Source organism: Pipistrellus kuhlii, unplaced genomic scaffold, assembly GCF_014108245.1.
Source record: "Pipistrellus kuhlii isolate mPipKuh1 unplaced genomic scaffold, mPipKuh1.p scaffold_m20_p_8, whole genome shotgun sequence".
Taxonomy (NCBI): domain Eukaryota; kingdom Metazoa; phylum Chordata; class Mammalia; order Chiroptera; family Vespertilionidae; genus Pipistrellus; species Pipistrellus kuhlii.
The window spans coordinates 54,261,607-54,405,785 of NW_023425584.1; positions in this window are offsets into that span (position 1 = coordinate 54,261,607).

Sequence of the window (144,179 nt, forward strand, 5' to 3'; positions counted from 1 at the left end):
GGGATTGGGCGCTGCCATCTTTGAGGCGGGGGAAGTCAGTTAGCATATTCCCTCCTTATTGGCTGTGAGGGAATATGCTAATTGCACTTTTACTCATCTACTAGTGTGAACAGGGCTTCCACAGTTCAGTAATAGTATATATGTAGAGTAGGGGTGTCGAACTCAATCAGAGAAGGGGCCAAAATCTAAAATCCAGCCTAAAGCGCGGGCTGAATGGTTTACTGAACAGTCATAAACTGTCATTGTGATGGAAACGCAGTGGAGTGCAGTGATGACAGCGCGGTGCGGGCCACATTGCAAGGCCTGGCGGGAAGGATTTGGCCCGCGGGCCTTGTGTTTGACACATGTGATGTAGAGGTTCTGAACTCCAGGATCTCATGGGTGATATTTTTTTCTTCAGTCCTGGGGGCATAAATAACAAAGAGGAAGTGACGGAAGTATTTTTTTTTTTTCTTTAACGACAAATATTTATTTCTCACCATTCTGGAGGCTGGGAAGTTCATGGTACTAGCAGATTTCATGTCTGACGAGAGCCAACTTCCTGTTTTTTTTTTTTTGTTTGTTTTGTTTTTTTTGCCTTCTTACTGTGTCCTCACATGACAGAAGGGACAAGAAGCTCTCTGGGGCCTCTTTTATAAGGGCATTAATCCCATTCATGAGGGCTCTATCCTTATGACTTAATCATTTCATAATGAGAAGGAAAGAGAAGGAAACCCCTATTTGTAACTGTTACGCCCAGACTTCGTGATCCCCAAGGACCACCAGGGAGCCGAGTCCGATGCAACAAAGTATTTTTGTTTTATACTCTAGCAAGTTGTAGTATATCCACCACATGACCATTCTGATGTAAGCTACTGTTTCATGAGTCATTAGCTTGACCTCAACCTTAATGCCAGGTTGACACCATATTCTGGTGGCAAAAAGATTCTTAGGTAGTTCTATCTTAACATTACTTGCTCGAGTAGTTCTGACTTTAAAGACTCCATGAATGTTTTCATGTCTTGCTTTCTGGAAACCTTCAGAAGGGGGCACTACCTAAGTTACTACTGGTCCTCACTAATTGCTTGGCAATTGCTGCCTTCCCCAAACTGGGTATGCTCACTCACCAGGTGAAAGGCCAGCTGTGCCTGCTCTGTGGGCGTTCAGCAGAGAAGGCCAGCTTTTCTTAACACATGCAAACCACTAACACCTCCTTTCAGCGGGACACTTCTTTTGAATGAGACACTGAGCTGTTTTGTTTATCCAAACAGCTCACGGGAAGGCGCTTCATATTCAGTACAGTAATCCCCAAGAGAAAGAACAGAATAGTATGTTATGCATTCTGACATATTCCGGCATGCCATTATTAATGTGGATGCTCTTATTTTCGTCATTCGAGGCAATTTCTTGCATTGGAATTTAGATCTTACTTGAATTTGGTTTGTAAAATAGAGTCCCCTTTGTCATTTGATGTGGGGATGTGAGATGGGAGGAACAATGACAACAATGTTAAGAGTAAACAAGGCGCAGTGGTGGTGGTATATGCAGTACAGGGAGTGGGAGGAGGAACATGACATTGAGGCCTGTCCCCTGTGGACACATCCTGTTCTTTCAATAGCCTACAATAAACTCCAAAGTTGGGTAATTTGCCTACGGAAACACTGCCAGTAAGTTTATTGCTAGGATTCACCCTGAATATACAGCTAAGATTCAAACCCAGAGAGTCTAATGCTGGCATGCGTTATAGAGAGATCCAGGAACTGAAGTTCTGGGAGCTGCATCAGTGTGGCCCGACTGAAGCACGCTTACCTCTGAACCAGCGGCCAGCTGCCAAGAAGAGACACTTTCTTAGTCATGATTGTATAAAAAATGAAAAAAAAACTTATTTATTCATTTATATTCATTCTTTCTCTTAGTCATGATTGTATAAAAAATGAAAAAAACTTATTTATTCATTTATATTCATTCTTTCTCTTATTCATGATTGTATAAAGAATGAAAAAAGATTCTTATTTATTCATTTATATTCATTTTTTCATTTTTATTGAATGTATTGGGGTGACACAGCTCAACAAAATTATACAGGTTTCAGGTGTACAATCCCACAGCACATCATCTGTACACTGCATTGTTGTTCATCTCCTCTAGTCAGGTCTCTGGTCATCACTATTTATTTCCCCTGCCCCATTCTTCCACACCCTGCCCTCAATCTTTATTTTATTTGTATTTGGAATAGCTGTTTCTCTAGATGCTGGTGATAATAAACTCATGCCTTATTCATACTCTAACTCAAGAAATTATCATCTGCTTTCTATCCTTTGCTCTTCTCTGAGGCTCATTTTTCATTTGTAAAATTAGAATGAAACCTACTGTACGGGGTTACGAGGATTACATTAGATAACATGTCAAATGTCAAAGCACTTGGCACAGAGGCTGACACATTCAAGACCCAGAAAACGTTAGTTATCTTCTCAGAAAAAAAAAAAAAGAGTGAAAATGTTTCAAGGGTATTTTCATGTATTAAGCATGTGAAAAAGGTCAGGTACTAGAACAAAACGTATATCATTTCTATTTAATGGCCATCCCTCTTTATTTGCCCGGGGGATTTATCCAGAGACACATTTTCCCCCCTGACATTTTGCTTCTGTTGAGGTCCTGGGAAGGGGGTTTCGATAATTGCACAGAGCGGGTGAAATAGGAGGCAGGGGAGCCCGTCGGCCTGCCCCTTCATGAACCTCACACCAGATGAGCCAGGGCCTGTGCATGCTACCAAGCTCCACCCACAGTTGGAGTCTCTGTCGCCACAGTGGCCAGAACCACCAGGCCCCATGCAGACCAGTGCCAGTCTATGAGGAGATGGCACTCTGAGTTAGACCCACTCCCAAACCCACACATCTGATTCCTTAAAGGTTAATGTGCTTTCAGACTGATGGTTGCCAGAGGGGAAGGGGGCTGGGGCTGAGTGAAAAAGGTGAAGGGATTAAGCACAAATTGGTAGCCACAGAATAGTCACTGGGATGTACATTATAGCTTAAGGCGGGTAGTCAATAAAACTGCAATAACTGTGTATAGTGTCAGGTGGGTACTGAAATACCAGGAGAAGCACTTTGTAAAGTATATGATTGTCTGGCCACTATACCATACACCTGAAACTAATACAAAGTAAAATGGAATGTAAACTGTAATTGGAAAAAAAAAAATAAAGTGCCTTTATACCATATTTCTGTTTAAGAGTCCCCAGCATTATCATTAGAGACTTTTATTCTCATTTTGTCTTTCTTTGGTTTTCAGAATTGAGATGACTAACAGGGGGAAAAATACCATTATTTAATATTAAACAGGGAATTAAGCAAAGTTCTTACTCTTTATGGAGGGTAGCAGAGACTTCACATAGGAGGAAGTTTGATGCTATTCATTAGGGCATCTCAGGAGCCCACTGTGTGTACTTTTGTTTTTTTCTTTCTTCTTATTGAGGATAATCACTTTTCATCATCTACTGCTTTATTCAGCATTTCTAAAATGCAAGGCCCATGTCAATCTTATTAAACATAACAGATACATTCATTAAAACACATTTCTTTTTTAGTATTGATGAGTTCTTCACAATTGCCATATTGTGGATAAGGTAGTAGGAACAATTTTGTTTTGATGCCTAGACCTGCGGTCCCATTGTTTTTGTTGTTGTGAAGGTAATACACTGCTGTTCAATCCCAATGTTCTGAAAGATCACTAAAATGACTGAGCATTTGTTAGTGTGTGCTACTTCTCTCCAAGGCATAGATTTGGATTTTTGTAAGCTAAATTTTGCTTGATTGTCTGTGTTTCTTGAGGCAGGGGTATTGAAATCTTGATAGAATGTTTATTTCCTCCATGTGAATAAGTTCTCAGAGTTTACAATCTCTTTTGCACTTTTCATCCACTCTGCTTCAGGCACCTAAAAGGATGTTAGTAAGGGAAGCAGGAATCTTCTTTACTCCAGTGAGATGGGAAGAGACAAACCTTCTGGGGGAAAAGAAGGCCTGGGCATTGATGATATGTTCCTAGTCTTCTGATGTAAGCCCTTCCTGCAATAAATAATTCTAAGTTTAAGGGGTGTTTAGAAGCATGATGTCCATCCAAAGTGAGGAAGGGTGTGTCTGACCGCTGTCCCGTCAGTAGCTAATCAAAGACTAGCATATTGAGAACCAATTGCCCTCGCTGGTTTGCTCAGTGGATAGACCACACCAAAAGGTGCGGTCCTGGGTTTGATTCTGCTGAAGGGCACGTACCTTGGTTGCAGGCTTCTCCTCTGGTAGGGGCTTGTGCATTGATGTGTTTTTCTCACATTGATATTTCTTTCTGTCTTTTCCTCCCTCTTCCACTCTCTCTCTCTTTCTAAAAAAAAAAAAAAAATCAATGGAAAAATATCCTCAGGTGAGGATTAAAAAAATAATAAATAAAAAAGAATGTACTTATGTCATAATAAGGACTTTATCTGTTCATATTGTACAGGGAATGGGAGAACTAGTCCACTTCTTTGAGTAAAATAAAATCCAAGTCTCCCTTTGATATGATTGTGGAGACAAGTGACAAATGAGAAAGTGGGCTATAGAAACATTGTAAAAACTTCAGGCACACCACTGATGTGTTCCTGGACTTCTTTTATTTTTGGTCAGCAGCATCACTAGAATTAAGTGCTGCCATCCTCTCAGTTCACTTGCTCACATGTTAAACTCACCTGTCCTGCAGGAAGAAGTGTTCAGTATTGCCTGCTACACTCATTAGAATATTCCATTCGTCTTTGAATTTTGAGGACCCTATAAATTATATTTTATTTTTATCCATAACGTCTCAAAATAAAACAAGTCTTCTCCCTAAAACGTACTTTCTTGTTTTCTCTAAGAGGAAAGAAAGTTCATAGTGTGAAACAATTGGTATTGCCTTGGACAAAGTATACAGCTATTGGCTTTCACTGAAGAGTTTGCAAGGACAGGTTTTAAACTCCAGTTTACGTAGTAATCTACTTCATTTCCTATAGGGGAAAGGTGAATGGATCAGGGCATTGGAATATGAATGAAAAAAAACAAACTGATTTTCCTCCTCTCAAATGTTGAAAGTTTATTGTAGTTGGCTTGCATATTTCAAGTATTTCTCTGTCCTTTATGCATCTTATACACTCTTGTAATGTATCCTAGACTTTCCTCGGGCAAATGCAGAACCCGTGGAGGGTCATGCTAATCAGCCCAGGCCAGAGGTGGAGAGGTGGGAATTAGCTTCAGTCCCCGTGCTTCCTCCTGTTGAACTTTCCTGGGTGGACAGTGCTGATGCTTGCTCCTATTAATTCACAGACCCCATGGAATCCCATAAAAAATTACTTAAGGAAATGCTCCCTTGACAACTTGAGGATGTTATATGACTCCCAAAAGCAAAGGATATCACTTTTCCTCCCCTGACATTTGTGCTTCCTTGCAGTTTTTAAGTTTCATTAGTCAGCAAACTGTTCACTAAGTTCCTTCTGTGGGCAGGAAGCTTTGGGATTTCTTTTAGGAGGGAAAGAAAGATGTATGAGACATCTGGCTTAGATGTGGTTTGGGGGGAGGTAAGGCAGTCACTCTAGAACACTCAGCCATCACTCAGGCACTGTTTGATTCAATACCAGGTAAGTAAGATAGAGGCTGGCGAACCTTCCGAGGGACTGGAGCTGCTGGGAGGTGGGACTTGGGCTGGGTGTTAGAAGCAGCTGCAGGGTGGGGTGAAACATATTAAAATGGGGCTCAGAGACCTTGATTCTCACTCTAGGCTAGATCTGAGTGAGTCACAAAGCCACCCTGTGTCTCCACTTTCTTATCTGTAAATGAAAAGCCTGAACATAGAGTTGGTGTCGATCCAGATCTAAATGTAATTATTTGGGTGAGCAGGACTCTTGGGGGTTTAGGGAGTCTCTACAATGACTGTCAGTGACCCCTGCCTCCTGCTAATCTCAGCAACATCGAGGGGATGTCGTTTCAATGACCAGATTGTGAAATGCTGAGACAGGGATCAGCTCTGTACCATCACCTTCCACTCTTCTCCCATATCTACCCAAGATTTGCTTTTACCAAACCACTCCACCCGTTAGATACCTTCCCTTCTTCTGGGCCTCTGTGTCTTTGCACACACTGTCTGCCATTCATGCCTTTCCTCTGTTATTCCATCTGACTGACTCCTGCTTAGTCCTCAAGGCTCAGCTGACCCCACCCCCCATGGTAAGAAACTGTGGAAATGTTCATTATAATATGTAGCATGCTATTTTTTATGGTAATTTTTTTAAATTGTAAAATGCACAATTGGAAGTTTCTCAAATATTGTAAAAATGTAAAGAAAGTCTTACTCCCCAACTTTCCCCAGCCTCACTGTCCTCCCTTGAGGTAACACTATTAATAGTTTAGTGTGTTTTCTAGAACATCTATCTGCATTTACAAACATGCATATAAATAATGGAATCTATCTAGTAATACAGTTCAGCAGCTTGCTTTTTTTTTTCATTTTCTATCTCATGGGCATCTGTGCATGTCAGTGCTTGAAAACTAGCACGCTCTTTGTAGCAATCGCCTGCCTCTTCCTTAAAGAAAGATCTGGAAAAGAGACTGACTTCTTTCCTGTCTCCAGGGTCCTCTAGAAATAGGTTAGAAAATCTTTGTTTCATGCAGCAGCTTGTCTTATTTTTATTCTTATTTTATGTCCTTGAATAAAATATCTGTACTGTTTTCTAGGAGTAATTTCAAGCAAAACTTAAGTAACTGACACTTCTTATATATGAGACTGATTTTCGTGTCTCCAGGGTTCTTTAGAAATAAGTTAGAAAATCTATGTTTAATGCGGCAGCTTGTCTTATTTTTATTCTTATTTTATGTCCTTGAATAAAATATCTACACTGTTTTCTAGGAATAATTTCCAGCAAAACTTAGTAGCTGACACATGTTGTATAATTTATCTGTGTATTCGTTTATTGATAGCATCACTCCGATTCCATCTTAATGCATTTTTCTTTTTCTTTTTTTGTCCTTGTGACCCCTCTGTCACTTATCTCAAAGACCTGTTTCCTATTTTTTTTTTTTTAATATTTGAATGAAACCTTAGGTTGTTTTAAGGATATTGTTGAATTTAATTTTCATAGTGACTCTGTGAGATAAGTAAGATAGAATTATTTTTATTTTACAAGGAGAAAGTTGAGACTTAGAGAAGGCTGCTTAACTACAAACTGTTTTCTGTCGTTTAACCTCGGCAGTGTCTATGTCCTCTGACTGTCCCTTCTTTGCTTGCTCACGATTCACCATGTGACATCCCATCAGATATGCTCTAAATCCCTGCATCCTCACCCTTTGACACACACAAAATCTAGTCTGTTTAGTTTTCTTTGGATGAATTAATTCACACTAATATATTTGCACTAACAGTGGCTTATTGCGTTACCCTTTCCAGAGTCATTATTAGAGGCGTTGGTGAATCAATCTAAATGAAGGAAAATCAAAGTAGAAACTTTTGGAGCAATAACTTTAATTATTAAATAGACATTTTGGTGTACTATCCCAAGTAGATCCCGGGGAAGGACCTGGGGTGTTTATTTAAGGCACCCCTCTTGATAAACTTTAACCACGCAGGAGTTGGGACATACAAGTAATTGTTAGCGGAGAGGATACTCCTATGCCAGCAGGACCAACGGCAGGCTTAGGACCAAAAGAGACCAGAAGCTTTACTTTAAATTTTAAGCATACACAAAATAATTCAATTAACTGCCGGAGGAATTAAACCCCATGAAACATATGCCGTTGCAGATTATACAGCACTTTATTATTTACACAAATTCCTGTTGCTGAGGGAACAAACTCTATTGGCAATCGTGGTGGTGCTGTCCTCTGGGGTCCAGCAGCTGGGCTGGTTCCATCTGGCATGAAGGGGGCCGGCGTTCATCACCCGAGAGCTGGTTCTCATCTCGATCAGAAGTTACTAGCCATTCTTCTATCGTCTGGCAGGAAAGAGGAACGTGGAGCAGTGTCGCTGGCCGGACTGACAAAAGGACGTGCCTTTGTGGCTGTCTAGACAGGCGAGAGCCCTTAGCTGGCCAGGATTTATTTTTAAAGTCTACTCCGCACCCGCAGTGGTTCAGGTGGCTATCAGGGAATTACGTCAATGCACACATGTTAATCTGAAACAGGGCGAGGGGCTACATGTGGTTATCTGGGGAGAGTACATCACTCACACAAATGGTTATCTTGGCAAGTCACGCTGAGTCCGTTCAAATCCTTTTCTTTGAGGTACACATGCTTCAGGGCAGTGGGGAATGTGCCCTTAATATCACACTTTATGTGTCTAAGAAAGTTAACCCAAACATTTAAAAATCTTCCTAACATTCTTAGGCATTTTAAAAATATATAATTTTTATTGATTTTTTTTCAGAGAGGAAGGAAGAGGGAAACATCGATGAGAGAGAAACATGAATTAGCTGCCTCCTGCACAGCTCCTGCTGGGGATGTGCCTGCAACCAAGGTACATGCCCTTGACTGGAATCGAACCTGGGACCCTTCAGTCCACAAACCAACGCTCTACCCACTGAGTCAAACCGATTAGGGCTTTAGGCATTTTTAAAAGCACTTTTAAATATTTTTATATTTTACTACAACATGTACCAGAACAATTTTACATAGAAGGTCCTTTGAATCCATGTCTCTGAATGAAGTCATACCTATTACCTATTGCTTGTGCATTAGGAGGACATAGAAAGCTCTACCACACCTTTTCTTTCTTTCCTTTGTTTTGTTAATCTTCACCTGAGAATATTTTTCCATTGATTTTTAGAGAGAGTGAAAGGGAGAGGGAGAAACAAAAACATTGATGTGAGAGAGACACATGGATTGGTTGCCTTGTGCATGCACCCTGATCAGGGCTGGGGAACCTGCAACCAAGGTGTGTGTGTGCCCTTGACTGGAATCAAACCTGGGACCCTTCAGTCCAACGGCTGATGCTCTATTCCCTGAGCCAAATTGACTAGGGCCAGATCCCCCCCTCTTTTCCCATATTCTGTTTCAATTTTTTCACGTTTCCCTCCACCCTATGATCCATTCCAGTCAAATTTTCTTTTTCTTTTTTTATTTATTTAAAAAATATATTTTATTGATTTTTTACAGAAAAGAAGGGAGAGAGATAGAGAGCCAAAAACATCGATGAGAGAGAAACATCGACCAGTCGCCTCCTGCACACCCCACACCGGGGATGTGCCCGCAACCAAGGTACATGCCCTTGACCGGAATTGAACCCGGGACCTTTCAGTCCACAGACTCTACCACTGAGCCAAACCGGTTTCGGCCATTCCTGTCAATTTTTCAAATAACCTGGAAAGGAAATTCAGAGTTGCTTAGACTCTTTGACAACTTTTCTTCAGAATAATGAGTAAAGTTTTTGAACTGTTGATATTCATTTTTCAAAATAACGTTTGATGAAAATAACCAAATATTTTTAGAAAGTAGACCACTGGGATCTCTTTACTACACAATTGCCACCTGACTCTAGAGATCTCACTTCCATTCTGTGAATTTGAGGCTTTTATTGCTAAAGGGTGATTGGGAAAACGAATAGCAATTTCCTGAAAGCACTCAGAGGTCTTTAGGGGCCATTTATTGTTTCAACATGATATTATCCCTCTGGCTCAGGCATGCTGTTGTTTATGAAACAACAGGGGCCCAAAGACCCGTCCCTTACAAAGAGTTTGCCTTCTCTTCTTTATATCTGCATAAAAATAAGAAGGGTATTAGCACTGAGATCTGGAATCTTTATTCAGAAACATGACTTAAAAAATAAATAAAAAGAACTAGGCTGCATCTGATGTTTTCATCCCTGCAGTGCTTTTCACCACGTACAGAAAGACTGGCCAGTGACTCTAAGAAGACAGTGCAGGCCCTAACCGGTTTGGCTCAGTGGATAGAGCATCTGTCTGTGGATTGAAGGGTCCTAGGTTCGATTCTGGTCAAGGGCATGTATTTCGGTTGTGGGCACATCCCCAGCAGGAGGTGGGCAGGAGGCAGTTGATCGATGTTTCTCTCTCATTGATGTTTCTAACTCGCTATCCCTCTCTGTTCCACTCTGTAAGAAAAAAAACCACACAAAAAACGCAATAAAAATTAAAAAAAAGAAGACAGTGCAGTTTCCTGATGGAGCAAAGGAAAGTCAACAACATCTGTTCTCCGACTAGGGAAAAGGAGCTGTAGGTAATGTGGACACGGGCCTGGCAAGCTCGTTAGTACATCAGTGAAAAGACTTTTCGGGCCTGAAATAGGCATGTTTAGGGAGTTTTAAAAATAAAGAGGGTCCTTGGTGAGAGGAAGTATTGGAGCCCAGAGGTGGGCCTCAGAGCTGCCAGAAGGCGTACATCACAGAGAATAAAACGTGCCGCAGGATGAGGGGAGAGGAAGACACCCATTCACAGAAGACAGGGAAACGCCACAGGGTCTGGGGAGGAAGAGGAAGCAAACTTTCACAGAGGACAGAGAAAAGCCAACAAATGGGAGGAAGAGGCAAACATTTCACAGGAAACAGAGAATTCTACCACTGAAGGGGGTGGGGGGGAAAGGAGGGTCTCTATGGGGTTTGAGCTTTGAAGCTGCTGTAGTGACCAATCAGAAGGGAATACCAAGAAACAAAACAAACAAAAACACCCTGCAGCCTTTATAAACCTTAGGAAAAAGGACCTTAGTGGGTTACTGTCTTTGGGACCCCCTCCCTACGTGGGAATCCGTACTTGTTTCCAATAAATTTCTACCGCTTTCATCTACCACCTTTTGTCTGTGGCTTCATTCTTCGAATCCACCTGGACAAGAAGGCAGGAAATAAATCACCCTTGTATCCTGCTCAGGAAAAACTACCTGACTCAAGAGGACATCAGGAAATGGCTTATCTGGTTTGCTGTAAAGGAGATTTAATGAATTTAAGGAAACAAACGAAAGGACAGAGCCTGGGAATTACTTAGAGATAGATCTACCCTGTTTCCCCGAAAATAAGTCAGTGTCTTATATTAATTTTTTTCTCCCAAAGTTGCACTAGGTCTTATTTTCAGGGCATGTCTTATCTTTCCATGCGCTAGGTCTTATTTTCGGAGGATGTCTTATTTTCGGGGAAACACGGTATTTCCTCTGTAACCTCAGTTTGTGAACCAATCATTCCTTATTGGGCTTTTAATGATAATCCTATCCAAATTAGCATATCCAGTATGCTAATTGACTGTCACATCCTCACGAAGATGGTGGTGCCCACAGCCAATAAGGAGGGAATATGCTAATTGCTGCCACATCCTCAAAGATGGTGGTACTCACAGCCACAAGATGGTGGTGCACTGTGCCCTCAGCCTCGCAGGGGTGGCAGGCACACAACCCAGCCAGGCCTGCCCCCAGGTAGGTCCGGCTGCTCCACATGCCTTACTCCAGAGTCCCCCAGTCTCCTCGGCCCCCCAGCAGTCCAGGGCCAGCCCGAGGCGCAGGCAAGCCTCGGATGACAGCTGCCCAACCACCCAGGGTCACCAGAGGCTCAGGTAACCAGGGCCAGCTGAGGCTTGCACTGCCAGCAGTGGTAGCAGCAAAGGTGTGATGGGAGCAACACCTTCCCCCGATCGCCGGGTTGCCTCCTGCCCCTGAGGGCTCCCAGACTGTGAGAGGGGGAAGGCCGGGCTGAGCCCCCCGCCCCTACAGTGTATGAATTTTCAGCACTGGGCCTCTAGTATTACCAATAATAGTAGAGATGACCAATTAAAGAGTATCCATGGTGAACCATACTCTGTGCTCAGCATGCTCTATACAGACTGGTCCTATTCAGTCCCTCACATGTCCTCTGAGATGGGCACTATGATCCTCATTTTACAGCAGAGGACACAAAGTCTCAGTGCTAACAACATGCTCAAGGATGAAGAGGTAGTCAGGGCAGGGGTGTGAGCCAAAACAGTCAGGTTTGGCTCCAAGGTCCCCTCAACAGATTATGTCCATTGGCTTTCCCAAACATAAGGATTTACTGCAATGTTCTGAATAAGAAATGAGGGGAATGGAAAACTGAACTTCTTTTTTTTTTTTTTAATGTTTTTTATTGATTTTTTACAGAGAGGAAGGGAGAGAGATAGAGAGCTAAAAATGTCGATGAGAGAGAAACATCGACCAGCTGCCTCTTGCACACCCTTCACCGGGGATGTGCCCGCAACCAATGTACATGCCCTTGACCAGAATCGAACCCGGGACCTTTCAGTCCGCAGACCGACGCTCTTACCACTGAGCCAAACCGGTTTCGGCGGAAAACTTAACTTCTAACTAAGGAACCATCCCTGGCATGCCAAGACTGAACACTCGTTGCAGCATTAGCAGTGCTGCTAAGAAAATAACTATCCCCAGGGGAAATAGTTTGATATTTTAATGTAGCTTGTGTTTTTTTTTTTTTTTTTTTTTATCCTACTGAAATGTGAGGTTCAAGATTCAGACTTTTCTTTCTGCTGGGTCTTGTCTTCACAAAGTTTGAAGAATAAACTCGCTGACATAAAGGCTTCTCTACTAAAAAATGGAGTCGTTTTTCCTGAGCAGGATGCAAGGGTGATTTATTTTCTGGGTTTGTGTCCAGATGGATTCAAAGAATGAAGCCACAGACAAAAGGTGGCAGATGAAAAGGATGGACATTTATTGGAAACAAGTACAGACTCCCACACAGGAGGGGGTGCCACAGGGGGTGGCCCACTAAACTTCTTTTTCCTAAATTTATAAAGGTTGTAGTTCTTTATCTCTTGATGCTGCCTTGCATTTGGTAGAATATCAGCTTCAAAGTGCAAAACCCACATGGTGCTCCCTTTTTTTCTCCCCCTTCAGTGGCAGAATCCCGTGAAAACCTCTTTTCCTCTCTTATTTGTCGGCATTTGTCTATCCTCTGTTAAAGTTTGCTTCTTCTTTCTCCCTATAACCTGCGGCTTTCCCCTATCTTTTGTGAATGGATGTTTTCCTCTCCTCTTATCCTGTGGTACCTCCTTTTTTTGTTCTCTGTGAATATATGCGTTTTGGCAGCTTCAAGCTCCCACCTTTGCAGTCCTCTCCCATAGTCTCTCTGTATCCCTAAAACTCCCTACCCCTGCCGATTTTACTCCTTTCAATGTAGGCACACAAATTTAATGAACTTCACTCTGTGAAACCCAGTTTAATGCTGTGAGTACTTGCAAGGAAGATGAAGGACTCCTGCTTGGAGAGCTGGATGGATGGTGACCCTGGGGAGATGGCGGGAAGGTGAAAGCACATAAAATGATGGGAGGGATGAATCAATGTTCATCTTCACATTTTTGTTGCGGATGATTCTTATATTTTAAATTGATTAGCACTGCATAAAACAAAGCAAACATACGGCAGTTGTTCAGCTAATTTCACCTCGATAACCACTTCAAGTCCTGCGTGACTCCCTAATCAGCTTCTCCTGAACACACTCCCTACTGGCCACCTCCATTAGCTTCCTTCCCTGTGTGTTTGCCTTGGGACAGAGAATACTGATGGAACTGGACGCAAGGAGCCAGGAGCTGTGGCTGCCATGCTACATCCTCACTGTGTGGCCTTGGGTGAGGCCCTCTAAGTCTGCGGTGGATTGCAACGATGGCCATGGGGTCATCAACGTTTGTGTTCACACAGTTTTGTCATACCTTACCCCACTGCTTCTGGGTTTGACTGACCATGTGATTTTCTTTGAACTAGTGGACATTAATTAGCCAATGTGATGTACGCAGACTTGCAACATGCATGCACCTTTGGCCTGCTCTCACGCTGCTCCTGAATTTTGTGCCTGCCTTGTAGAGAACCCTGTGGTAGCCTACAGGATGATTAGATATGGGTGGCCCGATCTCCTGTCATTGTGGCCAGACATATGAGCGAGGCTTCTAGCTGACTCCCCAGCAAGTCAGCTGGAAGTAGGTGTGCTGGTCCAAACATGCCTGGCCTAATTCACAGAATTGGCGCTAAGTAAATGGTTGTTCCTTTAAGCCACTAAATTTTGGGGTCAATTGTTTATAGCAAAATATAAGTGATACAAAAATCCAATTTAAAAAAGCAATAAATTACAACGTGTCCACAGCCTACCCCCTAGCATTGTTGGAAAGGGTGCCTGAGGTAAGGAGGTGACTGTGCTTGTGGTGGGCAGTGCCCAGCACAGTGCCTTGTGTCTGATCAGAAGTAGCGTTGTTCACAGAACAAATGAGCAGGTAAGAAACTAGACAATTATAAGGTAGCAACAGCAGCGGCAATAGACTAGTCAGATATTAAAAATCTGCCAAGTAAGACATTTCATTTTCTTCTTTAATTAAAAAAGGCTGCTATATCAGCTGTGTGGAGAGAATTGAAAAGCACAAGATGAAACAGGAACGGCAGCCTGCGTCCCCAGGGCTGACGGTGGCTGGGGTGACAGCCCTATGCTCTCTCTGAAGCTCTGGTCCCAGGCAGAGAGCAGCCTGCACTTTTCAGGGGTTTGCACATGAGGGTCACAGGGATATTGCCAATTGCTTGCTTTCCCTTTGCAAGTAAACTTTTCCCAATTTTATTTATTTATATATATATATATATATATATATATATATATATATATATATGTATATATACACACACACACACACACACACACACACTCACACACACTCAATATATCTGAATTCTACCTGCATATTATTCCCATGGGAGTAGTCAGAGAGTTCATAATGAAAAAAATTGAAAGCCAAATTTAGAGAGATGGAAAAGGATTTCTAGTCTGTGAGCCTGTGACAATGCCAGGACTACAAGATCAATAAATAATTATTCAAAATGGGGCAAATATTTCCTCATCCAAAAACAATAATTGACCCAACTGGGTCTATAAGGAATACGTTTGTGTATTTTGATTAACAGTTGCCTAGTAAAAATATTTGTTTTCAATCTGGCTATATTGTGAAATATATCCCACAGAGAGGACAGCGCACAGAGCCTAAATATACTTTTTATTGAAAAATTACAAAGCAAACACTCATGGAGCAGCCACCACCCAGGTCACAGGTGATGCCTTGCTGGCAAATGTTTACAGTTTTGTTTTCCACATTAAACATGTTGATTCCTTATATATATATTGTATTTGATTTCAGAGCATATTTATTCTTTTTATAAAAAATATATTTTATTGATTTTTTACAGAGAGGAAGAGAAAGGGATAGAGAGTTAGAAACATCGATGAGAGAGAATCACAGATCAGCTGCCTCTTGCACACACCCCCCCACTGTAGATGTGCCCGCAACCAAGGTACATGCCCTTGACCAGAATCGAACCCAGGACCTTTCAGTCCACAGGCTGATGCTCTATCCACTGAGCCAAACCGGTTTCAGCTATATTTATTCTTTTATGTGTATATGGTAAAGGGGCACTTTCATACTCTTTCATATGAATATGTACTTATTCCAAAACATTAACTGAAAGGAGCATATTCTTGCCTGTAAATAAGATGGCATGGCACTGCTTCCTCCTTCTGTTCCATTGGTTTCCTTGTCTATCTCTGCATTAATGTCACATTCTCATAATTACCATGGCTTTGTAATAATCATGATAACTGGTAGAGCAAGTCTTAATACCTTGTTCATCCCCAGAAAAAAAGTTTTAGTTATTCCCGTCTTTCCCATTCCCATGAAAAATCTTAGAATGAGCCTGTGAAACTCTGCTTAGGCATATAAATTATTTGTTGCTGGTATATGGAAATATTAACACATTCACTTTCATATGTTGAGTTTACACATTTTGACAAGGAATTGACATAACCAGATGTGTTTTCTAAAGGTACCTGTAGAGGTATTGTTGAAAAATAAATGGGGAGGGAAGCAGTAAGACAATCTCCTTGAATTGTTCAGGTGAAAGATGAAGAGAGCCTGTATTAGGATCATGGGAATAGCAAAAGAGGCAGGGGCTGGTCTAAAAGCAGTTTAGAAGATAGTTGGAAAGAATGCCAAGCCATTGCTTCAAAATGTTGTAAGGAAACATGTGAGGGGCCAGCTCAGCAAAGGATTCAGCAAGCTTGTGTGTGTGTGTGTGTGTGTGTGTTTGGGGAAGAGGGGGAGGTGGCAGTGAAAGATTAAAGAAAAGACAAAAAGAATAAGCTGGGTCTAGGTTAAGGTGACCAGATTTTAACATTGGTAAAGCAGGACACCATTTTGACTGGGGGGGGGGGGGGAGGTTCTTGATTAAAAACTTGGTCTATATGGAGCAACAAAAATTTTTATAGAACACAAAAATAGTATTGTAATATATTTTTTTTAAAAAAATTTCAACATAAATACAATTTACAAATATAATAAATAAACAAAAGTAGGTATAGTATTATTTTATTCTTTGGCACATTTCTCATTTGAGTGAATTTTTTTTTAGTAGATTGCTGTCGTTTAAAAGGTCATGAAATTTTTCACAAGATTTGTTAAATTATATTTACACATAAAATAGCTTTCAAAGTCTCAACACTTAATCGTGATTTTTCTGATGTCCACACTTTATTTACAGTAGAAAAAACGCGTTCAGTTGCAGCATTAGTTCCTGGTAAAGACAGCGCATCTTCCACAATTCTAACAACTGATGAACAATGCGAACTTTGATAAGCAGTTCTCGATAACCAGTTCTCAAGAATTATTTGTTATTATTAAAGTTTAACATTATAAAATTAACAAAAATAATATAAAACTCATATCCTGGCTAAATAGCCACATGGGCGCCGAAAACTGTATATTCCCTTCCCGTTCTCCCGCCGTCCCCTAGCTTGTCGTGTGTTCTTTCCAAAAATTGGGACTTTTTTAAAAGGCTGTGGGACGCTGGACAAATTGTTAAAAATCGGGACTGTCCCGCCAAAAGTGGGACGTCTGGTCACCTTAGTCTAGGTGGATCTCTTGTGCCTGCCTGAGGCCACAGAGAAAAGTTCCAGGTGGCAAGCTGAGCCTTTATTTTATAGCCAGAGGTAAACAAGGTAGTGATCACCATAGTTACAATGTTCTTGTGAGTTTCACTTGTTTTGGCAGCACTTGCTGCACCTCCCACAGCCCATTAGCTACCCAGGAAGGATCACAGGGCATCATAAGGTTAAGCTTAATTATGCTAAGAGGGCTGTGCCCTCTAAGCTGGGACTTGTTGTGGCTTTGCCAACAGGTCAGTTCCAGGCTTAATCCTATAGCTGGCTCCCTACAGAAACAGGCTTTGAGGGAGAAAGATGACATGAATATACCAAAGAGAATATAGTGAATTGATTGGAACTTATTGAAAACAGAGAACCCACAGGCTATGTGGAAACCTCTACAACAGTAAAGTTTCAGAAGGTGGAAAAAACAATCAGAATTGTAGAGAACTTTGAAAGAACAGGAGACTTGCAGCTGATATGAAACTGGTGACTGATGCTAAATATATTTACATGCAACATGCTCCACTTTATTTAATATTATTTTTCAGTTTTTGACATGCCTAGTAATGGTTTTTTCAATTTCTACATTGAGTGCCTTTCAGGCTAGTTGATTTCACTTTGTAACTTCACAAGTCTTACTGAAAATGCACTCAAATGTTTTTCAATTGATAGTATCTTCCAGGGCTTGACTCAACCTGTGTTTTCTAATGACCTCTCTTATTTTTGCTCTACTGAAAATATTTTTTTTCTTGTGTGTTCTTTAACATATAAGAAAATCAGACAATAACTGGACTAGTATGGTTCAAATTTATATTTGGTCCCATTCCTGTTAAGAGATTACTAAAATATTAGTTTGCAACCATCAATGGATTATTAGGGAAATTTCATTTGCTTTGAATAAACAAATGTTTAATGCAGGAAGTGCATAGTTAGACATTTCACACTCAAGATCACACATTCAATGTCAATTTCTTGGCCTTTTGAACTTTGCACTTTTGGAAAAAATGAGCCCTCTCGAGCATGAAAAGGTGTTTGCAACTGGATGTTATTTTACCAGTCAAAAGCTAATTTAACCTTAGGTTCTTCCCTCTATGCTTGGGTTTTATGGGCTTGGGGTTGTACATTTTAATCCAGGGTTGGGGAACATCTGGCCAGTGGGCTGTGTAAGCCCAGAGAAATAATTTGGTCTGGCCCTGCCAAGGCATTAGGGGTGAGTTACTCAAATGTTTGACCAAATATAGTGGGCTAATTTTTTAAAAAAATACATTTTATGTCATCTATTTTCTTTTTCTTTTCTTTTCTTTCCTTTTTAAAAAATATATTTTATTGATTTTTTTACAGAGAGGAAGGGAGAGGGATAGAGAGTTAGAAACATTGATGAGAGAGAAACATCGAGCAGCTGCCTCTTGCACACCCCCTACTGGGAATGTGCCTGCAACCAAGGTTTATGCCCTTGACCGGACTCGAACCCGGGACCTTTCGGTCCGAGGGCTGACGCTCTATCCATTGAGCCAAACCAGTTTCGGCTAGTGGGCTAATTTTTAAGTTGAGAATTTTGTATGGCCCATGAATGATATTAAAAATATCTAAATGACTTGTTCTAATCGAAGGCAAGTGGCATGACAAATATGGGGAGGAGGGGAACCCCTCAGATAATTGCTCAAGAGCTATAGATAAAAGTGGCTGTAGGACCAATAAGTAAGATATTTTGAATTCAGCAAATTATAACCTGATTTTCAAAGCAATAGTGGCATTTGCAAATGAGAGAAGAAAAAAAGAAATCATAGGATGTAGGAATAAATGCAACTCAGAACTCAGATGCACTAAAAGTGTTGTGTGTGTGTGTGTCTGTGTGTGTGTCTGTGTGTGTGTGGTGTGGATGAGAAAGGTTGTTTTAACCTTTCAGCTATTAACTTTTCGGACTGAAACATCAAATCTCTGAAATAATGGTGACAGGATGCCTAGAAAAGTATCAGGCTCTGCGTGCTCCCTAAAAATGTATGGCATGTTAATAAACATGCTTATGTAGTGTGAAGGTGTGTCATTGAGACTTTGGATATAATGAAAGGGATATAGTGACGTGGACTCAAAGCTCAATTACGGTTTTGGATATGTCGTTTCATCCCTGTGTTTTGCCTTTCACAGAATATGGTTTGCTATGTATCTGTAACTCATTCTTTTTATTGTTGACAGTATTACAGCTGTCCCTTATCTAACCCCCCCCCCCCATCCCTCCTTTTCCCTTCCACCCAGCCCCTGCCCCACCCCAGCCTTCACCAGCCTATTGTCTGTGTCTATAGACTATGCACATATGCATACAAATTCTTTGGATAATCTCTGCCCTTTCCCCTACTCCCCTCCCCTCTAAGATCCATAGTTCATTTTTTCACCATGTACTCAGAAGTGGAGCAAAGGGAATTTTTTAGAATTTTGAGATCTGGTTTTGGGTCTATTGCAGCCCCCTGTTCTGTGTGAGTCATGCTATCAGCCCATTTTTTCAGCATTTATAAAGTAGGTGTTTCCAAGTAGTGAGCCAATTACGCATTTCCATCAGGAACTAGTATTAGGAGTGGTATTTGGTCTTCCAGACCACATTGAAGAGTCTGTGGCAGTCTGGGTCTCATTAAAAAAGAAAACACATAGTAGGTTAAACAGAGGGGTTTAATATAAGAATTCTTAATTCTAATAAAAGAGTGACTATAAGATAGGAAGAAACTCTATCGGGCACCTTAGGGCTGAGGGAGAGAATACCCAAGGAAGGACACATTTGGAAGAGTGCAGATGTCCTGGGTACACGGAGCTTTCGCCATCCAATAGCAGAGGATTAGACCAGAGTGGTGTTTCCAGGCAATGCAGGGGAGAGCTGATCAGCTACAGGTGGTGTAGGCAGGCAGTGGGAGTGTGGATGCCAGAGGGCAAGAGACCTTCAGAGCGAGAAATGACCTGTGAGGTGGGGGGCAAAGGGAGGAAAAGTTTTCCAGAGACATAAGGACCCCTTATCACCAGGTCGAGGCTTCTCTGTTATCTCCATTTACACGTGGCTGACACCTACCTGCATGTCCTGGCTGTGCTAGGACTTGCCAGAGCCTCTTGTTCTTGCAGCGGCCCTTTAGCGCCCTCTGCTGGGACAGGTTAAAATCACATCCACTGCATAGGAGAAGTTCTTAAGGGTATTTGTGGTTTATCATAAAAGGTATTTGGCATAACTGATTTGACTCAGTCCGCATTGGCCTGCGGACTGAAAGGTACCCAGGTTTGATTCTGGCCAAGGGCATGTATGTTGGTTGTGGGCACATCCCCAGGAGGAAGTGTGCAGGAGGCAGCTGATGGATGATTCTCTCTCATTGATGTTTTTAACTAAAATCAATAAAATATATCGATACAAATAATAGCCTAGGACCGTCATGACCAGACAGAGGAATGGTCACCATGGAGCACTTCTGGGTCCTACCCCCACGGCCCACAAGCTCCTATCACAGCAAAACTGATGGCCTGGTGGGTGGCACGAGGCAGGCACAGAGAGCAGGGCCTGGCTGCCAGGCGCTGGGGCCTGCAGACAGTGTGTGAGCTGCAGAGGAAACACCTTTTCTGAACACTCATTGGCTAAGCTCCCTGTATGCTACTCATGGTGTTCTTGGTAACTTGGGTAGTAAGAATCCAAGAAGGTGATCTAGGGTTTTTCCACCTCACTCCTGGAGGGAAAAATGAAGGTACACTACAGGAGGGGCTAAGAAATGTCATATCCTGCGCTAGCTGGTTTGGCTTAGTGGATAGAGCTTCAGCCTGCCAACCACAGGGTCTGGGTTCAATTCTGGTCAAGGGCTTGTATCTAGGTTGTAGGCTCCTTCCTGTCCAGGGCCCAGGTCAGGGCTCATGCAGGAAGCAACCAATCAAAGGATGTTTTGACTTATGAGACAATACATTTAAAGCCAGCACAGGATCCAAGAACAGTGAAGAGGGTCGGTGCTAGCATTACAAGAAAGATTGGCGACTCTTTTCAGTCTGTGAAAGGAGACCTCTTAAGAGAATGCTAGCAAACAACCATTTCTTCCCCCTGTTGACAAAAAGACTCAAACACTTTGATATCCCTTCAGAGTATTCCGGCATATTAATTTGTACATGTCTAAGTAAAGTAGAACAATTTTTACATGTGTATTTAGAAAAAAAAAATACAAACCTTAGGGAGAGTCCCATTCAAATAGCATGTCCAAATAACCAAAAGTAATAAAAACATCCAGTCTCTGGAAAGCAGTAAAGGGGATACAGTTAATAAACCCCGGGAATACTTTTCATGTTTCTTTCCTTTTCTTCACAATTCTCTTCCATATCGGAGCCTCTCATCTCTGGCTCTCCACCCATCACATACAGGGAAAGCACCAAAACAAATCCTCTTTTCCTCCAAACTCTTCGGCTCACTCTTCTCTCCTCTGTTCTCGCTCTCCCCCATTTTATGTTTTTACTCTCTTCTAGTTACTTTTTCCTCTCTTTAGGCTTTCCTCTCTTCTCTTGTATTCTCAGCTTCTCTGCCCATTTTCCAGTCCAGCCCTGTGAGAATCCTTGAACTATCAATAGTTCATTGGAGACTCACCTCAGAAAAGGCTGGGGCGGGAGCGGAGAGGAGGAGAGCGCCTCTCTCTCTTCACTGGGTGGGGAGCTGGGGCTTTAACAGATTGTAAATCCTGTTCTCCTCATTCTTTCTCCTCATTTAATCTTTGTCAACTCCTACAAGAAGATATTCAGTATTCAATATTTAAATGTTTCTTGAATTTCCTTGAATTTACAACTTAAGGCCACTCCATTCTTTCTCTTTACTGAGCTGCACATAATTTCTCTTGGTTCCTTGGAAAGGGCAGCCAAATGAAGTGTGAGTGCGCACACACACACTTGCACATTCACACATCATTCTTCCTTCTAGAAAACCTCATTAGTGTGAGCATTTAAAATCTGCCCTCTAGTGTCTTTGCTCCTTATAATTTGTAAAAAAAAATTGGTTTCCCTAAGTAACCACATTCACAGTTGCATGCTCTTTTTTTTTATTTTATTGTTTAAGGTATTACAAATAGTAGTACATATGTCTCTCTTTTATTTTCTCCACTGACCTCCCCCCGGCCTCCCCTATCTCCTGGCACTTGCCTTCATCCCCCCTCCCTTGCCCCCAGTGTCTTGTGTCTATTGGTTGTGCTTATATGCACGCATACAAGTCCTTTGGTTGAGCTCTACCGCCCCCTACCTTCCCCTACCTTCCTGCTGTAATTTGACAGTCTGTTCGATGCTTCCGTGTTCTCCTGTCTTTTTAGGTGTTTTTCCACATGGGCAGGCAGGGACAAGACTGCCAGTGAGTGGCAGTGGGTGGGCCCTGCTGTGTGCAGCTCTGCCATTTTGCACACACATTCCAAGGCACAAGTCTCCAAGCCTTCAAGAGGCTTTCACTATAAGCCTGGAAAACAAAGTTGCTAGGGTTTGAATACATCTTAGTTCATTATCCTTTTAAGACGTTTATAGGATTTTATTGTTTCAATAGAGGCCTGTTGCATGAAGAGATTCATGCAATAGGCCTTCCTTCCCTTGGCTTCCAGCACCAGTTTTCCTCTGGCACCCGGGTCCCAGGCCTTTGCTTCAGCCAGAGTTTGCCATCTTCGCTGTAGACTCTGGAGGCTGTAGTTTTGTCTTTGCTGCGTCACTCTGCTCCTGTAGACACCTTCACCCCTGGCCCTCCCTCTCATAGCAGGCATCCTGCCCCACCTGGCCACTCAGCGCCTGGAGCACCTGGGTGGCTGCCATCTTTGGCCTCCTAATTTGCATACTCGCTCTGATTGGCTGTGGGTGTAGAGGAGGTATGGTCAGTTTACATGTTTGTCTATTATTAGATAAGATGGAAATCAGCCAGGGTTTACTTTCTAAATGTGGGAGTCGGTATGTATGAAATATTGCAGCTTTCCTTTCCTTCTGGACACATAGTAGTAAGATTGTGTTTCCTAGCTCTCAGGTGACTGACATTTCCAAGCCAGAGAATTTAATGGCCAGGGCAAGACACTGTGGAATGCTCTTTCTTCTTTGGCAAGGGAACTAGTTACATTCCAGATGGTGGTGGCCTCTATTGCTCAGGCCAGGCCAAGTGTGGGATGCTATAAAGATTTTCTAATCTGGCCACTCTGTGATGGATATGTCACAAAGGTGAGAAATAAGCTTTTGTTGTCTTAAAGCACTAAGATTTGGATATTGTTTGTAACTTAGCATAAATTAGCTCATCCTGATCAATTCCCTAAATATAAGCTTTCCCCCCTTGCCTTAATGGTAATACAGATATAGTTTTGTCTTGGATAAGTATCTTGACTAACTATAGAATGTTGGGACTATTGTGCAATCTTCCCCATTTTGTGATGTTTGTGTTTCTGCCATCTTTTTTTTTTTTTTGGAAGAAATATTTGTCGAATTATATAAATGAAATTATTTTTATGGCAAGAATCCCCATCCATCTGCCATGACTCTAATGTTAAGATTATTGCAAGAGAAAGCATTATATACTTACTATACATTAATGAAAAGCTCTCTCTCATTTTCTATATTAACTTCTAGGTGATTTTCTTCATTTCTTTTGATTCACTCATGTATTTATTTATTCATTTATGTTTTTGTTCAATAAGCTATATTGCACGTCAGGTACTCAGCTAGGCTTAGGATATAAGACATAGTTCTATTACTATTCTTATATTGCGTGACCTATTAATGTCTTGTTTAGTAAAAGGTGAAAGATTTATGTGATCTGAAGAGAAACCAGAGCATTAATGTCTTGTTTAGAATGAATAGGAATAGTTAAAAGTAAAACAGGATATCATTTCTAAATAATTTGTATTTAAATATATGCTAATATAAATTTTCATGCATAATGAGTAGGTTTAAAGCTGCTTCAAGTCGTTAAGAGAGATATAGTCTCATCAAAGATATGGTTAGTCAGTGTATGAGAGTAGACAGGAAACTTCCTGTTGGTTTCACCCACTTTTAAACCTTACAAATTTAGATAACTATTGTAAATGAAGTATTCTCTTTTTTTTTTTTTCTTTTAAAAAAATATATATTTTATTGATTTTATACAGAGAGGAAGGGAGAGAGATAGAGAGTCAGAAACATCAATGAGAGAGTGTCATCGATCAGCTGCCTCCTGCACATTCCCCACCAGGGATATGCCCGCAACCAAGGTACATGCCCTTGACCGGAATCGAACCTGGGACCCTTCAGTCCCCAAGCCGACGCTCTATCCATTGAGCCAAACCAGTCCCGGCTCTTTCATTTTTTTTATTAAGGTATTATATGTGTACATATCTTACCAATTGAAGTATTCTCTATATGCAGTACTAATTCTTATGGATATTTGGTATAATTGAAATAACTGATCTGTAGATAGAACAGAAATTTGCTGAGTTGTGGAGGTGAATGACTGTCCTATAAATTTGTTTCATTTGTACATGCCAGATGAGCTGGTGTTGTGCATTTCCCCATTCATAAAGGAGTTTCAGAAGTGTCACACTTCAGTGGAGCAAGGCTGATCTCCGGTGGTTCAGTGTACTCACTTCAGGGGTGCTTGGCTCTCATGGTGTCTGGTGTGTTCTTCTGGATGGCTTCCACCTTGAGAGGTGATTAGACAGCCTTGAGAGTTGATGGAGCGTTTAAGAAATTGCCCATGATGTTTACTAAGATGAAACATATGAGTTAAGGGAAAACAACACACACACACAAAAAAAAACACAGGTCCCATAGGTTGGGTCCTACTAGGGAAGAATATAGAGAAAATACACAGCTGAGGCTTGGACAACTTTGGTTTAAACTGCATGGATCCACTTATATGCATACTTTACCCCCCATAAATACAGCCAGATCTTTCCATCTGCAGATTCAACCAATTGCAGCTGGAATACATTATTTTTCATCCATGGTTGGGAATCTGTACTTGGGAATCTGAAAGCGGTGAGGTGGTTGGATCAAGGACATGATGATACAAAGTCTCTTCCACAGACATGCTTCCTGGGCTGGTTTTCAAGTAAAAGCTTCTATTTAGGCTGACATATCTTTGACGAGACTATATCTCTGTTTCTATGTCTATATTTCTATACCACCCCCCATCTCAGTGATAATCCTAAAAATTTCAGAAGTATGATAATATATTCTATAATATATGTCATACCTCAATGTCATTTTAACACTTAGGAAGAAAATATTCTATACTACTATGTTGAAATATTTAAATATGGAACTAAAACATTAGTCTTCTGTTGTATTTGCCACCAGGGACAGTCTTAGTTTTTTTAGTGAGGTTTTGAAGAATTTTTATCTCATGTTTCTGCCAGCACTTCACACTAACAATTTTTTTCTCTCTCAAAAGTTCAAGAACACAGCCCATTAGGTCCTAGGGGATACAGCAGTGAAATAGTTGGTTATGTTGATATTAAGTCTGTCCCTTAATACTAAAATGATAAAATTGATATATAACAGTAAACTTGGCTTATACCAGTAGGTGCAGGTGGGAAAGAAGGTATAAAGTTCATGCTGTTTTCTACCTATTTTTTTTTTTAAACCTACAAGGAAGCACCTTTGAGCATGGAGAATGAGAGGAATAGGGAGAAGAAGAGACAGTTTTGGCAGAGAATATGTGAAATCACTCCTCTGGGGGTGGGCATTTTGTGGAAGCCAAGCGGAATTGTTAATATTGAAATATAACTTAACATTTTTGCCATGCACTAAAAATGGGATTTAAATATATCAGAGAAATTAAAAATTAGCCAAGAGGTCCTCGGTCTCTTTGAGAGCTATAGATGCACATGAATAATGCCATCAGCTGAGAGTCACAGATAAAGAAAATAATTCTATTTAATTCTGTCTTGCTTTTTAGAGAAAGTCATTTGAAAACACACACACACACACACACACACACATATATGCACACAAGCACATTCATTAACCATCTGCTCTAAAATAAAGGAGCAGAAACATAAACCTTTAGCCAATATATCCAATATATGCTAAAAAAGCACATTTCAGTCCTCTATGGGTACCATTTAAAGACATGGGGGAACATAAGGAATGAAGAGGAGACACAGGCTTACTGATATCTAATGATACCATTCCAGCTAACTAGGCTTGGGATTCAAGCATTATTTAGTACCGATGCAGTTGGAAGTTACAGCTTTCTCAATGAACTTTTTTCATAGTTTTGAAACTAATATTATTCTCAAATTGAGAGGTTAGTTTGAGGAGAATACCCCTAGGACCATCACTTATGGAGGGGCTCTTTTAAATACATTGATTGATATAGAAGCACCATATCACTGGATGCTTGTTAAGGTTGGTTGAACTCAATATGAGAACTGGATAAAGCACATGTGTCAAACACAAGGCCCGCGGGCCAAATCCATCCCGCCAGGCCTTGCAATGTGGCCCGCACCGCGCTGTCATCACTGCACTCTGCTGCGTTTCCATCACAATGACAGTTTATGACTGTTCAGTAAACCATTCGGCCCGCGATTTAGGCTGGATTTTAGATTTTAGCCCCTTCTCTGATTGACTTCGACACCCCTAGGATAAAGTGATCTAAAGATCCCTCCTAACCCCCTTCTGGACCAATACATTTCCCATCTCCATCTCCATCCCCATCCTTATCCCCATTCCCATCCCGACTATCCGGTGGAAAATTATTGCAATAAGAATTTAAATTCTTACTGCTTTCATGTTCTAGTAACATCACTGCCACTCTTGGGGTGAGCTAGCCCATTTATACTATAGAATAATGGTGCACGTCATTGCTTATTGTGTCACATTAAAGCACTCTGAGTAGCTTCAGAAGTCTTGAAGATGCTGGGCTAGTCCTATATCAATATTATCTGCATACATTATATTAACCATTTAATAATCCACATATACTTAGTACCATGTATGTGTCAGGCACTACAGCAGCTATTGGAATCAATTAGTGAGCAAACATATAAGTGTACAGTCCCACCTCTGGGCCTTTTTTTGTGTGCTAGAAAGCCTTCCATCTTTCTCACAATATTTGTTTTACCTGAGCTTCAAGGCCAAGTCCTAGTCTCTTGCATGTGAAGCTTTTATTCACTGCTGCTTCCTGAAGCATGTTCTCTACCACGTACTTGGTATTTGATAACATCCTATCTGAGCTTCCTCTGTTTCTCCTACTTCACTTTGCACAATGCTGGCCATTTAAATAGCTCAATTACTGGTGATTGATTGCTTTCTTCTTTACACCACCTTATTATTTAGACAAATAAGACAATAAAAAAACAAGTGCCTTAGACATGCACAGATGGAAAAAATGCAGTTAAAAAATCTGATATCTGGTAAGAATATCGTGATTTGTAACAGAAAAGAAGAAAAATAGATTGCTTGTCAAAGCAAAGCAACAAAGGTTCCTCACACTGCTATAATTTTATAAGAATGATAATGGTGCTCTCCAATTTTATTTGAAAATTCTATATTTGTACTGTCTTTAGTTGCAACCTCTGTATTTGAAAGTAGACAGTATCTCTCAGCCTTATTCTTCATTATATTTTACACTTTTATTAAATGATTGCTGCATGCAAATGTTTCTGTGCCCAAAGCAATAAGAAGATTAAAAGAAAAAGGGATACCCCTGCTAAAAGAATTCTGGTTGGCTATCTATCACACAAATTAATTCTTCTAAAAATGGGCTATTTTCTCATTTGCTTTAATGGTGCTCATAGCAGGTAGCTGTGATTTTTTTTGTTGGGTCTTAGGCTCATTGGCCATCTGAGTATTTTATTTTGTTCTGGACCATTAAAGAGTGGAGTTGATAATGTTCCATCATTATGCAATCATGCAAAAGATGAATTTCTCCTTCAGACAAATGGAGTTAAAAGACTATTATTCTTTCCCCACTTTCTTCCCCAACTAATGGATCATTAAAAAGCCATAGGGTAGCCGAAACTGGTTTGGCTCAATGGATAGAGCGTCGGCCTGCAGACTGAAAGGTCCCAGGTTCGATTCCAGTCAAGGACATGTACCTTGGTTGCAGGCAAATCCCCAGTGGGGGGTGTGCAGGAGGCAGCTGGTCCATGTTTCTCTCTCATCGCCGTTTCTAACTCTCTATCCCTCTCAATTCCTCTCTGTGTAAAATAAATAAAAGTAAAATAAGTAAAATAAAAGCCATAGGGTATAGCATCTTAAGCATCTTAAGATATCTAAGAAACAGTTTTAACTGTAACAGTATATTCTTATCGAATTTATATAAAAAATAAAATGAGATAAATCTTCTTTAAAATATATTTTTATTGATTTCAGAGAGGAAGGGAGAGGGAGAGAGAGGTAGAAACATCAATGATGAGAGAGAATAATCAGTTAGCTGCCTCCTGCACGCTCCCAATTAGGGATCGAGCCTGCAACACAGGCAAGTACCCTGACCGGGGATCGAACCATGACCTCCTGGTTTATAGGTTAATGCCCAACCAACAAGTCATGTCAGCCAGGCAGACATAGAAATCTTGGGGGAATAATGATTCTCTCTTGTTCTTCCCCAGGGTGTGGGTCTGCCACAGCATTCAGAGACTCACCTCCAGTGTTAGGTAAGGACATTGCTGCTTAAAAAAAAAAAAAAAATTTATATATATATATATATATATATATATATATATATATATATATATTATTGATTTTTTGACAGAGAGGAAGGGAGAGAGATAGAGAGTTAGAAACATTGATGAGAGAGAATCATCAATCAGCTGCCTCTTGCACACCTTCTACTGTTGATGTGCCCGCAACCACGGTACACGCCCTTGACTGGAATCGAACCTGGGACCTTTCAGTCCGCAGGCCGATGCTCTATCCACTGAGCCAAACCGGTTTCAGCAGGATATTGCTTCTTGATTGGTCATTATAATTATTAACTCCATACAGATAGGCCCAACTACTTGAATTAGGATGAAGAAGTTACTGAAATTGTCAGACTTGTCCATTTGTATTCAGCAAACTGAATAATAATGAATCAATGTAATTAAAAAAGACTAAACCTAAGAAAGATGATGTGGCTGTTTCATTATTTTCTAAGGAAAATAAGTCACTTTCAGTATAATACATAGCATTTGTATTCAATGGTTTTGAACTTCCTGTGTTTCAAGAAAAGTTAAAAATAGCATTTTTATAATGCCTTGCTAATATCACATTGAATGCATAATATATTTCCCAAGTAAGGCATTTTCTCCCTGATGAACATGTAACTCGTCAGAGAGCAGTTATAAATAGCCATGTGGTTAAGAGCATGTATTTGGGGGTCAGACAGGTGAAATTTGCCCCTTATTATCTGTATGGATTTAGGAAAATTGTTCAGCCTCTGCTGTGGACTGAATGATGACCCTCCCAAAAGATAGGTCTATCCTATTCTTTAACACCCTAAATCTGTGAATGGGACTTTATTTGGAATCAATGGAAATAAATGAAACAGATTCTAAAAAACTATACAAAAGCCCAATGACACCAAGAGCTGGTATTGTGAAAAAACAAAAACGGATAAACTTTTAATCAGACTAATCAAGAAAAGAGAGAGAACCCAAACAAATAAAACCAGAAATAAAAGAAGTAAACACTGATACCACAGAAATAAAAAGAATTACAAGAAAATACTATGAATAATTATATGCTATGAAATTGGACAATCTGGAAAAAAATGGGCAAATTCTTAGAAAAATACAATCTTCCAAGACTTAATCAAAAAGTAGGAATTCCATACAAATCAATAAACACTACTAATGAAATTGAATCAGTAATATTAAAAACTCCCAAAGAAACAGCAGTTTTGACTAGATGGCATTATAGGTGAATTTTGCCAAACATTCATAGAAGAATTAACACCTATTTTTCTCAAACTACTCCAAAAAATTAAAGAGAAGACTCCCAAGTTCATTTCACAAGGCCAGCTTTACCCTAATACCAAAACCAAAAGAGACATTGTAAAAAAAGAAAATTAGAGGCCAATATCTCTCATGAACAGAGATATAAAAATCCTAAATAAAATATTAGAAAACAAAATTCAGCAATATATTGAAAAGATCATACACCATTATCAAGTAAGATTTATTCCTGGATGCAAGGTTTGTTTATAATCTACAAATCAATTGATGTGATATACCACATAAAATGAAGGATAAAAATCACATGATCATATCAATAGATGCAAAAAAAGCATCTTAGAAAAATCCAGCACCTATTTATGACAAAAACTCTCAAACAAAGTGGGAATAGAGGGAACATACCTCACCATAATGAGGGACATATATGACAAACCCACAGCTAACATCATACTCAATGCGGAAAAACTAAAGAGCATTTCCCTTAAGATCAGAAACAAAACAGGAATGTCCACTTTCACCACTCTTATTCAACATAGTATAGGAAGTCCTAGACATAGCTATCAGACAAGAAAAATAAATAAAAGACACTCAACCAGCTGGTGTAGCTCAGTGATTGAGTATTGACCAATAAATCAGGAGGTCATGGTTTAATTCCCAATCAGGACACATGCCTGAGTTGAGGGCGCGATCACCAGTGAGGGGCATGCAGGAGGCAGTCGATGAATAATTCCCTCTTATCATTGTTATTATATCTCTATCCCTCTCCCTTCCTCTATGAAATCAATAAAAATATATATTTTAAAAAGGCATTCAAATTGAAAAGGAAGAAGTAAAGCTATCATTATTTGCAAATCACATGATATTATATATAGAGAGCTAAAAAGAGTGCATAAAAAAAGCAACAAACTATTAGAACTGATACACAAATTCAGGACAGTAGCCCGATAAAAAAGTAATATTAAAAAATGTGTTGCGTCGAAACCGGTTTGGCTCAGTGGATAGAGCGTCAGCCTGCAGACTGAAGGGTCCTGGGTTCGATTCTGGTCAAGGGCATGTACCTTGGTTGTGGGCATATCCCCAGTAGGGGGCGTGCAAGAGGCAGCTGATCGATGACGCTCTCTCATCAATGTTTCTAACTCTATCTCTCTCCTTTCCTCTCTGTAAAAAATCAATAAAATATATATTAAAAAAAGAAAAAATTGGTTGCATTTTTATACACCAATAATGAACTATTAGAAGGGGAAATTAAGAAAGCAATCCAATTTACAATTGCATTAACAAATTAATCAAGGAGGTAAGAGACCTGTACTTGGAAAATTAAAGACATTAAAGGAAGTCACTGGAGAAGATACAAATGAATGGAAGTATATATGGTGCTCAAGGATAGGAAGAATAAAAATCATTAAGATGTCTATAGTACACAAAGAAATATACAGATTCAATGCAATCCGTAACAAAATACCAATGGCATTTTTTATAAGTCCAGAAGAAATTATCTTTTTAAAAATACATTTTTATTGATTTTAGAGAGGAAGAGAGGAGAGAGATAAAAACATCAATGGTGAGAGAGAAACAATGGTACTTTTAGTTTTGGTAGCTTGCACAAAACTACACATCCCTTTGGTCTTAAAATTTGATGTGTGATTCAATGTGGCAGTTTATTTTCTTCATGTCTATTTCTTAAAATTTAAGGGCCTATAATTTTTTTTTTTTTACTGTTAAAACTTTTATTTCATATCCTTTACATTTATTTCATTTTAAAAATAAATATCCATACTATATATTGTATTTTATCTTATTCTTGAATATATATGAGTTTAGACACCAAAGCCATCTGTTGTTTTAGGCCATTTGCCTTGAAGGCAATCTGATCCTAAATTGGGATACCTAAACCATGTGACTTCACTAATATACACTTGCTGTGTGTATACATTTGTGTGCCCACACACAGGAATTCTGACTTATTCTACTTTGTTGAATACAATAAAATATATATGCTATATTTATAATAGTACATTTTGAATTATCAAATAGTTTACTGACAAGAGAGAGTTTCCATTAAACCAAACATTAATGGGAGACAAATCCTCTGTTTGGTATTTGTTAGTCTGATGATTGGAAGAATTTTCCATAGACTAGCAGTTTATTCTCCATCGTTTACTTATTCCATGTGTTAGACTTCATAGGACACCTTCATACCATTTGTAACTTTTGTCCTCAAATCTTTGGGCCATATTAGAGATTTAGTTAACACAATGGCAGGTGATATAATGGTGGTAAAGGGCCTATAATTATTTTCATCTAATGGTAATCTTGAGGTCATGGGTTTGGATTAGAACCCAAACAAATCAGCTACACTCATCTTCACTTCAGAGGGTACCCCTCCAAAAGTAAACAGGGCTTTGGAATATCAGTTACTAGTAATAAGCATGAGGCCTTATGCAAAAATGAATCAGAAATCATGAATTATGTTTTTACTGTTGTGAATGATGAATTGTATAATTATGAGAAAACTATTTAATAGTCTAGCATTTCAGTTTCCAAAACATCTTAGAAGAAAAAACTCCAAGCTTATAAACAAAATGTTTCTGACCACAACTTAATATTTAGACTTGTCTCATGGGTCAGCTTGATGTATTTCTAATTGACTATGTGGGTATCTTACTGACATCTTACACTCAACATATTCAAACCCAAGTTCCTACTTTTTCCAAGACATACCCACCTATGCTCCTCTGGCTTAAGGTAGTGTGTTGTCATGGCCTTCTCTTAGTCTGGAAGATGCCCTGGGTTTTCTTGCCTCCTGTCAATCACTGTGTTTGACATGCCTCGATAATAGCCTGCCCTCCAAACCACCTCCCTGTGAAAATCCTACCTTCTGAGATGGGGAGTCTTCCATGAACACTTCTAAGCCTTGGACTCATTTTTCCTTTTTCTTGTATAAGTACCTCACATCCTTGTACTTGATACTGCGTGGTGCTGTTTTCTATCATGCTTTAAGCTTTTCCACTTCTACTTCATTCCTTACACTGTTCTCTCCCCACTTCTCAAAATCACACCTATATTTAAAGACTCATTCCAAGGGTTACATTTTCTTCCACAAACATTTTCTGATCCTCTGCATAGAACGTGGTTTCTCCTTCTGGTGAGGTATAGTACTTCAACTGAGTATTGCTAACAACACATGAGCTGTTTCTAATGTGTCAGTATTAAGAACTTGCATGTATTCACTCATTTAATTCCCACCCAGGACTTGTAATGTACACTCTATTATTTCCCCCTTTTCCAGGAAAAGACAGGGAGATACCACCCGATGCCAGAACCTGCATGTGCTTATAGAGTTGGGAAATGGCAGATCAGGATTACACCCTCTGGTAGCCAGGCTTCCATGACACTCACCTCCTTCTACCTTGAAATGTTATTCTCAAACATTTCTCACCTTCTTCTGGATGACAAATTCTGAGAAACAATCCTCCCTTACTTTTCCTTGTGTCCCCTCTGGAGCTTTATATACTAAGGGCCTAACAGATAATTGTTGAATGAATTAAATTTCCTTTAATGGCAATTATAGTAGCTCTTGGATAAGGGGGGCAAATAAAAACATTATAGGTATTTGTTACAGGCAGAAAAAAGAAATGTCTCTGGAGACACATCATTCATATTGTCCAAAAGGAATTACTTCTTCTACACAATGCTCTATCTTTCCTGTCACTCTGCCTCCCTCCCATATAGATACAAGGACATGTCACCTTAATCTTTGAGGGAGGTGTGATCTCACATGTTGAAGTGAGGTATTATAAAAGACCAACATGAAAGGTAATGTTTTCTATCCTTTCTCTGTTTTTCATCCTTACCTTTTACAGCCGAGGCAATTACCTAGATTTGGTCCTACCCAGTTACTCAGTATGATCGTCCTGATCAAGCATAACTATGTTTTGCATAAAAGAAAGCCAATCAGTTATTTCATATTCCTATGTAATAAACAGACTTGATCGCTGCCAGGTGTTCCTTCCCAGCCCTCTCAGATTTCAAACTCTCAGTTAATAAGGGGCAGAGCTGTACTTCGCAGCCTTATATTCCCTGCTGGTCTTCACCATCTGGCTCATTTTCTTAGAGCTTGTGACATAGATATTTGAATGTCAAAGCAGGAGAACTTCTTGCTAGAGGGACGCTTTAGATATCAATCATCATAAAAATAAAGATCGAGAGTGACTTAAGTCAGTTCCCACGAATGGAGGAACTCCTGTCGGTCAGTGTTGGTGTGTGTCGTTGGCGTGGTGACGGGCAGGACTGCTTCTGATGCTAGTTCACCTGCATGGAGCTTAGTACTCATCAGGCTCCCATCTTCTCCATAACCTTTAACGTTGGACCTTGGCCATTTAAAAAGCTTATGAAATCCCTGTGTTAGGAGGCTGATTATGAGTCCAGAGTTAATTTTTTAATATCATTGTCATTATCATAGCAATAGCTCAAACATAAAGCATATCTAAAAGTCTATCATGGTATTCTAATTACAGCAATTTCTCATCCAAAAGCTAGTCATGAGGGAAGTCATTTTCATCTTTACTGGAGTAGGATTAAAGACTATACCCATCCCTAAAGCATAGCTATGGCCATCCTCCTACCTTCTTACTGAGAATCTACTATATGAGAGACTCTCCACTCAGTGAAACAGGGGTCCTATAATTCATTTAATCAGTAGGGTCCCTGGCCTCCAGGGAATGTAATCTTGTTGAGAATTAAGAGGTAGATTGGATGATAACTATAAGTCACCGAGTGATAATTTTGAGGTTCAAAGTGAGATAGTAATTGTTTTGGTTCACAGTTTTTTTTTGATCGTACTCCACTTGTTAAGGGCAAGATTCTCTGGGGTCCACCTAAAGCACTGATAGTCATTTTTGGGGAGGGGGAATGGGTCAAATAAAAAAGCTATAAAAGAACAAAATAAAACTCATTGGTGCCCAGGCCAATGTGTCTCATGCACAGAAGGGCTGCCTGTTCAATTCTCAGTCAGGGCATATGCCTGGGTTGCCAGCTTGATCCCCAGTAGGGGATGTACAAGAGGCAGTTGATCACTGTTTCTTTACTCTCACATCGATGTTTTTCTCTCTGTGTGTCTTCCTTTCCTTCCTCTCTCAACATCAATTAAAAAAAAAAAATCTTTAAAAAAAAAGAACCAGAAAAGAACCAAATAAACCCTGTTGGTGCCTGGGCCAGTGTGGCTTAGTTGTTGGAGTGTCCTTGGTCATGGGTTTGATTCCTGGTCAGGGCACATACCAAGGTTGTGGATTCCATCCCTGGTTGGGGTGCGTACAGGAGGCAACTGATTGATGCTTCTCTCTCATATTGATGTTTTTGTCTCTTTCTCCCTCTCCCTTACTCTCTCTCTCTAAAAAATACACAAAACACCTGTTGGCAACATGTGAATGACTTATGAGGATATATGTTCATACTTTTAATTTTTATAATTCAATTCTCTAAAAAATCAAAATGACAATAGCTTAATTACCCGTATTTTCCGGCATATAAGACTACCCCCCTAATTTTACAGTTAACATAGGTAGTCTTATTCGCTGTATAAGACTACCCCCCACTTCTGAGGCAACACCTGTTCTTTTTTCAATAGCCCACCTCTCTGACTATGGCCAATCTGAGCAGGCTTTTTTTCGTTTCAAAGTCATCTTATATGCCGGAAAATACAGTACATTTCATTTGGTAATGTTATAAATTTTTAAATAGGACAATTCGAAGACCACAGTAATGACCTATCAATGAAGAAGCAAATTTTGAGGGGTTATAAAATTGTCTACTTTGATCGTGGTGTAACGAATGATTCAACAATGCAGTTCTTAAGTCCATTAGTGAATAATTAAAGATAAAAACTACTTATGCCAATATGCATTACCACCCACTATAGACATAACCAAATAATCTTACAAAACTAATTTGAAAACAATTAGAATAATGAACACTTATTAAGAAGCTACTGTTTCAACCTCTATTCTAAGTTTGTGACAACGTCTCTCTTTTAATTCTGTGAGGAACAAGCCCACACGTAACCTGAGGCTGAGCAGTGAGCCCAGGACCACAGCCAGAGGCCACCTGCCCGGAGCCAGTGCTCTAGCCACAGCTGCCAAGGTCAGGTGGTGATGACCTTCAAATGAAAAGGGAAAATAGCAGCAACTGGAACCGTAGCCATGTGAAACTGAAAAGGAAAGAAAAAGAAAGAAAGCTGTTCTGATGATGTGTCAGTGACCAAGAATATAAATGTGGGCATTTCCACTATTTTTGTGCGGGTGTACATGAAGGGGTTTTCTGTAATAGCTCAGCTTCAGTAGAATATTGAATTGGAGTTGTCTGCAAACTTTAGTGATGTATGATTTTAATTTATCAATACCAAATTTTAGTATACTTAACAACTCATGAAGTCCCTATTCCCTAGTAGAAAATAAAAATAAAAATACTGTTTTGAAAAATACCCTAAAACATTAGGGCCAATAAGTAGTGCAGTAAAAGGAACCCTCAGGCCCAATAGCAGCTGTGGATATTTTAAAATACAGTTTTTATTGATTTTTTTTTTAAAGAGGGATGAAGGGAGAGAGATAGAGAAGTAGAAACATCGATGAGAAAGAATCATTGATCAGCTGCCTCCTGCATACCCCACACTGGGGATTGAGCCCGTAACCCAGGCATGTGCCCTGATTCAGGAATTGAACCGGTGACATCTTGGTTCATGGGTCGATGCTTAACCATTGAGCAATACCAGCCAGGCAACTGTGAACATTTAAAACAAAACAACACATTTTTAGATCAGAAAAAAGGAAGTAATTTTTACTTTGAGACTGAACTGGATTTTAATAGAGATTATGCTCTTTATAATGTATATTACTACTTTGGGAAGTTATTATATTCCTGAACTTCTGTTCTTGTTTCTCATCTCTAATATGGGAATAGTAATATTTAATCACAGGACTCATGTATAGATTAAGTGAAATATTACACAGAATGTTCCTATCAGAATGTTCTTATCAGTGATGGGCATGTAGCAGGGGCTTTATAAATACTAGTTTTCTTTCCTGCTCTTATATTCTACTAGAGTCCCAATCGGGGCCGAGGGGGCTGGCTGGGGAGGGACTGTGGGAGAGTTTCAGGGTGTGTCCGGCCCTCTCACCCAGTCCCTATTGGACAGACCCCAGCAGCAAGCTAACCTACCAGTTGGAGCATCTGCCCCTGGTTGGACACTTAGCATATTATATACAATAGGATGAGAAAGTCTCTAATGATCCCCACCGGTTATATGGTTTGCAGCATAATTCTGTGGTGGGCATTGTGTGTTATTGTTGTCTCCCTCCCCACCTCCTCACTTCCCCATCCTCAAGTGAGAAGCAGTCAGGCAGACTGGGAAGCCACTGCAATGATAGTTAAGAGACCTTGTATAGACACTGTCATTAAAAAACACTGTGTCATCCTCTCAGCTGACTTCATTACTTGGAAAAAGAGGGTGGTGGCTTTGGTCCTCTCTAGGCCCTTCTATCTTTACCATTCCATGTAGGAGTTGCAACTTGGAAATATAGATCTCTTTTTTTAATGGTAAAAAAAAAAAAAAAGCTGTGTGCTTGAAAATTGAATGTCAGCTTTGCTTATTTGGGTTTATGAAATTTTGAGCAAATGTGTGTTTTAGGACCCCCATATTATGGCCTTTAGATAAGAAATGATCAGTTGTTTCATTCAAGTTTTGCTGTGGAAAAGCAACATGGTGGATAGGGTTTTTTTCTGATGATGCTGAGTGAACTAATTATGTTCCAGAGGAAACATCCCACCCTGAACCCATGTCTCAGCTGGTCCCTTTTAGTCATTAATTAATTAATTACATGCATTCGTTATGCTTTACTACATGCCAGCGAATGAGTTGAACACTGAGTTCACATCAAGGAGAAAAATGCATGGTCCCATCTTGCCTCGTGCTACCATCTATTTAAAGAGAATGACAATTAACAATGACAGTAATAAATGATAACATGGATGCTAATCAATGTGCAAGGTACCTACTGTTGTTATTATTGTTTAACAGGTCCGGGAAAGCTTTTTGGAGACATTTTAGGAATAAGTAGGAAATGATTTGAAGTGGGGGTGGAGAATAGAGTGTTTCTCTTGGATGACCAGAGAGTTTTACATTAGGAACGGCAGGTTTGAGGATTTGAGAGAAGTGTGAGGCAGGGAGTGCTAAGCAGTCATTCTGGGAAAGTAGATGGCTCCAGAGTATTGGAAATGGGGTGTGGTGTTTTGTAAGCCTCTGGAATGTGACACTAAACGAGGCAAAACAAGATGAGATATTAGCAGGATCTCTCAGGCTTGCACCTATGAAGGGTGATTTGTAATAGGAGCAAAGTTGGAAGCAGGTAGACAACATAAAATGTTTTTATGAGAAGATGTTAAAATAAGATAGGACAGTGGTAATGGAATAGCTAATAAAGATATTTGCTGAGAAAGGGGTGATTGGGGGAAGATTCAATTTGGTTTTAAACATAGTCTTACATTTAAAATACATGAGTGTAGTGGATTGAATGGTAGTCCCCCAAAACACATGCCTATGTCCTAGTCCCAGGGAACTTGTGAATGCGGTCTTATTTGGAAAGAGGGTCTTTGCAGGTGTTAAGGATCCTGAGATGAGTTCATTTTGGATTACATGGATGGGTTCTAGATCCAATGACAGGGGTTCTTATAAGAAGATCCAAGAGAAGACACGGAAACAGATAGGTGGCAGAGACTGGAGTTATGCTGAGTACTCTACAAGTCACCCCAAGATGTGCCTCTCTGGTCAGTGGATTATTTTGAGCTAAAGGCAACAGAGACCCTGCAGCCTCAAGAGAAACTTCTGCCCATTTAATTACCTAGAAAAATTTAAATTATGGGCCTTGTCTATCATAAGAGATGATCAGAGATAACCCTTTGACCTATCTATATGGCAGAGCAAACTACTAAAACTACTAATCCGCTCTTATCCTCCTGCAATGACCTTCCTCTTCCAAGGAGCCTTACATCATCCTTAGCTCACAATGTCATATATGCCTCATTTTCATCTTGTTTCTGAACCACTCATGTATGTGGGGTCTTTGACTCATGTATGTGGGGCTCCCATACATATGTGTGTAATTAAATTTGGTTATTTTCTCTTGTTAAACTGTCTCATGTCAATTTGATTATTAGACCAGCCAAGAGAACCTTAGAAGGGTGGGAGAAAGTTTCTTCCTACTCCACATGAGAATGGAGGCAGAAATTGGAGTTAGACTACCCCAAGCCATGAAAAGTACATAGAGAAGAAGAGAAGGAGGGTCCTCTTCCTGGAATGCTTTGCCCAGGTCTCTATATAGTTTATGGTCCACGTCCTTTAGCATTTTACTCAATTATTTCTCAGTGGGTCTTCTTTAAGCAGCCTACTTAAAATTGTGCTGTCTCATGCGATTTCCTTTCTCTTCAGCATACTTTATTTTTCTTCAGAACACTGTTCTCTCACTGTATGCATGATTGCTTGCCATTACTAGGATATAAGTCCAGGAGAACAGGATTTTTGTCTGTTTGGGTCACTGGTATCTGATATATCATAGTTGCTCAATCAATATTTGTTGAATGAAAGAATTATGGAGCGAGAATAGCATAGATGAGGGATTTTTTATAAAATAAACTGAAATAGTGGAGCATACCTGAAAGGTGATGGGAAGGGTCCAGTAGAAGTAGGTCAAAACAGAAGGCAGAGAGAAGACATACAATGGCCTGAGTTCCCCAAAACAATTAGCAGGCATGGGATCTGGGCACAGGGGAATAGGGTGCCCCCTGGTAAAGGTTCTGAACTGCCAGTCTTTGCAACTAAATGAAGAAGAAAAGGTGCAAGTGTGTCTTTAGATTTTGAGACAGGAAGATGAGAAACCACATATTTCCAGTAACATCTGTCTGTGGGATCTTGTGATTCCCTCTCAGTAGTGCTGAACAGCCTGGTGAAAAGTGCAGGGAGGACAAATAGCGGGATTCAAATAGAGGCGAGGCTTCACACATGGAAAGGACAGAAGAACAAAGGAGATAGAGCATTTGACAAGAAAGTAATTGAAGTTATGGGCTCTGGATTGAAAAGTAAACTCTACTGAAGTTTGCAATACAAACAGAGAGGTGCACATATCATAGAAGTACAGCTTGATGAATTTTCACACACTGAACACACCTGTGTAACCAAGTGTCGGAGCACTGCTCCTCAGATGCTGGTTATTGGACGATGATATGAGCAGTAACAGGCATATAAGAAAGACTTTATTGCAGACCAAGTAGTTATTACTAACAAGGAGCCATCAGACAAAATAGTTCTTCTAAGTAGCCCTACAAAGCAGCAGTGCATCAGCTGCTCCACACACATCTTTATACCAATTCTGACAAAAGAGGTTTCTTGCCAAGAAGTATCATCAATATTTGGGTGATAGAGAGGTATACTGCACAGTGCATACAGAAAAATTGCTGTGTCATTGCCTTTGTCCAAGCAAATGTCAAGTTGCCTTTGCCCAAGTGTATGTCAAACATCAGTGATGACAGAGAATCAATATTTGGGTGATAGAAAGGTACATCAATATTTGGGTGATAGAAAGTTACACTGCACAGTGCATACAGTAAAATTGCTGTGTCATTGCCTTTGCCCAAGCGTATGTCAAATTGGCCTTGAACATCTGACATACTCTGATTAGGGTTCTCACACTAGGACTAGGACATTACCACCATCTATGGATTTAGTGCAGAGCAAATGAAAGTGAGGAGAGAAGGAAGAAAGTATCAGGGACTATAGGATAGAATGTTATTCTGGTAAGATTCAAGAATTGAGGCAGAGTTGATTGAGAGGGAGAATAGGAGGCTGTGACCATATCAGGATGACTAAGGGTTTTGTCTCAGGTGTGAGGTTTCAACAGTGAGCCTGATGTAGTCTTGGAAGTGGATTGTTGATGTGGGCTGAAGAATTTCATTGGGTGTCAAGGAAGCAAGGTCATTGTACAAGTCACTTACTCAAAAATTTCAGTCATCCAGGACAATGAAAGGACTTCAAGGAGTGATCTTGTGCCCAGCCAGTATAGCTCAGTGTTGAGCATTGACCTAAGAATGAGGTCACTGTTTGATTCCCGATCAGAGCACAATAGGGAGCAGCTGATCAATGATTCTCTGTCATCATTGATGTTTCTATCGCTCTCATCCTATCCTTTGTTCTCTGAAATCAATAAAAATATGTATGTACTTTTAAAAATAGTGATCTCCTTCCTTAAGTCCCTTCTTGCCTTCCTTTCTCTCTCCTTTCTCTTCTTATTCCAATTATAACACTTTTTTGTTTTTTTAAAATATTTTTTTTACATGCAATAAACATTAATATTTCAAGAAAAACAATTTTAAGTATAACAATGTTACATGCAATAAATAATATTTTAAGAAAAATGATTTTAAATATAATAAAATTACATGCAATAAACATATTTCAAGAAAACTGATTTTAAATATAATAAAGTTATATGCAATAAACATTAATATTTCAAGAAAAATGATTTTAAATATAATAATATTACCAAAACTGTACTAACATAGTATAATATCATAAAAGTTGTAGGAAATATTAAACATCTGCAAATAACAGGATTGCTTCTATTATATGTGAAATATTTTTTTTCTCTGGCTCTATTTTGGTTTATCAGTTTATGTTATTCATTATATTCTATAAATGAGTGAGATCATGTGACATTTATCTTTTCTGACTGGCTCATTTCACTTAGCATAATGCTCTCTAGGTCCATCCATGCTATTCCAAATGGAGAGTTTGTTCTAGGTCTGTGAAATATACCATTGGTATCTTAATGGGGATTGCATTGAATCTATAGAGTGCTTTGGGTAGTATGAACATTTTAATGATGTTGATTCTACAAGTCCATGAACATGGTATGTTCTTCCATTTGTTTATATCTTCCTCTATCTCTTTTTTTCAATCAATTATAACATTTTGATATAAGGATAACATCATCTCTCTGGCAGTACTCTGTGAGTCCTCTATTATTTTAATTGCTACCTGTTCACTCAACATGTTAAAATTCTTAATTCATTCTATTTGCAAGGTATAGAGGACTTAATAGCTACACACTCTGCTTTGATGGAAGGTTGGCAGGTGTTATTTCTAAAACTAAAAGATGTCTACCACTAATTAACTAACAGAAACCATTCTGATTTGAGGCAGAAAGCAATTCTGAACTACAATATATACAGTTCAGAACTATATACAGTTCTGAACTATATACAATTCTGAACTATATAGGGCTCTCCTATCAATATGAACTGACTATTATAGAGGCAGGACGCTAGTCTTCAACACTTCCTGAGTTAGTTATGCAAAATAAAACAGGTTTGCTCTTTCCTGTATCTCTAATTGTTATATGATATAGTCCCATTTCTAGAGGGAAATTTAAGATATATAGGTCCATGTGCTGCAGATGGCCTTTAATGTTTCAAATCTTCTTGAAACACATTTGGCATCTAATTGAAGGCACCATGCTGGGTATAATGCTAAGAAGAAATATCTTATAAGGTTATAATGTAGGAAGGGAATTGTGGAAGCATTTTCACATTTCTTTTCCTCATAGAATCGTATTCTAGTTTTTAAATATATCTTAGGGTTTTAAAACATGTAACTTCTTTTCTGCTCTGTTTTAAATAGAGCTTGAGAAGTTAACATTTAAAAAAGCCATCACTTGCACACATTTTGTGGACTGTCCCCTTTAAGACATCTTAGCACAATAATGAGTAACATACATAAATATTAAAAATTCATATTATAGACAGATTAGAAATATGAATCTATTATTAAAGAGGATGTATAAGATTCTTGAGGAGGCAGTTCTATTAATATTTTTTTATGTGTGGCTTCAACCATATTTTAGATTCTTACTAAGTATTAGTAGTTGTCTTGTATGAACAAATTATTTAATTTCCTTCCAAGTTTGTCTTTAAAATTGTTATAAATATTGACTTATTTAATGTGAAAATATTTCACATTTTTAAAACAGGTATCCTATTCTCCATAATTTTTATTTTTTATTTTCTAGGTTAAACTTTCCCAGGTTTCCCAAATGCATCTTTATGGCACAGTTTCTGATGGCTTTTGTCAGAAGAAACTTTCTTGTTAATATGCGATTGAAAGTTTAATATCCAGACCCAGTCTAATATCCCTAATAGGACCTGATTGATGAAGAGAAGTTTTACTTTATGCCTTTGAAATATTTACTATTATTACTAATGGAGTAGAATTTACATCAGTTGGTTTGTTTTGTTAGTATTGTATATAATCATTTGCTTGTATTCTATTCACTGTGAACTAGAGCTCTTAAGCTTTTAAACTTGTGTTAATAAATAATAACCACAACAGTTGTAGCTAATAGAGTACTTAAATAGCTAGCTGATAAGCACGGTTTTAAACACTTTGCATGATTAATAATTTTAATCCATCAGTAACCTTAAAAATTAGACATGCTATTGTTTCATTTCTAAAGATGAGTAAATATAGCCATAATGCAGGGTCATGGAGGTAGCAGGTGGCAGAACTGAGATTCAAAACTGAGCAGCCTAGATCCAGACTCATGCATGCTCTTTTCCTGCAGTTACTCTTTCTATATGATCTGATTTACATACTCAGAAATTATAGATGTAATTATCACTATTTTAATATAAACATTTTATTTTGGAATGTTTTAAATTGAATTTTCAATTACAGTTTACATTCAATATATTTTATATTAGTTGCAGGTATACAGCATAGTAGTTGGACAATTTATATAATTTACAAAGCAATTCCCTTGATAATTCAAGTGTGTACCTGGCACAATGCATAGTTATTACTTTACCTCCCATGACTATTTTGTAACTACCAATTTGTACTTTTTTTCTTAAAATTTTATTTTTTTATTGAAGTTATTGGGGTGACATCAGTTAATAAAACCATTCAAGTTTCAAGTGCACAACTCTATAACATATCATCTGCATATTGCATCGTGTGTTCACCATCCAAAGTCAAATCTGTTTCCATCATCATTTATTCCTCCTTTGCCTCTTCCACTTCCCCCCAACCCCTTTCCCTTTGGCAATCACCATACTGTTGCCTGTGTCTTTCTCCTTCTCCTTCTCCTGCTCCTACCACCTCCTCATCTTCCTTCTCCTCCTTCTCCTCCTCCTTTTCTTCCTCCGCCTCCTCATCCTCCTTTTTTTTTCTTTCTCCTTCTCCTTTTTATCTTGACTCATAGATACTCAAAACTGTCATAGGGAGGGGTATTGGGGGGGGGGGCTGGGTACAACAGGTAAAGGGATTTGGGAACAGTTTTAGATTTACAGGAAAGTTGCAAGAGAAGTACAGAGAGTTCCCATATACCATGCACTCAGTTTTCCTCTTTTAACTTCTTACATAACCACTTGTAAAAACTGAAAAACCAATATTGGTGCATTGCTATTAACAGAACAGTAGGCTTTATTTAGATTTCACTAGTTTCTCCGCTAATGTCCTTCTTCAGTCCCAGGTTGCCATCTAGGATACAACATTGCATTTAGTCATTCCATCTCCTTAGTCTTTCTGGTCTGTGATAGCGTCTCAGTCTTTCCTTGTTTTTGATGACTTTGACAGTTTTGGGAAGTTCTTATCAGGTATTTTGTAGACTGGATTTGCCTGATTTTCTTTTTTATGATTAGGTAAGGGTTATGAATTTGGGGGAACAATGCCATAGAGGTAGAGTACCTTTTTCATCACATACCAGGGATATGCTATCAACATGATTTATTCCCAGTGATGTTAACCTTGACCACCTGGCCAGATAGCCTTTGCTAGGTGTTACCACTGTCAAGTTACTCAACATTATGTTCTTTGGAAGCAATTGACTAAGTCTTCTAGCCCAGGCTTCAGAAGACAGGAATAAAATCACTTTTAATCTATAATTTTTATATCATAACATAAACTTTTCTCCCCAATTAATTTAGTGTATCCACTAAGTGTATCAGTGACTTGAAAAAAGTCAAAAGGAGGCATGATTATTATGCCTTTTATGAATGACATGGCGCTGACAGAGATAGGGCTATATCAGATGATGAGGCAAACACCTTCTTTAGGCTCCTACATAGAACTATTATTTGGATTTTATTTTATTTATTTATTTTTTAAATATATTTTATTGATTTTTTACAGAGAGGAAGGGAGAGAGATAGAGAGCTAGAAACGTCGATGAGAGAGAAACATCGACCAGCTGCCTCTTGCACACCCCCACTGGGGATGTGCCCGCAACCAATGTACATGCCCCTGACCTGAATCGAACCCGAAACCTTTCAGTCCGTAGACTGATGCTCTACCACTGAGCCAAACTGGTTTCGGCTATTATGTGGATTTTAAATAACACCAATAAGCTCATATTACCTTTTATTTTATTTTTTACATTCAAATTTTTTTTGTTTGGTCTTTTGAAGTTCATAGGGCCACCATAATGCCAAGCAATCCATGGAAACAACATAATTTGTGGAAGCAATGTGATTTCATTCAAAATAGGTCCATTTTTGGCCTGGAGAATTGCATTTTCCTCACATTTTCTTTTCTCTTTGTAAGGCATTCCTCTGCCTCTAGCCTAAAACCGTTTCTTGGTTTCTTTGCAGGAAGTCGCTTTTAGAGGCTCTTTTGCACCATAGCCTATTTTTATTCCTATCTTTTTGTATTTTTATGTTATAGCACTGCTCCATACCTCAAATTATTTTTAAGAGTAAATGCATTTATATAAGATGACTTCTCAGAAATATTTCTTTCCTCCGGTCTTACTTTGGATCCTCTTTCATGGATCATTAGGAGGGATAAGTTGATAACTTGAAGCCCAGGGGAAAAAACTGGATTTGATGTCAGGAGACCTGAGCCATGTCATTTGACCTCTCTTGGCCTCAGTTACACTTAACAATCCCCTGGTGAAAGGTGAAGTGTTGTCTTACATATTATATTCACACAGATCTATCTCACAGACTTAGAGGATATGATTATTATTTCAGGAATCACAGCCATGAAAATGAAAGGCAATTTAAAAACAAATGTTCCCTTGTTACCAATGAAAACATGAGAGCATGTTGCTAACCAAATATATTTTCTTCCACCAGCAGAGATACACACTTCATTGCTCAGATTTCTCAGCATTTGTCATTCTAAAATGAGATCATTCCCTATCCTCCCCAGCATTTCTGTACTGATCAATAAATTATTTCCAAGAGTTTACAGATAACTTACTTGGATAAATTTATCTGTTTAAAATAATGTAATATTTATCTATCCAAAAATTGTAAGTCTGACTTGAAACTGTCCTCAACATCTCTGTGTTCAGTTACAAATAATTACTTGGTTATTGTATGTCTGTAATTTATAAGTCAACCAACTAATACATATCTGTATTCACAGATGAAGCCTTTACTAAATTACTTTAGCCAGAAGTCTCTTTCTTACTGACATGTCTTAACAAGTTTGTTGAAGAGATATTTCCTTTAACAGGAAAAAATAAACTTCTGATTAAAATTTAAAACTAAGACTCTGCCAAAAATTTTAGGGTACTTGCAAAGGCATTATGTGACTATAAAACATGTGATCATGTTTAATTCATACTCCACTAGAATTAATTTCAGCAAGATTTCAAATTTCTGTCATAGTGTTTATGGGGGGATCCCTCTTACTCAGCCCTTCATGGAGAGTAAGGAGACATAGTCATAAGTGACTGACACACAGGCCACGGCTGTCAGAAACTGAAGGAAGCCCCACCTACTTACAGAATAACAGAAAGAAGTAGTCTGGACTTGTCCCAACTTCCTCACTCAGAAATGGGCAACTGTTTTCCATTAGCAGATTTTAGATGGTGGTAAACCAACAGCTCCCTTAAATTCAGTGCCACTGATATATTTAATTTCACATGACTCTCACCACTTCTCCCCCTTTACTTCTTGTTTGAATCAGTAGTCTTACTCCAAAAATGTTACTCTAACAGCTATGGTGCACATATGGACAGCCTCATTACTCAAAACAAAATCTAGCACATTATATTTCCTAGTTTTTAGCAAAGTAGAGAGTCTGTGCCTTCTGAGATATTTTGGTTGTATTTCTTTTTTTTTTCTTCCAATATTATTTTTTTATTGGTTTCACGTGTAATGCTTAAATAATTATTATATACTTTACTAAGTGTTTTCCCTGATATTTCCAGTACCTACCTAACCATACACAGTTAAAACAATACTAGAGGCCTGGTGCACTAATTTGTGTACCAGAGGGGTCTCAGCCCAGCCTGCAGGATCGGGCTGAAACTGACTCTCCGAAATCCCCTGAGGGGTCCTGGATTGTGAGAGGGTGCAGGCCAGGCCAAGGGACCCCACCAGTGCAGGATTAGGGCCAGGAAGGGACACAGGAAGTTGGCTAACAGAGGAGGGATTGTGGGAGGGCTCCAGGGCATGTCCTGCCCAACTCACTCAGTCCCGATTGGCTGGACCCCAGCAACAAACCAACCTGCCATTTAGAGCACCTGCCCCCTGGTGGTCAGTGCGCGTCATAGTGAGCACTTGAGCAGCTTTAGCATTTATTAGCATATTGCACTTTGATTGGTTGAACAGACAACCAGCACTTAGCATATTAGGCTTTTATTATAAAGGGTTATTGACTCTTACTCCCAATGCAGTTCCCACACTATCCACTCTCCTCTAACAACCAGCAGTTTGTTCTCTCTGTGAGTCCATTTTTGTTCTGTTTGTTCATTTATTTTGTACCTTCTGAGAAATTTTGGTCACTTTTCTTTTTACTTTTAAATAGAGTTTCCAGCTGGGAGATCTTGGCCACCAGTGGACAAGAATCATGCAGAACCTGGTCCCCAAATGCAGTTAATGGTAGAGACAAGGATCACTTAATTGTTTATGAATATTATAAAAACAGTTTATCTAAGTCTTATATCTTTTCTAGACTATAAAAACCAGTGAAAAATATTTGTGCTTTTCAGGTGTTCGAGCATATATGGGAACATTTTGGTTCAAGTCAGATGTATCAGGCTAAGTAGAATCAAGTTGCCTAGTCTTTTCCTAAAATACCTTTCACAGTGGGCAGTATTATTTTTGGTGTCTTTTTTTTTTTTTTTTTTTTTAAATCAAACAAAAGTGAGGTCTTATACTGTCAACTTCTTCTTCATTCACCCGCTCTCAAAACCATGTGATAGCAATTAATACTAACCAATTTAAAGGCATCCAGAGTCAATATTTCTGAATGATTTTCAAGTTTTAATTTTAATCCTTTAGTCTGTATTTCTGGACATCAGAAAAATCTATTGACCTGATTATAAGTGTTTCCCACAAGTTTTATTTATTTTTATTTAAAAAATATATTTTTATTGATTTCAGAAAAAAGAGGGGAGAGAGAGAAAGAGAGAGAGAGAAAGAGAGAAAGAGAGAGAAATATCAGTGATGAAAGAGAATTACTGATTGGCTGCCTTCTGCATACCTCCTACTGGGGATCAAGCCTGCAACCTGGGAATGTGCCCTTAACTAGAATTGAAAGTGGACCCTTCAGTCTGCAGGCCAACACTCTATCCACTGAACCAAACCAGCTAGGGCTCCCACAGATTTTAAATTCTAAGAATTGAAGAATAAGATTGGAAGATTTTTTTTTTTAATCCTAGTTTTATTTTAAAATACAAGTCGAGGGAAAGCAGCAGATTTGTTTTTACATACTGAATTATGGGAATTTCCAAGGTCTATTATTGCTTATCATTAATTCATATTTTCAATGGGGACTAATGTATTTATCTAGTTGGCCAAACAAAATATGTTATTAAATTTTTTTCTCTCTTTTTGAGGCTGGATTCTTCTTTGAAATGGTAACTAAGATCAGATGCAGGAAAGCAATCTTTCCTGGCAAAAGAAGAATGTTTTCATTTTTTTCCAACGTGGATAATCTGAAATCTGTCATATCTAAAGCATTAAAATATTATGTGCTTGACCAACCAAGTATGGAAACTGTTCAGCTACACAGAAAATCTTTATGAAAATCCTCCCTGTGGCTTTTTTAAAGCATACACAGTATAGTCTATATGACTACAGTTCAATATGATATTTATTTTTATTTAATCAAATGAATAGCACATTAATCCAGAGAGTACTAATATAATAGTGTGATTATCAACAAAGCAGAAGACTTTTATATCCATGCTATAATGTAATAACATGTGAAATTTCAATGATGGTCTTCTCTGAGGGGAAAGGGTGCTCATTAATTGAGTTGGTTTCTCATCAGAGAGTGGTAATCATCACTGTTTTCCAATGGTGTTGATTTTTATATGAACACAGAATACCAATTTATATTTCTCTTAACATTTTCATGTAATAATAATGGTAATAATTCAAGTTCCTTTTTCATTTCCAAGATCTTTACATTTACCAATCAGTCACTACATTTCTGCTCTAAAGAAAATGTGGAGACTTCTCAGGAGACAGATGCGAGGGAGACAGAAACAAAGCCCTGAGGAAATTTACAGTCTCTTAAAGGAGACAGATGTGTCAATAGATAATTGAAATGTAGTGAGGTAGGTGCTATATTACTTTTTACCTCCAAATCAGCTCCATCATCTTATCAAAGCCATCAATAATTTTCCTAAAGCTAAATCCAATACATTTTTCTATCTCAGTTTCCTGTTGTGAACTATTCCTACTCTCTCAAACATCTCTTGGCTCTTGGTTTCCATAACAGACTGATGAATTTTGAAGGAAGGTAAGGATGGGGGTTGGGGAGGTGAGATTAACCTGGAAATTTATATGCATGTATGCATAGCCCATGGTAACAGACAATAGTATGGTGAAGGCTTGGGAGGGGTTGGTGCAGGGTGAAGGGGGGTCAATGGGAAAACAACAACAACAAAACAAAGGGGGCATCTGTAATACTTTCAATAATAAAGATAAATTAAAAAAAAACAACGTACCTTTTTAAAGAAAAGGTGTTTTTTTTAAATATATTTTATTGATTTTTTACAGAGAGGAAGAGAGAGATATAGAGCGTTAGAAACATAGATGAGGGAGAATCATCAATCAGTTGCCTCTTGCACACTCCCCACTGGGGATGTGCCCGTAACCAAGGTACACGCCCTTGACCAGAATCGCCCTTGACCAGAATCGAACCCAGGACCTTTCAGTCCACAGGCCGATGCTCTATCCACAGAGCCAAACCAGTTTCAGCAAAAAAAAAGGTTTATTTTATTTTATTTATTTTTAAAAATATATTTTATTGATTTTTTACAGAGAGGAAGAGAAAGGGATAGAGAGTTAGAAACATCAATGAGAGAGAATCATCAATCAGCTGCCTCCTGCACACCCGCTACTGGGGATGTGCCTGCAACCAAGGTACATGCCTTTGATGGGAATCGAACCTGGGACCTTTGAGTCCGCAGGCCGATGCTCTATCCATCGAGCCAAACCGGTTTTGGCAAGAAAAGGGTGTTTTTTTTTTGTTTTTTTTTAAATTGATTTTTAGAGACAGAAGAAGGGAGAGGAAGAGAGAGAGAGAAACATTGATGTGAGAGCTGCCTAAACATCGATTAGCTGCCTTCTCCATGACCCCCACTGGGGATTGAGCCCACAACCTGGGCATGTACCCTGACCAACAATTGAACCAGCAACATTTTGGTGCATGGGATAATACCCAACCAATTGAGCCACACTGGCCAGGGCCATAACATACCTTAATTCTGATTTCTTCCTACCTCAATAGCTACTACCTTTTACTCTATAAAGGGCTATCTTTTAGGTTTCCAGAACTCACATTCATTTTACTCTACACATTGACCATTGTTTCAATGATCATCTTTGAACTAATAAGGACAGAAGAAAGAATGGTCCCTAAGTGTTAGAGCCAATATACTGTTGGGGATAGGGAGGATCCCATATGGAGCCCCCATTTATAACTTTAAAGTCAAGATCAGCAAGCTGCCATAGCCAGTTTGGCTCAGTGGATAGAGCATCAGCCTGTAGACTGAAGGGTCCTGGGTTTGATTCCAGTCAAGAACACATGCTCAGGTGTGGGCTTGATCCCTGGTAGAAGGCTTGCAGGAGGCAGCTGATCAGTGATTCTTTTTCATCATTGATGTTTCTATCTCTCTCCCTCTTTCTCTTTCTCTCTAAAATCAATAAAAACATGTTAAGAAAAATAGATCAGCAAGCTGCCTTCATATTGCTTTCTCAGAAATGCTTAGATACTTACATTTTGTCTGATAAAAACTATCAATCTTTTCCTCAAAACCTTTCTTCTCTTCATTAATGATGCTTGAACATTTAAGAATACACAGTTCCATTCAATCACTGTATGTCTTTTTAATTAGAGCATTTAATCCATCTGTATGTAAAGTAATTATTGATAGATATGTATTTATCGCCATTTTATTATTTATATTTTTGATCTCTCCTTTATCTTCTCCCCTTTTCTCCTCTCCCCTCCTTCTCCTCCTCCTCTTCTTTTTCTTCATCATCTTCTTCTTCCTCTTCAAGAAAACCTTTAACATTTTTTACAATGCTGGTTTAGTGGTATGAACTCCTTTAGCTTTTTTTCTATTTGTTGCAGCAGCATTATCTATGTGTATAAAAAGGTAATATGTAAATTGTCCAGGACACCATAATGTTGAGACCTTTCAGGAGGTGGCTGAGCATGCAGGTGGGTGGGAAGGGAATGTGTGCAAGGTGAGGCAAGCCATGGATGGTGCAGGCCCAGAGACAGCTGTGGGAGCGGCTTGAACAGGCCCATAGCAGAGACAGGGGGAGCTGCCAGCAGTCCCACCTTTGCTCATGAGCTGCAGAGGAAACACCTTTTCTGACTGCTCATTGGCTAAGCTCCCTGTATGCCACTGTCAATGTTCTTCTTAACTTGCCTAATAAGAATCCAAAAAGGTGATCTGGGGTTTTCCCACCTCACTCCTAGAGGAAAAAATGAAGGTCTGCTGCTAGACTAAGAAATGTGATATTCTTCCCTAATTGGTTTGGCTCAGTGGATAGAGCCTCAGCCTGTGGACTGCAGGATCTGGGTTCAATTCTGGTCAGGGCATGTGCCTAGGTTGCAGGCTCCTCCCTGGCCAGGACCCAGGTCAGGGCTCATGCAGGAGGCAACCAATCAAAGTGTCCCTCTCACATTGATATTTCTCTTTTCCACATTCTAAAGATCAATGGGAAAATATCCTCAGGTGAGGGTAAAAAAGAAATAAAGAAAGAAATGTCATATCGTATGAAAGAAACATCTTGAAAATGCCTAAAGAAAGTTGTCATTTTTCGTGGTGAAGGGAGTGGCATCTGTGCTGATGAAAACACCTTGGCAGCTGTGGCAGCCAGCAGTGGCAGCAGCAGCAGGGTGATGGGGGTAGCATCTTCCCCTGATTAGCCTGGTTGCCTTCCACAGAGGAAGGCCAGACTGCACCTTAGGCCCGCTTCCTATGGAGTGGGCCTAAGCTGTCAGTAAAATATCCACTGAGTGCTCCCAGACTGTGAGAGGGGGCAGACGTGGCTGAGGGAGCCCCCATGCACAATTTTTGTGCACTGAGTCTCTAGTTTGTAATAATTAACATACGGGAGAAACCTAAGCTTCATTGTATATATACAATGGAATATGATTCAACCATAAAAAAGTATGAAATTTTGCCATTTGCAATATCAATGAACCTAGAGGGTATCATGCTGAGTGAAATATGTCAGTCAGAGAAAGACAAATGCTATATTTCACTTGCATGTGGATTCTAAAAAACAAAGTAAACAAGCAGATCAGAAACAGACTTATAACTACGGAGACCATTTTGATAGTTTCCACATGGGAGAGGCGTTGGGGGGATGGATGTAAAGGTGAAGGGATTTAGGGACTAAGTAGTACAAATTGGTAGTTACAGGATAGTCATAGGATATAAAGTAAAGCATGGGGAATATAGTCAGTAATCCTATATAATAAAAGTGTAATATGCTAAGTGTCTGACCATTCGTTCCCACTGTTCGACCAGTTTCAATGGCACACACTAACCCCAGGTAGCAGGCACTCCAAACAGTAGGTTAGCTTGCTGATCAGTACTGGAAGATGGGCCAGACACACCTGGAGCCCTCCTGTCATCCCTCTCTGGCCCTGATCATGCACCCGTGTGACAGACTCCACCAGTGCACGAATCTATGCACCAGGCTTCTAGTATTGTAGTAATTATGTATGGTGCCAGATGGGTATCAGATTTATTGGGGTTATCACTTCATGCTATATAAATGTCTAATTATAGGTTTGTACACCTGAAACTAATATAATATTGTATGTCAACTGTAATAATAATAATAATAATAATAATAATAATAAATGCCCTGACCAGGTGGCTCAGTTGTGGATTTGACTCCTGGTCAGGTACATACCTAGGCTGTGGGTTCGACCCCCAATCTGGGCATGTTTCTCTCTTACAGCAATGTCTTTGTTGTTCTCTCTTTCTCTTTCTCTCTCTCTTCCCCTCTCTCTAAAAACCAATAAAATGTATCCTTGGGTGAAGATAAAAAAAAAACACACAAACAGCTGAAACCGGTTTGGCTCAATGGATAGAGCGTCGGCTTGGGGACTGAAAGGTCCAGGGTTCGATTCTGGTCAAGGGCACGTACCTTGGTTGCGGATATGTCCCCAGTAGGGGGTGTGCAAGAGGCAGCTAATTGATGACTCTCTTATCGATGTTTCTAACTCTCTATCTCTCTCCCTTCCTCTCTGTACAAAATCAATAAAATATATTAAAAACAAAAAACAAAAAACAAAAAAACACAAACAGTTTCGTATGAAATTTCCAAGGAAGTTTCAGAGGAGGAAGCTGTGGGGATCCAGAATGAGTCACCCCAAGACTTGCTTTTGTGGAATGCAGATTTATTTCTTAAATTGTTTTGAGCTAAATTTTAACCACAGGTTCAGAAGAAACTTCTGCCCTTCTCTTAACTATCTATAAGAACTGAATTAGAGACCTTGCCCATAACAGGTAAGCAGCAATAATTTTTTCGACCCATCCACATGACAGAGCATACTTTACTAAACATTGCTCTTCTTCTCATTCTGCAATGACCCTTTGAAGCCTCCAGGGTGCATTACCTCACCCCTAGCTAAGAATGTCAGAGTTCACCAATCTCCCTGTCTAGCTCTGAACCATTCCTGTATCTGGGATCTCTGACTCTCATGTATGTAGGTTTCCCATATATAAGTATATATTAATCTTGGCTGTTTTCTCATGCCAAAAAAAAAAAAAAAAAGTTACAGTTCTCATTCCCCCCCCCCCCCCCCCCCCCCCCGGTCAGGACACAACAAAACTGCATTTATTTTGAAAGAAAGAGATTGCAATATATATTTTTCTCTTTTTGTTGAATTTTTTTTTTGCAAAAAAGTCACTCAAATTTGCTATGGAATCAGCAACTGTCATTTGAAGAGAGGGGCTACAGAAATGGGAGAAGCAGCGAGACTGGAAATGTGGGCACCTTTCTGCATGGGTGAAAATCTGGAAGAAAGGTGTGTGTGTGTGTGTGTGTGTGTGTGTGTGTGTGTGTGTGTGAGAGAGAGAGAGAGAGAGAGAGAGAGAGAGAGAGAGAGAGAGAGAGAGAGAGAGATTGAGATTCTTTTTAAAAAAATATATATTTTATTGATTTTTTACAGAGAGGAAGAGAGAGGGATAGAGAGCTAGAAACGTCGGTGAGAGAGAAACATCGACCAGCTGCCTCTTGCACACCCCCTACCGGGGATGTGCCCGCAACTCAGGTACATGCCCTTGACCAGAATCGAACCTGGGACCCTTCAGTCCGCAGGCTGACGCTCTACCACTGAGCCAAACTGGCTTCGGCGAGATTGAGATTCTTTTTATCACCAATTGCAGGGCTCCTTAAAGATAACCATTGAGGCATCTCTAAATGAGAGAAAAGAGGAACAAACATGTAACCTCAAAGAATCCATGGCATCATGCCCTCCTCACATATCAAAGTGAAGGTTTGAAAATGCTTTCAAAGATCATGTTTTATTTTGAAAGAGAAATTGAAAGCATCTCACTCTCCATTATAGCCATGCTTGTTTTCATATAAAAAGAATGTCAAGTAGCTTGCCAGAAAGATGCTATTGCATTGAATCAAACAATTTCAAAAAATGATGCTGAACTGAATAAAAGCAATTTTATTCAATGGGTTCAGAGTCCTGGCAGTTTTGGGAACTCAGTTTCACAAACCTACCAAACACAACAGTTGTTTTCATTGCTTTTCAAGCTTTGCTGCATTGGGAGAGAGATTCTGATGCTGCCAAAAGGCAGCAGGCGTCAGTGCTTTCAGCCCCTCTGGGGAGACATTTCATAAGTATATCTTGTGTGCGTCATTTGGCAGATTAAAAAGGTCTGTGATTGTACTCTTTTATTGCCCTAGGGAAATCTTTATTCATTTACCTCCCCAAATATTTCTTTCACTACCTACTGTGTGCCAGGCACTGCTATGGAACCATCAATGAACTTGACAATGAGTTTTTATAGGAAGAAAGATAACTGAAGACATTATGGATTACTTTAATATGAATGATACAGTATTCTTAGTTGTATGCAACTAACAAAATAACTGTAATTTTCACAATGAATCTCTTCATCTGATGTTCAGGCCTGTTTTCATTATGGTGGTTATGTCATATGTATTGAAAGCATTCATTTATCCTTTATCATATGATGAATAGTGGTTTTGTTTTTCTTATCGAGATTTTTAGATACAGGACAGGATCGGATTATCACCTCTCCCCAGCCATTCTGGCACACATTTCTGTGATAGAGGAAGTTGTCCAAATCACTTCTATTTTCATTACATTAAATAAAAACAAAAAGCATATTTCTCAAAGTGAGCTATTCTTGGGAGAAGATGCAGCTGTCTGGTTGAGTCTTCGGGGTGACTAGGTGAGGACTACCATGATTTGTTGTATTTAAATTACACTGTGACCACACAGCTTATAGTTCAAGCCTGTGAGGGATTATGAAAGATCATTGATCTAAAGCCCGAGGAAGACAATTCCCATAGGCTTTCTCAGGCCTAGAATTCTCAGCCTTGCACTTTACTAGCCATGTGGGCTTGGATGCTTGGATGAGTGGATTCCAACTTCATTTCATAAAAAGATCATAACTACCTTACAGTGTTGTCCTAAGGTAGTTATGGGCTGGAATTCTCAATATAAAGTGCTTAGCACACTGTCTAGAAGTACATAGAAAGCACACATTAGTTTTATTATTATAGATTATCTTAGCATTTCTTTAAAACATGTATTTGTATTGATTTCAGCGAGGAAGGGAGAGAGAGATAGAAACTTCAATGATAAGAGAGAATCATTGATTGGCTGCCTCATTCACACTCCCACTGGGGACTGAGCCTGAAAACTGGGCCTGTGCCTTGATTAGGAATCAAACCATGACCTCCTGGTTCATAGGTTGATGCTCAACCACTGAGCCATGCTGGCCAGGGGATATATTAGCCTTTTTTGTAATTACTTTTGAGCAAAACTCTTGGGCTACACTTAACACCAGTGAGTCTTGATCCAGCATGTAGAAGGGTTCTGGAATCTGGAGAAGGGCTGTGCAAAGATTAAATAGGAGTCCAGAGATGAAACATAACTTCAAAAGGCATTTGGGGAAGGCATAGGAGCCTGGCTGAAGAAACCAAGTTCTCCTTGTCTCAGGACCCCTTGCTTTTTATTAACCCAAATTGTCCTAAGGCAAGGTGGAGATATACACTTCAAAGTGTAGGTTTTCCTACAGAAGCATTGTCAGATTGAGGAATAGCCTATGGTTGTTCAGGTGTTTGGCCAGTAGAAGGTAATAACATGTAAATTAAGATGCCCTGAGCTCTCTGGCAGCAAACAATCATCCTTTTCAGGTTTGGGAAAATGCCTTCAGCCAGTCCCAACAGGTGATAACATATGTGACTTAGCCTTTGTTGAGTCCACAAGTTCCATCAACCTTTTGATGAAACTCTTGTAATTATGACATGCTGGAACTGGCTTCTGGCACTTTCTTTTTTCTTTTTTAATTGATTTTTTTTTTGAGAGAGAGAGAGAGAGAGGAGAAAGAGGCAGGGAGAGGGAGAGAAAAATAGAAACATCAAAATGCGAGAGGATCTTTGATAGGCTGCCTCCTGCATGCCCACACTGGGGATCAAACCCACAACTGAGGCATTTGCCCTGACTGGGAATTGAACAGTGACCTCCTAGTTCATAGGTCACCACTCAACCACTGAGCCACACCAGGTAGGCAAAACTTTTTCTTCACTCACGTTACAAAATCTGTCTCTTTACATGTTTTAGGAACTTGGTTTTAGGTTTCCTTATGCATGTCTGGGCAGATTTGATTAGGGAATGAGCCTTTCTTGTGAGGTGTCTCAGCTGAATGTCAGGGTTGCTAGCAAACTCTTTCTTGTCTGGTGGTGTTCCATGGAGATGCTCTTTCTGCAGCACTGCTTGACCTCTAGTAATTCTATTTTTACTCTCCAACACAAAGCAACCAAGATCTGCTATGCTACATGTGACTTCACCCACCATACCGCCCAGCTCTCAGCCCTGGACTCGTAGAAGAGACCCTCTGCATGTATATCTGTGGCCTCTTTTGCACAGCTCCCTCCTGTCTAAAGCCTGCAGATTCCAGTCATTTCACTCACTCTGAATTCTGTTCTCTGTCATCAGCTTGGCAGGTGTGCCATTCTCTGCTGAGATTCCAGCTCTCTGTGCTGTGGTTGGGAAATTGTCCCCAGGCAGAAAGAGGGGGCAATAGTGGGACTGGCCTTGTGAATTATGCTTCTTTCTGGAGTTGCAGTCTTATATGTGTGTTGCTTGCTGTCTGAAACAGTCACCTCATATATTTTGTTAGGTTTATAGCTGTTTAGTGGGAGAGGTCTAATTCAGCACCAATTACTCCATCACAGATGGGCATTTTCTCCACAGATTGTTTTTACAAGTCTCCTGTAAATGTACTGGTATTTCTCTAGGGAACATGGGAGGACAGGATGGGGAGTAACTTATGTAACTTTACAACTGTACTCTATTTAGCAGATTTATTAGCACCTTCCCTGTGTTAGTGGCAGGGAATGTAGAAATGGAAAAGACATTTAAGGCATTCATAGTAGCAAAGGCCTTCAGGACCTTTGTGTGTTTCCCAGAGACCTGGTTATGGGAATTTTAAGTTGATATCAACTCATCCTATTCATTGACACCTTTAATGTTAAAATCCTCACCAAACCACCCTGTAACAACTGGCTTACTTACCTTGGTTGATTTTTATTCAATGGCAGGAAACAATGCCTTATAAAGCAGTCTATTCTATCTTCCAGTAACAAAATTTGAAGCTAGGCTGTGTTTCATTTGGTTAAGATGAACTGTCTCCTAAGGTCTTCCATCAACTGTTCTTACCTTTATTGCCTATGAATGACCAATAAGCCTCATCTTTCACATGACAGCTTCAAATAGTAGCAGATAAAGAGCTGTTGTTGGGGAATTGTTCAGGCAGAAGTGGGGGCAGTTGTGGGGCTTGCTTTGTGGCTTTTGCTTCCTCTTTGGGATTAGAGTCCAGTACTGTCTCTGCTTCCTGACAACAGTTGCTTTGTGTATTTTGCCCATTTTTATAGCTTTTTGCTATGGGAAGTCTGGCTGAGTACCAATGACTCTATCATGTGCACTTACTATGCTTTACCTAGTCTGAATTTACATTTTTGAAAACTTTAGCTGTGGTCTCAGACTTTGGAACCATGCTTGATGTCCCCAAGTCTTTTAAAAACATATGAAATGTTTTTAAAATCCCTATGAGGTAGGCATGATTTCATCCCCATTTTATTTTATTTATTTATTTTTAAAAAATATTTTTTATTGATCTCCTTTTCCAGTACAGCCAAATCATATCACATCCTAAAGTCCTCCCTTTTCATTTGGAAACCTCTGTTTTTTACATTTTCTATGCTCATTAATTGCCATAGTCAAAACCAGATGTAGCAGTAATTTGTACCACTTTTTTAACTTGTAAGGGGAAGAAATATTCTGAACCCTCTAAACTCAAGTGTGAGCCAAATTATTTTTACTTCAGTTTAGAATTAGGTATTAAAAACCAAAAGGAAACCCAAAGATCATTTTGTGAAATCTGATTGATTCCTATTGATCATCATGACCAAACTCATATACTAGTTACCTAAAATAAATGACTGCAATTATGACTCATTAAAAATTATATATATATATATATATATATATATATATATATATATATATATAATTTATTGATTTCAAAGAGTAAGGGAGAGAGATAAAAACATCAATGATAAGAGTGAATCATTGATTGGCTGCCTTGTGCATGCTCCCTACTGGAGACTGAGACTGCAGCCAGGCATGTGCCCGTACTGGAAATAGAACCATGACCTCCTGGTTCATAGGTCAGTGCCTGGGCTCATCTTGTTTTACATTTGAGGAAACTGAGAACAAAAGGTTAAGAAACTTGCCCATTTTGCACAGCAGAAGATGAACATTTCTGGGCCATATATAGACCAAGAAGTAATGTACATTCACTATGGCTTCCTTTTTTTTTTTTTTTTTTTTATCTCATTTGCTGAGTGAAATGTGATTACTTTTTTCCCTTTTAAAAAAAATATTTTTTTTAATTGATTTTTTTTACAGAGAGGAAAAGAGAGGGATAGAGTTAGAAACAGCTATGAGAGAGAAACATCGATCAGCTGCCTCTTGCACAACTCCTACTGGGGATGTGCCCACAACCAAGGTACATATCCATGACAAGAGTCAAAGCTGGAACCTTCCAGTCCACAGGCCGACGCTCTATCCACTGAGCCAAACCAGTTAGGTCAACTTTTCCCCCTTTTGATAGCTTTAGGGAAACTTAATATCTAATGTCTGTCTTTTATTATTTACTAGAGGCTCAGTACACAAAAATTTGTGCATAGGGTGTGTGTGGGGGGTGTCCTTCAGCCCAGCCTGCACCCTCTCCAATCTGGGACCCCTCAAGGGATGTTATGCAATAGCTTCTTTCCAGGTCTCTTGTTTCCACCCTTTTTCTTACAATTTAATATCCATATAACAGTGGAAGGGATCCTTGGATAAATAAATCAAAATCATGCCACTTTGCTTAAACTCTGCCATGGCTATTTCACTCAATAAAAACTGAAGTTCTGATGCAGCATGCAAGGTCCCAGAGTAGTGTGTCTGATCTAAGTTATATGTTTGATCTCAGCTCCTATCCTGTCTTTCTCAATCATTCATCCCAGCCCCACGAGTCATCTTGACTCTTGAACATACTAGGCACTTAGTACCTTAAGCTATTTTTTTTTTCTGCCTGAACTTCTGTTTCTGCAGACACCTACCCAGATATCTGCCTTCTTCAAATCTTTGCTTCAATCTTACCTTCTCAGTGAGGCCTCCATTGGCATCTTACTTAATATTTTTATTTATCCCCCCATCTTCCACTCCTGCATTTTCTTTTAATAAAAATATATATTTTATTGATTTTTTACAGAGAGGAAGAGAGAGGGATAGAGAGTGAGAAACATCGATGAGAGAGAATTATTGATCAGACTGCCTCTTGCACACCACAACAGGGGATGTGCCGGCAACCAAGTTACATGCCCTTGACCGGAATCGAACCTGGAACCCTTCAGTCCGCAGGCTGACGCTCTATCCACTGAGCCAAACCGGTTTCAGCTTCTGCATTTTCTTATCCCTGAGGTGACCTAAATCTACCCTTCCTCTCCCTCATGACCACCTATCACCTTGTACCATACTATATATACCATATGACATATTCTTTATTATATTGACTTTTATTATTAGTCCCTGCCCTGCATCTGCTCCCTTCCCCCAAATATAAGCTTCATAAGGTCAGAGAGTTTCAGGACCTAGAACTATACTTGGCACATAGTAAGTTTTGAGCCTTGTTTGAGTGGCTTATTTGGTTGAAGCATCATCTTGTACATAAAAAAAACTGCAGGTTCCATTCCTCGTCAGGGCACATACCTACGTTTTGGGTTTGATTCCCAGTCAGGGTGTGTGCAGGAGGCAACCAGTCAATGTTTCTCTCTCACATCGATGTTTTTCTCTCTGTCCATATGCAATGCTGCACTTTTTGCTCTCATATATAATACTGCAATGTCAATATTGTGCATATGTCACCATAGATGCAGAATAAAGTTCTTGAGAAGGAAGTGCTGAGTCAAATAACATATACATTTTAATTTTAAAATCTACTGCCAAATTTTTCTTCATGGAAATGTTACCAGTGAACACTTTTTCAAACAATGTACGATGACTTATATACTATTACTCACAGTGGGTTTTATTAAAGATTTTGGTCTTTATTTCAAATTAATACAGACTAATAGTAAAAATAAAACCACTAAAATAGTACAGAAAGTACAAAATGCTGAGAGAAAGTGCTCAGGCTTTTCAGCTTCCTCATTTGCAACCTCCAAAGATAATGATGATTAACAACATCTTGCATATATTTTTAGAAAATGTCAATATATGTAAACACTATATACACACAAATATATAATTATTTTATATCGAAGTATAAAGATAATATAATAACTTGCAACTTTTTTCATTTGACAGTATATTATAGATAATTTATTTATTACATAGAATGCAAATTTATTATTTTTTATAGCCTCACAATAGAATATGTACCATGGTTTATTTAACCTAGTTTGTATAGCTGAAGGTTGAGAGCATTTTAAGGATTTTATTCACAAACAATGTTGCAAGTAATGGTTTTTTGTATACATCTTTATTTGTTAGTGCAAATGTCAATGTATTCCTAACAGTCTAAAGGTATGTGCATCTAAAATTTTGATAGGTCTTTTCAAGTTACCCTCTAAAAAGGTTGAACATTATTCTTTAAATTAGGTATTTTGCTTCTCTACATACTTCTGTCCTTTATCATCATTACCTGTTTTGTTTGCAGAATCAGTATTTGTGCAATTGATGTGGAATGGTATGCGTCCTAATGGGATGTGACATTGGGAGAAGAAATACCGTTTCCACTGCCATTGGGGATTCTCTACAATCCTGAGACTTCTAAACCGCCATGGTAGCAAACAGTGTATTTCAGATCCCCTGAGAGGCCTGCATTATGATTGGCTGCCCAGGAGGAAGTGACAGCATAGCACTTACACTACTGAAGTTAACAGAGAACTTTGCTTCCTTTAAAATTTTGTATACACAGGTTACCTTCCTACTGCAATTGTTTCCCATATGTGTCCTCAATTCTTCATTGTGACTCAGAGTTGCTATTATAGCACATGAGTTGTCATAAATTTGGCATTATTGTGATCATCCTTAAACATCTTTGCATAGCTGCCTATGCTCAGGAGACAAAATTATTTATATATATTTTCCTTCTATTTTAATGGGATATATACATGTAGTCCAATAACTTCTTTGTTCTGTGGTCTTGATAGGAAAGTTGGGCAAATGTAATGCAATAGTTTGTTCATTGATTGCAAGCATATAATGGAATGAACTATAAAATAAATTATTTCTTCTAAAGATTTAAAGGTTGGCAAGAACAAAACCCAGAGAAGTTGTTATTTTGTTTTCCTCAAGGTAAGCAAACTATTTATTAGCTGTCGTTGCCTGATCTATTTTATCTGTCAAATCAGTCCCCTCTGTTTACTTTGGGAAAAAAAGATTTTTTTTTCTACTACTTTATAGGGAATAGCTAGCTTGTAGCTTCCAGACACACAGGTACTGCTTGTGACAACTTAACAGGGCAGTTAGTTATTTCAATACCAAACCAGAGAATGGAGAGTAAAAGTAATTATAAAATATAATCACCTTGTTATGCTGGAGATTGGGCAGCAATAGAACAGAGCCAGCCAGAAGGCATTGTATCTGGACTTCAGTTCAACAAGAGCAATCTGGCAAGGACTAGAGTTTCTGGAAAGACAGGGGTCAAGTTTAAATAAAGGGAAGCAGGAGGACCTATGGCTTAAGTCTAAGGCAGTGGTTCCTAAGTGTGAGTGATCATAAAATCATATGATCATGTTTAATAAAAAACAGATTCCAAAATCTCACTTTGAAACCCCCATTGAGAAGTCCTGTGGCACTGTGGGGAGAGGAGTGGTTAGAAGTCTACATTTTAGCAAATGATTTTTCTGTGGATCATCTGCCGGCTGCGTGTTGAGAGGTAGTCAACACGTGGAGAGTTATCTCAGTCTAGGGCCTCATAGGCTTAACCAGAGCATCACAGGTAAGCAAGGTTGGTGCACTCCAGTTTTAGACAGAGGATGCTTTTCCCTATCTGCATTAATCTGCCTGGAAGATTTGAATCATCCTTGCATATTAATCCAAGCTCTCATGGAAAGAGAGAGGTGTAAATATCAGGATCCTCCACATCTTACATCAAGCAAAGGTGGGCTGCTTTCCTTTGACATTTGTGACTTGAATCCAGACTTAACTTTTGACAGCTGGTATACTGCTCCCTTTTACTCAGCTTTCCTATTTAAGAAGCTATTTTGGTTTGAGGTCTAAATTCTCTACACCCAAGCCTATATTTCAACATGTTCTCTGAGTCTTCTTTTCTTCCTTTCTTTTCCAAATGAAAGTTTATTTTCTCAGTAGGAATAGATAATAATTTCAAATCAGACAACCTAAAGAATAATATTTTCCATGAATTTATGATTGACCTTAGTCAGAGGGTCCAAACTCAAATGCCTTCAAAAGCTGTATGGGGAAGAGTGTATGTGTGGGACAGGGGACATCAATCAGAAGTGAGTTGAAGAAACTTCAAACTGACAGGTGAACAACCTGCTAAAAAAATAAAATAAATTAAATGAACTCTGGCTGGTGTGTTTCAGTTGGTTAGAGTGTTATCCTGTATACCAAAAGGTCACGGCTTTGATTCTCAGTCAGGGCACATACCTAGACTGTGGTTCAATTCCCTAGTCGGGTCTTGTTTGGGAGGCAACCGATCAATGTTTCACTCTCACATTGATGTTAAAAAAATAAAATAAAATGAAGCACTATGTTGTTAGAACAGCGATTCAGTTTAAATTCTGACTGTGGGCATGTGTCTGGGCTCTTAGCTTCAAGTCTTCCATTGATAAATTTGTGGCCTATCGTTTAGTTGGTTATGACTTCATGGTGACACTATTTTAGTGACTACAATAAAAAATGTGTGCACATTCGCACACAATAGGATACATCAAACACAGAAAGTCTTGAATAGATTGGGAAACAAGAAAGAGGGGCAGATTCGGCTGCTGTGGCTCAGTGGTTGAGCATTGACCAATGAACCAAGACTGCATGGTTTTAATTCCAGTCAAGGCACGTGCCTTTGTTGTGGGCTTGATTTCCAGTGTGGGATGTACAGGAAGCAGCTGATCGATGATTCTCTGTCATCGTTATGTTCTTATCTCTCTCTCCTTCTTCCTTCCTCTCTGGAAAAAAAAAAGTTAAGTCAAATCAATGGTTTACTAGTCTGATAGTTAAAAAATAGAATGGAGAGTGGGGAGAGAATGAGACTGAAAGCCGCATCAAGTACTGCTACCCACCTGCTCTTAAATAAGCTACAACGCTTCTACGAGCCTCTATTTCATGTGTAAAATGTCTGTGTCAGGAGATTGTCTTTTGGTTTAAATGAGATAATGCTTGTAAACTTTACACAATGCTTGGTACATAGCTGGCACTAAACAAATAAAATCCCTTAATTAACTTCCTGTGGCAGACAATCCTGGAAATATTCTGAAGAAGACATTTATCTCTGGCACTAAGATATGTATTTGGTGATGCGAAATGTGAGGTAGAGATAACGCCCCTCTCCCTTGACAAGGCTATTGATTGCCCCCTTGTCCAAGGCTAAGCTGAAAATGTCAAACGGAGATTGCTCACAGCTGAGAGCAAGGTTGCCTACATGCTTTAGCTACTAAATTCAAAGTCACACTTTTACGGTTTGTTTTTTCTTTCCCTTTTCCCTTACTCTTGCCAATTCCAGGGATGGTACCTTCTTCTTTTCTTGAGTTCTTTTTTAAAATGATACCCCCACACAGAAATTATAGAGTGAAAGCAGTTCAGGGTCCGGGAGTAAGGTGGGTCTCTATAAATGTGATTAACAAATAAGGCACATTAGAGGGCTAGCTGGGCACCTGGGACCCTCCAATGTGCCGCACAGAAGGACCAGCACCAGATTCCCCTGAGAGAACAAAGTCTGAGTTTCTCAGCCTTGGGAGGTTCTTGCAGCCTTAGAGCAGCTCCTTGACCAAATGAAGTGTGGCCAGATAATTCCCTTTTCTACTGATGCCCGGTTCCCACTCTCCCGCACGTGAGCTCTGAGATAAAAGAGATCACCAGCAGGAAGGTGAAAAGAACTAGTTACTAAATTGTGATAAGGATACGTGTACTTGATTATCTTTAGGAGATAATATTTTAAATCATAAGTGAGGGGAATGTTGTTGCATGTGATTGAACATACAGCAACAGGCAGAGTAAGTTTTCTGAGCTGGGCTGGGGTGGGAAGTACAGCAATACACCAAATTTTAAAACCATAGCAAACTCCAAGTAGCACACATTTGATGTTTCAATTCATACATGCCACGAATTTTCTCTGAATATTTTTTCCTGTTACATTTTTTTGTGTTTACTTCAATCTCTCCACTCTGCGTTGTTCCAATACCATTGTGAGTGGCTGCATATAGGTTATGATTAGGGGACACCAGTGTGGGCAGAGTACAGCTTTCATTTCAGCTTTGAACTGCTTAATTTTTATGGTGATCACATCAACAACCTTGGCCTCATTAAAAAGGGAGTCAGGAGGACTAGTATTGTCTGAATACCTAATGTGAGTTGAGTAGTGTCCTATACTAGCTTCTGCATTTCTTCATTTAAGACTAATATTTATTGAGAGCTTGCTTTGTACCAGGTACTCTTCTAGGTGCTAGGAATGCATCTTTGAAAAAACAACAACAAAGCTCCCATTCTTATAAAGTTTACACTCCAATGAAGGAACCAACAGCTATATTCTATTTCTATTTTGGAGAGAACAAAAGTACTTCAGACAAGGGAGATGACATTTGCAAAGACCAGAAACAAATAGTGGGTGGAGCCATGTGGACCTTCCCCCCACCCTCAATGTTCAAGGACGAGGTGACAGTCTACAATGACCTGGAGGCAGGAGTGCTCCTGGCCCGTGTGAGGAAAAACTCATACATTGTAGCTAGAGATGAAGACACTGATAACATGGAAGTAGATGACATTGGAGAGGTCTTCAGGGGCCGGGTCATGACCAATCATAGTATAGCCTAGTAAGGATTTTGGATTTTAGTCTACTGAAATAGAAATACATTGGAGGGTTTAAATCTAGAACTGACATTTTACAAAGATCCTTGTTACTATGTATGGAAAATCTTGACTGTGCTAACTATACTGCAATTAAAACATTATCATCTTGTTTGCACATACAGTGACAATGAACAAAATCACAGACTTTGTTCCCATGGTTATAAGGCAAAGTGAGTTCAACAATTATTATTTCACAGTATGGTATGCCTTCTAAGGAGACAGTGCTTGAAGGATATGTTTTCTCCTTCAGGGGAGTGTCACAGTAAGTATATAAAGTTGTCTACCCTGCTTTCAAAAGTTGTGACATTGAAATCTGGAATTCTTATGTCCTGCCCTTTTCATTCTTTCTATCACATAAGTGGAATATCAGACCATAGTCTATTTGCTAGAATTAGAATGTGGTAGTATCTTAGTTTAGTATCTTACTTTTTAACTTAGAGTATTAGGACTTAAAGAAATTGTATGTATTAAAACTAGGATAGCTGTGGCCAGTGTGGCTCAGTTAGTTGGGTGTCATCCATGCACTGAAAGGTTGCTGGTTTGATTCCTGGTCAGGACACATGTCCAGGTTGCAGGCTTGATCCTCAGTAGTGGGTACAGCCCATCAGGGTTCCCCTCTCACATTGATGCTTCTCTCTCTCCCTCTCCTTTCCTCTCTCTCTCTCTAAAAAGAAATAAACAAATAAATAAATAAATTAAAAAAATCAATAAAAACAAAAATAAAAACCCAAACTAGGATTTTATTCAAGTCTTAATACGTTTTGAGTAATGTCAAAAGTTAGATTGTAAATGAACAATCTGGCTTGAATTACAAAATAAAGAATTACAAATTAAAGTACCTCAGAGATGAGCAAAGTCCGATAGTTTAGAAAAAAAAAATTTTTTTTTAGTAAAAGTATAAGGGCTCAATTATGACCAAGAGAGCTAGGGTCAAAGGCAAAGTGGAATGTATGAAACAGGAAAAGGGACTTATGGGAGACAGCAAGACATTACCACTTTTAAACGAATTACTCAAATGTCTTGATGATCCTCATTAAATGTTCTTTCTATTTAGAGTAAGTTGAAATGTTCCTGGACTGTCATGAAATGGCTAAAAAATAATATGTTCTCCATGCAAGCCAGGAAGGCCGTAGAGAATAAGAGTATGACCTTTTCCCTCCCAGCTGAGTTGCTTGGTGAATTAGGCTTTAAATGTCTGTGAGAAATTATTACTGAAAAGTGAGGTAATACTCTAATACTAAATAGAGTATAGTATCACTAAAGACGAACTTGCATGTTTTATTCTTCCCCATAAAATAATAAATTATACATGTTTTGTCTGTAATGAACTTTTAGTAAGCTCAAATTTAATTTAAAATGAGAGAATTAAGTCAATCTATACTACTTGGGAAGTAATAAACTAGAAATATGACCTTTCCAACTTAAAAAGGTAAAAAGTTTTGATATTTTGATTGATATATTTTTAAAAGATACATAACTTCCTGTTAATTTTTTTTCCTCTTGAGTTGACATTAAGATGTCTGTTTCTTTGTTATGTGTTGTTATAAAAATGTTCTGCTATGAGTTCATTTAATTTCTTCAGAGTGTGACTTGAAGTGTTTGATCGGTTCTGGATATTTCTCAATCATTATTTCTTCAAATATTTGCTCTATTCTTTCTTTCTCCCTATGGAGTTCAAATTTAAAGTAGGTCAGCTGTGCTCACACTACTTTCCATATCTCTCTCATTTACTGATTGTTAACACTGTTTCCTCCTCCCTTTCTCTTTTAGCTAAGGAATCCTGCTTTGGAGAGAGGAGGTAGGTTTTCTGTGCAAAGATAAAGGCAAAATTTCTTGATTTGAAATCTCATTGGTGTTTAATGTATACTCTCTTTGTGAGATGCTTTCTCTTAAAAAAAAACACTTATACTTTTATTGATTTAAAAATGTTTTTATTGATTTCAGAGAGAAAGGGAGAGGGAGAGAGAGATAGAAACATCAATGATGAGAGTCATTGATGGGCTGTCTCCTGCACGTCCCTTACTGGGGATCAAGACTGCAACCTAGGCATATGCCCTGACCTGGAATTGAACTGTGAGCTCTTGATTCACAGGTTGATGCTTAACCACTGAGCCACTACAGACTCGGCTGCTTACTTCTCTTGATGGATGTTTCCAAGTCTTCATATTAAGACATTTAGATAATAAAAGACTGCAAATGCTTTTATATCTATCCTATTTCATTTTGTAAAAATATGACTTGCTGTCATATTTTTAGTAGCTCTTAGTCTCATACTTATCCAGTTTTGATGATTTCTGTACTAGCTACAGTGAAGTTTATTGACTTCTTTGCTTGCTCAGATTAAAAGAGGTATTATCTGTCTCACCTGCCCAGGAAGGTCAATGAATTAGAGGGAGGAGCACCTTTGAATGACAAGGTGTTATCTCTTTGTGTGACATTAAATTAGGTTAGTACAGTGGTCAGCAAACTCATTAGTCAACAGAGCCAAACATCAAAGTATGAATGAAATTTCTTTTGAGAGCAAAAATTTTTTAAATTTAAACTTCTTCCAATGCCACTTGTTCAAAATAGACTCGCCCAGGCCACGATATTTTGTGGAAGAGCCACACTCAAGGGGTCAAAGAGTCGCATGTGGCTCACAAGCTGCAGTTTGCCAACCACGGGGTTAGTAGGATCTTCTCTGTATTTTGTAATCATAGGCAACTATACATTGATAAAATAATTTTTAAAAAAAGTTTTGGAAACTCCTGGGGAATTAAGATTAGTGTATTACCTGTTCTCAACATATGAAAGTGTTCTAATTATTGGCCTTCTGTGTATGTGTATGGTGGTAAATTTAATATAACTCTACTCTCTTCTTAAAAAGACAACAGGTTCTTTCCTTTTGCTTTTGGTAACTTCAGAAGATAATCAGTCCATACTATCAGAGGGGACAAGATTAAGTAAATTAGCAGGATTTGGATTTAAATGAGATGAATAGGCAAAGAAAGAAAGGAGGCCTGTGCTTTTTTTTTTTTTTTTTTTTTTTTAATTCTTTATTGATTAAAGTATATGTGTCCTTATTCCTCCATTACCCTCCACCTCCCATTCATGGCCTGTGATTTTTGAATAGATTTCTTTTATTAGAAATGAGGGCAATAGGGATGCACATTTTACCATTTAATCACTAGTTTTGGTATTTTAACATTTAACTTATTACTTTAATGTTATTTTTTTTTTTTTGTTTCATAGGCCAACAATGCCATCTTGTTTTAATTTTACTTCTTTTATAATCAGTGGAGTTGAACATTATTTACACATAATTATGGTTGTATTTCAAGGTATAAGAAGCATGCTAGATACATGCTTTAGGAAGAGAAATATTGGAGTGTCTGGTATATTTCATTGATTTATGGATTCTTTCAGGTGCAAAAGTTAGTTGAAGGAAATACTCGATGTAAAAATCATGGAATGCTTCATGAAGGAGATGAAAACTTGAAAGATGAGGACTTATGATCTGATATAAATGGTTTAGAGTTCTTATTTACTTGATGTTTATTTGCTAAGTATGCTCATCTATTGCCTAAAAGTAGTGAGAATATAATATCAAAACAAAACCAAGTAGGTTGAATTTTTTAACCAGAGCAGTTGGTGTGGCCTTTGTTCAGAGTGGGAGAGTACATTGAATAATTTGACACAGGAAACAACCATATGTGAGCCATAAATCTAATCAAGCAAGTTAACCAGCTAACAGGTTCCGAATAATCTGTGAAGTCTTAAGTAGCCTTGATCATGAGCTAGGTTTGTTTAAAAGTCTGAGGAATGAAATCTGGCTAAGAAGGATGCAGCTCCTCCTGGCTGTGCATTTGCTGCACTGTCATCTGGAAGAGAAGCAGAGAGAGTAGATGGGATGAGGCTTATTCTGCCAACAGAATAATGATGGGCCCATAGAGGTTGTCTTTCTGCTTGAGCCTGGGAGCTCTGGCGAGAGCAGGGGGAGAGGTTTATCAGATTGGGAACATTACTTATTTTTTTTCCTTTGAAATATAGAAAATAGTTTAAATAAGAGGCAGAGGGCCAAACTTCCTTGTTTTTTGTGACAGAAAATCATGTTCTTGAGGCGACTGGTCAGACTGCTTATAAACACTCATAGGTTTGGGGTGTGTGAAGATGTTGATTGACTTCCTGATTGCACTTACCTGCAGGTGTGTTCTTCCTTTCAAAGGCAAGGGAGGCAGCAGAGCAGAAGGAAGAACGCATTTCCAGGAGAGCACAGGCAGATAGGGCCATACAGTTGGCGATAAACCACACCTTTTGAACGTTTGCCATCAAGGTGTGTTAGCAAATTGACAAGGAAATGCAAGCTGAACGTCATGCTCTATGGCTTAAGGGAACTGAGTGTGGTTCTGAGGCCACAGGACAATGGCATCCTCAACTACACACTCCACACCTTCCCATCCTTTGTGGGTCTTTGGAAAGCCCTGGTTAAAACTTCTTATTCGGGTTTGGTCAAGGAGACAGAGTGAACTTGTTGGCCAAAGTGATATTTATAGTCATGCTTCTAATGCCCAGAAAACAGTGACAGGTTAGCAACTTCCTGTATGGAATGTTCCCTGCACAAGGCTTATTCTTTTGTGTGGTTGAACTTGCAAGTCATCACCATTGTATACAATTCACCCATTAATGCCTCTGGTAGAAGCAAATGCAGTCAAGAAAATAATGTTTTTATAGCACTACTATCAAGAACAATAATATATTCTAGTGTTTTCTACTTGGCTTATTGCTCTCTTCACAATCGTACTCCATTACATTTTATCTCTCCTTTTTATTCCAATAAACTTTATCTGCTCCAACCTATTCTGTTATCTCCTTTCTACCTCTGTCCTCATAAGTACTCCTTTTATTTATTTAGAATTAGCTTCCCTCTCTCCTTTGAGACTTTGTCTGTCTCAGGAAATGCCACAGGATCCTGCTTTGCTGTTATTGCCCTCCTGACATTGTTCTTGATAGAAAGTCTGATTTGTAGTTTCAATTACATTGCTAAAGATTTACCTACTAATTGATTTGGGACGTGGATTCATTCCTTGGGTGACAGGCCTAAATGTGGCAGATGAAAAACCTCAAATGCAGGGGAGAAAAGCAAACAAAACAACATGGAATTTTTACGCATTCATTTCTAGAGCAGTGTAGGAGAGATATGTAAATAATGGAGCTATTTATATCAGCTGTCATTCTGCTGAACCCAAGAAGTAACTGCAGGTTCTTTAAACAATTCTGCCTGCCCTCTCTTTGGATGATTGATAACTGTAAAACATTTTCAGTGTCAAGAATTATACATTTTCATGTCATTTTTCATTTTAATGGATTTGAAAGCTTTGAGATTAGTCTTTTTTTTTTTTTTTTTGAGATTATTCTTGATGGAAATCTTCAATGGGCCCTGAATCCACGGTGACATTATAAAGTTGAAGGAAAGGCAACAGTTTTGTCTCTGCAAATATATAATCATACACACAACTAATTTTTCATTGAAAGTGAAAGCACAAAAATATAATAACTTGAATGTCTTGGAACCAGTTAGACATATTTCCCTCCAGGTATAGGATTTCCCCCCCTCAGAATTTAAAAATGCAAACATTTGGAGTATTTAAAAATGGGTGTGCTGTTTCTTTGCTAAATATTTGTTGAAACATTTATTTTACTTTCCTGGAAAACATCTTCTGCTCTAGGCTTTGTGATTCTTTCCAAAGCCTAGAATCATTTTAGGAAACATTTTTATTGAAAAGAGAGAGCCTGTGCTTGAGAACATATGTTTTTACCGGTTTTATGAACTGGTACATTTCCTTTCTTCTCGGTATATTTTTTTTTACTGTACTTACAAAATCCAAATCACAGGAAGTTAGTTCATTGCATATGTATTTAAAGATAATGGACTATAAGAATTAAATATTCAATTCTTTTCTTTGGTACACTGCATTAAAAAAAACTTTGTAAATAGTTTTTGCTTTCTTTTGTTTCTATTACACAATTAGGTATTAGAAATATTGATAGGTTTTCTAAATCATTTTGTTAGTTTTCATTCTACGGTTATGCAGTATAAAAAATTGATACTGTGCCTGTATGAGAGAAAACTCTCTTTTCATTATTAGGACCAAGAAATCTCGCTTCATTCATCTTTCAGTGTACACAGTGAGAAAAGAAATAATTCTGTCTCTTTGAACGCCATGCTATAGAGCCGGTGTTATGTCTTTAGACACATACAATCTTCAATATAAATAATACACATAACATTATAATTCAGTAAAACTGGATAACGAAATTCAAGCCCTAGCAACTTCAGCTGCACACCCTGGGCCTTATTTCGCTTCTCCGGGTTGCATTTTCTTGTTGGTAAAACTGGAGCCCATACTTGCCTTCATTTCCAAGGTTTTTGAGTATAAGATGAGGTGTCCGATAAAAATACTTTGTAGTATGTGACTCTTTCCCAACACAAGGATTGTCTTTAACTTTGTAGATCTTCACCTGACAGCCCTTCTGGGCACATGTGATGCAGTTGAAAATAAATTAAAACTGTCTGATAACCCAGACACAAAAGCACTTACTCTAGCTATTGCCCTCACTTGTGCGTGATACTAGCAGTTTATTTCACTTGGCTGTTTGTCAGTGGATTCAAATATTGGTATACTGTTAAAATAAAGGGATTGACTCATCTTTACAGTACTACTGTGAGACATAAACAATGAGAAAAAAATTTCTCCATTTGGAAAATGCACCAGAGACCTCATAAATGTTGCACAAGCATGTTATAATTCTGCCATTCCAGCATGGCCCTTGGGATTAATGTATTCATGCATCCAAATAGTACACTGGCTTTATCACAGAGTAAGCAAGTGTAATTTTCCTGCCCATTTATCCCTTCAGAATGGGATAAATGGCTCATGCTTCTTTTCCAGGATTGATAATAACCAGTCACCTCTTCATTGTATAGATGTAAAGTCCATTGCTTAATATTTTTATTAGCCTATAGGATTCATGAACCTGTAGTCCCTAATTCTAGGAACAAAAGATAAAACACACACACAAGCTAAATGGTATTTAGAGCAGTGTTTTTCAACCTTTTTTGGGAAAAGGCACACTTGTTTCATGAAAAAAATCACGAGGCACACCACCATTAGAAAATGTTAAAAAATTTAACTCTGTGCCTATATTGACTATATATAAAGTAATTCTCTTGAATAGGAATCAAATAAACACAAAGAAAGTATTTTATAATTACTTTATTATGAAATATTAAGTAAACAAAATAGTGAAAAATTATAAAATTCTTGTCTTGTCTGCACCTACGGCACACCAGGCAACATCTCGCGGCACAGCGGTTGAAAAACGCTGATTTAGAGAATGTTCTTGAAAATGCCCTCTGATCCTGGGGTGGAAAACAAAATCTTACATTGTGAAGTTTGAAATAGTTTACTTTTGGCATAGCAAAGTACCAGACTGTGGTAACACAAGGTAATTGGAAAGCCAAAGAGTGGCACAGGCCTACATTCTTAATCTCCAAAAGAACTGGGTAGGGGATGGTATTATTCAGACTTTTAGTGGAATTCTTGAATGTGTTTGAATGACAGTGAAGTGCTTTATTCCTTTTTAAATGTGGTTTTTAAAGTTTTTATTTGCATATAATTTTAAATTTATGGAAAACTTACAAAAATTAGTGCATGGAACTTTTTTATAACCTTTACCCAGATTTCCCAATTTTTAACTTTGCCACATCTGCTTGATCCTTCATTCTCTCTTCTCTCTCTCTCCTATCACTTTTCTTTTGTTCTTCCTCTCTTTCTGTCTTTGATTATACATATGTATGTACTTATTATTTTTTCTGGAAATTAAATTGCAAACTTCATTCCTCTTTACTTCCTACATCATTATGTATTTCTTAAGAGCAACAAATTCTTCAAAAATCACCATACAGTTACTGAAATCAGGAAATTAAAAATCATTAGAAATTATAGTTCATACTCCAATTTTGTAAGTTATTTCAGCAATATCCTTTATAACCATTCCCCCTGCCCCAGTCTAGAATCCAGCTTTCCAAATATGTCAAGTCCAGAATGATGATGCATACTGTTGTGTTGAATGAATACATCAGTTGAATAAATACATCAGTGAAACAAAGATTTGCCTTTTGTGGAGCTTATATATTAGTGTATAACACATTATTATTAACTAAAGTACATAGTTTACACTAGAATTAACTCTGTATTGTGGATTTTGACAGATGCCATGTATCCACCATTACAGTATCACGCAGAAGAAGTGCTTTATTCTCTTTCTAATTTAAATTCTTTATTGTTACAAGTATTACATATGTCTCCTTTTCCCCTCATTGACCTCTCCCCAGCCGCTCCCACCCCCAACACTTGCCCTCACCCCCCTACCATCTGTGTCCATTGCTTATGAAGTGCTTTATTCTTATCTTGCATCCTCAAAGTGGAACTCAGGAACTTGCCTTATCTTCTTCCCACATGTCCTTGCCCAAACCAAATACAATTCCACCACTCATCAGCAAGTTCATTAAATTTTACTTCAGGTTTAGTAGGGAATAGGGGGGAATGTTTACATTGTACACAACAGAGTGGAGCTTCCAAAACTTCTCATTAGATGTCCTCCCCTCCACATTTTTCTCACACTTAGCTCTTTATCTCTTTCCTCTCTTCCCATCCCTGCCACTCCTCAGTCTCCCCAGTTGTAGCTACATTTTTCCAGATCATCTTTGTATGCCCAGCCACGTGGTCTCTGCATGCCCTATTTAGCCAAACAAAAGCTCCAGTTAACCAAACGTCTTTAGAAACCAGTTCAATGTCTTGGAAAGCCTTGCCCTGGCAGGTTTCAGCAACCCCTTCCCTCCCCCTGGCAAGTCTGCCTCTGAGAGGCTCAGAAGGGAGCACAGACATGTTCCTAAGTAAAATGAAATGTTTCTCTTTTAACTAATTCTGAATTACATAATACTTGCTAAGAATCTACTATTGTGGTCCAGATGCTGTGTTAGGCATTTCAGTGTAGCAAAACAGCAAACAATAACAACACAACAAAAACAAGTCCCATATAGAGGTAACTGTTTAGTAGAAAAGATAGTAATTTACCAAAAGGAGACAAATATACGTACAATTACAGTGGGGATAGGATTGGAAAGTAGCACTGTGCTGTAAGAATATGTAATTAACCTCGTCAAAGAGGTTACAGAACTGAGAAGCTGAGACATGAGAGAAGTGTAAGATTTAAATAGGCAAAGGAACAGTGAGCAGTGAATTTCTTCATACAGTGGGAGTGGTATAGGCCATTGGTTGGCAAACCTTAGCTCACGAGCCACATGCGGGGCCCCTTGATTGTGGCTCAGCATTAGAACCACTTCTTCAAAATACACTCGCCCAGGCCGACAACCGCCTTCTGTGTGTGGGCCATGAAGTTTCAGTTGCACTGTACATGCGCACCCACCCATGATGTTTTGTGAAAGAGACACACTCAAGGGGCCAAAGAGCCACGTGTGGCTCTCAAGCCGTGGTTTGCCGACCATTGTTATAGGCAAAGGAGAAATATGAGTATTCTATGAACCAAAAGGAGGCAAGTGGAGATGGGGCAGGGAAAGTGAATAGGGGTGTGGTGTGAGATGAAGCTAGAGAGAGGAAGGGGCCTGTCCTGGCAGGTCCTTGTAGGTCAAGTTAAGAATTTTGGTCTTTAAATCCTTTGAAGCTTTTTAAATTGGGATAGGGTATGAAGAAAAGGCAGGGCATCCACTCACATTTATGTTCTGATGAGTTCTGAGTAAAATCAGAGAACGAATTGAAGTGGGTTGGGCAGGGCAATTGGATATGGGCAGATCATTACACAGCTCTTGCAGTGATCCAGATGAGAAAGGATGGAAGCTTGCACAGAGTTGTGGTAGCTGGGCTAAGGGGAAGTGACCTACGTATCAGCATTAACTTGGGTTTGACAGGGAACGTGATAACTGATAGGTTGGAGGCTTGCATAACAGGATCAAAGAAGGTGACTGAAAATTATCTCTTCAATGTGTGCATATGAAGTCTATAGCCTTGATCATGTGGTTTGAACCAACTTAATTAGCGATTTTAAGGCAACAGGGAGCAAACCAATGTATAGCAAGGAAAATCTACTTAATGATAGGTTAATCACACTCAAGAGAGAGCGAGTAGTTCAAATCACAACTTTTTGTATTATTAGACCTTTTCTTACTCTGTTTTATCACTTATTATAATATTTATTTATTTATTCAGAAATATTTGTTTTGTGCCTGTGTGCCAGGCTCTCCACCACTTCAACCATTACCTATTGCCCTGCCCCCACCTTTTTGTCTCTTCACCAGTGACAAGAGAGAATCATTGATCCGCTGCCTCCTGCATGCCCCACACTGGGGATCGAGCCCGCAACCTGGGCATGTACCCTGACTAAAAATCAAACTGTGACCTTCTGGTTCATAGACTGATGCTCAACCACTGAACTACACCTGCCTGGCTTGTTCTTTGTTTATCTATTTTAGTTGGGTAAGTAGGGGTTATCAATATTTTTCTCAGGCTATAATAGCTTATATTCACAGATGATGAATAGATCAAGTCTGGAGGTGATATTCTTAGGACACACAATTAGGTGAAGCCTGTGTTACTCTGATACCCATACAACCCTGGGATAGAATAGATCACATTTTAATGATTTACTTATATATTCTCTTTACTAGACTACCACTACCTTATGATAATTTATTGATTTTACATTTGCTTATTTAATAAATATTTACTGAATTATTGTGTACCTGTGAATTACTATGCACCAGAGGGAGGAGGAAGGATTTACTAGTAGAGAAACATTGTTTTTTTTCCCCCTCCCCAAGGAGCTTAGAGTCCCACCGGGTAGATATGTAGGTGAACATATAATTATTTTACAGTGTGACTAAGGTCACAGAATACATATGCAGGAGAAAAGAGTTAACACAGAAGAGTGTGGGTTAGTCAGGGGATGCTTTTAGTGAGAGTAACATTTGAAATGGCTGTGAATGTTGACTTGTTTACCAGGGATGAGAAGATGGAGATAGGTGAGTGGGATTAGCACCTTATAAGCAGATGGAACTCTTAGCACTGAGCAGGCCTAGAAAGAATGGGGGAGGAGAAAAAGAAGAAAACAGGCAGCAGCCAGGTTATGAAAGTCCTTTTATTCATGCTAAGTGTTTGGGTTTTATTTTATAAGTGACGGAAAACAAGTGAAGAGCTTTAAGCCGTTGGAATGACATGATGTAGGTGTCTTTTAGCACAATCATTCTGGTGGTAATATGAAAGATTGTTTAGAAGGAGAGACGCTTAGAAGATCAGTTAAGAGTTTAGACGAGATAAAAAACATCTTGAACTAGGCTGTGGGCGTATGAATGCGGAGGAAAGCTTGGGTTCAAGATCTATAGAGCAGATGGAACCAACTAGGCTTTTGATTGGCACAGGTTTATGTAGGAGAGAGTGAGAGCAGACTGAAAGTGACTCCCAGATTTCTGGTCTGTGTGGCTGGTTGTGTGGTGACACTGCCAATGAAGACTTTGAGTACTCGCTGCAAAACAGGTTTGAAGAGAGCAGAAGACATTGTAGACATTTTAATTTCAAAGATTCTCCAGAACGTACAGGTTTATTTACAGAGGTTAGAAAAGAGGTCTATGTAGATAATAAAGAATTGTTTTTGTTAATCTTCACCTAAAATTATTTCTTCATTGATTTTTAGAGAAAGTGGAAGGGAAGGGGAGAGACAGAGAGAAACATCAATGTGAGAGAGATTGGTTGCCTCCCACATCCACCGCTACCTGGGCCAGAGGTCGAGCCTGCAACTGAGATATGTGCCCTTGACCGGAATTGAACCTGGGACCTTTCAGTCTGAGGATTAATGCTCTATCCACTAAGCCAAATCAGCTAGGGCAAGAATAGTAATTTTTTAACCTAAGAGTACTAATTAAAATTATGAGAACAAATGAGGTTGCCTAGGAAGAGGTGAGAGTAAAAAAAAAGAAGAGAATAAAACATGGAACCCTGAGAAATAAGAGTACTTAAGGGTCTAGTAGAAGAAAAGGAAATATAACAGTATAAAAAGGCAAGAGAGGTAGAGAAGAACCAAGAGAAGCAGTGAAGCAGTGATTCAAGGTCAAGGGTGATAAATGTGAAAAATAGATAAGTAAGGATTTAGTTTTGTCTACTGGTTTGAGGATGAGTATATCTTAATGTCTTTTTATTATTTATTTTATGTCTTTAGATTATCATGTGTTTAATATTTTAATTTATTATGAAAATCACAATGGCTAAATATTTTCTCTGAACATATTGTCAATATTATTTATATTTTCTTTAATGTCTTCTTAGTATAATGCCAAAGGTAGGCATGTAGATACTACACTGGTGAGGTAAAATGATCAGTAATCAGATGTTACTAGGTTGAGGGACAAATGGAAAGCAAGGAAAAAAAGAAATGAAGTGAAATTTTAGCACAGTCTAAATGATGAAAGGGTAAAAATATTTAATGTCATGGAGTAAGGGCTTTTTATCTTTTAAATACTATAAGGGTCAACAGGTAGGATATAGGTTATTCTATGAGGTTCCACATGTCCCTACCATCAATGGTGAGTGGATATTATAAAGATAAAGATTATACTAATAATTAGGAGCTTCCTAACACAAGAATTTCTTCTTAATAAGGAAAGAAATTAATTACTCCAAGACATGTTAAAAAAGAATCTGAATAGCCACTTATTAAAACACTGGAGAGGAAAATCTTCCTTCAATTTTAAGAGGATAAGAGTCTTTTTAACACGAGACTCCATTTATTTATAATCTTTTACTTATAATGGCTGACAATTGTAATTTGAATTACATTAAGTCTCTAGATTACAGGCCTCTTGACTTGCTTTATAATTCTCTTCTTGTTCTATGTACTCTCTCTTCCTATTAAACCTTAACTTGTGCTACCGAGAAATTCTCTTTGAGATCCATCCCATTTTTCACGCACTACATCCAGTTGACTGCAGTGGCCACTTTTCTGATTGGTTCTAAGTGTCTGTTCCCTGACGCATTCTTAGACTAGCCTTTCATCAAGTTCCTGTTACAGCAGTTACTCTAGCCAACTCTCATATTGGTGCATGTGCCAATCCATAAGTCAATGATACAGCCACTGCCTGTTAGAATGGCAGAAAACATGTATGTGCTTATTTATATACTAGAGGCCCAGTGCACAAAATTTGTGCATGAGAGTGTTTGTCCCTCAGCCCAGCCTTCACCCTCTCCAATCTGGGACCCTTCAAGGGATGTCCCACTGGGACTGCACCTAAATGGGCAGTTGGACATCCCTCTCACAATCCAGGACTGCTGGCTCCCAACCGCTTGCCTGTCTGCCTGCCTGATTGCCCCTAACTGCTTCTGCCTTTAACTGTCCTCCCCTGAAGGCCTGGTTGCCCCCAACTGCCCTCCCCTGTAGGCCTGTTCTCCCCCAACTTTCCTCCTCTGCAGACCTGTTCACCCCCAACTGCCTTCCTCTGCTGGCCCAGTCACCCCTTCCTGCCCTTCTCTGCTGGCCTGATCGTTCACAACTTCCTTCCCCTGCAGGCCATCTTGTAGTGGCCATCTTGTGTCCACATGGGGGCAGCCATCTTTGACCACATGGGGGTGGCCATCTTGTGTGTTGGAGTGATGGTCAATTTGCATATTACCTCTTTATTATATAAGACAGCAGCTGCCAGCCAAATTTGCTAATTTGGCTGGCAGCTGCTGTCTTATATTAGCAACCCCTATGTCCATTAAAAATTTAACAAAGTTTGACTTTGCAAAACAAAGAACAAATAGAGAAATGTGATTATTTTATAAGATTAAAAGTTTGTTTTTTTTAATTTTATTTTTATATAAGTATGTCATGGTTTTACATGAGGAAAAAACCACATTCAAATGTATAAATAATAATAATGAGGAAGGTGCATCAATGGGGATGTGATTCATATTTTCCATCTATTTATATGAATTAATTGGTTTATCAGGGATAGTCTTGAACACTCTTTATTTCTGCTATGTGTACATATTACCACCACTTCAGAATTCTTAAAGATGGAGCTATTCCAGATAACTGTTTTTCAAATAGCAAAAGACTTCCTTTTTTTTTTTTTTTTTTTTTGCATATAAAAACTGCTTTAACTTTCTGAAATATACATTTAATTTCTTTCTTAAAATGAAAATGCTAAGTATAAATTTGACATTTTATTTATTTGGAATTAACATTATAAGGTCAGTGTTATATTTATTGAGTTATTCATTATTTTATGGAGCCCCTAGTAGTTGTAAAAAACAAAAAAAAAGTTAGGCTCTAGTTATACTCAAGTTAAAACCAAGTTACAATCAAGATTGTAGTATATTATACTACAGGGAGGCATGGGCTTTTTTGCACTTGGCCAGATCTTGCTCTGATTTCAGACTTTCTGTTTTAGACAACCTTGTCAGCAGGCCTAAGGTTGAACTGTTTTTGAGAGTGGAATCACCTCTAAGTATCATCCTTCTCCATCTCTAAATTTTTTGTTAATTTTTTTGTATACATAATAAAAATTAATATCTAAAGTGCATATTTAAATTAAATGTAAATCTGCAGAGAGTCCTCAGGGCTCTCCTTTGAGTATGTGCATAATTTTAGAGCACACACCTGTCATCGATTGTAGATGCTGTGAAGGTCACAAGCATGTGTTAGGATAGAAATAGATTATTCAAGGGAGTATACATTATAATTGATGTAGGTGCTACTGCTTCTTGCTTTCATTAGGATTGTAGATGTATAAACAACCTTTATTAAGTAATAATTTCTGGATTTTACACTCTAAACTTTAGACTTTTTTTTTTTAGTGTTCTTTCATTTATTGGGTAGAGTTGATGGTTTTATTGATGTAGCCAAGTTGGAGAAAATTTTATTAGAATTTCAGGGAGGTTGATCTTACTTAGATAATAAATAGTGTCCTGAGGTTGAATAGTATTCCACTTACCAGGCATTGTGGGCACTGGCAGGGTGACATGGAGGGAGCGCAGGCTTTGGCCTATAGCCAGACATAAAGGAGAGGGCTGGAGCCACTAACACAGCCAAAGGCTGTGAGGCACATGGTCTAATTTCTCCCCATAATATCTGTAATCCCCAGTAAACTTCTAACATTCCTAAAATTGTGGGTGCACATATTTTTTTAAAACAAGGATGAGGCTAAATTTTATTTCTGAGATGGAACACAAGGAAATAAATTTAGGAATTTGCAGAAATCATAGAAAGGAGGTATCTGGATTTTACAGGGCGTAATATTGGCTGTCTGATCCAAATTTGCCTACATTTTTAAGAGAAAGAGAGTCCCAAAATGATTCTTAGGTTACATTTAAACCAGAGTTAGTGCAAAAGTGAAATACTAAACAGAAATATTGTTCATGTACTTGTAAATGGTTTTTACTACAGAGAGGCATAAATTTGTAGCTATCATATGAACAGGTGTTTCTGTCATTTTTCTTCATGTAATGTAAATATATGTGTTTTTGTTTTTTAAATTACTCTTATTAGTTTAAATTGATATTTCTGGGCAGGGATCTATTAGGTTTTTTTCATCCTTGCAACTTCTCACAATCTAGTAGTGTTTAAAGGTAGTCAGTTAATGTCACTGATTGTATCACTAACTGAATGAAAGCAATAGTAGGTTCTTGTTAACATGACTGAAACTAAATATGGAAGGGACTCAGGCAATGGCAAGAGAATTGGAAAAATGAAATAAAGGAATTGGTAGAAATGAAAGATTATTGATTTACTCTAGCTCTACACAATGGAATTACATAAACATGAGAGTAAATATCTTGCTTTTGATCCACATTGTGATATGTCACCGAAGTTTCAATAAGCAACTTGATGTTATCCATCAAGCAAAAACCAAAATTAACAAAAATCCAAAAACAGTATGGCTTAAATTAATGGAAAAAGGGAAACACTTAAAAATTTTTTAAAAAATTTATTGATCTCAGAAAGGAAGGGAGAGGGAGAAAGAGATAGAAGCATCAATGATGACAGAAACTAATTGATCAGCAGCCTCCTGCATACCCCCTACTGGGGATTGAGCCAGCAACCTGCTCTGACTAGGAATGGAACTGTGACCTTCTGAGGCTCAACCATGTGCCACACCAGATGGCCAAGAGAAGCATTTTAATGTGAGCCCAGCTTAAGTGTGGTCCAGTGGGGTATAAATGAAAACTTGTATTATAATTACACTAGAGGCCTGGTGCATGAAATTCGTGTGGATAGGGGAGAAGAGGTTGTCCCTCATCCCAGCCTGTACCCTCTCCAATCTGGGGTCCCTTGAGGGATGTCTGACTGGTAAGATCAGGCCTAAATGGGCAATCAAACATCCCTCTCACAATCCTGCTTGCTTCCAACCACTCGCCTGACTCTGCCTGATTGCCCCTATCTGCTTCTGCCTCCCAGCCTAATCACCCCCTAAACACCCCCCTGCCAGCCTGATCGACGCCTAACTGCTCCCCAGCCGGCCCGATTACCCCTAACTGCCCTCCCCTGCCAGTCTGGTCACCACTAACTGCCCTCCCCTGCTGGCCTGGTCATCCCTAACTGCTCACAACTGCCCTCCCCTGCAGACCATCTTGTGGTGGCTATCTTGTGTCCACATGGAGGCAGCCATCTTTAGCCCCTTGGGGGCAGCCATCTTGTATCTTGTAGTAATGGTCAATTTGCATATTATGCTTTTATGAGAAAGAAGGGTAGAATGATACACTTGTTAAAATACAAATATATGAGCCCCACTATAAAATGCTAAGTCAGAGTTTCTTGGAGAGAGGGCTCAAAAACTGCATTTTTAATATGCACCCCAGGTAATTTCTGATGTTTGCAACCACAGCCTTAGAATACAGATTTCACTGTGGTTTCCAAGTTGATGGCTTTGAATAATATTATAGGGTACAGGGAAAATAACAAGGGAATATTTGTTGGTAACTAGGTAGGCAGGATGGTGTGGCAGTAAAATGAGCTTTATTGTAAAATGGACCAGGAGTTGACTAGATGAAGCCTTGGGCAAGTCATTTAATTTTCCTGATTCTTTGTCTTTTTTTCCTGTAAAATGCAAATAAGAGTGTGGTCATGAATAATGATAATTTCTGTGAAGATCCTAACATATATAAGGTATCTGATACATTGAATCTACAATCATTGAGCCCCTGTGAGAGGACATTTTACTGTGGTTAAATTGTACAAATCTCAAAAAATTGTTGGGAGGCACACAGATTCCCATTTGAAGAACCTATTTTGTAAACAGGTCCCTTAATCCAGTCCAATTATTATTGATACCATAGCCATAGAGGACATACATGATCCTATAAGAAATTCATGGCCAAAGAGGAGCTAACATCTGTTGCAGGGACATGGTGGAATAATGCAAACTCTCCGTTGCTTTACAACAGAACATGACTGCACAGGAAAAGTGTAACTTCCTAAGGCGTAAAAAGAAATCATCTTAACTAAATTTGATGGGCTAGAAAAGATAAATGCTGCAGATAACAAAGAAACTAAAATTATAGCTACAAGGAAGTAGGAGACGAACGAACATCCAGTTTTTGCTGTCTTTGTGATTAAATCTCAGAGGAGCATGACAAGAAGACCTGAAGTGAGAGGAAAAGAAATGGCAGGTAAGCTTTGTGTTCAATGTCTTTGCAAACTGGTGCAGTTTCCTGTTTGCTTCTATGAGGAAATAAATGTCACGCATTAGGCCCTGAGTAAGATAGAAAGCAAGTTGAGGTTGAACTGTAACAAAATAACAAAGAACTTCCTTAAAGATGGAGCTTAAGAATGAAACCCCTTTCTTCTCAAGTTTTGAAAGTGAGCATTTGGACATTAGGAAGACTGATGATTGTCAAAGATGTGTTTTATTTTTACAGCTTTTTGTTGTTGTTATTGTTATTAATCCTCACTTGAGGATATTTTTTCCCATTGATTTTTAGAGAACGTGGAAAGGAGGGGGAGAGACAAATAGAGAGATACATCAATTGGTTGCCTCCCACATGTGCCCTGACCAGGCTCAGAATCTCAAGCCTGCAATTGAGGTATGTGCCCTTGACCAGAATCAAACCCAGGACCTTTTAGTCCAGGGCCAAAGCTCTAACTACTGAGCAAAACCTTAGGGCTTACAGCTTTTTACAGTAATTATTTGCTGTTTTATACCATATTTATTACATGGTGGTTGATCTAGTGCTGAATCACTAGAACGAGAAATAATCATTAGTAGTTGGATTATTGACATCACACAATGAGCAAAGAAAATAAAGTGTTTTTTTTGTTTTGTTTTTTTAATAAATCAGTTGATGTGCTCCCCACTACCCCCCTACTCCAACTTTATTGAGATGTAATTGACATATAACATTGTATAAATTTAAGACAGACAGCATGTTGATTTGATACATTCAAATATTGCAAAATGTTTACCACCATCATCTCACATTATTACCATTTATTTTTTTGTGGTCAGAGCATTTAAGATCTATTCTCTTAGTAACTTCAAAGTATATAATACAGTATTGTTAACTATAATCACCATGCTGTACAATAGATTTTTCAAAACTATTTCTTTTACAACTGGAAGTTTGTACTCTATGACCACCATTTCCCACTTCTCCTTCACTATACCCCAGTTCCTAGTAACCAACACCATATATTCTGTCACACACACACACACACACACACACACACACACACACACACTAGAGGCCCTGTGCACAAAATCCGTGCATGGGGCAAGGGGTAGTGGAGGGGAGTGGGTCCCTCAGCCTGGCGTGCACTTTCTCCAATCTGCCCCTCCCCCACCCTCGCTGGCCATCTTGTTTCCACATGGGGGCAGGATCTTTGACCCTTGATTTTAATGTATTCTAAACTCTAAGTTGTCATTATTTTATAGAATAAACTTTTCATTTGTGCTTTGCTATTTATTTTCATTGTATTTCTCAATAAACTCTAAGACCATTGAGAAGTAGCTGGAAGAGGCACACTTACCTGATTGTTCCATCTGGATAGCAAGTGTCTCATTTTAACCAGGTCACCTATTATACCTTCAGAAAAATGTGCCCTTAACAAGCTTAGTTGAAGCTGGAAGTGCTATACATTTTGAACAAAGACACATTATTCTGTTCCAATAGGGAAAAATCACTGAATGGTTGTACTAAAAAGTCATATTAAACATAATAGATATTAACTTCTCTTTAAAATATTTTAACCAGAATCCAAATCTTCTTTTTTAATGGGGGAGAATAATTTTTTTTTTCATAAAATGTATCATTATCAACTGGGCATAACTAATTATCAGGGAAGCGTTCCTTACATAGACACTGGTGATGATGTGGCATTTGCATTTTTCTTTCATTCCTCTGTAGTTCAGAACTTTATGTTTAAAAAATGAATAAAGGGTAAAGAATTTATTCTAATCTATTCCTACCTTCATTGAGACACCATACCTCTCTAGTATGATTTCACTGTGCCAGCCCAGGAAGGAACGGCCATTTTCATGTTTTTAAAAGTATTTCTTCTAACCAGCTCACCTAATGCTTTAAAGCTGATTATTTCAAGCTCAATCACATCTTTTTGGTGATTTTTTTTGGCATTTCTGGTAGAGGAAGTTGGCTTTATTTCAACATAGGGTATGATAATCATATCCAAATGGACAATATAGACTTTAGTCAAAAGTTATTTCATATCCTAAACCAGGCAGCTGCTGTCATGCTTTTAAACCTTACACCTGATTTGGAGAGGAGGAACTGGGAGACCCTGCTTGGCTGTTTATAACATATGTAAGTTTAAACACCTTCAGTTCATTCCCACCCTTCCCCCAATTTATACATATGGAGTCACCTGTGAGAACCAGACCTTCAATTGCTTTTCATAATGATTAATTGCTGAGCAACAAAGGTTTCCCCAAATCCTCCGACAGAGCATCTTCCTGGCTTACGATTAATGCAGCTCCTTTGACAAATTCACTAGCAGGAACGGGAAGAGAGCTTATTTTAAACTGTGGACACATCTCCATTTGTCATAAACTCAAGCTCAGCTTTGCATTGCTGCTTTTCTGTTTCTTTGTCTCCAGCCCAATACCCCCCGAACAGGCGAAAGCTCTCTTTAGTTATGATGTGGCTTAGGCACAGGGTTGGCCTTCTGAAACATCCCAACCCAATTTCCTCCCTTTTTTAAAAAAAATACCGAGTATGGAGTCCTAAATTAGAAAATGCATGGTTTTTTTCCGTTATAATCCATTTATTAAGGTCTGACAGAAGTACTCTATCTAGTTAAAGCTGGTTGCAGTGCATGAAGATTTACTAAAGGAGACCGTAATGCGTCTCTTTAAGAGTTGGGCACAACCACTGTATTCACAGTTAATGGCAATTTAGCAGAAATATATAGAACATTTCTTTCTTCTTTGGACTTACTTTATGACATCTTTGAAAACCTCAGAAATAATAAGCTATAAAATGCACTTCTTTCTAAAAGATTGTCTTGTGGGTTTGGCATTTCAATCTAAAATGCATTATTGTACAAATTTTGGAGGTACACATATCTCAAATAGCAGAGTACTTGATAACAAGGAAACAATTTGTAACAAGTCAATTTACTGTGAGTGTCAGGTGTTCTTCAGTTACTTTATGATTTAAATTGTCCCTTAAGAAAATGCTGTCATGGTCCTTTGGCTCTTACATACAAACTATAAATATAAAAATTATCTTAATGGTAGGTTTAATTCTTAAAAACTGTAATGAAATAAGCAAAAACAGACTAAGTAGCTAAATAATGGGAATAATAGAGATGTAAGTCCATATTTTTTAAATTTACTAAGGATAATTAAAACAAAACAAAACATGCCATTGCAAAAACTGTTCAGTCACAATGGCCATTCATATAGAAATAGTTGGACCAGGAAATAGAATCATGCCATGTAGCATGCTCAAAATATATCAAACAAATGTAAAAAAAAAATGTATTCATTGCTCTTTTGTGAAAATTACAAAGTTATAGTAATTAAAACAGAATAATATTGGCATAAAAACAGACACAGATCAATGGAACAGAATAGAGAACTCATAAATACAACCCATGCATGCAAATGTGGTTAGTTAACTTACAAAAAAGAGCCAAGAATACAAAATGGGGAAAGGACAGTCCTTCCAATAAATTGTATTAGGAAAATTGGATAGCTACATGCAAAAGAATGAAACTGGATTACTCTCTAACACCAGACATAAAATTACTCAAAATGGATTAAAGACTTGAGACTTAATACCTGAAACCATGCACCTTGTAGAGGAAAACATAGGCAGTAAGCTTCTTGACATAGGTCTTGGCTATGATTTTCAAATCTGAAACCAAAACCAAAAGCTACAAAAGCAAAAATAGATAAACAATGGGATTACATTAAACTGAAAAAGAAAAGAAACCATCAAAAAATTTTATAAAAAAGCAACCTAGTGATTGGGAGAATATATTAGCAGATCATATAAAGGGTTAATATCTATATCTATATCTATATCTATATCTATATCTATATCTATATCTATCTATCTATCTATCTATATATATACACACACACACACACACACACACACACACACACACACACACAAAGAACTCATGGAACTCAATAGTAAAAAAATAAAAATAAAAATAAAACCAATCTGATTAAAATGGGCAGAAGAGCTGAGTAAAAAATTTTCCAAAGAAGATAAACAGATGGCCAACAGGTGCAGGAAAAGATGCTCTCATCATCAGGGAAATGCAAAATAAAACCACAATGAGGTATCACTTCACACCTATTAGAATATTATCACAAAGACTAGAAATGATTAGTGTTGAAAGATGTAGAGAAAAGGATATCCTTGTGCACTTTTGGTAGGGATGTAAATTAGTGCAGCTACTATGAAAAATAGAATGGAGGTTTCTCAAAAATTTAAAAATGGAACTGCCTTATGATCCAGCTTCTGGATATTTATCCAAAGAACAAACAAAGAAAATGATGAACTGGAAAAAATCTTTGTGTACCCCGTGTTTGTTGCAACATTATTTACAAAAGCCAAGAAATGTAAATAACCTAAGTGTTCACTGATAGATGAATGGATAAGAAGGTGTGATTATATATATTATTCAGCCATAAAAACAGAATGAAATCTTGCTATTTGCTACAACATAGGAGAAGTTCAATGGCATTATGCTAAGTGAAATAAGTCAGATAGAGAAAGGCAAATACCATATGATCTCACTTATTTGTGGAATCTAAAGATTCTATATGTAACATAGATATGAAAGGTATCTATATATCTATCTAAATCTAAGTATAATTAGAGATATAAATATAAATATAGATATAGATATAGATATAGATATAGAAATAGATATAGATATAGATATAGATAGCTCATAGATACAGAGAACAGATTGATGGTTGCCAGAAGGTAGGGGTGGTAGTAATGAGGGAATTATTTTTGGTTTTTAGTTTAAATAATTTAACTTAAAAAAAAATTTACTTTGAGGAAGTGAGAATCGAGGGAAAAGAAATCCTCCTATTCATTGTTGATGTTAATTAAATATTGGAAACAGTATAAATGTCTACCTATGGGTAATGGGTTAAATAGTTCATGACATGTGCAAACAACAGAATGCTACAGAGCTATTAAATAGAATGGGGCAACTTTATTTATATGCAAATAGCATCCAAGACACATTATTCTGTGAAAAAGGGGAGGTATAAAGTCCTATGTATACTCTCATCTATATAAATAATATAAGGGAAATATCCCTCTGTGTGTGTCTACATGTTGCAGTTGCAGAAATTGTAGAAAGATCCATAAAGAACTATCAATAGTGGTTGTCTATAGGTAAGGGAAAGGGATGACAAAAATTTTGCTGTTTCAAAGGCCTGCATGGGTGCTTTCTTCTCTAGGCCCCTCGTGGTGCTTACACCTCATTGGTCAGCTGTTTTAATAGGGAAACATTGTGACTGGGAAACGGGCGAATTCTACAAAAATTTTCAAGAAAGAATTGATGTTATTCTCAAAATCTTCCAGAAAATAGAAGAGGAGAGACTACTTTTGAACTCATTTTACAAGCCAGCAGTACCTGATAAAGCAAAACAAAACAAGGATCCTTATAAGAAAAGAAAATTACAGGCCAATATCTCTGACGAATATAAATGCAAAAATCCTCAACAACATATTAACAAACTGAATCCAGTAGCACATTAAAAGTACCACACCCTGTGATCAAGTCAGAATTACTCCAGGGATGCAAGTATGGTTCAACATCTGTAATTCGGCAACTGCGATATGTATACCACATCAACAAAATGAACCATAGAAATCGTAAGAACTCAATAGAAGCAGAAAAATAATTTGACACAATTCAATATCCTTTCATGGTAAAATCTCTCAACAAACTGCATCTAAAGGGAACATACCTCAACATAATAAAGGCTATATATGACAAGCCCACAAATAATATCATGCTCTGTGGTGAAATTCTGAAAACTTTTCCTCTTAAGATCAGGTTCATCTCTGTGCTTCCTTCAACATATCAAGTATATTCATTAGAAAGGATCTTGGTTCTATTCCACAATATAGTCTGTCCAGTCCTCTCTGTCATTGTCTCTGTCACCTTAGACTGGGATGCTTAGGCTGCTGTTATGGCTCCTTCCCTGTCCCTTGTTTTTGCAGTCTTGGGATTTCTACAAGTGACTACCTGCATTCATCCATTTGCATCACTCCTCAGTTCAGTCAAATCAATACTGTAAGCTGCAGGAACAGATGTGCTCCTAAATACGGCTTTTTATTCCTTAAAAGATGCAGGTGTGGATATCTCTGTAGATAGGCGCCCCATGATAAATGTAGCTAATTTGTGTACTGCCCAGTGAAACTAAGCCATCAAAGAGCATAGGGAACTAGTGTCTGCATTTTTCATTCTTGGGCAAATGGACTTATATTTCAAATGTTTTACCTGAAAATAGAATTTTTATGATTTCTTTGTTGTGCAAAATTGAGAAACCAGCTTATGTCATTGGATGCCTACTTAAAGGTAAAGAACATACCACGGTGACTATAACAAACCTTTGTGCATCACCACGGCTGTGAATAAACAAAAGGCCAATCACCATTTCTATAATTGTAACGATCTTCTGATTTCATTCGGTTCTGATAAAAACATCAGGTAAATATGTTCACTGTCTGGCCATGATTGCAAACAACGAGAACCAGACTCATTATTATTATTTGTAAATAACAAATTGTAGAAATGATTCATTATTTTAGCTTGTAGATGAGAAAAGCTTTTTGGCTCAGGGGCTAAACAGGAGGGGGAAATCAGGGCACTCTACATACTAATAGCCGTGTGTCTTTGTTGGTTAATGTTCTGTTTTGCTTCCTGAAATGTGTTTTGAGTGCTGCCAAATCAAAGAGTGTGCAAGAAGCTAAACACTTCTGAGAGGGGGAAAAGATGTGTATGCGGGAACTGGACTCCTTCCATACATGTTAGGATGCAGAAATGGCTGTAATTTGGTTATGGTATGGAAATCTGTGAGAGGGATTCTGAAGATGAGCATTGGTAACATCTTTACTCACAGGTTTGGAGATGAATCCTAAAGAGTTTTTTGCTCATTCACTTTCCCAGTTCTTTGCTTCATACTCTTTCCTGGCCTCTGTGTCCTGCCCAGACCCTGGGTATTACTACATGAATGGCTTTAAAGTGACTCCCTTAGTTCTTTTGTTTATGCCGTGTAACAGGCCAGAGGAAGGAAAGTGTTAACACAGCAAACTATCTATTGACTGTTTAACTAAAATGTATAATGAAAAGCACTTTCAAGTTTGTATTTGATTCACTAAAACTGAATTGTGGTTACAATTTCCTAGCAATATGTCTACTGTGTGGGAAGACCTATGTTGCTGTTTCTTAAAAACTAGCTAACTGGAAGGCAAATTTTTATCAAGCAGGGTGCAGTGCTTATGTTAACCGAAGAGCTATTTTGAAGCTCTTCTGACAATGATAGGTTTTTAATATATTAAAGGATATATACAATATTTATGGTTATTTTTGAATTCTTTATATAAATCATTTACATATAGCTCTCACTAAAAATGTATCATTAGCTTCTTTGTGAGGATGGTATTTATTTTATAAATACTTTTCGGGCTACTGCTTACTGTTAATGTACAGGCTAGCTATGTTTTAAGTTATTTTTTTTAAAAGCATCTTGGATATTTTAGTTCCAAACTCCTCCAGTGCTGATTAGAGGGGACTTGGTGGTTTTTAGCTATTTTTTTAAGAGTCAAATAATAATTCATATTATTAGTGGTTAGCATAGAATTTTTCTTGCCTTTTAGAATTGGAGAAATCTCTGCAGGTTAGAGTATGCCTGAGACTTTTGTGTCCAATTTGCAGCTAGGTGCTAGTACGTGGGGGAATGGAGGACAATTCCAACAGTTCTTGGAATTTGTGTTCTTTTTGCATTATAGAAAAATGAACACAGGCATTTTCTTTGTCTCCAGCTAAGGTAGGAGGTGAGGGATTATGTCTGGTGAAAATTATTTGGACTTGAGTATTTCATATGTGGGGAAAGACTAAAATTCTATGATCCTTTGAGAAGATCATATATGTGGATACTTGAATCGCTCCTTTATAATGTATGCTCTCAAATATCACCATGCATTACTTTTCTATAAACTAGCTCTTTTCTCTCTGAACAGTGTGAATATTTTTGCTATTTACATGGTTAGTTTGATAACTATCTTACTTTGATGGTTAAATCCTCTTTGTTATTTTTCAAGTAAGTCACTTTATAGAGATGGTATTGTGTTTTATTATAAACTAGAGGCCCGGTGTACAAAATTTATGCACTTTGTGGGGAGTCCCTCAGTCTGGCCTATGCCCTCTCACTGTCTGGGAGCCCTTTCGGGATGTCCAACTAATGGCTTAGGCCTACATCCTTAGTGCTGCTGTGGTGGTGGGAGAAGCCCCCCCCCCGCCCCCGACTCTCCCTGTGGGAGTGCACTGACCACCAAGGGGCAGCCCCCTGGTGGTCAGTGTGCATCATAGTGACTGGTTATTTCCCTGTTCAGTTGATTTGGATATTAGCCTTTTATTATATAGGATAGTCGTTCTCAAATGTAGTCTGCAAGAGGCTACATCAGAAATTGTAGAGGCAGCTGAAACTGGTTTGGCTCAGTCAATAGAGCGTAGGCCTGCAGCCTGAAAGGTCCCAGGTTCGATTCCAGTCAAGGGCACATACCTTGGTTGCAGGCACATCCCCATTAGGGGGTGTGCAGTAGGCAGCTGATTGATGTTTTTCTCTCATCGATGTTTCTAACTCTCTATCTCTCTCCCTTCCTCTCTGTAAAAAATCAACAAAATATCTATTAAAATTAAAAAAAAAAGAAATTATACAGGCAGAAAGATGAGGTAACTCCTCAAAGTTATCTGTTGGGTCAGGTGCTCAGGCAAGAGAAAAATTTTATGTGGGTTGTGAGAGATCACATTTATGTCTTTGTGTAAGGATATCCCTTTTGTTGAGTTAGTCTTTTTTATAGGCTATTCCTGTGGGCTTGGGGTGTTAAAATGAGACCAGCTTGTGAGGATGTGCTAAGATGAGGCCACGGCTCAGAGGGAAGGAGGCAGGGAGTAGAATCTAAGTGGGCTTACTTCTAGGGCTGATCTTGAGTAACGAGTAGAAAAGAGCTGAGAGGATCCTGATAATATTCATGAAATTCAGGGATTGGAGTCCTGGCTAGTAAGAAGACAGTAATTCTCCCTGACATCATCTTTGTTGTAAATTCTGCGTGGGGACCTGGGTGGTGTGGTTAACAGTGGAAGATGGTGTGATAGGAGTGGTGAAGTTAGGATTCTGCTTCACCTCCTGGCAGATCTAAATACTACAAGGAAAAAATATTATGTTGTAATTAGCAATAGAATAAAAGTCCTAGCGTGCCTCTCAGTGTCTTACCCTAGGCCAGTGTCTTAAACTGTGGCTTGAAAGCCACATGCGGCTCTTTGGCCCCCTTGAGTGTGTCTCTTCCACAAAATACCACGACCTGTGCGAGTCTATTTTGAAGAAGTGGCATTGGAAGAAGTTTAAGTTTAAAAAATTTGGCTCTCAAAAGAAATTTCAATCATTGTACTGTTGATATTTGGCTCTATTGACTAATGAGTTTGCCAACCACTGCCCTAGGTGACCCTTAACCTTTTAGATCTCATATGTGACATTAAAAAACAAAACAAAAACGACAATAACAATAAGATTCAAACCTGTTATAAAAAAATTAAGATTATAATTATTAAAAAGCTTTTTTAAAGTCTTGTCTTTTGTATGTGCTGTGGGGCTATCACCACAGACTATTTGCTTTTTTGGGGTTCTAAGATATAATTTAGGTTGGTTTTGATTTGTGAGAGTCCCAGTACTGTTTACTTCCAAAGCAGGTTCAACTGTTGAAATGTAACTTGCACCACAGAGAGGAAGCCTGCAGATCCTATCAGGCATTAGCGGGCCTGAGGGTGGGTTCGTGAACTCTCACAGAAGGATGGTTTAACCCAAATTTTATCCTATTTAACTTGACCATTTCAAAGACTAACCTTTTTATAATGTAGCGACTTGAACAGATTCCATATCTCTTTTATGGCTGAACTGCTTTCTTCCTAACTCTTTTTTTTTTTAAACCTGTGAAAGGCTTTAGATCAGCTACGAAGAAGCTCTTAACACTAAAGGGAGCTTAATTAACATCAGTGGAAAATTCACAGTAAGAGAAAATAAAAGCAGCAAGCAAGAGGAATTGCATAGGCTAGAGCTAGAAGCCCGCCGAGCATGAACCCAGGATGCTTGATGTCTTGGCAATTGACAGGATGGTCTGTCAGGTCAAGGGAGGAAGAATAAAACGTGGAACCTGAGTTAAAATTCAACATTCAGAATATACCAAAGAACAAGACATCCAACAATCAAATCCCTTAGCCTTTTTCTTTTCTTTTTTTTTTTTATGCTAAACTAAATTTTTGTGATCATCCAGCGTGTTGTGGGGCAGGCCTCCGAGGAAGCCTTTCGTTCGTGGACATGGAGGCTGGGTTTGGGGGTGGAGGGCAGTTGGGAGGATGATCACTTCCCTAGCATGTAGCTCACAAGGTGGGAGAGTTCCTATGAGTGAAAGTAGGAGTGCCATCCAATACTTGCATTTGTTGGGTCTGTGGGGATTGTAGATCCTGTAAGTTACTGTCCTTGTTTGTGTTTCTAATGGCTTCTGTCCATCTCATGAAGTTTTGCTGGATGTGAGCCTTTGGTGATGGGCCATGGCATGATGGACCAATGCTATGGAGATAACTCAAGGGGTGAATGTAACAAGACCTTTAACATTTAAAAATATTTCTTATGAGGAAACTAATTTCTCTTTGAAAGCATTTTAAAATAATTTGAGGACTTTTGTGACCCAAACCAACCTGTTAATGGAAAAAAAAAAAAAAAAAAAAAAAAAAAAAGAGAGAGACACAAGCATGTCACAATATAAAAGGGTGAGTGAAAAGCATTTATTTTTCATTCACAGGCATTTTATGTAGACCACTCCGGGTCAGTTCTATGTTTAGAAATTTGTGTTCAGCCATCCATATTTTGGTCAGAGTTCTAGCAAGAAACAGATGACATTCCACATGGGGCATTTAAGGAGGGTTTAATGAAGGGACTGCTTTAAAATTGTGTATTCCTAGGTCTAGGCTATAAACAGAACAACACATTTTCCAAATGGCCCTTTGACTGTTAGGAGTGCTAATAGAAACCCCACAGGTTTTTGTGCATGTTACATGGGTTGCTGTGGGAGTATCATGAGCTTGCAGTCTTTTTGGTAACTTAGCAACAATTCCAAGCATGACTGTTCTTCAATGCACTCAGCAAAGCAGCATGCTCACTGCTTTCCTATAATTCTATAGTGGCTGAGCCAGAGTTGGACTAAAAGCTGGCCTTACCCAATCACACCATGGGAGGCACTAATAACTCAGAGGGTAACAATGTGGCTCCAAAGCATTTCTTTTTTGCTGTCTTAAAAATAAAGTGTGTTTAAGGGTTTTTGTTATTATTTATGTACACACACATGCAACATGCCTTATGATCCTATATAATAAAGAGCTAATGTGCTAATTAGACTGAACAGCAGAATGACCATCCAGACGACCTCTCAGAGGAAGCCAAGGCTGTGAAGGGCTGTGAGGGCCAGCTGAGGCTGTGAGGCCAGCCAAGCTAGCTGGGGCTATGAGGGCCGAACTCCTTGCACGAATTTCGTGCACTAGGCCTCTAATGTAAAGATAAAAGATGTCCTCTTATATTTCATTTAAGGTGTTAGTTCCATAAATGATTAAATGTTTACTGAGAAAGAAGAGCGATCTGGGCATTATCTGACAGATAGGGGTTTAATTTGCTTCCCGCCCCCTAACAGCAATTTTCCTTCTCTTTTTCTTTATCATTTAAAAAAAAAAAATAGAAAACCGTTTTCTATTCTTTTTCTCTTTTTTTTTATTGAGATAAAAGCCCAGTGACCAAAATGGCGAATGACCAGAGGCCATTACGACTGCGACCCCTCGCCCTGGCCAGCCCCACCCCCCAGCAGGGACCCCAACCCAGATCGGGGGCTGGCCAGCCTGCAAACCCCTGCACTCCTCACCGATGCGGGCCCCACCCTCATAGAGACCCCCATCTCAATCGGGGGCTGCCTGGCCTGCAAATCCCCCATAACCCCTCCCCTGTTCTCCTCGCCCCCCAACAGGGTGCTGGCCAGCTTGCAAACTGCCTACGGCCCTTCACTCAGGCTGGCCCCACCCCCAAGCCGGGACCTGTGCATGAAATTCATGTACCGGATCTCTAGTTGACATATAACAATATATTAGTTTCAGGTGTGTAACATAATGATTTGATACATGCATATATTGTGCATGATTACCGCGATGAATCTACAGTAAGTTTTGAAAACAAAACAAAACCAACCCAAACTGAAATAAGACAAAATGAAAACCTGATATAGCAACACAAACAAATGACACTTGGGGATCCTCACCATTTGTGCAAACAAAATTAAATATTTCACTAATATCATATGATACTCTCAAACTCTATGAGGTGGTCTTTATTCCCATTTCGCAGATTCAGAAACCGAGGCTCAGAGAAATTAAGTATTCTGTCAAAACCACAGAGTAAGTTAGAAGTGGGATGTGAGCCCAGGTCTGTCGGCCTCCAAAACCTTTCTGTAAGTCTCTTCCTCTAGGGATTGCGGTTTGTGAATGTATATCCAGTGCCTAGCACAGGCCATGACACTTTAGGCATACAGTGAATTATTTGGACTGATTTGATGCAGCTTGACAAAGGTACTTGGCTAGTCTGTTTAGAAGATTGTGGAAGTAGGCTGGATGGTGTTGTTCAGTGGTTGATCATCAACCTATGAAGCAGGAGGTCACCGTTTGTTTCCTGGACTTTGAGGTCCATCCCCTTAGGGGTCATACAAGAGGTAGCCAATCATTGATTCTTTCTCATCATTGATGTTTCTATCTCTCCCTCTCCCCCCCTTTCTAACATCAATTTAAAAACATATTTTCAAAAAGATTGTGGAAGTAAAAGTTTTCTCTCCATTTCTCTAGGCACTTTAAATTATATTTGGAATTCTTTTCAAGAAGTCAGAATTCCAGGAACCCGGTTTAAAACTCAAAAGCCCTCTAGATTTAGTATAAGACAGCGGTTTCATTCAGGACACAGTTCACACAGCCCACTGGACAAGTTGGCAAATGGGAGAAATGAGGGACATTATGCTGAAGGATTTGAGTGAGGTAAGCAGGAAAAGGAAATGGATAAATTTGTTGTTGCCTCTAAGGTTAATGGAAAATATTCGTGCTTTGCTGAGCATAACTCACTGCATAAAAGATGTAGCAAAGTTGCTTAACAAGGTCACTCAGCTCTGGGAGATTTTTGATCTATGCTCAATCAAATTCTTCCACCTGCAGTGGCCAGTCGAACCTTGCAAGTAGAGTCAACCCAATTAGTCACTCGGCATTCAAGTGCCCGGATTGCACTTTTTTTTTTTTTTTAAGTATTTAATTCCTGTCACTGTCACCACCTGGGAATGACACCTCCTAATTGAGTGTATTCAGTAATGCCCAGAGGCTTCTCCACGATAAGCCCCAGAGGACACCTATTTATCTTATTTAGGTTCAGGCTATTTGCTGAAGACAGGCATTCCTGTCAGCAGAGGAAGCCAGCTTTGGAAGATAAGGAAGATCCCAGCAGCCTAGGTACCAGTTATCACTGCATCACCTTCTAGATAAATTTAAAAAAAATAAAATGTTTTTAAATGTTGAAAGCATAAATATAGGGTTAAAGATGAAGACCAGCGTTTTTGGTCTCAGCTGCCATTATAGATTATTATGCCTTGGCCCAGTTTTGAGCTGCTCAGTATAGCGTTTCCATCCAGAGTTCACGGTAATGAGAAGAGATGGCAAAAACACCTACTCACAGCAATGCAGATTGTTTGAGTCCATCTCCTGGAGGTGCTTGGATCCTGCTGTGTTACATATTGTCACAGCGAGGTGTGAGGGCATGCTCTGCCCCATTCCTTTTCTGAGTGTATTATAGCGAGTTGACAGCATACTATCGTGTTCTAGCAAAAGACTTGTTTTCATAGGATTAGATCTGATGGCTGCATGTGGAGCAACAAAGTTCTTCAACAAATGTCACCGCCATGTTGACTGAAGTATTGGTATGGGTCACACACCTGTCCCTCGAACTATTGAGGCTGCACTGTACCTGATTGTCTCAACTCTTGTTCCTCTCACACCAATTATCCCTATGCATTGCTGAGATATGAATCGCAACTTTGTCCATGCACATACAATTTTTACGTCTCCCTATTGCTACAGAGTGAAACCTAGAATCTTATCCTGACACAGTCTCTCAATTATTAGTCCCACACCTGTCCATTTTGCGGTGAAATCGAGCCCTTTTTTCTCTGGACCATGAGAAAAAAGAGCTATTTTTTTTCCATGTTTTTACTTTCTCCTGAAAGTCATCCTCATTTGTGGGCATTCTTTCCATCTCAAAGGCTATCTTTTTCATGACATTTTCCGATGCCCTCCCACAGGCATCATTTTCCCCCCTTAGTACTTATCACCTCCCAGGTTAATTATCCTCACTCTTTATTTTTATTCTTTATTTATCCTGCCTTCATTACTATTTGTAAACTTACACAGGGTGGGGCAAAAGTAGGTTTATAGTTGTGAATACATGAAACAGAGTTTATTCTTGTATTATTATTTATTAATCATTGTATTAGTGTCCATACCAACTGTAAACCTACTTTTGCCCTACTCAGTATTATCCTCTACTCAGGTTGTAAGTAACATAAGGTTAGGGAACATGTCTTATCTTTCTTTTACATACAGTAGGATCTCGGTCAAAATTTATCCAAGTCTTGCTAATAAGGCTGATTTAATTTCTTCTAAGCCAGCACTTGTTTCATTTCCACTTAGGGAAGAATGAGTGTCATTGGTGATCATGTAGCACCTGTGAATTCTTTAAATACTATTTGAAACACTGATGCCTATTAACATGATCCATTTCTGATGTTGAAAGGAATTGGGTTAAAGCTCATGGGAAAAGGTTACATTTTGCCTGGAATTTCCCCCTACTTTTAATTCTTTGTGTCATCAAGCGAATTAGCCCTCTGCAGCATTTAATTACTTATAAGACTACAAACTACTTGGCATTCTGCAAAACTAAACACTGAGTTTTGTTGAAGATGATAAATAAAGCTAATTTTCATGTAATTTTACGTACATTTACTCTGACAGGAACTAGAAAATGGAGATTGTACCCAGTAGTCTTTTTACATTTAATTTGTTATTGTTTTAATTATCACCGTTCTCCTCTGGCATTTCAAGTACTTCCCGAGACAAAACTGACAACTGTGAATTATGGTGCTTTGAGGCTTTACTTAAGACCTGTAACATTCCATACCAAATTGAAAGAAAATTAATCTTAGAGGCTACCATGCTTCTTTAGGGATGCACAGGACCAGAATTTGCAAAGTAATCACTGGGCTCTGCAATTATACCTTGTTCTTTCAGGTTCACGTGCCTAAAGTTTATAAACATCTCAGAACTACTGTGTAGTTTCAAGCAGAATCACAAATTGAAATTAATAATAAATTCTAAGCTATAGTTCAAAATATTATTCTGGCAGCTTAAAAACAATAATTCAAGCCCTAGCTTGTTTTGCTCAGTGGATAGAGCATTGGCCTGCAGACTGAAGGATCCCAGTTCTGGTCAAGGGTACATGCCTGCGTTGCAAGCTACATCCCAGTGTAGGGATTACAGAAGGCAGCTGATCAATGATTCTCTCTTATCATTGATATTTCTGTCTCCCTCTCCCTTCGCTAAAATCAATAAAAATGTCAAAAAACAAACAAACCAATAATTCAAGTTTTCCACATAAGCTCTTGAATATATAATATGGTCTATTGTCTTATACCTGTAAAGACTCAAAAATGAATAATTATGTCAAATTTTTAATTTCCTTATATTCCCTGTGATGGAAACTTATTTTGCCATTTGTTCCATCTAAGGTCTTTTAGGGATGTGTAGGATAATTGACTTATGTAAAGACAAAACATGAAAAAAAGCCTCTTCATTTTTAGGCATAAACTAGATATAATTTTTTTGATAGAGCAAACTCTCTGAACTACAACTTGACTGTGTGAGTGTGTGTGTGTGTGTGTGTGTGTGTATGTGTTTAACATCAAGGAAATGTAATTATATATATTCTATTTCTGAGGATGCTAGAACTTGTGAATTTGCCAGCCTCATGCAGCTTTGAGGTGTTATCATAAAGCCTTTTATAAGCATGATACTCCCAGCTCTCAATAATAGCCATTCTAACAGGCATGAGGTAATATCTCATTGTGGTTTAATTTGCACTTCCCTGATAATTATATTGAGCACCTTTTCCTGTACCTGTTGGATAAATAAGTATTTTAGAATATATCTTATATAATAAAAGCCTAAAATGCTAAGTGTCCAGTCATCTGTTCAACCAATCAATGCCTAATATGCTAATGATATGCTAAGGCCACTCAACCGCTCACTATGACATGCACTGACCACTAGGAGGAAGACACTCTGACTGGTAGTTTAGCTTGCTGCTGGGGTCTAGCTGATCAGGGCTGAGCAAGAAGCAGGCCTAAAATATCAGTTTGACATCTCCCAAGGCTCCTAGACTATAAGAGGGTGCAGGCTTGGGTGTGGGACCCCCACCCCCACCCCAAGTGCATGATTTTCATGCACCAGGCCTCTGGTCTATATATATAAAAGCCTGATATGCAAATTGTCCCTGAAGGAGTTGACTAGGAGACCAATTGCTTGCTATAACATGTGCTGACCACCAGGGGCGGCACAGAATGAAGGAAGGCCCTGGTCAGCAGCTGGCAGCTGGGGAAGGGAGGCTGCAGTTGGCAGCCAAAAGGCTCCGATTGGCCCTGATTACCAATCAGACCCAGGGACCCTACACATGCATGAATTTCATACACTGGGCTTCTAGTTTGTTTAAAATCAGCTATTTATCTCAATATTATAAAGTGGTAAAAATACATAATTGACAACGTTTCAATGTACTAGAAACTATCTCTTAATTTTTATTTTCTTACTAGAAAACTATATTTTAAAGCATTTAATAAGTAACTTGGTCATTTTTTGTGTAACCCAAATCAACCTGTTAATGGAAAAATCTGATGTTTTGGAGAGAAGCATCTTACAGGATTTAGGGTGGGTGAAAAGTGTTTACGTTATTATTTTTTATTCACAAGCATTCCAAATAGACCACACTGGGCTGGTTCTATGTTTACAACTTTGTACTTATCTATATTTTTGGTCAGAGTCCTAGCAAGAAACAGCTGACATTCCCCATGAGGTAATTAAAGAGAGTTTAATGAAAGGACAGCTTTAAAGTTGTGGGTAGCTTACGGTAACCGATAAGAAACAGTGAAGCATTTTGTAATTATAATATTGGAGGCCATTACTATCTTTGGTCGGATGGAGCAACAAAAGGAGCTTTTATTGGAAGGCTGGGAGAGATATGCCTGCAGGGAAGAGACACACAACAGAAGAGATTTATAGCTATTGTCAACCATGCTGGTACAGAGGGAGCCAGGGGATTAAACATTGTCTTCCCAACAAAGTTTCAATATCCAGCTGTTGTCTTACATTGGCCAAACCCAACCAGTAGCCGGAGGCAAGGGAATTGGTTGATATGATCCTCCTGGAAAAGCCTCCTGGGGCATAGAACAGGATGGCAATGGGTAGAGTGTGGATCTGGAAGGGCAAATGGAAATGCCAGCATACCTATTATATTGCCATATGTATTTTTAAATGTATTGATGAGAGAGAGTGAGAGAAAGAAAGAAAGAAAGAGAAAGGAAGAGAGAAAAAGAGAAAGGAAGGAAGGAAGGAAGGAAGGAAGGAAGGAAGGAAGGAAGGAAGGAAGAAAGGAAGGAAGGAAGGGAGGGAGGGAGGGAGGAAGAGAGGGAGAAAGAGAAGCAAATAAACATCAATTTGTTGTTCCACTTACTTATGAATACATTGGTTGCTCTGTCTATGTTCTCATATAGGGATAGAACCCACCAGGTTGCCTTATGGGGATGATGCTCTAACCAACTGAGCTATCTTGTCAGGGCTACTGTTATATCTTTTAAATAATGACAATACACTTGTTTATTCACACAAATTGGTAGAAAATCTGGCAAAATATCTCAAAATTTTAAAAATACCAGTTTTAAAAATGAATTATAAGAAAATGGTATAAATATGCACTATGACAATAGAGAAGGACGTATTTCTGGTAGATTATAGATGATTTTAAAAATAAATATATTGGTTTATCCATAATTTTACTGTTTGAGAACAATCCCCAGGTATTATTTATCTCTATCTTTAGTCCCTAGCCAGGTGCTTAAGTATACAGTAAGCAACAAATAATATTTCTTTTAAAAATATATATTTTATTGATTTTTTTTTACAGAGAGGAAGGGAGACGGAGAGAGAGTTAGAAACATCAATGAGAGAGAAACACCGATCAGCTGCCTCTTGCACACCTCCCACTGGTGATGTGCCTGCAAGCAAGGTATATGCCCTTGATCGGAATTGAACCTGAGACCTTTCAGCCTGCAGGCTGACCCTCTACCCATTGAGCCAAACCGGTTAGGGCCAATGGATATTTCTTTTCTTTTCTTTTTTTCTTTTTTTAAATTTTATTGATTTTTTACAGAGAGGAAGAGAGAGGGATAGAGAGTTAGAAACATCGATGATAGAGAATCATCGATCAGCTGCCTCTTGCACACACCCTACTGGGGATGTGCCCACAACCGAGGTAAATGCCCTTGACAGGAATCGAACCTGGGACCTTTCAGTCCACAGTCCAACGCTCTATCCATTGAGCCAAACCGGTTTCGGCTGGATATTTCTTGAATGAACAAACGAATGAATAGAATACTATTGTTCACTGGTGATAAAAAGCAAGAGTCAGAGATATTGAATTTCTCACAGTTACTTGAAAAACTGGGATCAGAACATAGAACTCCTAGTACTGAGTTGTGTGCTTGCTCCACTACATTGTAAAGCAAATACCACTGGGAATATTGAATCAGTATCCAGTATCAATCCTAATTTCCACATGGAGCTATATACTCTAGTCTGCAACAAAACTAATCATTCACCACTTCCTATTTATCAGTCTATTGAAACTTGGGACACCGAGTAATTGCAAAGCCTGAATTGCTTGTCTTGGACTATACTGCTCTCTTCCCACGAGGTTGCTTTCCCACTTAAATTATCATTCACATGCTGTGCTTTCTTGATTTAGCTTCATGGACCGTCAAACATTTTTTATCATAGGTTGCATAATGCAGCCCACTTAGGGAATGGCAGTGTGTGTAATAAATAATCTCTTCCATAAGGCTAGGCCCACAGAGGAGAGGGTTCTGTCATGACACTGTGCCGCAAGCTAATTATGTCCCTCTTCCTCACCCTTCTTTATTCATGCCCCGCTCCATCAGGAGGCTGCCTGCTGGACCACTCTCTTCCTTCACTCAGGCTCTGTCAAGAACTTTATTTACCCAGAGTCGGAAAGTATATTTCCTCCTGCCGTGGGGCTTCTACTTATAAATTGGACAGCCTTTACTTCATCAGAGAAATTGTGTCAATTTAAAAATGGTAGCATTCTTTACTGGGGTTGAATATCACATTTTAGATAAAAAGGATCTCTTTAATGCCAAATGTAAAGGAGAATTTAAGGCCAAATTAGAGAAGATTTATATTTTTAAAAGGTCCTTTGTGTTATAATGATTACTGTGGCATTCTTGCAGCAGGATTTTCTTAAGTTTGAATTTTCACTGGACACTACTGTCAATTTAAACTGTTAATAAGTATACAAACTGCATGCATGTCAGGATATATATGCATACACACACATACACACACACACACACACACACACACACACACACATCATTGGGAGAGAGCATATGAGATTCCAACCTGCATAACTTCATTCAAGGAGTTTTGATAGATGAGTTAGTTGGCAAAGAAACACCAGAGGCATGCATCTCAGCAAATCAGATTCAGTGCCACCCAAGATTTGATGGGTTCTTTCCAAATAGCAACAGACATGCCCTTATAGACCAGAGTATACCTTTTCTCTGCATCTGGCTCTTCTCCTGCTTTACTTGATATAAAGCAGGGGTTCTGAGTCCTGGGTGCATATTAGAAATATGTGCACATTATATAAAATACATGAAAGATCTTTTTAAAAAACTGATGAATGGAACCCAATTAAATCAGAATATCCGGGGATGAGATCCAGGCGTGGACACTTTAAACATGCTCCCTAAGTCTTTCTATCGTGCTTTATAGGCAAATCCAAGCTAAATTTTAACTTGCTTAACATTAGGGTGCTGACATAATCCCCAGAAATGCATTCAAACACCGTAGTATTGACTTTCTATTGCCAATGGATAACCCCAAGTGGTTATAAATTGTGTTCTCTGGCTTCAGTACCCTCCCTGCTCAGCACTGCAAACTCCCCCCCAAGGCATGGTTTCCAAACTATTATACTACAAAATGCCGATTTAACAAAAAGGTCAAATCAAAGTAAGGTCAGGGTGAACAGATGAGCCCAGGACAGCTCTAGCTTGCAATGCCTCCCTACACAAATGCGACCACTGGGAGGTAGATGGCATAGCAGAAATAGTCTAGGCAGACAAGAGCCTTTTCTCCATTTCAGCTGGTCTCATTTCAGTTCAGCTTGATTGCTGGGGCTGCCCTCGTGTGTTCCCCATATTGCTGCACAGAGTCTGTTCACTGATGCTTCCGCTCAATTGGTTGTGTCTTTCCCAGAATTTGAACTCAAGGTGAAGTTACTAGGGAAACATTATATATCTGAACCAATTAATATGGAAAGAAAATCATTAGGTGATCAAATCAAGCCTTTTCTCTCAGCTATCCACTCAAACCCCTGGCCCACATCACTCCAGGACAGCTGACTGCTGAGCCCAGGACCCATCTCTGGGGCCAGTGATGTCTGGTAACCTGCAAGGAGAGTAATTGGGTTGCTCCTTCCTATTTAAGATTCACTGCTTGTGCTGACTGGAGTAGACAAACTGCAGCTATGGTAAAACCTCTATTTGTTCCAGCAGGTTTTTTTCATTCCCTACTGGACCATCTTGTAAATTGGCAGTTATAAGTAATGACAAAGAGTCCCTCTCAAGGTTGGCAGGTGTGATGAGTAAGTAACACACCGACATATCACCTGCACCGAAACAATCTCTCAGCTGTCCCCCTGAGATGGGAAAAAAACCTCTCCACCTTTATCAGCTCTCTCTTCTATGACTGAAATCTCAGTTTCTCTTCACTAAGAGCTTTGAACCTGACTTTGATTTAATCTCATAGCAGCTTCTGTTCCTTGCTCTGAAAATTTTTAGCTATTTAAAAGGAAAGGGAATAAGCTGGCATACCGATTGGCTTCATCACACAGGTAAAGTCATTGGCTGAGGGGAAACCTAATCTACCAGGATGGAAAGAGCCACTATCGAACAGCCCTGGACAGATTAGCAATTTAAGGTTGGTTTAGATTATGGCTATTAAATTTAACAACTCAGAGATAAATCCACCAACTCATCATTGACAAAACAACAACTATTTTATAGAGTCCTTGTATTGTTAATGTTGAGTCCACTTCATCAAACTGTCATCTATTTAAATTTAAAATTATAAATTTATTATTTATATTGTTTTGATTTATTTTGTCTATGGAATCTAAGGTAAATAGTATAGATTTTAATATGGTCTTCACATAGTCTAATTCCTGCATGTCAGGCACTAAGTAAATGATTTTCCTAGGCTATTAGAAAAGTAAATTTAAATTGATGAGGTCCTTAGTTTGGGAATATTGTAATTCAAACTATTTTTTGAGTGGCTATTGGTCCTGATGGCATTTCATTTGTTTTGAGTTCATTATGGCCATATTTTTGGAACTAAATTCAATAATAAATTCTCTACTGGTCTCAGAAAAGTCAATTTAATTTTCATGTACTTAGGTTATAATAGCTTTTAAAAACAATATGGATTAAAAGCTAAGAATTCTTGACCTATTATTTAAAAGAGCTATAATGCATTATTACATCTATAATATTGTTAGGACTTAATCCAGTGATTATTCACCTGCCTGACAGTGAATGAGTCATACTTTGGGAACATTGTGATTTATCATCTTAATAGGAATTTTACTATTTTAGAAATAAGATGGGCTCTAACCTCAGGGCTCTCTTCTACTGTTGCCAGAATGGCTATTCACCTGGGAAGTTTATGTAAAGAGCAATTAGCAGGGTATGCCCAATGAATGGTGCTCTGCTGCACTCTGGATTGCTTTTTCATTTTTCTTCTAAATCCCTCTAGGCATTTGGCCACTTTGGAATAATGGCCAATGACTCATTGCTTTTAGAATGTAAGAACCCACATCTATCTCAGCCTGTGCCTTTCCCCTTGTTTTGTGATATAGATATCCTTATATATTTAAAATATATATATTTTTATTGATTTCAGAGAGGGAGGGAGGGAGAGAGAAAGAGAGAGAGAGAGAGAGAGAGAGAGAGAGAGAGAGAGAGAGAGAGAGAGAGAGAGAGAGATATCAGTGATGATGTTACAGAGTTCTCGAACAATCAAACAATGCAGAAGGAGAGTTTGGAGAGACTCACTTTATTCATTGTGCGATGGGCTTAGAGAAAATGAATTCAAATTCTAAGCAAGGCTACAAGCAGAACTTCCCTTTTTATTAAAGAGCCAGCCCTATGTGCACTCAGTGGTTATCTTGATGCTGGCCTTAAAAACAATACAGTTCTATCCAATTAAAAAATGCACCTGGCATGGCATTGAGATTATAACATATCTAGTCTCCAGCCTACAAGGTCATACAGCTAAGTTTATCTTCATCACCATTCAAACAGGCTAAAGCAGACTAGAAAGCAACATTTTATCTAAGAAAAACAAAATTCCAAACAGCAGTTTGTTACAAATAGAGGTTTTCCTTCTCAATGAAAGAGAATCATTAATTGGCTGCTTCCTGCACATCCCCCACTGTGGATTGAAATTGCAACCTGGGTATGTGCCCTGACTGGGAATTGAACTGTGACCTCCTGGTTCATAGGTCAGTGCTCAACCACTGAGCCATACCAGCTAGGCAATTTTTTCAATGAACCCCATCTCTTTGTGGTCTTCTTCTTCCCCTTCAGCAGCCCATTTCCAACTCTTACTAGCAGATCTACAATGGAGAGTAGGGAAACTATGCCAAGGTTATGGACCAGGCATAGATTTGCCTTATGACAAAAGGAGGAATCCTGAAGTTCTAAGAAAAAACTGTTGTGTTTCTCAAGATTATTTAAATGCCATTGATGAGTGGGCCTATGAAGGGGAAATATCTCTCACAGAGTGATGAGCTCTCTGTTTAAGAGCAAGCCAAGGGTGTCATTACCTATATAGTTTAGATTCTGAAGATCATTTGGGTCATAGGTCTATGGTGGTAGTGGATAGCATGTCAGAATTTCTAAGATTAAGACTTAGTACATTAGCCGAAACCGGTTTGGCTCAATGGATAGAGCGTTGGCTTGGGACTGAAGGGTCCCAGGTTCGATTCCGGTCAAGGGCATGTACCTTGGTTGCGGGCACATCCCCAGTAGGGGGTGTGCAAGAGGCAGCTGATTGATGACTCTCTCTCATCGATGTTTCTAACTCTCTCTCTCCCTTCCTCTCTGTACAAAATCAATAAAATATATTTTAAAAAAAAGACTTAGTACATTAAACCTTGCATGGCCAGGAATAAAAGGTAGCAGCTGTACTGATACTTGAATAGCAATCATAGCAATATCTTATCGGCATTGACCTGCAGCAGTAACTTGTTGAAAACTGAAGTTGCAAAAGTTGTGTTTTTATGTCTTATTCCTCACCTTCTGGTATCAGTTTTCCTTTCTTTGGGAAGCTGCATTTCCTTCCACTTAACCAGTTATTCTATTGTATCCTCAGTCACAGGAATGATGGCATAAATGAAGCTGGTATGCTTAAAGTATTTATTTATTTTTTTACTTTGTTGTTTGTGCTTTAGGTGTCATAGCTCCCCTACCCCAAATTCTTGCTAAGATCAATGTCAAAGGTCTTTTCTTTTTCCCCCCCAGGAGTTTTATGGTTTCAGGTCTTACATTTATGTCTTTAATCCATTTCAGTTTAATTTTTGTGAGTGGTATAAGATAGGGGTCTTGTTGCATTTTTTTACATGTGAATATCCAATTTTCTCAACACCATTTACTAAAGAAATTGTCTTTTCTCCATTGAGTATTCTTGGCTACCTTAACAAATATTAATTTATCCTAGATGCAAGGGTTTATTTCTGGGCTCATGATTCTATTTCGTTGTTCTGTCTATTTTCATTCCAGTACCATCCTGTTTTGGTTATGACAGATTACCAAATCTGTCATAATCAGGAAGTATGATGCCTCTAGCTTTGTTGTTCTTTCTTAGTGTTGCTTTGGCTATTTGGGGCCTTTGTAGTATCCATAATATTTTTGCATCTTCACCTGAGGATATGTTTGAAAATCATAATTAAGTATCATTTTTTACACTAGTAATATTTATAGGATAGTACTACCTATTACCAAGGTTAAAGTTTTCTTTGGTCTTAGAAAATATAATGTAAAGGTTATTCTGGAATTCCTTAAGACTGATGGCTGGGAATCTGAGTATGTGGAAGGCTGACTTAAATTATATTCAGATTATTCTGCATGGGTGTAGGCATCCCTAATTCCGCATTGTTCAAGAGTCAGGGGTCTTACCCCCAATATTGCTTGCCATATAGAGCCTTGTAAAGTGTCAGGGATAGGGCCCACTCTGTAATGGACACTCAATAAATTGTAATAATAATAATATTTAACTTTTATTATTAAGCTTAAGTTATGTTGGTCCATATAGACTTAGGCCAAATAACCAATCTTTTACCAGGTGAACAGTTAAAGAAACTAAATTAGTAAAGTATGGTGAGGTGGTGTTACATAAGAATAGAATAGTTGGAGAAAGATGGGAGTATTTGATAAGCCATATGCCAATTTCTTTTTGTTATTTTTTTAAATAGTACTATTGATATCAAAAGAAAAGCCATCTTTGAAAATTTTAACTCTGTGTATCCATTTAAACATTTCAAGAGTATTGATTTTTAAAAAACAAAACCATATACACAAAACAAACAGCTCTCCTGAGAATAGATCTTCCATGAGACTATTAGGAGCTCTAGCATCTCAACATGGGGATTACTTGATTTGCCTTACATTGTTGGCAAGTGCATTTGTTTATGAAAAACATCCCCAATTCTCCATGTGAATCATCATGTGGCAAATAACAACATATTCACTAGGCCGCAGGGGTCTTCAAACTTCTCTCATTATGAGAATTACCTGGTGGAGGTGTTAAAACACAGATTCCTGATAGCACTTCTTATAGTTGGGATCCGGGAATCTGTGTTTTAACACCTCCACCAGGTGATTCTCATAATGAGAGAAGTTTGAAGACCCCTGCACTAGGGCCTCAAAGCAATTTCTGAATTTTAATTAAAAACCAAGTATTTTGTAAATGTATACTTTGTGCATATAAACATTAAAAATAATGTAATTGTATGTCATGTAATGCAGTTGAAATTGTGAGGATTTTCCACTTCCAATGCAAGAAGAAATATGAGAGCTTGCTAATTTCATATTTGATATGGCAGTAGCTTTTGCCAATTGGCTTTACTAAAGAATGATTACTTGTTAATGTTCCTAAATGTGCTACTGTCGTCATGTCCAATAACAGAACATTCTGCAGTGATCTGAAGTGTCTAAATTGAACTGAGAAAAACATACTGCTCTCACTTTTTACTATTTATTTTTTTCTACAGGAGGAACACAAAAACTGTACCAGGTATAATAATTATATATGGTATAATTATTATATTTTATAGGCTATAGAAGGGATTGGCAATTAAGGACAGTTATTGCTCAAGAAGAAAACTTACAATTGGATTGAAACTGACAAAATCCTAAACTGCTTTCTATTGTACATTAATCCACATTTTTGGGACACATATTTATCTTTTGAAAAAGTTTGTCTCATTACTTATATTTTTATTATTTAGATGCCCAGTGCACGAATTCATGAATGGGTGGGGTCTGGCTCACCCACCCTGATGGGGGCCAGATGGACTGGCTGGAAGGAGGGGCTAAGGGAGGTTGGCCAATGGGCCCAATGATCAGAGTTCAGGGAGCCAATCAGGGACAGGCCAGCCAGGAGGAGGGGCCATAGGAGGTTGTGGGGGCAATTGAGGCCCCGTTCGGGCTGCAGGGAGGAATTGCAGGAGGTTGTGAGGGGCCAATTGGGGCCCCCCATAAAGCCGGTTGGCCCCCATAGAGCATGTCACAGTTACAGGTTATTCAGGTCGTTCTGATCATTCTGGTCACTTGGCTTTTATATATATATAAATATGGCTCATATATGAAATAAGGCTTTAGACAGGGTCCACTCTTGTTAAGTACCTTTCTTTACTCTGCACCAAAATTCAGCAAAAAAAAAAATAATGGTCCTTAAAGTTTTCAGAGCTTTTCTAGGAAGGCACAAATTAAATTTATATTCATTATAATTGGATCATTTTAAACACATCTGTTTGATTGTTTTGCTGTAGAAAATGTCTACTAAAATGTTCACACTTAACCATTTTAAAGAATTTCAAATGATTTGTAGTGTTGACCCCAAATTACCTAATTAAATATTTTTGATTTGGAGGAGGAGGAAGGGTCACATTAACCTCTCTGTCTCTCAAATATTCATTTTATTAAACATAAGTCCAATGTCTACCACACTATGGAAGCATTTTGTGGAAAATCATGGAAAGTTAAACTTACTTATCTATAATAGATGTGATATTTAATGGAGTTATATTAAAATCTGTCTTCAGTGGCTGCTTTCTCAGAGGTCATAGATCCCAGCTTTTGTAATGCACACCATTGAATATTATTTTCCATATTGCTTTATAAAATGATATATTTCTGATAAAAGAGATAAGATACAGTTTACTGAAGCCAACTTGATCAGATTGTGAAAGGTAATTTAAATACTATATATATATATATTTTTTCAAAGTGGTTGGCTTAGTCAGACTAAACATCAAGAAACTGTGTGTTTACCCAACAGTCCATGCACAGCAGGGACAGCATAATACATACATAGGACTAACAGCGATGAGGAAATCAAACAAAATTCAGGAGTGTTAGATAGCATCATACTTAAATGGAAAAAAGTCTTTATTGATTGAATGACTTTATAATATAACATCAGTTTTATACATATTAAAGAAATATGGAGATACTTCTTGAAAGTATTAAAAATGTAAAACGATTATGGAACTTACAGTTCTTCCAGTTGCTGTAGTGCTCAGAAATATAGTGAATTTATTTGGTCTTTCTTGTCTGCAGCACTTTATTTATCTAGAATGAGGGGGAAATTTTCTTATTGTTTGAGTCACAATAAAAAAATTACTTTTGAGTCCACCTTTGAGTCACAATGAAAATATTACTATGTTTAACTACTCAGCAGATATTTTTTTAAAGGTAAGAAAACGAAGGGAATTTATTTGTTTTTGAATTTTAAACGAAGCCCTAGTTGCAGCTGCATAGCTAAGATACAGTCAATTCCATCATCAAAGTGGAAATCATTATTTAACATTCTAACTATAAGTCCATGTGAAACAAGCAAAAACTTTTATATTTTAGCATCCAAACAATATGGAGAAAAATTACTTCTTCATTAGAGCTAAATGCTCTATTTATTTTTCTAATTACTGCTAAGGGGCTGGTAAAAGAAATTGTGGCTTATTATTGCAATTAAATGTTCTGTAGCTCATTAAAAATAATAGAGAAGATCCCTATTTCCATGATGAAAGCAAATACTAGTAGACTAATATGTATTGTATAATACTAATTCTTTAAACAAAGTTTAAAAAATCCCCCTTTGTAAGTCTTTTATCTTTGTGTATGTCAACAGTATTATAGAAGGAAATCTAGAAAGAGTCAATGAAAAGTTGGGCTATGGATTTGAGTGGGGGAAATTTTACTTTTATATTCCTGTGTAATGATTGTATTTTATTCATGTTGATGTTTTATTTTTATATTTGAAAAATTGATTTGATTATTTTAAAGATCACTTGGTTTTTCTCAGACCCTGCCTTTTAAATGTATATTATCAAGGATTAGTAGAATCAACATCATTAAAATGTCCATACTACCCAAAGCAATCTATAGATTTAATATAATCCTCTTTAAAACACCAACGACATATTTCACAGATCTAAAACAAATTCTCCAAAAATTCATCTGGAATAAAAAAAGACCCTGAGTAGCTATAGAAATCTTGAGAAAGAACAAAACTGGAGGGATCACAATACCAGATTTCAAGCTGTATTACAAAGCCACTGTTCTCAAAACAGCCTGGTACTGGCACAAAAACAGACATATAGACGAATGGAACAGGATAGGGAACCCAGAAATCGACCCAATCCATTATGCTCAATCAATATTTGACAAAGGAGGCAAGAGCATACAATGGAATCAAGATAGTCTCTTGATGGTGTTGAGAAATGGTGTTTGGAAAATTGGGCAGATACATGAAAAAAAAGAAAGAAAGAAAGAAAGGAAGGAAGGAAGGAAGGAAGGAAGGAAGGAAGGAAGGAAGGAAGGAAGGAAGGAAGGAAGGAAGAAAGAAAGAAAGAAAGAAAGAAAGAAAGAAAGAAAGAAAGAAAGAAAGAAACTAGACCACCAACTTATACCATATACAAAAATAAACTCAAAATGGATAAAGGACTTAAACGTAAGATGGGAAACAATAAAAATCTTAGAAGAAGCCATAGGCAGCAAAATATCAGACATGTTGTAGCAATATCTTTACTGATACAGCTCCTAGGGCAATGGAAACTAAAGAGAAAATAAACAAATGGGACTACATCAAAATAAAAAGCTTCTGCATAGCAAAAGAAACCATCAACAAAACAAGAGAGCTCACTGCATGGGAAAACGTATTTGCCAATGTTACATCCAATAAGGGTTTAATCTCCAACATTTATAGGGAACTCATACAACTTAACAAAAGGAAGATAAACAATCCAATCAAAAAATGGGTGAAGGACTTAAATAAACACTTTTTGAAAGTGGACATACAGAAGGCCAAGAGATATATGAAAACATGCTCAAAGTCACTAATCATCTGAGAGATGCAAATCAAAATGACAATGAGATACCACCTCACACCTGTCAGAATAGCTATTATCAACAAATCAACAAAGGACAAGTGCTGGAGAGGATGTGGAAAAAAAGGAACCCTCCTTCACTGCTGGTGGGAATGCAGACTGGTGCAGCCACTGTGGGGAACAGTATGGCATTTCCTCAAAAAATTAAAAATGGAACTCCCATTTGACTCAGTAATCCCACTTCTAGGAATATATCCCAAGAAATCAGAAACATCAATCAGAAAGGACATATGTTCTTAGCAACACAATTTACAATAGCAAAGATTTGGAAACAACCTAAGTGCTCATCAGCACATGAGTGGATTAAAAAACCATGGTGCATTACACAGTGGAATACTATGCTGCTGTAAAAAAGAAAGACCTCTTACCTTTCCCAACAGCATGGATGAACATGGAGAGCATTATACTAAGCTAAATAAGGCAGTTGGAGAAATATAAATCTCACTCATTTGTGGAATATAATGAACAACATAAACTAATGAACAAAAATAGATCCAGAGACAAAGAAGCATCCAAGAGACTGTCAAACTTCAGAAAGAAGACAGGGGATTGGGGGGGGGGTGAGGGGTGAGGGATGACAGTGGTAAGATATCAACAAAGGACTTGAATGCATGCATATAAGCATAACCAATGGACACAGACACTAGTGGGGTGAGAGCATGTGCTGGGGGGTGCGGGTGATTGGGGAGAGGTCAATGTGGGGAAAAGGAGACATATGTAATACTATATGTAATGCTTTAAACAATAAAGAATTTAAAAAATAAAATATAAAAGTTGTACACAAGGGCAGGAGGTATAAAATAAGAGAAACTCAAACCAGTTTGTATGCAAAAAAGCAGATTTTTAAAGTGTTTAGTGTTCATCTTCAGTTTCTGCTGCCCTCGATGAGCTGGCTTCCTTCCAAATGGCAGTGTTGTGAAGGACAGCTGCTGGCAGCGATGGAGCTCACATCCGCATGGCTTTACCAAGATGCACAACAGAGCACTGCTCCCCAGTCACAATGATATCAACATGTGTTATTCTCCAAAGCCCTGGGAGAATCCCTCACATGAGGACTGGTGTTTGCAGACATATGCTACGTGATTGCTGCAGGACCCAAGGCCAATTATTGTGGCAAAGAAAACACAACCACAGTCAAAGAAGGCAGTCTGTTTTCCAAATTTTGCTAGGCAGGCAAAACCCAAAACACACACAATATTTAGGAAATATACTTAGACATTACTATGATTAATGAAGTACAGATTATTTAGATATGTTAATAAACTAATAGTAGCTTTTGTCATAGTTTTTCTCAAACATTAGACAGTACAAATATAAACTCTTTTTTTGTAGGAGGAGGATAAACAATTTTATTAGCATTTAAAATTTTTTTCCATGTTGACAAAGTTGAGACCACTGGATGAGGTCTGAACTAGATCATTGGCAGTATTAATGGAGATGGGGAGAGATTTTTGGTATTAGAAAGAAAAGAAGTTGGGAACTGCCAATTATGGGGGCTGAGAAGAGGGAAGAGTAAAAATTATATTGTACAAATGTTCTGGTAATTATTTTAAAACTTCACCATGAAATAAGAGTATTCAGATATATGACAGACACGAATCAAACATAGTAACGAATATTTTGTTTTTCTGCTTTGTATTTTACTCAATACACTTACTCAGAAAGCATGTATCTTTTCTTATTGTTCACTTAAAACAGTGAAGGGTTATTATGCAAAGGAGAGTGTGGAAATGCTAAACCTAGGGAGAAGTGAGCAGATTAAGGAGGCAGGTGCAGGGCTTTTGTACTAGGTTTGGTTTCTGCAAGGAGCACTTTCTGTAGCAAATGCTTGATGGTACAATCAAAGTGTTTTTAGCAGAACAATACTGAGCAAATCCCATCACCTCTGAGGATGAGAAAGGGTGATTTAATAGGGGCATTCCTGTGTTGGTCAGATGGTGAGTATACTTGAAGCTGTGAATAAACTGAAGTGCTTAGAGAGGTTGAAATGGTCGGCTATTACATTTGAAAAATGTTTTTCACTTTAAGAAACATTACCACCATCATGAACAACACAAACATATTTTTGAACACCAACTATTTGATGTAGCTTTAAGGTTTCTGGAATGATTTTGAATTGCCTTTTGCTTCCAACAAGGAAATTCATTAAGGGAGAATATGACATCAGTCTCTGCTACCTAATTTAACTTAATGACTACCTAGGCCATATAAATCATGGTTAATTCAATGCTTAATGTTGTTGGCCCAAAGGAAAATCAATCCATTGGAACACATAATAAAGGGTGTTTTCTGGGACTGTCCAATCTGGACTTTAGGATCTTCCTGAAAATGGCAGGTTCAGCCTTTTCTTGACAATATTTTGAAGGAATTTTTTCCCCCATATATATAGGAAACCACATTGTGAAACTTATTTTGTTAGAGTGTTTACATTAAATTAATTATTTGAAAATACTTAAAAATAAACATCTCGAGCAAATTGAACTTACACCAGGAATGTAAGGATTTTTAACATTAGAAAATATTTTAATGTAATTAGCCAAAAGACATAAAGGAGAAGGGTATGTAGGTGGAAGAGGGTATAGGGGAGGTAAATATTGAAGGAACAATGAAAGTAAATTAAATTAAAAGGATAAAAAAATATAGCTGTATTGAAGAGAAGAGGCATCTGATAAAATTCCCCACATCTATTCAAGAGAAAAACTCACAGCAAACTAGAAATAGAAAATAGGGATAGCTATATTTCTACCAATATCAAGACTAAACATTGTATCTATCATTAGGAGCATTTTAATTCATGTCAAAAACAATGAATGGATACTCACTGTATCTCCACTAATCAAATTATACTGAAAGCTTTAGTCAGCTCAATAGGTTGGGAATAAGAAATAAAACATGTAATGGTGTTAAGAAAACTAAATACAGCTCTCACTCTTTACAGATAAGAAGATGGTCTACATAGACAATCCCAGAGAATCTACAGGAAAGTCACTGAATCCATCTAGGAGAGCTCACACAGAGACTGATAGCACGGTAAGTACACAAAGTTAATTATGGTCTCATACATCAGAAAATATTTTTTTAATTGAAAATTTAATTTTGAAAAGAGAAAATGTAAGTACCTAAGGAAATCTAACAAATGTGGTTTTAGATTTTATAGAGAGAACTATAAGCCCGATGCACGAAGATTCGTGCTAGAATGGGCTTTCCTTTCCCTGGCTGCCAGCACTGCCTTTCCACTCCAGCCACGCCCCTTTCTGCTCCAGCCCCACCTTCCCACACTGCCCAGAGGCCCTGAGAGGCCAGGAGGCAGGGCAGAAAACCTGCATCCCACTGCCCCAGTCACTTGGCACCTGTGTATGCAAATTAACTGCCATCTTTTTTGGGTTGATTTGCATATCACTCCTAATTGGCTGGTGGTGTAGCAGAGGTATAATACGATCAATTTATGTGTTTGTGTATTATTAGTTAAGATTATCAAATTATATAAAAAGATATATTAAAATACCTGAGTAAAAGGAATTTTGCCATTTGGAAAATTTAAAAGAACATATATTACTTAGCTTCTAATTAACTTAATTTTTATTATAATCCCACATAAAGTTCCAATAGAGTTTTTGTGATTTAAATGAAAATGTGAAAGCTGAAAGCTGATTCAAAAATTTTCATGTATCAATAGAGGGTCAATTTAAGGAATGTAGACAGTACAGATTCACCTGAGCAGATATGATGACTTGTGATGAAAGTGTACAATAAAAAGTGACAAAATCGATGCAGATTTTAAATACTAGAGTAGTACAACTGAGGGCTAAGAATAAGACTCATGCATATGATGACATTTTATACACTTTAGAGGTGTCATTACAAATGCAGGAAGGACAGGTCTATTTTATACATGGTGCTGGGATACTAAAATTTAATTCCTATCTCATAGTATACATAAATGCACTTAAGACAAACTAAAAGGCCTGAATGTAAAAAAGCAACACTTTAGAACATTTGGCAAAAATGTCTGAGAAAATCATTATGACTTCATCATAGGGAAGACTTTCTTAAATAAGATGCAGAAAACATAAACTAAAAATTAAATTGATAACTTGGTTTACATAAAATTATAAATTTCTGCATTTCCAGACAATGACAAGTCAAAGACAAGTCATACCTTGAGGAAAAGATAGTTCCAACAAAAGATTAAGAGGGAAAGAGAGAGAGAAATATCAATGATGAGAGAGAATTACTGATCTGCTGTTTCCTGTACTCCCCCTACTGGGGATCAAGCCCGAAGCCCAGGCATGGTTCTTGACTTGGGAATCAAATCATGACCTCCTGAATAATGGGTTGATGCTCAACCACAGAACTACACCAGCCCAGCTGTAGATGTTAATTTTTACTATAAAAGTCATATGTCTTCAAGGAAGAATAATTTGTAACCCAGGGTTTTAAGCGCAGATTAAAACTGCTTTAGAAGGATTCAATTTATATAATATAGGTCTCTAAAATACCTACAGAAAGCACTTGCAAAAATAAATTCATAAACAGAAACCAGAAAAGGAAATGAAAATTAAATGTGTGCCAAGAGTTAAGAGAAAACTGCAGGGAAGATACTTAAAAGTTTATAGAGAATGATTTGTTCGATGGTCATTTCAGATTCTCTTCACTCTACTTCTTTCCTATAAAGTGGCATTTTCTTCTCCAGAACTAATCAGAAGAATGTTTGAGTTTTGAAAGTACATGTTTTAAAATTGATAAAAATGATGTATTGTCTTATGTTCAAATTAGTAAATTGATATGGCACTGAATGAACAGCAGGACATAAAAACACTTTGAAGAATATTCTGAAGCATTACTGATGCTTTTTTTGCACTAACTGCTCATTTTCTAAATAGATTTATTTGATAGCTTTTCTCATTTAATAAAAGGATGAATTGGAAAAATATGAACAGATTGTAATAACCAAAAATAAATGAACTTGACAACCTGGAAGATGAGCAGTTGCCAGTGGACTGAATAATAATGTGGAGAACTTTGGCATATACGATTTATGTATGAATGAAAAATAAAATTTTGACATTTAAGTTTAGAACAGACTGCCTAGGAGTGAATCTTGGAAAAAATAACATTTTTAATGTCCTAAAAATATTTTTCTAAAATATTTTTTGACTGTGTGTTAACTAATATTTTTTTAATATCTTATCCCCCAACCTCTTTCTTTCTTCTTTCATTTCAGAAATGCAAAAATAAAATCCTATAATGAGGACTATAGTTTTGCCTATTTTGATCCTATATTATCCATAAAAGTAAGAAAATCATACTTAGATTCCTGGTAGAAATCTCTTTACTTAACTAAAGAAAGTTTTGTCAATAGAACTTTAAGGAAAAACACACACCTTCCTCCTCCCCAATGGTACAATTTTGAATTGCATAATTCAAATAATTAATGGTTTATTTTAATCTTGACAGATTTGAGAGGGGACCATTTTGGGGAATAGAAAAGAATTGTAGAATCTAGGTTTTCATGTCTCAGAATTGAAGTGACAAATGCTTTAGTTTATTATTGCTCTTAGTAAATTTCTCATCCATAGAATAAAGACACTCATGTTTATGTGGGCGCTCTCAAGTATATGGTCTGTCTGATTCTTTTAAGTGCCTTGTGGTGCAGTTGCTTTGAGCAATAAAATAAAAAATGAGCTTAAGAAATTGGAAAACTGAGTCTGGGGTTACAAGTTAGTTTTTCATCTAAAAAGAAATAATAATATAGTACCCATCTGTATTAGTTATTCTCCAGAGAAACAGAAGCAACAGAATGTGTTGCAGGAAGAATTGCAGTTTGAGTTCAAAGGCAGTCTGCTGGCAGAATTCATTCTTGGAAGGAGAGGTGTCAATTTTATGTACAGATGCTTTGCATGAGTGTCTAGCTGTATTTAAATATGATGTAAGCATAGCCAGGCATAGCTTTGAGTTGTAGATAACTGAAGAGATATGGCCCATCTACATTTGAACAATCAGAGCACCTCCATTTGAACAATCAGAAGCTCAATGCCACTGAAGGATAAACTCTTTGCATTTTCTTTGTCTTTGAGGTAGGTTTCTAGACAGGAAGCCCAGCAAAACAAGCCCTGACCTTTAGTACAGTATGCAGAAAGTGCCAGAGCCTCCCACACCTTCCTGGACCACAATTTGCCTGTAGGGTGACCAAGTGCACAATCCCTACAGTAGCCATTGCCACCTGGCAAGCCACCAATGCACTAATTTTGAAAGATTAATTTATAGCTATGAGATTTGCACATAGTTAAATTTATGAATCTATAATTTATGTATTTTTCACGAATTCACAGAGGCATGCAGTTTTAAATGATTGGAAAACAAATAAGAGTGTGGAGTAGACTTTCTTTTCTACTAAAAATGCTTGATTAAGCTGAAACCGGTTTGGCTCAGTGGTAGAGCGTCGGTCTGCGGACTGAAAGGTCCCGGGTTCGATTCCGGTCAAGGGCATGTACGTTGGCTGCGGGCACATCCCCAGTAGGGGATGTGCAAGAGGCAGCTGGTCGATGTTTCTCTCTCATCGACATTTCTGGCTCTCTATTTCTCTCCCTTCCTCTCTGTAAAAAACAAAAACAAAAAAAAAAACCAATAAAATATATATATTAAAAATGCTTGATTAAGATGTCAAATAATAAGATGTCAAATAAAAAACAACATGAACCTAAAAAAAAACACACACAACAATCAAAATTCTAATTTTCTCTAGGATGGGTATTTCATGCTATTTTTTTTTTAAATGAGATACCCAATTCTTTCTGTAAATAAAATGTCCCTCCTAACTTTTAGGTCCCGTGCTATGCTGGTCCCCAAAGCTTTTGCTCAGGCCCTTCAGTTCTGACCCCTAGAAACAGTCTTTTGGAGATGAGGGAGCAAGTGATTGGAGACAGTGTTCTCAGGAGGACTGTGTGAGGAAGTGAAGGAAGCAGAGTAGGAGTGTGGGTTCAGCTGACACCAGCCTCAGGCTGAACCCATGAGGAAGGAGTTCTGCAGCCTGAATGGTGGCCCACAGTAGTTTCAGCTTAGGTGAGATGGCTGGGACTTGGTACTTCCTATCAGCCAGCCATTGGCAGTGGCTATGGGCATTATTCCCCCAAAGCAGGAATAATCTTCCCATACATTTTTAAGCTGGGTCACTTCAATTGGTGTGTGTGATTTCTCCCAAGAAGGGTACCGCTATGAGTTCTTAGCACCTACCCTGTAAGCAAGTGGGGGTAACTACACCACCAGCACAGGAGAGTATCGGAGTGGGAAGACAGGAGTTTCCATGACATTCAATCTGCTTAGCAGGAATCTAGCGTGATCCACTTCATAGTTCCTTAAAGATCCCTGGACAAATAGGGTAGGTAATTACCCATATAAGATGGCTGACAGGGCACACTATCCATCCCTGGAATCTGAATATTCAATTCATATTTCCTTGAGTTGAATATTTCTCTCTTCACCTGGCTCTCATATATAATGGAAATTAGAGATAACATGAGATCCTTAACTCCCAAATGAAAATTAGCTTCTCGGAATTAGAAGGATCTTAAGGCAGAGGAAGAGCACTGGCTTGGGAATGAAAAAAAGAAGAAGCAAAGCTTCAAGATTTGAAGAAGTGGATGCCTCAGGGACAAAGGCACCCCAAATACCTTTCCCTCATTTTCTCCATTTGCCCAGCCGAGCAGCTATCCCAGCTACCCTGCCCTCGACTCCAGCAAGCTGGGTTATAGCCATACCCACTCAGGACGACTGCAAAGAAATGATAGCAAAGGCCTTCATTGGATTAACTATTAATAAGGCTGAGAAACAAAGAACATGGGGAGCAACATAAGAATGCTCTTTCACAGTAGAAGCTGCAAAACTGAATGAACTCCCATATGACACGAGAGGAAAAAAGCAAGTCAAAGTCTGTGAAGGAAAAGAGGAAGAGAGGAAAGGAGTCAGGGGTGTTCGTCATAAAAGGCCGTTCTTTCAAACCACCTTGACATAAATAGGCAGCCAGAAAAGTTGCTTGAGAAAAGAGATGATTTATTAAGGAACCTGAGTACAGAGTTCTTAACCAATTGTGATTTGGGGGGGGGGGGGAAGGCTTTGACAGAATTCACAATTAATGATGAAGGGAGAACACCATCACTGTCAGAGCAAGAAATTGCTGATCTCCCAACTTCGGGCTTCAGCTGTTAAATCAGCGTGTAGGCAATGAGGAGCCTACAACGAAACAGGTGCCAAGAGGAAAGTCCAGGCCAAAACTTTTGCATTCATGATGATTTATCTGGTGGGAAACCAATCCTTTTGGGATTCACATATTATTTATAACTTTTCTGGTTGTAACAAACGTCTCCATTTGAACTACATGTGAATAATTTAACTGTGCCACTGCATAAAATTTTATGAGCTGGACCTTTGTTTTATACTGATTCTCCAGTAATAGCTAACGGGAGAGAGAAAGGTAAAGAAAAAACTTCCAAAGGTTAAAAGGAGCAAGCCGCTTTTCCTGATTGGATTTGAGAAGCAAAGCTTTTTTCTGGCCAATGGAAAGAAAATAGTTGTATCTCTGAAAATGCCAAAGAAAATAATGTAACAGACCTTTTTCCCCAGTGTATTTTTCTTGGGATAGATACATAAATGCATTTTTCTTCACAAAAATTCAATTTGAATGTAAATGTCAGACAATTTGCTAGAAAGCTCTTATCTACATCATGTTTGCTGTTTTTCATGATCACTAAAATGTCTCATATTCAAACAGTACAAGTATTTCCTATACATACTATAAAACAGTAGTCATTTCTTTCAATATAACTCTAAAAAGGTGACTGCTTGAATACTAATAACAATAGCAATAATACGAGTAACATCCAATGAATGTTATATGCCAGACAATGTCCTAAGTGCTTTATGTGTATTAAATCATTTAAAGCTCAGAATATTCTTTTGAGATAGGGTGATGATTAATTTTATGTGGCAACTTGGCTGGGCCATGATGCTCAGATATTGGGTAAATACTATGTGGATGTTTATGTGAAGACCAGAGGCCCGGTGCACAACATTCATACACTGGGGTGGCAGTGGGGGACCCTCAGCCTAGCCTGTGCCCTTTAGCTGTCCGGGAGCCCTCAGGGGATGTCTAACTGGTGGCTTAAGCCCACTCCCCATTTAAGCTTTAGTTGGACATCCTTAACGCTGCTGTGGATGTGGGAGAGGCTCCTGCTACTACTACTGCACTCACCAATTGTCAGCCCAGCTTTGTAGCTCAGCGGCGCTCCCCTGCGGGAGTGAACTGACCATCAGGGGGCAGTTCCTGTGTTGAGTGTCTGCTCTCAGGTGGTCAGTGTGCATCATAGTGACCAGTCATTCCACTGTTGGGTTGATTTGCATATTGCCCTTTTATTATGTAGGATTTTGTTTTCTGGGTTGTTGGTTGGTTGTTGAGATTAACATTTAAATCAGTTGACTTTGAATAGAGCAGATTGCTCTCCACAGTGTTGGTGGGCCTCATCCAATCAGCTGGCTCCTTTACTCAGGGTCTCAAAAACTGGAATCAAGGTATCAGCTGGGCTCTCTTCCTTTCTGAAGCTTGGTGTCCTCTTCTAAGCTGTTGGTCAAGTTCATTTCCTGGCAGCTCTATGGCTGAGAGCCCTAGGTTCTTACTGGCTGTTGCTGGGAGTCCCCCTCAGGTCACGAACAGCAGTTCACATTATGGCTGTGTGCTCCTTGAAGGGAGCAGGAGAGTCTCCCTGTCCTGTGTGTCACCATGGAGTATCATAAACTTAACCTAATCAAGGCAGGGAGATGCCAGCACCTTTGCCATATTCTATTGGTTAGAAGCAAATCAATGGTCCTGCCCACATTGAAGGGGAAGGCACTTTACATGGTGTAGGTTATTGGGGACTGCATTAAGGTGTTTCTGTCATACTCCCTCACCAAAGACCTCACAGGGCTACCAATGCAGTTTAGAGAAACATAGCCCAGAGCTGCAGATGCTTCTTCCAGCTGCCATTTTCTCCCCCATTTAATTGAGGATGATATAATGAATTGGCTTTTCTGGGGCAGGATGACAATTTGCCATAAAATGCTTCGATACCATGATGAAAGGCTCTTTATAAGCCAAAGTATATTTTCCCCCCAAAAAAAAGAGAAGTAGAAAGAAGTCATCGGTTGCTAAGGAAACTACAACCTTTCACTGTGCTTACTTAAAAAAGAAACATATTCAAGACTCTCCTCTGTAGAAATAGAAATTGTGCTCTATGTTGGTGAGAATAAACAAAGAAAATTGTCATTCTTTCCTCTAAAAAAATCCATTATCTTGTGCCTTGCTGAAAATATTTTATTCTTAGGGGTTTAATTCAAAATTCACCCCTTCCCCTTTACAATTTTTGTCTTGCTTGCATATGAGACATCCTTTGAAGTTGGGAGAGTCTTTAGGTTTGGACAAAACACGAGGAGCTGAAGAGCTACTGGCAAGTTAGCAAATCCCATTCCAGGCAACATGGCTAAGAGACTGTGGGTCTTCCCCTCCTATGCAGATGCCTGGGAGCTAAGACAGGAAAGCCTCAGAGCATCCCCCCGCCCCCCCCCCCACACACTACTACTCACTCTTAGTACATTGTCAGTCTCAATGTATTATTGCTTAATAATCAATAATACAGATGCTGTGGTTCAAATACACTTTTAGAAAGGTATTTCTATTTTAAGTTTATCAGACATTTTAGCTAGAATGATTTGATGGAATGGTGTGATAGACTCTAAACACAGACCCTTTGGATCCAAGTCTTCTCCTTCAGGGCACAATAGAGGCTTCCTCTCCCAGTGCCCGCTGAGCTCCGGTTCCAATCTGCTGGGCAGACCACTGCCCTCTCTTCAAATGCAATGGACCTACTAGCTACTTGGAGGATTTTTTGGGGATGTTTTACTTATGGGAGTGTGGAAAAGAGACAAGATGGGGCAAGGAGGAGATAATAACTTCGTGTCTTGGATACAACCCTAGATAGCTTCACTTAGAGCCTAAAAATGAAGAGAAAAGACATCTGAAAATTGAGGAGAATATTATTTTGGATTGACTTTGTATGCAGTATGTAGGGCACTAATTCTGCTGTTTGTTGCTATAGGAAAAATATCCGAAAGCGGATTTTCTGTCTTCTCTTCCTATGTAAGGAGTTGTGTGCTACTGAAGATTGTTCTCACCTATTCCTCCGAAAGACCCACAACCATCAAGGGGCTGGGGAGAGGGGCTGTGGGCTCAGGAATCCACATTATCCAAAACCTGTCTTCTGGGCAAGCAGAGCACCGACAGTTAACTAATAAAGGGAATCATTATGTTATTTCTTCCATTTGTCTCAGGTGTCCCTTTCCTATATATTAATAACTTCGCTCTGTAAGTCAAGGCCTGTGCTGATAGGAAAATGTTTTATTCATTATTGTGATGATTATAATAAAGCTTTTCACTTTGAGCTGCTAACTTTTCTCTTGGAAAAATTCTCAAGTGGTTACATAGTTTAAACTGATCTTATAGCAAAATTTGTAAGTACAATACAAATAAGTACAGAAGTCCCCTGATATCTGTGAGGGATATGTTCCAAGTTCCCCCAGTGGATATTCGAAACCTTGGATAGTACCAAATTCTATATATACTATGTATTTTTCTGTACATACATCCCTATAATAAAGTTTAATTTATAAATTATGCACAGTAGTAGATTATTATGAGAACAATTATAATAATATACTGTAATAAAAGTTAAGTGAATATTCTCTCTCTCTCTCTCTCTCTCCTTTCAAAATACTATGTTATTTTCAGACAAGGATAGATGGTGGAAAATTGAAAACATGGAAAGAGCCGAAACCGGTTTGGCTCAATGGATAGAGCATCAGCCTGGGGACTGAATGGTCCCAGGTTCAATTCCGGTCAAGGGCATGTACTTTGGTTGTGGGCACATCCCCAGTGGGGGGTGTGCAAGGAGGCAGCTGATCGATGATTCTCTCTCATCAATGTTTCTAACTCTCTGACCCTCTCTCTTCCTTTCTGTAAAAAATCAATAAAAAATATATATATATTTTTTAAAAAGAAAACATGGAAAGAGAAACAGAATTTAAGGAGGGACAACCATGTGGAATAAAAAAATGCATTATTTCATTCAACATAAAACAGTTAATGTGTAATATTTAAAACAATGGTTTGAATCACTATTTGCCATAGTCTTTTATATCAAAGAACTATATGGACTAGATTTCTGTTATCATTTGATCTTGGTAAGGTTTAAATGTATAACTTTTTACAGGAGAAAGATAGCAATTTTCAACTGCATTTGCCCACATTTGGACAGACATTACATGAGACAAGATGTGAGAATAATGGAAATTATATGGAAAATTTTATCTAGGGAATATAAAAAGGATAAGAGTTTGAAAAGGCAGTATGTCATCGTGTTCCCTAATTTTCAATATTATTATAATAACTGAGAAATCAAATTTTTTACTAGAAGCTAGGAGTAAAACTGCTAATATTCTTCTAATTATAAGTTAAAGATAGCACAATGGTAGCTAATAGCACTAGACACTTTGTTGGCACTCAGTAGGAAAAGGAAACCAAATTAAAGCCACTCAGTTTGACATGGTTGCATACCAATAAGGAAGAGCTGTTTTTAAACTCTTCTTCAAAAGTGAACCTGACAGGCTACTCAAAAAATATCTAACCACATTCTCTGCCTCATGGGTTTCTGTGTTGCTGAGAAATGAAAAGCATCAGGAACATAAATGAAATGGGCAGGAAGAGTAAGAATAATTGGGAACACTTGACTGTGGTTAGCCTGTTCTGCCTAAATATACAGAATATAATGGCTTACTGTGGTAAATTGACCCACCAAATTTATTTACTGGTAGTCCAGCCACTTGTTAGTTTAGATCGATTCACAGTCTATGCACTTCTCTGGGAGAAGTAATTTCATAGACACAAAAAGGGAATTAAAGTTAGATATAATTTAACAAAACAATTGAAGGGAAACACCCTCCCACTGAGTTTGAGAAAAAAACATCTCTTTGAACATCAAATTAACCTCAATTCTAGACCACACTCAAATATTTTTTCTTTTTGGAAAAAATGTTGGAAATGGCAATAATCAGATCATTTACAAATCATTTAATTACCTTGGATCAGGTACCAAGCCATAATCATGATCTGTATATTTAGTGGTTATAGGATTTAAAATAAGATTCATCCATCAAGGTTTGTAGTCAGCCTATTCTAAAAGTTAAAAATTATGTCCTTTTCTAACCTGTTCCATATACTCAGCTGCTGTGAAGTTGTCCTGAAAAATATTTCTAATAGAAATTGATAATGAAAATGGTGGAGGTTTCAAACATGAGGTTAGAAAATATCCTAATCTTGTTCATTGGCCAGATAATTTCATGTGACATGTCAGCAGCCAGCAGAGGGATTTCATTAGAGGCTCACTGTTTCTGCCTTTTTTGCTCCGTGGAAGAGGAGCAGAGGTGCACCAGATTGGTATTTTTCAAGCCCCACACTGATGGAAATACAAATGCCGATATAACATTTTATAGTTGAAAAGGAACTTAGCAATCAACAAATGATAGATCTGAGACCCAGAGAGGTAAAACAGTTTGCCTCAAGTCATAAAGAGAGATAGAATCGAGTTGAGACAAAAGTGAACATTTCCTGGTTCTCAGCTCAGTGCATTCACAGCATGCCATGAAGGCATCAGAATTTGTTTTAATTGTATGAAGTAAATATAAAAGTATTACATTGTAATTTTCAAGACTCTTTGTGTACTTCCACAGGACATGTTTTCCAAATGATTTTGGAAGCTTAAAGTAACATCTGCTGCTCCTAAATAAATGAAAACATTATTATTCTTTATAAATTCTTCTTGCTTCCATTCTAAGTGCCAAATCAGTACACAAGCTATCAGTATATCCATTAACACACACACACACACACACACACACACACACACACACACACACTCCAAAAAATGGTTTAAAAAGTCTTATTAGGGAAGTGATGAGCTGAACTAGGGCCAAGGTTATGGCTCTACTATCTCTACTTGGATGACATCGGTGACTAATTTGCATAGTCCCACAGATGCTACACTATACAGGAACACTAAGAAGATTAAGCAATGAATTAAACATTTATTTTATTAAGGTTACCATTTAAAATGAGACAAGAAATACATTTGGTTAGAATTCAGTGTTCCTTTTGTAAATTGTTTTAATAGCAATGCTGGTGGGTTTTTTAAAGCACTTAAAAGAGTACAAATGCACACCAAAATTACTTAATAGCTTTTGGTCACTTGGAGATAAGTGGTTAAGTGTTAACAGCAAGAGTTCCAGCCTGTATTTTTGCAGAAATCACAAACTTGTTATTTGATAGAACTTTAGTGTATGCTGGTCAGATAGACTTAGACAAAAAGTTAGCAAGAAATGATATTGGATAGAACCACTAGATACCACAGAAGACTACTTAGCCTAACTTATACTTAACTTCTGACTAAAGAACAGTTCTTTTTTTAAAAATTAGTAAATTAATTATTAAAAAAATTTCATATATATATATTGATTTCAGAGAAGAAGGGAGAAAGAGAGAGAGAATCATTGATCGGCTGCCTCCTGTATGCCCTCCTGAGGATTGAGCTCACACCCTGGGTACATGCTCGAACTGGGAATAGAAATGTGATCTTCTGGATCATAGGTCCAACACTCAACCACTGCACCACACCAGCTGGGCTAAAAGCAGTTCTTATAGGAACTACTAGTATATGTTGGAGAGATGAGAGTTTGGCCTTGACATCCTCAAGTCTAGCTGTAAACCTCAATGGCTATCTAAAACTTGCCATTTTTAGTAACTTGTATAGCCAGTAACTATGAATCCATATGTCCTATTTAATATGATTCTGATTGCCGGACATGATGCTGAAGTAACATATTATTAAGGAAGCTAACTTGCAAAGTGAGGGCTTGGGAAATTTTGAAAGCTCCAAGTAATCTATTCAGATGTCAAATTTTTTTTCATGTTACTTTCTGATGAGTTCTGTGATGAAATATTTTTGTGGTTTTTAAACCTGAGAAAAAATTTTAATGAGTATGTTTTGGTAGAACATTTTACTCTCAATTCTGTCACCTTGACATTGTCACTTGGTCCAGTACATTGAGAATACCCCCAGATCTTGAAATTGGGTACAAATATTACCTCAGCTGAATAGCAGTATTTTCTAGTTACTCTTGTGATATGTCAGGGTTGGCAAACATTTTCTGTAAAGGACTAGGTGGTAAATGTTTTAGGTTTTGTAGGCCATGTGGTCTCTGCCACAACTATTCAGCCTTGCTGCCACAGTGGGGGAGTAGCCACGGACAGTAGAACAATGAATGAGCACAGCTTATTCCAATACAACACTATTTACAAAATGAGATGGTAGGCTGGATCTGGCCAAAAGTATAGTTAGCCAAACTCTATCATAGTTAACTATCTGGAGAGAAATAATTTATTTTGTTATTTTTTATTCCTAAGCTTTAAAAGTTTCTTTGATAACTCCTGGGAGGAGGATTGCATTGAATGAGTTTTGGACAAACAACTATTTGTAAATGTATTTCAATTCAGGGATATATTATATTAAGGTTAGTAGGAAGTAAAAGGAAAAAAAAATCTATTCTCTTCATTTATCAAATTATAAGGTAGTCTAAGGTTACCTTGTAGAGGATTTACAAAATAAATGTAGCTGCTTTGTCACAGCTAGTTACAGTCTGTAAGTTTACTAAACAGAATGAATTATCCAGCCCATTAATTTAAGAATTGACTTGTGTAGTGATAATTTCTCTAGTTATTGATACTCTCATTTGCAACTTGGCCAATGGAAATATAACTTTCCTTTAGAATTGCTCTCTTAGATTTTGAAAAAAAAATAGTGATGATTCGTATTTTTGAAACATATTGTTGGTCATCTGAATTTATTGTTTAGACTTTATAATACTACTATCATGTTTCCCCGAAAATAAGACATCCCCTGAAAATAATACCTAGCGCATGGAAAGATAAGACATCCCCTGAAAATAAGACCTAGCACATCTTTGGGAGAAAAAAATTAATATAAGACACTGTCTTATTTTTGGGGAAACAGGGTAGGTAATTAAATAACCATTGGGCAACAAAGTTACTTTAGGAAAACCAGATAGTCTGCCAAAATTAAAAAACAACATTAAAATCAAATATAGGAAAAGTTTGACATATTCTGCATGCTATTTTAATAAATATTTCATTTGGTATTTAGTCTCTATTTGGCTTCTGCTCTGATAATATTGTTTCTAGATATACCGGAGTGGGCACAACTAGGTTTAGAATTGTGAGTATGCAAAACACAGTTAATAAAGCTATTGTCATAATCATAATTTAAATGTCTTTTTCAATATGAACAACTATAAACCTACTTTTGCTCACCATTCTATAAATGTGTTTTTAAAAATTAAATAACAAATAGTCTGATCAAGGCTTGAGTGTTAGGACTAGCAATAGAATTGTAGCATACAATGAAAACAATAGGAAAATATGTAAATACCTTAAATAAGATTTTTATGAGTTCAATAATGAGGGGAAATGAATAAAAATGCTTGTTAAAGCAAAAGATGATAAGCTGGCATGTAAAATTTAATTTAATCAATCACCGATTCTACCGTGTTTCCCCGAAAATAAGACTTCCCCTGAAAAATAAGACCTAGCGCATCTTTGGGAGCAATAATTAATATAAGACACTGTCTTATTTTCGAGGAAACAGGGTAGAAAAAGGAAGGTATGATGGCCAGTATATAAGAGGCCCTCAATGTTCTTCCCCTTTGGTATTCATTCCCTTGTTTCCTGCCACAATGAATGAGTACTGACTTGTGTGACCTACAGAATGTGTCAGAAATGCTATGTGGCTTTTGAAGCTAGATCTTAAGAGGCAATTTTAGCATCTGATTTGCTCCCTCTTAGAGTGCTAATTTATTTTTATTGTATGTATTTAAAGTGTCTAACATAATTTGGTGTACACATACATAGTGAGATGAATACAAAAGTTAAGCTAATTAAAATATCTTCTCACATAATTACCTTTTTTATTTGTGTGTGTGTGTGTGTGTGTGTGTGTGTGTGTACATGCATGCGTGCGTGCAATCAGAACATCTTTTATCTACTCACTGATCATATTTCCAGAATTCAGTATAGCATCAATTTTTAACTTTTTTATTCTCATGGCACACATAAACTAATTACTAAAATTCTATGGCACATAAAAAAAAAAAACAAAAACATATTTTTTGCCAATCTAATTTTGATTCATAATGGACAGCTATTGTATTGGCTATTGTCATTTTTTAATTTCAAATCTAAGGGAAAAGAAGTCAGTGCCTCTGACTAAATAGTCAGGTATTGTATGTTTTAAAGATTATCATGCACACTGGTTAAAAATTGCTGGAGTATTATCTATATACTAGAGGCCCAGTGCATGAATTCATGCACAGGTGGGGCCTGGCCAGCCCAGCCCCAATCCAAGCAGATTGGGTCAGGCCTGTTGGGAGGAGGAAATGACAGGAGGCTGGCCAGCTGTCCCACTTCAATCAAGGCCTGATTAGGACTGGGCTGGCTAGGGGTAGGGCGTGCAGGTAATTGGCCAGTGGGCCCACCCCCAATTGGGGTGAGGGGTCAATTGGGGGTAGGGCTGGCCATGGGAAGGGGCTGTGGGCAATGGGGCAGGTTAGGGTGTGCTAATCAGGGGTCAGCAACCTGGGGGAAGGGCTGTGGGTGGTTGGCCAGCTAGCCCTGCTCCTGATCAGAATGGGGGGACCTATTGGGGTGGAGATGACTGGAGGGAGTGGCCATAGGCTGACTGAGGTGGTGGGGGCCCATTTGGGGCATAACCAGCAGAGTGAGGGGCCCCAGGCAGTTGGCTGGCAGGCCCTGGACCTGATCGGGGTGGGAGGGCCGATCTAGGGTGGGGCTTGCCAGGGGGAGAAGCTGCAGAAGATTGGCCAGCCTTCCCTGCACCCTATTGGGGTTGGAGGAAAATCAGGGGCAGAGCCAGGCAGTGGGAGGAGCCATCGGAGGTTGGCCGGCCAATTTGCTGGTTGCAGTGGGTGTCATAGCAACTGGTCGTTCTAGTCATTACAGCATTTTGGTCGCTGGCTTTTTATATATTTACTAGAGACCTGGTACACAAAAATTTGTGCACTCGGGGGTGGGGGGTTCCTCCACTCAACCTGCACCCTCTCACAATCTTGGGTAGGGTCCCTAAGTATGGACTGAGATCAGGGCCTATTGGGGCTTTCTTTCCCAAGGCTACAGGCAGCTGGCCCCATCCTGCTGCCACTGCATGCCATCTGTCCAGCGCTGCCCCACACTCCCCTGCCACTAATGGCCTCCCTCTGCAGATGACAGGCTGGTACACCATGGCTTGGCTGGCCTGGGCCTTCCTCTTTCTTTGCTAGGGGGCTGGGCCAGCCCTACAAGGTCTGTCTCCCTACCTGATCACCCCTAACTGCTTGCCTACCTACCTGATCACCCCTAACCACTGGTCTGCCTACCTAATCACCTCTAACCACTCTGCCTGCCTTCCTGACTGCCCCTAACCGCTTGCTTGGGGGTGGGGCCAGCCCCACAAGGGGCCATCTGCCTACCTGATCTCCCCTAACCATTTGCCTGCATACCTGATCATTCCTAACCCCTCTTACTACCTGCCTAATTGCCCACTACCACTTGCTTGGGGGTGGGGCCAACATTGACTTTTGGTTGGTCAGCCTCCAGTCGTTACTGGTCGTTACAACCCAGGGTTTTTATGTATTAGGATACTAATAAAAGCCTAGGTGGTCCTCACACCCTTGAACCTGACATCATCACAAGATGGCTACCACAAGATGGTTGCCACAAAGATGGCTGCCACAAAATTGTCCAGTTGTGGGCAATCAGGCCAGCAGGGGAGGGCAGTTAGGGGTGATCAGGCTGGCAGGGGAGGGCAATTGTGGGTGATCGGGCCAAAGGGGAAGGCAGTTGGGGCGATTGGGCCAACAGGCAGGACATTTGTGGGAGGACAATTGTGAGTGATAAAGCTGGCAGGGGAGCGGATAAGCATCAATCAAGCCAGCAGGGAGCAGTAATGGGGTGATCAAGCTGGCATCAGAAGCAGTTAGAGGCAATCAGACAGGCAGGCAGGCAAGTGGTTAGAAGCCAGCAGTCCTGGATTGTGAGAGTGATGTCCAACTGCCAGTTTAAGCTCAATCTCACAGGGATTGAGCCTAAACTGGCAGTCAGATATCCCTCAAGGGGTCCCAGATTGGAGAGGGTGCAGGCTGGGCTGAGAGTCACTCTCCTCCATGCATGAATTTCATGCACCGGGCCTCTAGGATAGATATAAAACCCCAAGTGACCATTTGCTATGATGTGCACTGACCAACAGGGGGCAGATGCTCAATGTAGGAGCTGCCTCAGCAGAGCAATAGTGAGCCTACTGCATGGCAGTGGTGGCAGGTGCAGCAGGGCCGGGATGAGCAGGGGCAGCAGGCAGGTGTGGCAGGTGGCGCTGGACTGCCAGTTTCAGCCTAAGCCCTGCAGGCCATGCCTAGGGACCCCACCAGTACACCAACCCATGCACCAGGCCTCTAGTTAACTACAGTCATCATGCTATACATTTTTAGGTCTCTCTTGCTTCTTTCTTTTCTCTGAATGCTCTCTGTTGTCCAATGTTTGAAAAGTGTTGTTTCACATATTTTATGTAGTCTTTTCATTATTTTAGGTGGAGGAGACAAATCTAGTTCCTATTATTCCTTAATGTATGAAAGTGGAAATTTGGGGACAGAGGTTTTAACTGGATGTGGGAGGAGATTTTCCTGTGACATGATTTATATCTATGACATGAGGTAGGATTATACTATAGTGCAATTTCCTTTAGAAGTAAAACCAATTTTAATGTTTTTCAAATATATTGATTCTTGGCTCTTCTATCTTATATGAATCATTAGGAAAATTGTAATTGCCAATTATAATCTTAGTAACTCTAATTTTACTTTTAAGCATTTCTTTATAGTATTTGTCTTTAATTAAAGAAGTACAGATGATTTTTTTTTCCTTTTTCAAATTTTTTAATCCTGTAAGTTAAAAATGTCTCACCTAGCCAGAGAGGTTCAGTGAATGAACATCGGCCTATGAACCAGAGGTAAGGGTTTGATTCCAGGTCAGGGCACATGCCCAGGTTGCGGACTTGATCCCTAGTAGGGGGTATGTAGAAGGCAACCAATCAATGATTCTTATCATTGATGTTCTCTCTCTCTCTCTCTCTCTCTCTCTCTCTCTCTCTCTCTCTCTCTCTCTCTCTCTCTCTCTCTCTTCCTCTCTGAAAGGAATATAAAAATACTTTAAAAAATGTTTCAAGTTGCCAAAACCGGTTTGGCTCAGTGGATAGAGTGTCGGTCTGCAGACTGAAAGGTCTCAGTTTCGATTCTGGTCAAGGGCATGTACCTTGGTTGCGGGCACATACCCAGTGGTGTGTGTGTGTGTGTGTGTGTGTGTGTGTGTGTGCAAGAGGCAACTGAACGATGATTCTCTATCGATATTTCTAGCTCTCTATCCCTCTCTCTTCCTCTCTGTAAAAAATCAATAAAAAATCAAATAAATGTTTCAAGTAATTGTATTTTTAATACTAGTAACTTTTTCTTTCAGTAATAATCTATTCTTTATATTCTATGCTATTAAAACTATTGATTTATGTTTTAGTTGATAGTATATAGTTATATTCTGTAAACAAGAACCCTGAATCCATTGGGTGTAACTATATATAATCCTAAAGTTTTTTCGGAAATACTAGCTTTGGGACACAAGTGAAACCACATTTATTTTTATTCTCCAATTTATTTTTTTTAAACATTTTATTGATTTTACACAGAGAGGAATTGAGAGGGACAGAGAGTTAGAAATGTCGATGAGAGAGAAACATCGACCAGCTGCCTCTTGCACACCCCCTACCAAAGATGTGCCCGCAACCAAGGTACATGCCCTTGGCCGGAATCGAACCAGGGACCTTTCAGTTCGCAGGCTGATGCTCTATCCACTGAGCCAAACCGGTCCTGGCTTATTCTCCAATTTTGATGATTCTCAACAGCAGTCTTCATGTTCAAGCAGTATCTCAAAGCATTTATCAACTATTAATATTTCTGAGAATCTCCAGAGGCATGTCTCATATCTGCCTATAAAGCAGCTTTATGCCAATGAATCACCAACACTTCATCATATGGCACCCACCATTTTTGACATCCACTGTTTATAAAGTCACTCCATACAGCCACTCTGCTGACATGGCTGATGACATTCATGGTGAAAATAGCACAGTCCTTGCCAAGGGCATCATCTCAGGATTCTTAGAGTGATAGCATGGTTTTGGTTTTTGTGCAGAGGCAAGGAGAATGTGCTTTGAGGTTCTCTCAAAATCTGTCAATTTCTGACATTCATTCTTCACATCAAATCTCTTCAATATTTTATGAAAGTAGTTCCACCAGCTTCTAGCTTTTACTTCTCTAATTAATGTGATTCAATCTGGTCTAATGATGAACAAGATATAATAAATTCTATTAATTGTTCTTTTCCTTTTTCCTTAGGGAAACTTGACCTTATTTTCTTCTGTAGTTACAAAATAATCCTCTCCATAAATATTAAAGTTTACAAATTATGAATTGAAAGAGGATGGTTTCTATTTCCACTATCCAGAAATTGATACCAGAGAATCTTTAAACAAATACATTATAAAATTTCCAGTCTCTAATAAACAATCAATAATTAGCTCTATTTTTGAAAAATCAATATATATATACATCAATAAATGGGCCATTTCCTACATCTAGATTATTTATTTGCTTATTTTCCTAAATAAATAATGATCCATTTTTCTAAGTGCTTTACATGTATTAACCTATCTAAACGTCACAACAACCATATGCATTAGACACATTTATTTAATTTCCATTTCAGAACATGCCTGTTTCCATAGCTAGGAAAGAGAGGAGCTGGAATCACAACCATGTTAGTTTTTCTATATTTTACCTCTTTAAGAAGGAAGTAAACTATAGAAAAATTTAAGTTGATTATAATTTTGATTTCTATTTAACACTTGTGTAGATAAATTTTATGTATCTTTATTTTATAATTGTTCTTTAAAAATTATATGTTTTAAAATTGTTAGGTGGTAGATAGAGCTATGTAAGCTAAGCATCTGGATGAAAACTGAAGATTCAGTAAAACAAATGTATATTTCTAATATGTTATACTTTTTGGAGAAGTGATTACATTATTTTGGATGTTTAGACCTTACAAACATTATCATGTATGTGTGTGTGTGTGTGTGTGTGTGTGTATACACACATACACATAAATACACACAAACATATATACACACATATACACACATATATTTATGTGTGTATATATACACATATATGTAAAATATATACATATATTTCCTGATAATTAATATTTAGATATTAATTTATTATATTTGAATAGTGTAAAATAATATTTTTGTGTGTGGGTGTAGTGTAATGGTATCTTTTCCTCTTCAAAGTGATATAAACATACACCTGCTTGAATTTAGTTAATTTTAGTGTGCCGAATTCTGGAACAGAATAATGAACTAGAAAGTTGTGCCCCCCCCCTTTCCCCAATACATTACTACTCCTATTTCAACTGATCCTTTTTGTTTAAACCAATTGATTCATCTATACATTCTAATATTTATATATTAGAACTAAAAGGGTGGAGCAGGAAGGGATGTGTGAACATTTTGCACTTTATTGTGATATGAGTAGCACTGGTGCCCTGGTGTCAGGGTCAGCTGTGAAAAGATGACTTCAGGTATGGTACTTTCTGTAAACTTACCTGGAAAACATACTCTTAGCCCTCAGAATATTGCTTGCAATTGTCATAGGATATACTTAGTTTAGGCACCTCTCTGTAATTTCACATACACTGAGTGGCCAGATTATTATATGTTCAGAGAACATATATACTATGTAATAAAAGGGTAATACGCAAATTGTCTCTTGACCAGGAGTTCAACCAGCTGGCAGGCTGGCCCACTGCCCATGTCTCCTCCCCTTGGCCAGGATGGCCGGACCCCACCCATGCACGAATTCATGCACCTCTAATATGTACACACACACAAACACACACACACACACACACACACACACACACACACTGAGTGGCCAGATTATTATGCATTCAGAGATCATAATAATCTGACCACTCAGTGTATATGCTATCCTCAATCTAGGTACCTCTTTATTATTACAACTGTTAGATGATGTCCTCAGTTTTTAAATCAAACAGCTTAGTTATTACCTTGTGTTAACACACTGTCAGGCAGTCAAGTCACAGAAGCAAGGGAGAAGTGTTTGATACAGAGTGATGGACTGTTCAGATTTGAGCAACTGAAGTGTTGCAGTAGCTTGGAGACACTAAGTGCATGGTGGGATGGTCAGAAGAAGGGATGAAGATGAAGAACTAAAAAGGAAGCATGTGTATGCTTGTTTCAATATTTTACCATTTTACTGTCTCACCTGCATCCCAGAGATTCTGTACTGAAAGTCACATCTTTAACATCCTTTAGAAATTTCCACATATTCTAAGTCCCAACAGTGTTTCTCTCACCCCTGAATTTCCCTGATAGTCATTTACTATTTTGCTATCCTCCTTCTTTGTTGATTTAGACTTTGATTTATTTTACTTATTTGTTTGTTTTTGCTTCCCAGTAGGAGTCTGATGAGGCCTGATCTTGAAATATCATTTGCACTAAAGTTTCTTTTCAAGTTAGTTCATTAAGTAGCTATAGCTATCAAGTGCTAACCAAATTACTTTAAACATTTAAAACTTTGTATACCACTGAAGCAACTGGGGAAATGACTTCTGCAGTGTACTTTGCAACTGACAATGACCAACACTGGAATAATCTTTGTGTCTGAGTCTAGTTTGGGGAATTGCTTTGTCCTGTCCTGTGCATGGAACAGGCCATCCACACAACATGGGGCCAGGATAATGGCCAACCAGAGCAGTGAAACTTTCAGAAGGATCAACTTCCTGCTGACCTTAATTATATTCTTCTTTATATAGGCTTCATTCTAACTCTGTCTATAATTTAGACATAGAATTGAATATATACTTTCTAGTCCTTTTACTCTGTGATATTTTAATTCTTAAGCAGTTTGACATATTCAGGGTAAGATGCATGTTACTATGTGTTTATAATATATACTAATATCAATAATAGAGGAATATGCAAATTGTCCAGGATGCCATCACAGTGATGACCAAACTGCAGGTTGAGTGAGGCGACAAGGCTGACAGGGGGGTTAGTGAGGGATGACCAAACGACTGAACAGCAGGCTACATGGCACAACCAGGCTGGCATGGTGAACAGTTGGGGGCAACCAGGCCAGCGGGGGCAATTGGGGGTGCCAGGCTGGCAGGGGGAGCAATAAGGGGCGACCATGCAAGCAGGCAGGTGAGTAGTTAGGAGTCAGTGGTCCTGGATTGTGAGAGAAATGTCTGACTGCAAATTTAGCGTAGACGTCCCCCAAGGGGTCCCAGATTTGAAAGGATGAAGGCTGGGCTGAGGGGACCCCCTATGCATGAATTTTGTGTACTGCTCCACTAGTCTTTTATAATTATAGAAAATTAAGGAAGTGATTTATTCTGTTGAAATGCATGGGGACTTTTGTGCTTGTACTATACATAAAAAATGTAATATAACATTCATATTTATATGTGTAACCAATAGATGTATACCACATGTGACAAGCATTGAGATATGCCTCACTGATTCCCCTTCCATGATGGGAAGGTGGCCAGCTGATAGCCTCCTATTGTTATTCCCTTCAGGTCTACCTCAGTTTTTGAGTCAAGGTTATACTATTTTTGATGTATATCACAATGCTGAGCAAGACAGTGAGACAAAGGCCTAGCCATTCCCACCCAAATGGGATTCCTTTAATGGATGATTGATCTTTGCTCCTGTGCTCCCCTGGGAAGCAGACTGTTGGTTTTACATTGTTGTCTCATAGCTCCCCCACCTGATCCTCTTTCTCCTCCTCCTCCTCTCTCGCTCTCAATATGTCTTTATTAATTTTTAGAGAGAGAGCAAGGATAAAGAAGAGAGATAGAAACATCACTGATGAGAGAGAATCATTTACTGGCTATTTCCTACATGCCTCCTCCTGGGGATAGAGCCACATCCAGGCATGTGCCCTATGAATTGAACTGAGATCTCTCTTTTGCTTTCATGGATATCACTTCCCCATAAACTTTCTGTACTCCTAACTCTGCTTTCCAAAGTTAGTACCCAACTGCCAAAGTAAAGTTGTAAAGTTTACCTTAAGTTTTTGTTTTTCATTCTGTTCTCCATTTTCTTCCTAGAAATATAGGAATTAAAAAGAAAATGTAGTATAATAATATAATTCCACTTTCTTTGGAAAACTGTTCTTATGGCTTATCCTCCCTGAGCCTTCTGCTTGTATAAAGATAGTGAGATCAGTTTTCATAAATAAAACTATTCTTTCTTGGGTTAAGTTTTCATGCTGCAAAATGAAGGTGGGAATTTGTAGACCATTAAACTCAAATTAAAGCACTGTCTTGTCCTTTGCATTAACAAAGAAAAATCTAGGCTGCATTTCCAGTTTATTAACATAGACTGCTGCCTTCTAATTGGTCATTGTAATAAAAGATAGTGATTTGTAATCATATAAAGCTACAGCTATGAAAAAATGTTGCTTCGGTAACCATTCTACATGCCTGCTCTAATGAACTCTTCTCGATCTCTGTGTGCTAGGAGATTCATGTGGGTCATTTAAAGTCAATTCTATGAACCTTTAAACATGCAAAATTATGTTAGTATTTCATCCTATGGCTTTTAAACTTTAAACTAGGACTGAAATGGTTTTTATTAGGCCAGTTACCTCAAATATGAAGTATTTAATTACCAAGTATATTGCAATATAGAGGGAAAGAAACATAAATTGCTGCTTTTATAAAATAAGATGAAACAGAAGTAAAGACAGAGTTAAGGAGTTACAGAGATGTGTCTTTGCCAACAGGAATATAACATACAACATATAAGGTAGTATATTAAAAAACCATCAGAAATGCTGTGTAAGTCACTACATCAAAATATATTGCTGTTAAGAACAACATATAATTTTTTAATACCTACTCTGTGCCAAAAATTTTTATGTTTTTAGTATTCCATTGTAGCTACTCTGCAAAGAGAAAAAAGATAGTCATCCCCTCATTAATACATTTAATTTTTGTCTGGGTTTTAAAAAACAAATCAATATACTCACTTCATTAAAATTTCAAACATTACATAAGATTGGCATAAATGGAATGTAAGCATCTCCTTACTCTCTTCAAAACTCCCATTAACACTCCTCTGAGGAATTACTTTTAAATTCGATGTGAATCCTGTGTGTGTGTGTGTGTGTGTGTGTGTGTGTGTGTGTGTGTGTTATTGGTATGCTCAGGCTGCAGTAACAAAATACCATAGACTAAGTATGTTAACCTACAGACACTGAAGACCTTATTTCTCACAGGCCTGGAAGGTGGAAAGTATAAGATCCAGGTGCCAGCCTTTTGGTTCCTGGTGAAGACTTCTTCCCTGACTTGTAGATGGCTGTCCTCTTGTCATGGCCTGAAGAAATAGTGGAGAGTTATCGCTCTTTCTTCCTCTTTTTATAAAGTCACTAATGCCATCATGGGCCCCACCCCTAAGATCTCATCTAACCCTAACGCCTTCCAAATGTCCCATCTTCAAATATCATTCCAGTAAGGGTTAGGACTTCAGTGTATGAAATTTGGAGGTGGTACAATATAGTCCATAGTGTGTGTATATACACATGTGTATCTAAATATATCTTAAAAATTTGAATCATATAATATTGTAAAGCATTGTGATTTTCCCCTGACCACTGGAATATTGATGTAAATATTTTTGTTATGATTTTGTGGTCTTAGTAACTAGCCTCATAAAAAATTGCAAGCATGTATATCATTATTCATTCCTATTGATACTTGATGTTTCCCTCTTACTTATGACTGGGTATTTTGTTTTATAATTCACAAGTTACTAGGAAAATTTGTATGAGAATAGTGATTTATGACTACAAGTATTATGCTACTTTTTAGACCTGTGAATTTGAATAAGTTCAGAACTTTTTTTTCCTTCTCATTTGTAAAGTGGGAAATAATACATCTTTTTTTAGCATATAATAAGAGCTAAACCCTACAAAGCATTTGGAGCCCTTAGACTCTTCTCCAGTATATAGTATGTGCTCAATAAATAATATGTTTATTAATTAAAAATTGTATTAACGAATGGTTATTTAAAATGTTTAACATATAAATGTTAGGCATATGGTTAAATCAAGATTAGATGATTTTCAGTCCACAAACAAATTTATCAATTAAAAGATACTATAATAATTCTAGCAAAAGAAAAAAAATCAGGTGATATTAAAACTGTTTTTCTTTTCTGTTAGCACTATAGTAAAAAATGAATAGATCAGCCATGGATAACTCAACTTTCCCCATTAATCAGAAACTTCCATTGACTCAGTTGATTGCTGACAGCTATTTTCTGAATATTTACAGAAGGCAGAAAATGAATGACCCACAGAAAATAGCACTGTGAGAAGATGCACATAAACATGCAGTAGACCATTAAAAGTCTACTGTACTTAGAAAAAAATATAATACCCCCAGGGATGTATCCTTGCTGGTAAGAAAATAATAAGTCTTTATGCCTAAAATGCTGACATTCCAGAGAGATGGATGTCTTCTTTCAAAGTCCTCCTGACCAAGCCATGAAGAACAGCATTAGCTGACTATCCAGTTATGGTTGACTTTGCTATGCAGAGCAGCAACTGTGACCCCAATTCTATATCCATCATTGAGATTTATGTCCTGATTATAAAAAACAAAAAGCAGAAAATACATGAAGTGCTAATAGAATCCACAATGAAAACCTTAAAGAAAATATACACATGCATGCACATATGCACTGTCAAGTTACAGACCTACCCAACAATAATTGAACAAAAAGCATTTATTTGTGACTAACACAATTGTAATTTGGAGAGTACCATTCAGGCAGAAGCCCAAATAGTGCCCCCCCAACCCCACCCCACAGGATTGAAGCTCAGGGTTATGGGAACTGTTTGATACATTTGTTTATGACAAAGACAAAAAAGTTGTTTTTAGACGTTAAGGTGTTTAGATGTAAGAATAAAGTAAGTTATGTCAGGATGTCATCATCTCATTTATTATCGTCACCAGTCAACAGCTGACAGTCCTCACTCGGGGCTGATTAGTCAGAAGCAACTACAGCAAGGAGACATTTCGACTGTAAATACTAAGAGTTTGTGAGGACCCTGGGAGAGTTTTCATTTGGGCAAGGCACACTTTGCTGACTTAAACAGCTCTCTGAAGATCTTGAGACATTTGCTCCTGCAATGGCCAAGACGACTCTGATTGGCAGAGTGCTAAACCATATACATCCCTGGAGTGATATCCCTCAGAGCAGCCTAGCTTTTCTGCCAACACTGGCGCCTCTGGTTCCATAACAGTGTTCTCTAGCAACCAGTGACTTTGACTTTTGCACTGACAACTAAAAGTCAGTTCCTTACTTAGTTAAGCCACGTCTCCTGAAAAAACAAAACAAAACACTATAATAATAAAAGCATAATATGCAAATAGACTGAATGACCAAACAGTAGGACAACCGTCCAGACGACCTTCCAGATAACCACACTATGACATGAACTGGCACCAGGCCAGCCAAGGCAGGTGCCATGTGATTGGTCAGGGGGTCCTACAATTGCCCCACAGAGGGAGGTCCAGGCCACCCTCTACCCAGCGATAGATTGCAGAGACCTGGACATGAGGGCAGGGCCTCCCTCTATGCTGTGATCAGTCACGAAGCCCCTACTGGGTCGGCAGGGCCTCCTGTGGGCGGTGATCAATCATGGAGCCCCGCAATCGATTGCCTCAAAGAGGGAGGCTCAGGCTACCTGACCAGCGGTGCTGCGGTGGGTGGCTGGGGTCTCCATCTGTGAGGTCATCGATCTGGGGGCCCCATGATCCACCCCCCACAGAGAAAGGCCCAGGCCAGCGATCACATCCTATGCCTGTCACCCACAAGGTAACTAGTGGCAGGAAGGTGGGGGGACAGTGCCACACAGATGGCAAACAGTGGCAGCAGCAGGGACAGGGCCAGGGGAAGGAAAGCCCTAATAGTCCCTGATCACCGGCCAGACCTAAGGACCCTACCCAACGGGTCCCAGATTGTGAGAGCATGAAGGCCCGGGCTGAAGGACACTCTGCCACCCCCTGTGCACAAATTTTGTGTACCAGGCCTCTAGTCTAGTATAAGAGGTACACCTTTAAATTTGGACTTTATTCCTTTCACCTTCCTTGCCTGGAACAATAATGTGATCAGTGTCATTTGTTTGGAGTTTGTTATATCTTTATTTAGTTTATTAAAATATATTATTCTTTATGATATTGGCTTGTAAAACTATCATTCCCATAGCAAAACTGTGCTAAATAAATTATAACAAAGACAGAATAAGTCTTTGAGCATAACGTTGCTTCCTCCCTTAAACCAAAACAGTTATCAGGCAAAAAGGCTAGATTTGTACATCATTGATTGGTTAGGGATTTGATTATTGTCAAAGCCTAATTTCCTCTGTTTTTGCAAACAGAATTTTCTTATTCTTACTGACTTCATGGAATATTGGTGGTTTGGTTCATTTCAGAAGATAAAGAAAAGAAGATTTGCAGAGAAGTACTGATACCATTGTAATTTAACCTAATTTATTAATGACAAGAAAGGAGCAAGGAGAAAGCCAAATGTCATGGGCATGCCACTTGTGCAGCTTTACCCGGAAGCTGCAGTTTAATACTTTCCTGGTATTTTCACCACAGATCACCGGGGGAAGGGACTGAACTGGGGAAGAATAGACACATGCCAAGTAAAGCCTGGGTGACATAGGGAAGGAACATGTCTGTCAGTCACACCTGGGAACAGGTCATTAGCCAGAGTATGCGTGGCCACTGCAAGCATGGGAAGATCTGAGATATTACTTCATAAATAAAGGAGTTCACTCCCTTGCTTCTTAATGTGTTGCACTTGACTCCTGGCCGTCAGGGCTCTCATGCTCCTGCTCTCTTGCCTTTGCCCACAGGGCCCACAGCCATGTGGATGCCACACATGGACTAATGGACTAATGCTAAACCAGACCCAACTCCAATATGGAGCAGAAACTCTGGGTACTGGCTCTGCTTTCCAGCACTGTATTAAGGGAAATGGGACTGTAGAAACCAAGAGATGTAATTCCATGAAAATAAAGCTTTCTACCACATCTCATCCTCCCCTGCGGGCCTCTGGAAATGCTTATTCCAGCATTAACCCAAGAAACCCACTCCCACTAGCAATGGAGAAAGACTATCCTCACTTTTTTCCAATGACAAGTCTTCTGAAGTGGCTATTCTGGCTCTCTCTCTCTCTCTCTCTCTCTTTTTTTTTAAACATATTTTTATTCATTTTAAAGAGAAAGGGAGAGAGAAACATCAATGATGAGAGAGAATCATTCATCAGCTTCCTCCTGAACACCCACTACTGGGGATTGAGCATGCAACCCGGGCATGTGCCCTGACTGGGAATTGAACTTCTTGGTTTACTAATATGTAATAAAACTAGAGGCCCTGTGCATGAAATTTGTGTATGGGGAGTGTCCCTTCAGCCACTCTGCACCCTCTCCAATCCAAGACCCCTCAGGGGATGACCTCCTGCTGCAAAGGTTGACACTCATCCACTGAGCTATGCAGGTTGGGCATGGCTCTATTTTTATATGGCTCCACTCATGTCATCTTTCATGCACATACATGGATGCTTTTAAAAAAATGTTTTTAATTGATTTCAGAGAGGAAGGAAGAGGGAGAGAGATACAGAAACATCAATGAGAGAGAATCATTGATTGGCTGCCTCCTGCATGCCCACTAGGGATCAATCTCACAACC